The sequence below is a fragment of the Heliconius melpomene genome, chromosome 13 (assembly GCF_056956725.1).
Source record: "Heliconius melpomene rosina isolate 202511_hmr_F chromosome 13, ASM5695672v1, whole genome shotgun sequence".
NCBI lineage: Eukaryota > Metazoa > Arthropoda > Insecta > Lepidoptera > Nymphalidae > Heliconius > Heliconius melpomene.
This window is the reverse complement of record NC_140401.1, coordinates 8,215,086-8,359,264: the sequence shown is the minus strand read 5'-3', so window position 1 is coordinate 8,359,264 and position 144,179 is coordinate 8,215,086. Positions and strand designations below refer to the sequence as shown.

The 144,179-nt window shown below is 31.5% G+C and overlaps 11 protein-coding genes and 2 non-coding genes across 18 annotated transcripts; 7 read left to right on the top strand and 6 right to left on the bottom strand.

The window, feature by feature from the left end:
- The first annotated feature begins 10,899 nt into the window (after positions 1 to 10,899).
- TRNAI-AAU (transfer RNA isoleucine (anticodon AAU)) lies at positions 10,900 to 10,973 on the top strand. Its single transcript has one exon. It is a non-coding gene; the product is annotated as a tRNA-Ile (tRNA).
- Positions 10,974 to 29,313: 18,340 nt separating this feature from the next.
- Positions 29,314 to 29,400, top strand: TRNAY-GUA (transfer RNA tyrosine (anticodon GUA)). The gene is given in 2 exon segments: positions 29,314 to 29,350; positions 29,365 to 29,400. It is a non-coding gene; the product is annotated as a tRNA-Tyr (tRNA).
- A 28,859-nt stretch (positions 29,401 to 58,259) lies between these two features.
- On the bottom strand, positions 58,260 to 73,156 carry LOC146532831 (netrin receptor UNC5C-like). 2 transcript variants are annotated; one of them, XM_085196695.1, is made up of 13 exons: positions 72,794 to 73,155; positions 72,173 to 72,552; positions 71,362 to 71,572; positions 70,308 to 70,507; positions 69,407 to 69,485; positions 68,328 to 68,510; positions 66,276 to 66,332; positions 64,433 to 64,594; positions 64,006 to 64,137; positions 63,662 to 63,827; positions 61,371 to 61,468; positions 60,880 to 61,137; positions 58,260 to 60,671 (listed from the first exon to the last, which is right to left on the bottom strand). In XM_085196695.1, the coding sequence occupies exons 1-13, from the start codon at positions 72,873 to 72,875 to the stop codon at positions 59,503 to 59,505; spliced, it is 3,177 nt and encodes a 1,058-aa protein (XP_085052821.1). In that variant the 5' UTR covers positions 72,876 to 73,155; the 3' UTR covers positions 58,260 to 59,502. The 2 variants fall into 2 exon arrangements, with proteins under 2 accessions (XP_085052821.1, XP_085052822.1); XM_085196696.1 differs by lacking the exon at positions 58,260 to 60,671 and having other exon boundaries at positions 60,960 to 61,151; positions 72,794 to 73,156.
- A 615-nt stretch (positions 73,157 to 73,771) lies between these two features.
- LOC146532830 (antichymotrypsin-2-like) lies at positions 73,772 to 77,470 on the bottom strand. Its single transcript, XM_085196697.1, has 7 exons — positions 76,881 to 77,470; positions 76,036 to 76,239; positions 75,620 to 75,718; positions 75,361 to 75,492; positions 74,748 to 74,960; positions 74,183 to 74,324; positions 73,772 to 73,893 (listed from the first exon to the last, which is right to left on the bottom strand). The coding sequence occupies exons 1-7, from the start codon at positions 76,965 to 76,967 to the stop codon at positions 73,772 to 73,774; spliced, it is 999 nt and encodes a 332-aa protein (XP_085052823.1). The 5' UTR covers positions 76,968 to 77,470.
- Positions 77,471 to 78,453: 983 nt separating this feature from the next.
- Positions 78,454 to 79,894, top strand: LOC146532829 (protein anon-73B1). Its single transcript, XM_085196694.1, has 2 exons — positions 78,454 to 78,781; positions 78,882 to 79,894. The coding sequence occupies exons 1-2, from the start codon at positions 78,635 to 78,637 to the stop codon at positions 78,981 to 78,983; spliced, it is 249 nt and encodes an 82-aa protein (XP_085052820.1). The 5' UTR covers positions 78,454 to 78,634; the 3' UTR covers positions 78,984 to 79,894.
- MTF-1 (Metal response element-binding Transcription Factor-1) lies at positions 79,885 to 91,078 on the bottom strand. Of its 4 annotated transcripts, none has more exons than XM_085196690.1 (6): positions 91,013 to 91,078; positions 89,915 to 90,096; positions 89,031 to 89,181; positions 83,992 to 84,123; positions 82,767 to 82,932; positions 79,885 to 82,649 (listed from the first exon to the last, which is right to left on the bottom strand). In XM_085196690.1, exons 2-6 carry the CDS (start codon positions 90,033 to 90,035, stop codon positions 81,312 to 81,314), a joined length of 1,908 nt encoding a protein of 635 aa, XP_085052816.1. In that variant the 5' UTR covers positions 90,036 to 90,096; positions 91,013 to 91,078; the 3' UTR covers positions 79,885 to 81,311. The 4 variants fall into 4 exon arrangements, with proteins under 4 accessions (XP_085052816.1, XP_085052813.1, XP_085052815.1 ...); XM_085196687.1 differs by lacking the exon at positions 91,013 to 91,078 and adding an exon at positions 90,593 to 90,877; XM_085196689.1 differs by lacking the exon at positions 91,013 to 91,078 and adding an exon at positions 90,311 to 90,547.
- A 25-nt stretch (positions 91,079 to 91,103) lies between these two features.
- On the top strand, positions 91,104 to 101,673 carry LOC146532826 (uncharacterized). Its single transcript, XM_085196693.1, has 5 exons — positions 91,104 to 91,276; positions 95,503 to 95,615; positions 98,439 to 98,596; positions 100,221 to 100,407; positions 100,971 to 101,673. The coding sequence occupies exons 1-5, from the start codon at positions 91,241 to 91,243 to the stop codon at positions 101,119 to 101,121; spliced, it is 645 nt and encodes a 214-aa protein (XP_085052819.1). The 5' UTR covers positions 91,104 to 91,240; the 3' UTR covers positions 101,122 to 101,673.
- Positions 95,920 to 97,639, top strand: LOC146532827 (KRAB domain-containing protein 2-like). The gene has a single exon (XM_085196691.1). It carries the CDS (start codon positions 96,281 to 96,283, stop codon positions 97,616 to 97,618), a length of 1,338 nt encoding a protein of 445 aa, XP_085052817.1. The 5' UTR covers positions 95,920 to 96,280; the 3' UTR covers positions 97,619 to 97,639.
- Positions 101,674 to 102,364: 691 nt separating the features above from the next.
- LOC146532825 (uncharacterized) lies at positions 102,365 to 107,861 on the bottom strand. Its single transcript, XM_085196692.1, has 5 exons — positions 107,681 to 107,861; positions 105,717 to 105,824; positions 105,484 to 105,597; positions 103,343 to 103,522; positions 102,365 to 103,153 (listed from the first exon to the last, which is right to left on the bottom strand). The coding sequence occupies exons 1-5, from the start codon at positions 107,753 to 107,755 to the stop codon at positions 102,986 to 102,988; spliced, it is 645 nt and encodes a 214-aa protein (XP_085052818.1). The 5' UTR covers positions 107,756 to 107,861; the 3' UTR covers positions 102,365 to 102,985.
- Positions 107,862 to 112,054: 4,193 nt separating this feature from the next.
- On the bottom strand, positions 112,055 to 114,316 carry LOC146532824 (uncharacterized). Its single transcript, XM_085196686.1, has 3 exons — positions 114,160 to 114,316; positions 113,135 to 113,255; positions 112,055 to 112,603 (listed from the first exon to the last, which is right to left on the bottom strand). The coding sequence occupies exons 1-3, from the start codon at positions 114,175 to 114,177 to the stop codon at positions 112,398 to 112,400; spliced, it is 345 nt and encodes a 114-aa protein (XP_085052812.1). The 5' UTR covers positions 114,178 to 114,316; the 3' UTR covers positions 112,055 to 112,397.
- Positions 114,317 to 120,411: 6,095 nt separating this feature from the next.
- Positions 120,412 to 123,366, top strand: LOC146532823 (uncharacterized). Of its 2 annotated transcripts, none has more exons than XM_085196685.1 (4): positions 120,412 to 120,694; positions 120,861 to 120,979; positions 121,756 to 121,873; positions 122,623 to 123,366. In XM_085196685.1, exons 1-4 carry the CDS (start codon positions 120,668 to 120,670, stop codon positions 123,358 to 123,360), a joined length of 1,002 nt encoding a protein of 333 aa, XP_085052811.1. In that variant the 5' UTR covers positions 120,412 to 120,667; the 3' UTR covers positions 123,361 to 123,366. The 2 variants fall into 2 exon arrangements, with proteins under 2 accessions (XP_085052811.1, XP_085052810.1); XM_085196684.1 differs by lacking the exon at positions 121,756 to 121,873 and adding an exon at positions 121,545 to 121,668 and having other exon boundaries at positions 120,421 to 120,694.
- A 5,105-nt stretch (positions 123,367 to 128,471) lies between these two features.
- Arr2 (arrestin 2) lies at positions 128,472 to 130,579 on the bottom strand. The gene is made up of 6 exons (XM_085196682.1): positions 130,292 to 130,579; positions 130,006 to 130,212; positions 129,785 to 129,916; positions 129,358 to 129,709; positions 129,054 to 129,248; positions 128,472 to 128,978 (listed from the first exon to the last, which is right to left on the bottom strand). Exons 1-6 carry the CDS (start codon positions 130,478 to 130,480, stop codon positions 128,830 to 128,832), a joined length of 1,224 nt encoding a protein of 407 aa, XP_085052808.1. The 5' UTR covers positions 130,481 to 130,579; the 3' UTR covers positions 128,472 to 128,829.
- A 214-nt stretch (positions 130,580 to 130,793) lies between these two features.
- Positions 130,794 to 137,921, top strand: Pex7 (peroxisomal biogenesis factor 7). The gene is made up of 8 exons (XM_085196683.1): positions 130,794 to 131,035; positions 131,358 to 131,571; positions 132,986 to 133,168; positions 133,682 to 133,867; positions 134,200 to 134,317; positions 134,532 to 134,616; positions 135,053 to 135,215; positions 135,790 to 137,921. The coding sequence occupies exons 2-7, from the start codon at positions 131,371 to 131,373 to the stop codon at positions 135,210 to 135,212; spliced, it is 933 nt and encodes a 310-aa protein (XP_085052809.1). The 5' UTR covers positions 130,794 to 131,035; positions 131,358 to 131,370; the 3' UTR covers positions 135,213 to 135,215; positions 135,790 to 137,921.
- Positions 137,922 to 144,179: the final 6,258 nt, after the last annotated feature.

Here is a 144,179-nt window from a genome sequence, read left to right as displayed (position 1 = left end):
TAAAAAGAAGGGGGGCCCAGTTCCCCCATTCAATACGTGTCAAATATTCAGCAGTGAAAAAGACCTTTTTTATTCAAGTTATTAAAATAGTAAACAGAATTGTATTTGTATTTTTTTAATTAAAGAAAATATTCAAGATACTCTCGCATAAGTCGTTTTTCTTTCCATCCTAAACATAAATCAAAGGCCAAGTAAAGATAGGCTACGATAGTGCTACAAAACTACATCGCTTGCTACGAACGCTCTACAGCTTTAAAGCGAATAATATATATCTCACAAGTTACATAATTTTAAGATATTATAGTTTGTAAGTTAAAAGTAAAGTTGTAAAATGTTTATTTTAAATATATAGATGTCAGTAGGTCGGTGTTTCGCCATTTTAACAAGATTGTTTTTTACTTGAATAACACTAGAAGTGTTTGACTCTACATGCAATGATTGTAGGTTCTTTTTAAATTTCCGGAACTAAACGCGGAACTCAACGCTGCTCTTGCCTAATTTACGTGTAAAGTGTTAAAATACATCCATTAAAAGGGATGGGTAAAGAAAGTGATAATTATATTAGTTCGTTCTCGTTAAATTGCCATGCTTTTGCACCCATATTCCTCTCGTCACATAAACCTCCACTCTTTATCTATTCAACAAATTAAGTCTGTAAAAAAAAAAGAAAAAAAACTAAAGGAAAAAAAGAAAATAGAATTATTTTTGCTGTTAACTATTAATCCTATGAATTGTAAAAACCTTTTGCAGTTCAAACAGACTATAACACAAAGGTAATTAAAAATAAATATTAACCCAGCCTTCTACTTCTATTCATTTTGTCTTCTTAAAATTCCACAAAGGAATTTTGCATTTGATATTCCACATGGCGTCGCAGTTACATAAGAACCAATGTAATAGATATTCGACAATTTAAAATTAACTTTAAAGCTATTATAATAAAGTTTTATATCAACTGTTTTGAAATTAACTATTAAATATTATATAAAATTACGTAAATATGTCTGGTTGTATGTTAAGAAAAAAGACAAAAAATACGATTAGCAGTAAGTTAATGTTACGTTTAGTGTTCTCTCTCTCTCTGACAAAAAAAATCTCTCTATTCAGCAACAAGAAAAGAGCTAATGATTTTTAAACGTCTGCACATATTGTTTTGAATTAAATCACCTTTCAAATAAAAAAACTCAAAAGTCCTCTTATTTGTTTAGGAGTTACGATGCCACAGACACATTTATTTTTACGTCGGGTCAAAAGGGAAAAGTAATAAAGTAAACCAAGCATTACCTGGAAACACCATAGTATAGTATATATTAAATATGACTTGATAGTAGACTAGCACCGGGTCTACCACGGCCTGTAATATTCTGAAATAAGTGGCGCGACGTAGAAAAGGTGGGATGGACCTATCCTATATTTAATGTCAAATGCTTCAATCAATATACCAACCAATTAACGAGGTTTATTACAGGGCATTTAGAAAACACTTTTCGATTTAATAACTACTCGTAGATTGATATATTATTTGTGGTACGTTTTGTGAAGTTGAAAATGAATGTTATTTTTCGTTTCTTGTAGAATATAGTTTTTTTTAGCTTGTCGCTATCGCTGTCGCGGGAAGGCAGGGTGAACGTAGTGACAAAACATTTTGCTCTCTGTTATTTGCTAAATTAAACATGCATCTATATTTATATAATGTAACTATCTATTGGAAAAAGGATACCCGAAGGAAACGATTAATTAGACATTTTAATTACTTTTATTTGATTGTTATTGAAAATTATATTTAGAGCAAAGCAATTAAAAAACTTTAATTTGGTTAGTGTGTCGGAGTGTCTTAACACTAGATTCCCTGTGACTCCCCTAATACGTAAAAAAAGTATTTTACTTAAAGTTTCAGTTTAGTTTAGTTTTTGTTTATTGAAAAAATATTTGTTTGTTGAATCACTGAATTATGCATTTGTCTAATTTAATTGGACTGGCTTACCATATCTAGTATAATAATATTTCATCATCATCTTCTAAAACCAGTAATAGTTTACATATTTTTAAGTAAACCCTATAAAAGATACACGTTATATTAAATAGTGTTATTAAAAGTGTCGGCATATAGGCGCCGCGCGCACCGGATGTTAGTTCCCTCATTATTTATTTAAAGCTCCTATCCGATTGTGTCAGTCTGTGTCTTAAGTTATGAGATAAAACTCTTAACTTTTTTAAAAAAAATATAAAAGTTAAATATTTTTCTTTAGTTAAGTGCCTATATTAACAGAGGCCTTCGAGACGGTTGTGAGTTCGATTTCCACAAAGGGGAATGAATTATTAATATTTCCATTTATTAATATTTCCATTTCTTCGTTCTTGTAGCAATGCAAAGCACGGCGTTATGTTCCACCAACTTTTAACCGACTTCAAAAAGAAGGAATTAGCCAAAGCAAAAACAACATTGATACATAGACAGAGACAAAATTAATTTTATATCAACCTGGGTAAGATTGGTACCAACTCCAAACATAAAGGATTTTGAATAGCTAAATAGTTAACCAAGTATAAGTTTCAATAACAGCCTTAATTGCTCTTTAATTACAGAACATTTTGATTTAATTATTAACATATAATTATGTAATTACTTTCAAGTACATAATTAAAATAGTATTTGATATTTTTAAAACTTTGATTAAGTTTGTGACTAAAGGAACTTTTGAATCAATTTTTTTAAAAACTTAACTTTATGATTTTTAATGCAAAGTTTTATCAAAATAAGTATAGTGTACATAAACTTTGTCCGCCACTTGTAGATTACTTGCACTGTACAGGCGAGATGAAGTGCTTTTAAAACTTAACCCTTATTTCCTCACTTGAAATACTTTAAGCTCAGACCTACGACGTGATGGAATACTTCGACGTCTTGTGTTTCCTTACTGGAAGTTGGTATATAAATATTTATTTTTACAAAAAGATTTTCTTTTTTCTATGTTTTCTGCTTTAAAATAATATTTTTTGTGTGTTAATTACTTTCTTCTTCAGAAAAAAAATAATTATGTCGCGAATAAAAACTAAAAAGTCATTTAATATCATACTATCCTAATAATCCTAGTACAATATTATAAATGCATCCTTTATGATGAAAGATGGATTTTTACTCCACTGCAAACCACTGAACGGATTTAGATGAAACTTTATAGTCATATAGTTTATACAATAGAAAAATGGCCTATACAATAATAAGCCAAGGCGCGTTTTTGTAGTACTAAAAAAATGTGTTTATATATTGTGTAAAAATTTACCTATTATTGCATTAGAGTACTTAGTATATCGTATTGTAAAATAGAATGTATATTTTTTTCTGTTTTTCCTCTTCAAGACATTAAATAATTGGATTACGTCGCCTTATTATACTTTTATATAATTTCTTGCTGCATTACTTGCTATGTGACATTTTTCTTAAACACTAATTGTCTAAATGTAAATATATCAATAAAATAAAGAAAATAAAGTACCGGATATTTAATTTACTTAATAAACAAACAATACGTAAAATCAAAAAAATAGTACCATACCTATATTTTCCATGAAAATTCAACCGCAGCGGAATAAAAAAATAATCTCAGTTTAGCCATCTTAGCGGTGGGTGGCAGCCGTAGTACTCTCCACAATATATGGAGGTTCCCACAAAGGGAAAGTTGGCTATTGTTTACCTGGACACAGTGCTATCTGAGAAGTTAATTAATTGTTTACTAGATATGGCTAAATTATTAATATTCCGTACATGGAAAGGTAGGCAGAGGGAACCTAGTGTTAAGATACTCCATTCCTCAAATTATTAATTTTTTAGATTTTGTTAAATACTTAAAAATATACATTAAAAGAATATTTTTAATTGTAGTGGTTTCATGCAACACAATGCATTTACTCTTTCCAAAATAAAGAAATGAAAATAAATAATTTCCTAGAGTAGGAAAGTATCCCACGACCATCGCATTTACATTCAAACAATCTTCTACTGTGCCACGATGGAAATTATTTTCGTAAATATTAATAAAAAATAATATTTAACTAACAAACAAATATTATAACGAATCCAGTAAGACTCCATCTTCGTACGCATGTTTCAGGCACGAGAGGTGAACGATAAATTCAACGCTTTGTGTTCTTCTGGTCTCTCCGTGTTTTTTGCCCGCGATTCATGAATGCTGGAGTAAATCCGCTTTTGGTCTTTTTTGTCAATGATACCTATTATCATTAATACTGACTTGGACAGGGTGGAAATTTACATGCAGTTTGTGAGGGGAAAAGCCATTTTTATTGTGATTTTAAATAATTTATTGCTCAAATTATAGCTTACTTGCAGTGCGTGCTATATAAAGATTGTGAATTTAAGTATTTTACTTTCAAAATTTTTATTAATCATCCACAAAACGTAAAATTCCGCACATAACAGGGCATTAGGCAGAGGGAATCTGTGAACCCAGTGTTATGATACTCTGTTCTCATTAAAATAATTCCGTTCTCCACTTTCTACCAAATTCTGGTGGCATTGTGTCTTGAGTGGCAAAACTAAACGCCATGCTGCCACGTTAACTGAGCAAAAAAATGAAAATACGAGGTATTTCATTTTACAGCCGCACGAAAACTCATACAAAAAATATAATATGTATATAAAAAAAGTTGACTTAAAATATTTCTAATTATACAAGAGCACTAGTAGGCAGACTATGCGAAATTTAATTAAACATTACCCAATATTAAATTTTGGTATTATTAAATACCATCTTAAAGGAGCGTTCACCCGCTTTCTGTAAAGACTCGAGTGGAAAATGGGCATCAATCTTTTACATCACAAAGAACCTTTCCCTTGCAGCTCACTGTGAAATTGTACTAAGCTTGAAGTCCATTATCATATAGCTGTGTATAGTTTGTAACTAAATTGATGATTTTTTTTCTAAATTAACAAAAAAAACCTGCACGTTTTATCCTGGATAGGCAGAGGAAACTAAGTGTTAAGGCACCCGAGAGCAAAAACCGAAAAGAAAATATACATTTTAAACAAATATTTCATTTCCTCGAGTGGTGATCGAACCCACAACCTGTCAAACACTTCTTGCCCTGTGCCACGGCTGGCATCAATTACCTTTTAGTAGTTCTCTTTTAGTCCCTATATAATTTATACATTATATACACATACTCTAAGGCTATATTCTTAATTTCAACATATACTAATATATTAATCCACTAATATAAAAGTCCTATCGAGTCCTATCATATTTTTAATCCGCTATAAAGCACGTCAGCTCGGCGTCGACTCGTACAATAAAAGCGTTAATGAAAATAAATTGAACGAAGCCGAAAAACAAACGGAAAGAATGAATAGGGCAGAGTTTAAACTGACAATAAATATTGATGTGTAGAATTGTTTTTTTTTACTAACTAGTTATTCATTCCTTAGCAATTCTGGGATAAGCCTATGTAGTCGTATGTAATATTTCTAATCGTCGTCAGTAATTTTGTTTCCGTGGATTTTTTTGCTTCATGTTGTATCCTGTACATAACAGGGTAGGCAGAGAGAACTTTGTGTTAAGACACTCCGTTCCTATGAAAACACTTGCGTTACCCATTTTCCGCCGAACTCTATTGTCGTCCTTTACCTGTTTATCAGAGTGAGGAGAAGAATATGTTAAATATTTCATTTCCTCGATTGGGAATCGAACACACAACCTGTCGCGTTTACGGTCACGGGCTTTTGCCATTGCGCTATGACTGACATGATTAATGAAATTTAAATGTAATTAATGAAATTTTCTCGTGTGTGTCTCGTACTTGCGACAACGTAAGGTTTTCCGGGTACTTACTACTATACTTTTTTCATATATAAAAATAGTCAATAAGTTAATAAATTTATTTACGTCATAGATATATTAAGCAAATCTCCAAATAAATGAGTCAAGATATAAATAATTACTTAATGCACTTAAGTTTTTTATGACAAGATTTTATATTTAAAGTAATAGTCGCTAAATAAACCATAATTTTAATAATAAGCCTTTCCAAAAATAGATGCACCTTTACCGTATACTTTTGACTTCGACAAATTAAATCAATTAGGGGCCAGCCTCCGTTTTTTGTCCAAATGTCCCCATTTGTTCGTGTTAGGCTGACTTTTTTTATTTGGAGCATTTCACTTTGTGACGATTCAACGTCACTCGGTGTTTATAGCGTTTATTTAATTTAAAGGATAAATGTAGGTACAGAAAGGTTTTAAAAACACAAAAAAGTACATATTTTTGTATTTATTATTTTATCATATTATTTTCATCTATTTAACTTATTTATATTATTTTGGGGAAAAAAGCTAGTGATGATGAAAAATATGAAATAATTAAAAAGAATATAGAAGTTAGAGAATAAGGCCAGCATGGCGCAGCATATAAGGCACAAGCTTGCTACTGTAAGCTCGAGGATCGTGGGTGCGATTCCCATTTGGAGAAATAAAATATTTAACATATTCTTCTCCTCACTCTGATAAACAGGTCCTGAGTTCCGCCACTCAACACGAAATTCTTTCAGAAATCGTTGGAAAATGGGGAAAGGAAGGTCTTAAATCTAAGTTCTGCCTGCCCACTCTGCTTTATGCGAGAAACACTGTGACGCTAATATATACACATATACTAATAAATATATATATTATGTCTTTCTATGTGTCTATTATATTGATTGGTCATTGCAAGTATTTACTACAAGCATGTTATAACATTATTGACTACATAGGTGCCTTAGTCACCATCAGAGAAATAATCCGCTTTCGAGAACAACTGTTTATTCTCAAAATATTTACAATGTGTTATCACATATAGCCGACCTTATTTTGTGCTTATTACCTTAAGATTAAATTATTATTTACTATTATAGAGAATAATTTGTAATAATTTCCTTGCAAACTTCCTTAGAGGCATGGATTATTTTCTCTCTTCTGCCATGTACAGAGCGAAACTGAATATATCTTTATTTTTTTTTATTGATAGATGAAATCAATGTGTATTTTAATATACTGAGATCAAATAGTTTTAACGACAAATGCTTATGCGTTTTATTTTATTTTTTTGAATTACTTAGTTTTTGGCATTGCTTCAAATATTTTAAACGTAACTCTAATGTAGCGATATATGGGTCACGGGGCCACATTTTTCCACTGTTCCCCCCAACATTCTGTACAAAAAGCAATTGTTTTAAATCGCAATTCCAACTGAAATATTTTAGATTTACAAAAAAGCGCCGCCACCGACAAAAAGTTCGTTTACAAAGGCATACTGGGTAGACAAAGTTGACCGCTCTAAGCTTTAGTTCCCTTTTTGCATTCGCTTTGTTCTAACCAACACACGGTCTATATCTATTCGGAATTTTTCCACGCATTACATCCAAATGTAGGTTTTTCTTGAAAAAACTTAGTTAATTTATGTTGGTATCATGAAGCCTTTGAAATGCTCTACATAGATTATTATATTTTTTTCTTCAATACAAGGGTTTTCAATTTTCAACCGGTTAAAAAAAGGAGGAGGTTATAAATTTGATTAAATGACAATTCTAGATAATACAATAATAATTTCTAAATACAATAATCCCGTCAAAAACATAAATGTAAAATGAAAACCAAGTTCTGTAACAAAACGTATGCTTTCAGCGATAAAAAAAGTGAGATGTAAATGTATGCCAAGTTCAATGGTCAGTCCTGAAATTTATTTTAAACAATATAAAATATTTTATAACAACTGAAAATGCCCATTCTTCTTACAACTTGGAGACTTTATTTATGTGTAATATCTGACTTGGCTAGTTTTAATACTATTATATGCAAATACTCTTAGTATAATAAGTACTAAAATGTTTAAATTATCTATATATATAAAAGGACTTGTCCTCACTGACTGAGGTAAGACGCACGCACATCCGCTGTTGGTAGAAACGTTAAATTTGAATAAAAGTTTACTTTCGTAATCTAGACATCCACTCAGAAGGGATTTTGAAAAATTTTAACCCTAAAGGGGTGAAATAGGGGTTCAAAGTTTGTATTGAAAAAAATTAAAATCGGCACCGATTTTTATAAAATTTGAAATTTAGATTTTTAAAAGTATTTATTTGAACACGTGTTTCATCGTTTTCTAGAATTCTCCCCCTAAGGGTGCAAATAAGGGGTTGAAACTTTGTATGGAAAAATCTTTAAATCGCCACCGATTTTTGAAATTTAGACTTAAAAATATTTCATTGAACACATGTTTCATGGGTTATTAGAATTCACCCTTAAATAGGCAAGCGAATCTGCGCGCGTCCGCTAGTAATAAATAATAATGAAAGATGTTAATCCATTTATTATATTTTTATATTTTTACGTGAAGCCCTTGAAGTTCACATGATGGCAGGCTTTGTCAGGACATAAATTAGAGGCATTTTCAGCTACAAATGGAGACATATCTTATCTTATATTATAAAATATACTTGAAAGCATCGTGTTGTTTCAGATGGCTTACGTAAGTAATAGTGAAGTTAGTCTCCATAACAAATAAAATATTTACTAACGCGTGACATAAATTAAAGCAACATATATAAATAATGCATTGCTCTTATTTTTTTGTCAGGCGCTAAGCCTAAAAATCAATTATCATGAACTTTGATTGCTATGATTTCTTTACAGGCACTATACGTAAATGTTCCTAATTGAATCTATTTATTGAAAAATTATAAGAAAATATTTAAAAAATACTAGTTTCGGATTTTTCCCTTGACATACACCCAATTATTTAACCGGATGCTAAATTTCACCATTCTAGGTCATCTGGAACTTGGTTAACATTAATGTCTATAGGTCAGTCACCCCCCTAAAAATTTACGATTTTTGGACGTCATTATCTAAATAACTGTTTGAGCTGTGTTTATGAAATTTTATGCACGTATACAGGTAGGGGGTCTAAATATTTGAGCCAAATATGACAGCTTTAGATGGAATAGTTTTTGAGTTACGAATAGGTAAAAAGTGGCTTCAAATGGTTCGTGTAAAATAACACACGGTGCTGCTCGCCAGTTTTGTTTGTAAAAAAACTTGGCTACGCGCTCCGCGCGTTTTAAATAATTTTTAATTTGAAATATATTTTTTTTTAATTTTGTGCATACTTAATACAGTATTGAAAACGGTTTGTTTCCTTTTTTTAGAATAAATCTTACAACTTTAATTCCGATAAAATGGTAAATAGTTCTAATCGTTTCTAACTACGACGAATCGGTGGAAGGCCTTTTGCAGGCCATCGTCGCTTTCTGGGTGCCCTGGGGTTTCTCCTAGGGCATCCGCAGCCTTGATAACCTGAAGGAAGATCACCCTGACCCTCCCGCGGTAACTCCTCTAGGGTAGGGGGAATAGAAGATGCGCATACCGCCTTCTTCTACCCCCTGGCCTACGGCGGCGGAGCGAATCTGCGTTCGAGCTGGACTCGCGCACCCGCTCCGCGGCCTCCTTCAATGCGATTACTGATTCGCAGAAGGAGACCATTGCAGACCAGCTCCTCTCACAGTCCAGCATAGCCCCTACCACACTGGCCAGTGAGAGGTCCCTCCCCACTACCGCCATCAAGGCATGGCGTTGTGGGGCCCAAGCGGGGCATTCAGCCAGAGTGTGATGCGCCGAATCCACGGAGGCATCACACTCATGGCACACCGGCGACATCTCCCGACGTGCAACCTGATGCAGGTACTTACCGAAACAACCGTGCCCCGTCAGAACCTGCACCAGTCTGAACGTCAGGACACCAAACCTCCTTTTAACCCAGCGATCCAAGTGTGGGCGAACTGCCTCCACTGTCGCAAGGCCTGCCGCCGGAGACCCCAGGTCCCCCCTCCATCGCCGGATCAGGGCTTCATCCGCTCTCCTCCTGATCCGTGCGACATCCTCACACGATGGTTGTACGCCTCGCGACCGCTCGCTTGTGCGGAAAGCATGAACTCTGGCAAGCACTTCCGCCTGTAATTCCCAAGGCGGATCGCTCGCCAAGAGAGTTGCCGCCGTCCAGGACACCGTACGGTACCCCCGAATTGCTCTCACCGCTATGAGACGGTGCGCTTTCCGCAATTGGGTCTTATTGCGAACGGTGAGAGAATCTGCCCACACAGGGGCACCGTACAGAGCCATGGATCTCAACACGCCGACATAAAGCTGTCGGCATGGAGAATCTGGCCCTCCGACATTCGGCAGGAGCCTGCCGAGGGCCCCAGCAGCGTTTACTAGCTTCGGCGCAAGCTGAGCGAAGTGCGAAGCGAATGACCACCGTCCATCCAGGGTCAGACCCAGATACTTCATCTGAGTCCGAACCTCCACGTCCTGTCCCTGGATGCGCAGAGTAGCCCTACGGGGGGGACCCCTACGCGGGCCGTGGAATAGGAGGTTACTCCAAATTAATCAAGTTGGCCGCAGATTTAAATCCTTCGAATGTCAAATATTTTATAGTACGAAGCTAATAATATTTAATAATTTACTCTAAGTGAACTAAACGTTGTGAACATGATTCTTAAGTTAATTATATCGAGGTATAATTTGTACGAAGGTTTAGGCCTCGTCAATAATTGTACTACCCAAAACAAAAAAATAAAATCAATTGGAACCAGTAGTTTCTGAGATTCTCTAATCTAAGGACCGTTAAACTAAAAAAATCTTCGTCTTTATTATATTAAGTATACATTTTCAACACTATAAATTCTGAATAAATGGAAAAATAGGAATTGAATCCACATAAATGCGAGCGAGTGGAGAGCCGAGTGTCGTAACACTAGCGTTTTACATAGCGTGAAGCTATCAAACAGATTACAAAAATCTATCTACATATATCCTAAATAAATATATCCAAAATTATATACTCTTCATCACGTGGCCCATTAGCTCAGTTGGTTAGAGCGTCGTGCTAATAACGCGAAGGTCGCGGGTTCGATCCCCTCATGGGCCAATCAATTTTTTTAAACACTGTTACATTTTATTTCAAACAAAAAATACCAACATAATTTCACTTATAAATATGTTTTATTTTCTTAACATCTTTTTAAAGTGTTATTCCACAGTTAGTAAAGAAAGATACTTTGATTTAAAAGAGGCGCGGGTTCAAGTCCCGCTACGTTAAATTTATTATATGTTTTCTAAAAAAGTAAATTTTATTTTTGTATTCATATTTTTATTGGTTTTTTTTATTTGCTTAATAAAGAAAAAAATATATATTTAAATATATATTTATAAAAATATTTTTTATATAAATAGAATTTTAGACAGAAAGATATATTTATGTAAAGATATTTTAATATTTTTTTTGTCAGAAATTGAATTGATCAACGATAACTCTATTTATTTATATTAGCTAATTGAAATTCAGAAGATTCACACTTCCGCACAAAAAAGAGGGAACCTGGGAACTTAGTGTTAAGACACTCCGCTCTCCATTTTCCGCCGAATACTCGACGCATTACGTGTTGAGTGGTGGAACTCAAAGCCACAAGCAGCTCCCAGAACGGCACCATCACGGCCTTAACAAAACCCTATCATCTTAATCTGTATCAAAGTAACCAACCAAAAGTAAAGCAAAGTAACTATAAACAACAAATCTATATCACACACCACGTAGTATCTGATATCTTCGAATCACCATCAAAATTCTTCTTCTAGTGTCATCATCCTCAGAATTATTACCATGCAGTTTGTTTTTGCCACGAATCGACTATTACTTACACGAACAATCGCTCTATAAGCGTCTCTCGGCAGACTGGCGCCGACATCTCGCAGAAGATTTATTTTCCTTACGATCTTATCGACACCAATAGAGGGCTGATTATAGATTGTCATTAATCTTATCTTATAATAGATAATTCTTGAGATATTTCTTGTAATTATGTTAATGTTAATATTTTTTTATATATTTTTGTGGGGCACATCACTATTAATAAGTGTTTTTCTTCTCCTAATATTGAAGTTCCAAACTAGATGATCGACACTAATAGAGAGTTGATTATAAATAGCCATTAATCTTATTTTATAATATAATTTGTTTAAGCATATTTAAATTATATTCACGTAGAACGTGTTTTACGATTTTTTTTCTGTTTTTCGTCTCTTGAGGTCAAACTAACATTTTCTATAAGATTAATTAAAACTTATATACATATACTAGCGGACGCGCGCAGCTTCGCTTGCTTATTTAGGGGTGAATTCTAATAAACTATGAAACATGTGTTCAATGAAATATTTTTAAGAGTCTAAATTTCACATTTTATAATAATCTGTGGCGTTTTAAAGATCTTTCCATACAAACTTTCAACCCCTTATTTGCACCCTTAGGGGGAGAATTCTAGAAAACGATGAAATAGGTATTCAATTAAATACTTCAATTAAAATCTAAATTTCAAATTTTATAAAAATCGGTGCCGATTTAATTTTTTGTTTGTTTCTGCCATCAGCGGTTACGGCTGTGCGTGCGTCTTACCTCAGTCAGTGAGGACAAGTCCTTTTATATATATAGATAACTAACAGTATTATTTCTTCACGACATTATTGACATAGAAGGCTGATTATAGGAAGACATTAATCTTATCTTATAGGTAGTTTAATATATTTCTTATATAACATACACATTAGTATATTTAGTCGCTATTACTGAGTGCTTTTCTTCTCCTCAGTTGGATTTTTTTAGTGTTGAGTGGCGAAACTCAACACCCCACATTGCCAGGCCGAGATATGAAAAATAATACACTCACCGAGTTGCACCGAGCCTACCACCATTGTATTTACAATCAGATCAGATGAGATCAGAGCTAGTCCTCTGCGCTTCGATGGTCGATGAATATGTATATTATCAAAATAGAAGATAAAAAATAATATAAATAATAATAAAAATAAAAAATAATGAGGTGAAACTGTACGGTGGTGCCATTAATCTACTTCTCTTCCTACGACTGGGGATTGAAACCACTATCATCGCTTCCAATGAGGCGTTTTCCACTGCATCACGACGACTTCAAACGACCGACCTATTATTTATACAAAATATACTATATATAGTAGTGGTATACCATGATTATAAAGAAAGGCAGACAAAAGGCGTATTTATAAAGGAGGCAAATAAATATGTATTCCTTCTAGGTCATGCGTTCCTTTTGTTTGCCATTGCTTTGTGAGAGTGCACGTAGCTACGTTTATTACGAACAATTTCTCTTGTAAAGAAAGAAAATATGTAATTTTACTTCTGTATATAAAATTTTTAAATATCTTTTAATATTTTTCTTTTTTTTTAAGTAAAAAAATGGAAACGTTAAAATTGTTTCCCGCATCAGTGTTTTTTTAACTTTTTTTGTATTTTAATTTTCAATTTATTTTATTTACCAAATGCGTCTTTCCTAATGTGAATTTTTGATAAATTGTGTTTCTTAAATAGAACATTACATAAGTTTCATCGTGGCACAGTGGCACAATCAAGTGACTGTAAGCGGTTCAATTCCAACTCAAAGGAATGAATTATTATTTATTAATATACTAGCGGACGCGCGCAGCTTCGCTTGCGTATTTAGGGTAGAATTCTAATAACCCATGAAACATGTGTTCAATGAAATATTTTTAAGAGTCTAAATTTCAAATTTTATAAATTTCGGTGGCGATTTAAAGATTTTTCCATACAAACTTTCAACCCCTTATTTGTACCCTTAGGGGGTGAATTCTAGAAAACCATGAAACACATGTTCAATTAAATATTTTTAAAAGTCTAAATAACAAATTTTATAAAAATCTGTGGCGATTTAAGACTTTTTCCATACAAACTTTCAACCCTTTATTTGCACCTTTAGGGGGAGAATTCTAGAAAACGATGAAATACGTGTTCAATTAAATACTTTTAAAAATCTAAATTTCAAATTTTATAAAAATCGGTGTCGATTTATCTTTTTTTCCATACAAACTTTGAACCCCTATTTCACCCCTTAAATTTTTCAAAATCCCTTCTTAGTGGATGTCCAGATAACGAAAGTAAATATCTGTCTAAATTTCACGTTTCTACGCACAGCGGTTACGGCTGTGCGTGCGTCTTACCTCAGTCAGTGAGGACAAGTCCTTTTATATATATAGATTAATTGTTTCGCTCTTGTAACAAGGCAAAGCGTAGCGTTCAATTCCGCCACTCAACACTTAATGCCACAATAAATTGCTTCAAAAATTGTACGTAAAGTGAGGAACGATATGTCTTAACACCATGTTCCCTCTGCCTACCCTGAAAAAAAGGCAAAGAATAGCACAAATAGATGCCAAAAAATATTTCTTGAACCAACTACACAAAGTTAAAAATATTCCTTTAATATAATAATTAATATTCAAGGTATTCTTATTATATAAAACATAACTCACCTGGCAATTTACAAAGTGTTGCTTTAGAAGGTATTAAAACAATACGTTTCAAAGGTTTCGATATTCTATTGCCAGTTTGACCACAAAGGACTCAAAGGGAATTTTAATTTTCTATCGGTTTCATAGTTGTTACTGTAGAAGTGGCATGTGGCTAGATTAGAATAACGTAATTATTCGCTTTTAGACCGACTTAAATAAAGGAGGTTAATTGTGTTGCGTGTATAAATATGATTTAATATTTAGGCCTCTAAGCAGCTAAGTTTCGTAAACGTTGGTACATATGTTTGTATGTATGCCTAACAATTTCTTGAAAACTTAAAGTTATATCAAAGAAATAGAAGTTTCATCAAAATCGGTTCAATTTTTTTTGTAATATATCATCTACGCCTTTCCGACCCGACTTTCTGAAGGGGGATCTAATTTAAACTATTTACATTTGTTATTCGAAACTATCTCTATACTGGGTTCAAATCCTGCACGATGTAAAATTTTGAAATTAAGACGAATTTAAAATAAGAACGGAATGTCTTAACACGAGTTCCTACTGTCAATCCTGCTATATGCGGGATACAGCGTGAAACATTTGTTGTTATTTAAAACATTAAATATATTTTATTCTGAGTTCCCATTACCCTTTAATGGTATTATAAAGGTTTGCAGTTAAGCAAAATATTGAAAATAGGACGATTCGAGCGTTGTTGTTGCGGTCAGTCTTTTGAGGGATATTCAATTTGCGTACAGCGAGGATTTTAACCTTATTTTTATTTGATGAAGTATTAAGAGAAAAGGGGTAGTGGTTACGTTTAAAAATCTTTTCTTTTTGTTATTTGTACTGATTTTGTGTTGGTTTCGTATATTATTTGTTGAAATTAGTAAAAAAAGTGCGGTCTACTACTAACTTGGGCGGAGAGTGGAGACTGAAATAATCTTTTACCATATTTTATCAACTAAGTTGGGTACTAAGTCACCTTATAAAAGAAGTCACTTAATGAAAATGTTACACTTTTTCTTTGATTTTTTTCTTTATATAGGTAGACTAGTGGACCCGTACGCGGCTACGCCCGCTTGAACTATACGAATATTTATTAAATATATTTATGAAATTATTTTCAGTTTTCTAAAGAGAGATGCGTTAAGCAAGCTCATTTTGGGTGACATTTTCTAACAACAAACTTTCCAAATCGTTGCTTAGCAACGAAGGTTGTTATTAACATGGCGGAATAAATTGCATGTCAAATTAATAAGTATTTTAATATATTGGTATATATCGAAAATATTACAAATATGAGAAAAAAAAGTATCCTATGTTCATCCCGAGACCCTCAAGTATCTTTATATGAGTATTTTATCACAATTAAATAAGCGGTTTGGCCCTGATTGCGTAAAAGACAGACAGACAGACAGACAGAGTTACTTTCGAATTTATAATATAGGTATGGATACGTCTAATTTCTCATACGAATCCACATATATACGTAGGTAGAGTGACCGTAACGAAGACCATCTATCACTTCGAAGTTAATTTATACTAACATTATTCTAGCACGGAAAACGGAAATAGCGATCATCCAGTGATTACAGTTACATTTCATACGGTCGAGATAAATGCTTTATTATTCGTAATGTGAAAATTTATTACAAGGTAAAAAAAATGAGGTCCTCGTGGGGTATTGGAACAGCATTTGACTGTAAGCGTGATGGTTGTAGATTGGATTACCAGATGGAAAATTTATTTGTTTCATTTCTCTTCTTTAATAAAATAAAATGGGGCGTTGATTGATGAAATTTTGAAGTCATATTATTTCTACTTTAAATGCCAATTTTTATTATATAAATATTTTGTTCACTTATTTGAACTTTCCTTTCCTGTCATTAAAGTATCAGCTGTTTCAAATCTATAAACATGTATTATGAAGATAATATGTATTGAATAAAAGAATCCTTAATCGTTAATTTTACCTAAATTATAAAGTAAAAGACTTTTCTAATATTTTTAATTTTCAATACAGGATAAACATCCTTCCTTATACGAAACTTGCAAAATGGATAGATCGTGGGGCGAGGATACATTTTATAAGCGTCTTTACAGTATAAAAGTCTTTTCTTGATTAAGAAGGGAGCGTTGCACCTTATTGGATTAGCTCGTTTGATGTCCGTTAACGAATAACGTTCAATATAAGGGCCATTTTAAATCTCCTGTAGGGTCCAGTAGAATTTTCGATTTCTTAGCTGGTGTCATTTTTTTCAGATGTGTTTTGAAATAGGGACATGGTTTTTTCGCAGCTTTTAATTTACTTTGTTGTATGTAATATAATTTTAATGAATTAGCTAAATTTAATTCTAGTGAAATTAAAGATTTTCAGATAAAATATAATAGATTACAAGTACGTTATATTTTTGCTTATTTGTTATAAGTAGTAAAATATTATTAATTAATTCTAATAGCGTTCAACTATGTCTATCAAGTTCTTCTTCTTTGTCGTTTCGCTCTTGACAGAGTGGTCGTGGTCGTCTTTTTTTTTTTTTTTTTAAAGGTTGGTGGTACGCCACACAGTCCGACGCCATTCTACGCGATTGACTGTCTGCCTGGTACACTCGTAGAGAGGTCTATCAAGTTACCATAACCAAAAGAATTTTGAATTTCATTAATTAATTTTGTAGCATTAATCTCTATTGGTTGCTCTTCGATAGATTTTTTAAAATCAATTAGTAATCGATCTCAAAATATAATAAAAAAAATTAAAAAAATATATTATAAAGAAATTTCAACGGAATTCTAAAAAACATAATTTTTTAGAGGCATTCTAGTTAGGACGAGGAAATTTTGAAGTTAAGTAAGTGAAGTGAAGAAGGCGATAACGTCTGTAGCTCAAGTAATTTGCCAATATTCGCCTGGAATTGCTACTCATACTGTTTATTAGAATTGATTACAGTTGAACTCATGGTACATTATTTATAAAGATTATTTGCAGTAAGAATACTAAGATTTTTATTTTGTAGTCTATTTACATGTAACACTTATAAATTAATCACAATTAAAGATTAAAAAAACACTAAATATATAATATATTATAATACAATATAGGTTAATTAACCTTATTTTAGACATACTAGATAATTAAATCGATAAGGTTCAAACTCACAGTACCTACTACATGTAAAATAACAGAACAACAAGAGCAAAGGCAAATTATAGTCCAAAGGATTCCAGAGCAGGCCTTCCATTAAGTAATTAATCAACAAAACAACGGAAAACAGGTGCCAGCTGATCGGACCAGGTCCAGAGGTATACTGTAGAGTAGGTAGGTAGGTAGGTAGGTATGTAGGCAGGTATGTAGGTAGAGGATAAAACAAACAGATAGTCAAACAATGTACCGCAATGCAGACGAGTCCGGACATTAGTGACCTAACAGCTAATTTGTACTGGGTACCGCGTCATTTTTACTTGTCGTGTATTGGATTGGATATTTTGCTTTGAGTAAATATACATATATCAATCAGCTTCACGCTGTATCCCGCACAAGCAGGGTAGGCAGAGAGAACCTAGTGTTTAGACACTCCGTTCTCAACTTATAGATGTAGGTGTAACGAAAACTTGATATAGTCGTATGAAATGTTTGCAATCTTACGTATTTGGGAACGGAATGTCCAAGCACTAGGATCCCGGGTTCCCTCTAACTACTACTGTACTCTACGTGCGGGAAAAAGTAAGAAAATACGATAAAATTTGCAAATACGCATAAAAAGTATGATTCAATGATATAAAATTAAAAATTAATTCGACTATTTCCATTCCGTTATAAAATCCTATCGTAGCATGTTACTTTTCGTTAATCAGAAATCTAACGGTTGCGAGTGCATGCAAATTACCTGTAATCTAGCGGCAAATCGGCGTTCAAACACTAATTACTATCAAGATTTGTTCAGCCCCCTTTCAAACTTATGTTGTTTTGACGTATAATATTGTAGCTTGGTTATCTATGATTATGGTATAGGTACCTATTATATTATATGTATTATATAAATATTAAAATTAACAATTTTCTAAACATTGCGTTAAGTGAGAACAAAGAAAAAAAAAAAAATATTCCACTCCCCCAGAGTGGGAATTGAAGCCACAACCCTCGCGTTTATAGTTGTACGTTTGTGGTATGGTTCATTATAGATAACATTTCTCCAAATAAATACCTTTTTTTTAATTTTTTTTTAAATATTATTTTGTTAAATAATAAAATGTTTTGATAATTGGTATTTTTATAATTGGATAAACCAAACGGTGATACAAAAAATAAACTTTACAACCCTTCTATGAGATTACATCACCCTTCCTTTTTTCATTGAGTTTTGTTTTTACTATTGTTTTAACTGCTGCATGCACAAATGAATCAGAAGTTAGGAATATAAAAGTAGAATGCATTTATTATTGTAAATTAGTCAGTAGACATATGAATCATAGTCTTAGTTCTTGTTACTACCTAAAAAAAAAAAAATATTTAATCTATTCATTTAATTTTTATTGTAAGTTAGCTTTCTAATCAATATTTGTTTACGAGTAACAAAAATATTTAATTTCTTAATAGATTTTCTGCATTTCTATGAATGTTGTTTTGTTCACTTTTCAGCTTTTACTCGAATAGCAGGGTAGAACATAGAGTTAAGATACTCCTTTCTGCCTAATTTTCCAGACATTGAACGATGAGTGGTGTTACTCAACACCGTGCTTCATCTGCTTGCGCGAAATGATAAAAAATATATATAATCCGCTGAGCGGGACTCGAATCCACAACCGTCCCGAATATACTTAGATATAAACATATACAGATATAGCATACAGATATAGCATCTTATATCAAAATAATAATAAAAATAAGACATAAATCCATCAATAAACGTAACATATCACTCATATCATTTATTTCCATTTGCATTGTAAAATACGTTCCTTACAACGTTACTCCCACATTTGCTGGTATATAGAAATCCTTGCGAATCCCGCTTCAATTTTCACATTTGATAATGACATACGGTATGAGGTACGGTATTTGAACGAAACCGACGAGAGACTAGAGTAATATAGAGTTGTAATTTTCTTGTCCATTGACGAGGAAAATATGAATACTGGTGATAGTTCAAAGAGTTTAGAATTAAACAGATTTACTTTAATTATGGATGGCATGTATGCTGTAATAGCTAGAAATGTTAGGAATGCTTGTATAATGTGTAATAACTAGTAGTTAGGTAGTTGTGTAGTTTCTAATATGAGTAGACGTGTTGTGTGTGAAAATAAGTAAAAATCGGCTAAAAATAAACTAATTAAACTTTTAACATTCTAATTTTACATAATATTTTGCATTTATGCACAGCCAATTGTAAGCAAACACTATATACATTAGAATATTTTCAACAATAGTGTCTTTTTTACTGAAATTGTTTTCAATAAAAATTAAAAATAATAAAAAAAAAATAGGTTAAAGCTGTTCTTTGTAAAAGCAATTAGAAATACACTTGCATTTTAAATAATTCCTCTATAAGAATTGCATTCATAACTATCCTATCCAAGAAGTCTTCGAACTCTCTCCATATTTATGTCATTTTTACTGAAATATTCTCCTACATCTGCTCCATGCTATCTAATCTTTGAGCAGAATGTGGATTAAGAAAATTCACGGTTGAACAATGACAAAGATACTTTATCATTTTAAATTGTGTTTTTTCTACGTATTATCCCCTAAGCCCTGACAGAAGCCCCGCGCATGTTTTAGGGCAAATTAGCAAATAAGAGGAATTGTGTTATTCTATATCACCATGTTTTATGTAATCGTTTGACATTATACTGTGAAGCAGTTAGAAATTTTAACACTAACTTTGTCTTTTCAATAGTTTTTGTGTGAAAATGGAACAAACATCCATCCTCACAAACTTTGACATTTATAATATTAGTAAGACAGCAAAAACTAGAGACCCGCGGCTTCGCCCGCTTGAACTCGATTTTTTATTTAATACACTGAGGCCGTCATGAAGCAGCTTCTTTAAGCGCAATGATTGTTGGTTCGATTCCCATTCGGGTAAATTAATTATTTTCATTATGTTGCTCTTATAACACGACAAAGTGCGGTGTTAAGATCCACAAATAACCTCAATGTCCCCTATTAATCTGTATAAAGATAAAAAAAAAACATTTAAATAATAATATACTCGTATATTTTTTTAGCACAACTCTTCAAAACAGAAGCTTAAAAAGTAACTCGAGTATATCTAAATCTTTAATTAGACTTAAAAATTAGATATAGTGTAAGTAATTTGTGCTTTTTACTATAAGGGTGGGTTCACACGGTCGTGCCACAAAGATCACAGGGGCTCATTAGACGGCGCGTGTCCGTTGCGACGTGTGTCGTGCTCTAATTGAATATGAGTCCTGGAATTGTTAACTTTGGAAATGGTATCAGGTTTAAATGTTATATTAATAAAATCGTAATATTGTAGATACTGAAAGAAAATTAAGTTAATTTAATTACATTTATAAATAAAAATAAAAAAAATACTTGCTCTATTAATGGTTGGATTCGTTGGATTGTTATATTAAGCACTTTCGATGACGATGGTTCTGGATTCAATAATTAAAATTATTAGTATTAGTATTCAAATGTTACTATTGTTTATAATAGCAATATTTTAGTGTCTTAGTGACGCTTTATATATTTTTTTGAAAGTTAGCGCTAAATCTGATTAATTTAATTGCATTATAATTATTGAAATTGCTTATATTATTTAATATTCAATTATAATATACTCATTCTTTAAATTAAAAAGTAATGAAATCGAAAGATAATTTATTTGTATAACATATTTATTAAATATAACGAAATCACTTAAAAATGTTCGAAAAAATAGTTATTTACATCAAATACTCGATACAACTTCTAAAACTTCCATATTCCTCAATAATCACGCCTAATAGCGTCATATAGTTTTATAAGGGTGACATTACTAATAGCGTGTACTGTGCTGGGAGTATTGTTTCGAGCGTTTTGTCCTAATTGCTTTGTCCTTTAAAAATGTTTTTCAATACATCTGCCATTCTATTTGTATGGGGAATTGTTGGAATATCAATTATGAAAGTTGAATAATACATTAATGAGGTGTAGTGGTTAGGGTTAGGAGTTTACACGGTAGTCGTAGATTTCAGTTCTGTTTGGAGAAAATTTAACATTATAAGTACACTATAAACTTTTATTAAATTTTGTCAGGCAAGTTTCAAGGTACCACCAGGTATTTGGTTCTGTTACAGAGGACAAAATATATCCAATAAGTACAGTTTTGTTGTTGTGGAAAAAATAGTAATAAATAATAATTTCTTCACCTGAGTGGAAATCAAACCTACAACCGTTGCGTTCGCAATCATACAAAAGTCACTGCGCCACGACAGGCTCAACTAAAATTTCAAATAAGTAAATAAATGCATGTACATTGAATAAAAGCTTCCATTGATATATAATTTGAGTCTCCTACATACTTCTATTCTATACGTGGCTTCACCAGTTTTAAGTTGTTGTTATATTATAATTAAATCATAAAAAATCTTGAATAAATTTAGCCACTTATGTTGTTCTGATATATAGGCAATATTGATGTAAAGTTTTATCTAAATGTGTTCAGTAGTTTTTGCGTGAAAGTGCAACACACACAAATTTTTTACCTTTATAATAATAAAATTAGGATTATATAGGTAGGATAGGAAGCTCTCATATATTTTAAAAAACACCGGTTAACATGCTCTTTTAGGTTTTATACGAGTAAAATATGTAGGTTATTATATTTTTTATAGTACAGTACAGTACAGTACATGCATTCAAATGGAAATGGAATGAGCTTTTCATTTAGAAATATCCATAGTTTTGTTGAAAGCACTCAATATATCTGCATTTCAATGTGGATTTATTACCATAATATTTTTTTTTATTTCACCTCCTACATTAACGTGAAACTAAGTTTTTTTTATCTTTTTGTATTTACTCTTTTTTTATGTGAACTAATTGATCAATTAGTCTTTATAGCGTTTTCGAATTTTACTAATTAAATAAGTAATAAATGGTCATTAAATAATTAGGCCAGTCTTGGTGGAGGAGCAGGGGAGCGTGATTGTAAACGCGGCAGGCTATGGGTTCGATTCCGACTCGAGGAAGTTAAATATTTAATATTTTATTTTTTTGTGTCTTAACATGAGGTTCCCGCGACATATGCCGATTTAGAGGGAACCTAATGCTGAGATAGGCATTGCGTGTTAATTAACAGAACTCAACTCAAGATACCAGAGCGAGGAAATTGAAATATTAAATACATAGTTCATTCCCACGAACGGGAATTGAATCCACAACCGTCGTGTTTACAGTCACACACGCGCGCCATGATCCACGACTACCGCTAATATAATATTAGAATTATGTGATTTATAGCACCATACGAGAATTAATAACGCAGAAGTAATATTTCCATTACTATAAATCGCAATACATATCGTAGTGCACGATTATGACGTGAAGCTGTTAAAGTTTTTAAATCGTGTTTTTTATTTTAATTTTTTTCTCTCATTACGGAAAAATTGTAAATACGACGGTTATGTGTTCGATTCCGAATGAATTAAATTATTCATTTCCTCGGTGTGAACAAAACAAAGCGCGGCGTTTAATTCCGGAACAACATTCTCACAATGAAATGTCTTAAAAACTGGGCAAATACAAATAGTAGGGAACAGAGTATACGGAATCATTATACTTAACGCTAGGTTTTATTCTATTCCCGCTGTTTGCGGGTTACAGCGTGAAGCAAAAACAACCCCATTGTGCTTTATGTAAAAATAAATAGGTTTTCAATGTAAATTGGATAGTGAAATAAATAATTTATACGTTCTAAGGCCAAGGCTGTTTGCCCACCGCGGTCGCAGCGATCCTACCGTGGAAAATAGGATTTTCATCATACTCGAATCTGGCTAGCCATCTGTGCCCAAATCTTGTTTGTGACACACTGCCCCACAGGATGTTGTTTAGATACAGTAATTATATAACATCGGACACATTCAGTATATTTGTTGATTTGTTGTGTGTGAATTGTTGCTTTTCTATTTCTAGAAGAAATTGAATAAGAAAATTCAATTCGGAATTGGAATAGCAAATAATGATGTTTAATTTGATATATTTTTTTTAATTAAAAAATATAAATATAAGTAAAAAAAATATAACTATAAATTATAAGTATTGACAGTATAAAATTAAAATAAAAGCTTCCTATTTAATATAATATGTTTATTCTTATAATCATAAGTTCTAAACGCCACAGCTGTATGTAGTCGGTATTATAGAGGTCGTTAAAATTCAATTGTTACTGGCCGCCCGGGTCCGGCCCCCTGTAGATGTAATAACTCCATTGAGAGTGCATAATTGCAAATCATTTGCGGGTTTTTTGTCAAATCCTATGGGGAGCGTGAAACTCTGATATGTCTTGAAGAGGAAACTAATTGTTGAGGGATTCGAGCTGATGGAGAAATAAGATTAACTAGTGGGGAAATTAATATATTCTTAGTATGTGACCAATGAACCATAAACCTACACAACCGTTTATCTAAAATGGCCGGTTACTTATTTTATTCAATGATGCTAATATATAAAATATTAGGAAAAACGTATTAATAATATAAAATAATAATAATTGAATTTAAAGAGAATCAAGACTGAGGTTTTTAAAATTTTTATACAAAGGCAAAGATTTGCCGATCGGCGATTATCGACCGGATACATTTTTTTACGTTAAAATATAAATTTAGTACAAAAAATAATAAAGTTGTCCATAAAAAAACTTAATCACATTTTGTCTCATCATGGCAGGCAAATGAAAAATGTACATCCCCCCGAGTGGGCATCGAACCCACGACCATTGGGTTTATAGTCTAAAGTTATTCCAATGAGCCACGATTGTCTTCACAAATAAATTCTTCACATTCTTCACAATCAACATTAAATAAGTAACTAATACAACTAGAAAATATACACTTTAATTTCTAGAGTAAAGAAATAATACAGTAATGAAAAGCCTTCAATCCCCTTCTATGATTACTGAGGAGGAAACATTGAAACGTTGTTATTTGTATGGTAATGAATAATTGGAATAAATCCATAAGAAAGAATGTTGAGGTAATAAAGTCATTTTCTCAATACAACCGCCCCTGCGTGTCTAATAAAAACGGCCGTATACTCGTTTTATTACTGATTTTATTGAATAATTTGTGCTGTCTCTTTAATTTATTAATATTGAGAATTCGAAATTGATTATTTATTGGAAATTCGGTTTCGAATTAAATGTGATAAATAATATTTATGTCGAAACGAAGGTAGAAACGAACTAGGTTAAGATCTAGATAAAAAAAAATCTCGTTAATGTATCTTGTTAGCGTAATTTCATTGTTATATTAAATTCAAAAGAAATTATGGCTAAGTTTTCTTATCCTTTACATAATTATGTAAAACTAGTGTAACAAAAACTAATATAACTGAAGTAACGGTATTTCTTATAAAGAAAGTAAACAGGTATTGATTAAGTATATTCCTCCTGACCCTAAAAGTTGATCTCGGCGAGTCTGTCCATTCGCATCCCCTACATATCGAAGGGGCACCATTACTGGGGATTTCGCTAATACCTCCACTACTTATCGCTTCGACCCGGCTTATTACGTTTGTGTAAGCATTTGTCTATCATTACGTTTTACTGTATAAAACGTGTGTCGAATAGACAATTGATAATGTTTTTTAAGAATTTAATTTAGAGATGAAATCGTTGTTGCCTGTTGCTTACGTAAGCAAGGAAACCTAATGTTAGACTCTCCGTTTTCCAATTCCTCCTTCGAGACATTGGTCTATTGGGTGATGGAACTTAACGCAACGCTTTGTCAAGAGCGACCAAATGACAATATTAAATAATTAATTTCCTCGAGTGAAAATCGAACTCACAACCGACGCGTATAGAGTCCACACACTGTATCATTTTGCAACGACGACCTCAATGTAAAAGCCAATCAAAAAAATAACTAAAATTCCTTATAGCAGGGAGAAAAAGTACACCAGAACATCCCCAGTGCGTACGAGATTGTATCTCGGTCCGTCGGGGAGTAATTTGTGGCGATGCCGGCGAGATAAGGCAGTCTGGTCGCGCGGCTGATTAAATGTGCATGCATGCATATTTGCTAGTTAATTTTGCATTCTCCATCATAGTCTAATGTTATCTTGTAATAACTATATTATATTGTATATACATATAGGCTATATTAAAAGGGGGGAGGGATAGTAGATATAACTAGGTTTGTAGTATTTCCTCAATTATAATAAACAACATTGGTTTTTTCTGAAATAGATATTAAGGTTTAAAAAAAGCGGAAAGTAACATATGCTATCAAAACTAAGTTTTATTGTAAATGCAACGGTTGTGGATTCTACCCCACTCAAGAGGATAAAGTATTTTAATTTCCTCGCACCGGCAAGGAGAAGCGCGGCGTTGAATTTCGCCATTAACCACAAAAAATTTCCTTCTCTAAAATTGAACGAAAAGTGATGAACGGTTACTTCTGCCTATCCTGTTGTACAGAGAAAAGCGTGAAGCTACAAAATATATGAAGCTATAATAATCACGTTAAAAAAATTTAAGAAAAACAAATAGCACGCCTAATTAAAAATACTTAGCTACTACTTTTTGCACATAATACGTACGTACACATAAATAGGCCACCATATTTCATATTTCCATTCACGCAGCGACAATGATGTCCTAATTACTGTTTTTCGTTCATTATTAAAACACAGAGGTTTGGTGCAAACAATTTCGCTTACCGCTAATGGCGTCACGATGACATAGTGTTCGGATACGGATAGCTCGTAATTATGGGAATCAGGGTAATTCGCCGCTTAGTACGGAAGGTTTTTGCTCGTTATGGCTGAGGTACGGCTTGGGTTGTAGCGTGTTGGGATATATTACCTGTTTTAAAATACTGTATCAGAATATAATGTAATCACATATGAGAGGCTCTTGAGAAGCCGAGAAACCTCTCCATACGGCTCCCAGAATAACACCTTTTCAAACCTGATGAAATTTGTGGTAATGCTCTTAATCAGTGCCTGGTCGCCCGGTCAATTTCTAGGATCTCAGTCTTCCGAAATCACTACCGCCACACTGTTCTTACCTGAAGGTTTTTACATTTGTCAGTTCTCTGCATCAACTGGATAAAGAGCCAGAGATCTACGATGCAAAGCCAAGATTTTTAAATGGAGCATCTGAACCAATCAATCTGGACTCTGAAACATCTTTATGGGAAAAATCGAGAAATAGGACAGGAGACAAGGGAAGTACGATAGAAGGGGACAACTTTTGTGGACTACTGAACTATGATGGACTGCGGTATAACAGTAGGTGGACAAAAGTGACATTTGAATATAATCTTTTTATTATTATTTTACTTTTTATACTTATAATATATTAACACTAAATGAAATATTTAAATATTTTGTATTACTTCCTTCTCAAAGTAATTATTTAATTACAAGTGCTTCCGTTTTGTCGTTAAATTAAGTATGCTAAAGCATTTGGATATAATTAATTTTACCTTACAATATATTTTCTAAAATGTCAGGTGCTTAAATTCTCAAGGTACAATGTGGATAAGTGATTTATTATTTAATTGCTTTTATTCAAAATTTGGTATTGAATGAATTTCGTTAATTTAAAAGTTCTTTGTTCAGAAAGACTCGAAGAATATATTTCATCAAATTATCAATTTTATAAAAATATTAATAATGTCCATAATAAAGTGTATCTAGCACATAGCGAGGTAGACAACAGTAATTTTCGGAAGAGGTTCCAAAGAAAACAGTGTGTTACACTCCGATCCTTATTCAGACACTTCCGTCTCCCCCTTTATGCTGAATTCTAGAAGCATTGCGTGTTGAATGGGGAAACTCAATGCAGCGAATTAAAATATTAAATATTTCAATCCCCCAAGCGAGAACTGAACCCGCAACCGTACAATTTCAGATTATAGAAACTTAAAAAATATTTTCAATAATAAATATGAATATTTTACTAATACATAGCAACCCAGATCTAATATTACAATTCCGCTGTCAATCAGGCATCTATATTTTGGTCCTTCGAGCCGACATGCAGCGTCATCGCGGCTCAGATTGCCGGTGAGCCCACATGAAGGGGTTTATGGCACTGCCACTATAACCTAAAACTGCATGCACAACAGTTTCTCTAACACTGAATACTGAAAGCTGATTGTTATGTCTATTGATCGATAAACGAACATAGAGACGATACGGGCGTTTGGCACTGTGAAATTCAGTCCACGACTGTTTGTAACTTTCTATGAATGTGCTTTAGAATTTGGTTTTTTATTGCGATGGAAGATATTCGTTTTAATTTTAAAAAATATACACTAAAATATAAATATTCTAGGTGAAAAATAATAAATGCAAATGTAAAATGACCAAAGGATTCAGTGGAAGTGAATGAACACTAAAAATAAGCAGAAAATGGAAATGGTATTTATGTATAATATAAACAAAGAAATCAACTCTATTTACACTACATAATACGTGTAGTACATATGTGAAAACAGAAAAGTAGATACGAGTATGTGGTGTGCCAATTATATCTAACATATTCTATTTTATCATAATCATGACATTGGAAAGGAAAGATGAAAGAAATGCCAAGTAATTACTTCGTATGCACCTATATAATAAATATGTCCATAATATTAAAGAAACAATCTTAAAATATAATTAAAAAAAATAAATTCTGATATTTTTCGCAATAGTTGTGGTTCAAAATAAAAAACCAAAAAAAGACTGAGGCACAAGTGGTATTTGGCTGAACAGATTATGAAAAACGGAGACGCTGTAATAGTATAAAAAATATAGACAAAAAATATGAAATAATTATTAAGATTTAAAAGAGCAATTTCTCTATAAACATTTATAAAAATAACAATTTGCAGAGCCAGCATAATAGAATTATCCCCACCCGAAGAACAGCAGGAATCAGATCATCTGCTGACGAACAAAGGGACAATTAAACAACGATCCGGCTTGAATGGCTTAATGCAGACTCAACGTTGTTTACATCTCGGTGTTGTAGACGAGCGTTAAAAGATTTTTTTATTTAGCTTCACGGTATATTCCGCACACAGTAATCCAGTGTTGAGACACTCCGTTCTCCATTTTCCCCTAAATTTTGTGACGCATTGAATGAAGCCTCTTTCTGAGAAATAAATTGTAGAAATTCCAACTTTGGGTTCTTTTTTTAGTATCGCCGCATTTTTTCCAATTGAGTGTGAATTGATGTCGAATATTTAGATTACTTTTAAATCCACATTTTTTTCCACAGTATAAGTAAATTATAAGTTAGCATTTTTTTAATTTAGAATACAATTATTGCGAATCAGATAAATTCGTTACTTTTGCTGTATACACTTTATATACATTATTCATATTGTATTTTTTGACCAAGTCCAAGACGTCACGTCGCGTCGGTCACGAGGCCTTTCACTTTTTCGAGTGAAAAGTGGGGAACAAACTCCCCACCCCGTAAAATGCTTAGATATAAAAAAACAAAACTATTTTTACTTTTACCCTATTTAAGTGAAATATAATATAAAAAGCGATTATTCTTTAAAATTTTACTTAGCACCAATTTCATGAAAAGAAATAAATAGATAAGACATAATATTATTAATATGAAATATATATTTATTTCAAATAATCATTAATATAAACAAGATACGGTATCTTTATCAATCGTCATACGATAACATGTTAACAGAACACCTTTCACTTTGTCTAGGTATACGTAAATATTCGAATTTACGTATACCTTCGATAGCTCAGTTGGTAGAGCGGTGGACTGTAGCCGGTGTCATTGTAATCCATAGGTCGCTGGTTCAAATCCGGCTCGAAGGAATTTTTTTGATAAAATTAGTGTAAATGAGTTGTGTGTTCATTTTAAATTGCAGTCAGTATTTATCTCTCCATTTTATATTTCTGTTAATAGTAAGATACATTTAATATTATAGAAAAGACATATATTTACACCATTTGTAGAAAGAAAGAAAAACTATCAGGTCCAGCATTCTAAAGTAATTCTTTTTTTAATACATATTTAATTCAGTTTATAAAATACACAGTTTGAAACTGAATTTAAGGAACGATATTTTTAATAATTACAGAAACAAAATATTTATACATGTGTTTCAGTTGAATAAATTAATTAATCCCCATAATAGAACATGAAGAATGTGAACGCTTTTTCCTCCGGTAAAATTTATTCCTACCTTCTCTCCGAGCCATCTCATGAACTGAGCCATGCCAACATCAGCATTTTTATAATATTAAGCAGTAATTATAAGAGCTTGTAAATAATTTTAAAGTTCCTTACGTAAGTAAGAACAATATTTTTTTAGAACATAGCGGGATTTGAACCCGCGCTTGTTGGAAACCATTTAGGCACCTACCTACTACACCTACCCAAGCACTATAAATATAATAATAGCCTTTAAAAACCTACCATTAGTATACAAACGCCCGTCTACCCCACCCTTGTGTTACAGTCACTGTCGCCGCGACCTGCTTTTCACAAATCTCTTCAAGCGTCATTTGCACTTTCTCAGGAAAAACATGGAATGAAAAATGAAATTTCACCGCCAGCCCTCAGTACAATGCTTATTGTAAGTTAAAACCTCATTCAAGTCTCGCTGTAATCATTTTAATCTTAAATCGGATTCTCTATAGCTTTGTTATTTTGCATATAATGGATAACCATTATATGCAAAATAACAAACAAACAAAATAATTTCCTTATATACAATATAAATTGTATATAAGGAAATTATTATATTATTGAAATTTTTATTGAATTGTAATTTGACATTTACTCGAATGAAATTGAAACCTACAAGTGTTACACTTGCCCAGATATCCAAATACATATTATGTACATGGTTATATAAGGCTAATATTTTTGATTAGAAACATAGGCATTAAGTTGAGTCATTCAAAACCTACGGAGTGTCCTAACACTACGTGCTGCCTGCCTATATACCGAATATACCGGAACGAACCGTTTGGTATATACAGTTTGTACTAGATCACAACTACCCAAAATAAATTAACTGTATAGATTCGCCATTTTATATGAATGTATCATTTGCTAATACAAAATGGATTGATGTAAGAGCTTAGTCATGTCCGGCGTCTTAATAAAGGGGGAGCGCCCATCTCTTTGACAACCAGGAAATGTTCTCTAAAATGTGAACGAAATGTACAATTGGCCTGTGAAGCTAAATTTTATATTTTGCTATACAATTTATTGGTATAAAAGAAATAGGAATTATATACATGTATGTACTTGTTAATATGAATCTCTTTTTTGTCACCTCAAATAATTTGTAATAGTTTATTAGTTCATATAATACTGCTTTTATGTTTTACAAAAGGGATTAAATTTGAATGTTTGCCTCTTTTATTGAATTTGTCGTCAATTACATTACTATTTATATAATTTTTATGTTTTTTAAAAAGTAAAACAGAATTTTTTAAATAATTTTAGATTTCCTTTCCCAGTAGCGAATCGCGAGATAAGAACAAATAAATAATGAATGTATGGACTATATGATGAACTAATATTTTTTATTAGCCTCTTGCTGTTCCCTTTCCGCGCAAAGCAATTTAGGCAGAGGGAACCTAGAAACTTAGTGTTTAGACATTCCGTTCGCATTAAGACACTTCCATTTCTCAGTTTCCGCCGACATCTTGAGGCATTGTGAGTGAGTAATAAGTTTATGTAAGAAATAAATTTAGTATATTAACATATTAAAAAGAATATATCTCAATATTTAATATAGAATAATATTCAAAGAATCCAGAAATATTTTCCTATAACATTCACCGATTCCGATACACATTTCCATGACAAGACTGTAAGACGGTGAGATTCCAATAACGACGCGATGCTTGCAGCGGGAAGCCGTGAATTATTGTATCATTCCGTTGCCCCTATATACCAATAGTGTGACCTGTGTGTGCCGGTTTGATATCAATATAAAATATAAATATATGCTTCTACTTTTTTATGAATAAAAAACAATCGAATTAGTGAAGAGTACAGTTAATTCTCACTCGTAGGAGTATACTAAAGAGACTTTTCCTCGCTTTGGAAAAAAATCAAAGCACGGCACAGAGATCTGCCACTCAACAGGCAGTGTCTCGAAAATTAGTAGGAAAGTTGGTACCGGAGTGTCTTAACACTAGATTCCCTCTTCCTCCCATACTAAATGCGGGATACAATATAGGTATATATTTATATTGTTTCTACATATCACGAACGTAATAAACGAAACTTCATAAGGGATGATCCACCAACAAATATCTTAGAGTATTTGAATATAATAGCTCTAAATTCTATTGAATTTATGAGTTGCTATAAAATTTGATGAGTTTTCGCGAGACTGAGTTTTAATTATAGGCAATATTATCATTTTATTGCTTTCCCATTAAAATTATACAAGTTTGGATTTTCAGTTACAATTGGAGCGATTAATTGAAGTTATTACAAAAAATATTTCAATCAGATATTTAATGGGGGTCGTTTTTTACTGCTTCCATTATAGGTTTATTCATTCTACCTATCCTTCTTATATTATTTATGAGCACTCTTTGTTTTGGAATATATTTATGTACACACAAACTTCTTTTACTATTGATTTTGAATTTTTTTCATATATTTTCAGGTATATACCTTCTAGCAAATCAGGAATCCATTCCGATTCCTCTAACCAAAAAGAAACTTTAAGAAAACAAGGCAAAAACTAACCAACTCGGTACCGCAAAAACCCTATGTCCATTGAAATTCTTATCAATATTGACGGGTGACGCACACGGTGATTGATATTAACGGGAGGTCGTGTGAGCCTTATCTCTTTGTGTGGCGGAGCATAAGTCCGAAGTCCTTTGAAAAACTGGGACCGCTGTTCGGGAAAGGTTAGGAAAAAGGGATAACAGGAAGTATAGGATGTGATGTAGAATTCTTAATATTGTTAATTTATTTTATTAATAAAGATATAGCGCAATTGGAACATGACCGACTTCACAAACGTTAGTTGTGGGTTTAAAGGCGAAATTGGTTCATAGAATAGTTAATTTAAAAAAATGGTTGACGGCTGAATGTTTGGTAAAAAAAACGCGATAGTTGTGAGTCGGGGGAGCTTTTTGTTTAGTTTAGGAAAATTAAAGTATTTTATTTCCTAGAGTAGGCAATAACTAAATAAATTGCTATAATAACATTCCATAAAAATACAATATCTCAAAGTGACTATTATAAGCACACCATTTCTAAGCCCTACGAGCAGACGTCGCCGCAATATGTTAGAAACGCACCGAAGGCGTTTCCTATACACAACAATAAATAAATCTTTGTACTGTTTTGTAGAGACATTCGTGGTATATTTCGTAAGTCCACGTGAATTACATCTAGATGTGACAGACATTGACCTAAAAATATTTAGACATATTTCAAGCAAGTATTAAAAATGTAAAATTTATGTATAGTTATTTAAGTATATAAAATAGGTAAAAATATAGATACGATTATTTATCTTATTATGTGACTGTAAACGCGACTGGATGTGGGTTTGATCACCACTCGAAGAAGTGAAGAAATATTTATTTAAATTTATATTTTCATGTCCCTCTGATGTCGAGGCAAAGAGCGGCGTTGTGTTCCGTCACTCAACACACAATACAGTGCAGCATTTTCTTTTAATTATTTTTTTATAATAATTAAAAGGATCATTTCAACATATTTTATATCTATGGGATCATTAATTGCTGGGCACGTTCGTCGGCGCCACTTCTTCGTGCTTCTTACACTAAATAGCCATGTACTACCCACTCTTTTCCGCCATAATGAGTGTACTAATATTTCTTTAGCTGGAAGACGTTAATATATATACCTACATCTTCTTTTAGATTCTTGGGACATTATTTTAGGGTGGACTTTCAGTGTATACTGAATTTTTTTATGCAGCCTTTAACCAAACTACTATGATCTGATCTACATATTTGACTCAAGAAACTATTAGTTAAATATAGCGACCTCCAGAGTTCTTGAGAAAAAGGTCTTGTCACGTGGAGATACAGACAGAGGTACAACAAACTGATCCTATTTGAGGTCCGTTTTCTTTTTTTTGAGGTGCGGAATAAGCAAAGTGTAGTTTTAAATAATTTTAATACGTATTATATTTACAAATATATATTTCCTTCTTTTTTTTCTCAGCTTTTTGCTTGATCTTGCTTAATAGCAGGGCTTAGACAGAACGAAATTAGTGTTGAAGCACTTCCTTCTTTTCATTGTTCCATTATAAACACTAAACTAATTTCAATTTAATAAGTTATTAGGATAATTTGTAAATGTTAATCTCAGGCGTGGGGCGGTCAGCACTCCGAAGTAGTCAAGTCATTAGGTGGTATGCGTCGTTAAACTACTAATTGCGGTTCACGTTGGCCCTCGCTGTATCCAATTAATTTTAGTTTATTTGTTACAGCTAACTGTTTACCGCGGTGTTAAATGTTTGTTTTAGAAATACTGCATTTTCATTTTGATTATGATTTTTTATATATTCATGTTGAATAGATGGCACAATAGAATATCACTCAGAAATACGTTGTATACGATATATGCGGTTTCTATTCCCATTCCATAAAATAATTATGTTTAAAATAATTTTATTGTTGAAGTATAACGTAGTAATACTTAGGCAAACTACGGGGTTGAGTACCGAAACGCAGAAAAATATATGAAACAAAAAACTATGTTAACCAAATAAACTTTTAAACATCAACTAAGTATTTCGTTTAGAATAGGCATAGATCAACAATACTACAAGAAGCAAGAATAAAAAAAAACCGATAAAGACAATGAAGAAGAAGAAACATTTTTACATTCCCAATAAAAATCGGCGTCAAATATTTTTACATAAAACAAAAAACAACTTTTCATATAAATCATAACAATAGCCTCGGGACTATTTTGATAGTAGTTTTTGAACCCCACATCTATCTATCAGTCCGAGACCTCTGGCATGTTTCAATTAGATACACCTTATCTTACATCTGGGCTGGTCACGCTCTGGCGGAGATAATTTTGGACGTGTATAGCGTATAGTTTTGGGGTACCATAGGGCAGGATACATGTTCCTATGTTTAATGTTATATTCATTTACAGGGATAACTTTGATTTGTTTCGTGAGTTGGCTACTTTAATTAGTTTTAGTAATTTGTATAGATAATCTTAGGATATGAGGGTTAGTGATGATGCTCTGGTTTGTAATTATGTGTATATTTTAATAAAAGTTTCTTACATTTAGCGAAGTAAGGTGTACAGAATTAATTGAAATTAGACTATCCAATTAGTAATATATAGCTTATATGAACTTTATTGTTACTCTTTATATATATATTAATTATGTTAAAACAATGACGATATTTGGGTAATTGAGCATTCTAACATTCAATAATATGATTTTTAAGTCGTAGGCCGGGACAGAAGGGTGCCGACTGAGGAGTATATAATAGGAGGTGTAAATAAAGGAGTATATATTCAAGTAAGTAATATATTTAAAAATGAAGAATTTAAACAGATTATATTAAAATAATTTATAATTTACTTTTGTTGAGAGATATAATACCCGATATACGAGGTTGGTATTACATAGTAATATAAACATTTTTCATCTGCGCAGTATTTCAGATAATTTTAATAATTTAATAATAACCAGACAATGTTTTTATTATGATTAAAATTGTATTACAATAGCTGAAATTTTTGTGTACAACAAAACTTTTGATTTGGGCCTCAGTTATGTCGTATACAAAGAGGAAAATGGAATATTGTAAACAATTTCGTAATTAAATTATCATGTTTCAAGGTTTTTTTTTTTTAAATGAAATTTGTTTAATGGAAATTGTGATAGTATTTTATATTATAGTAACACTTAAATTCAGAATGCTTATCTAGTGCGTATCTAAATATAAGGTTTGTGCTTGAATATAAGTTTTATAAGAACTTATTACATGCCAGTACGTCATGGTCTGCTTTTTTCTGAGTATCTGAGTTCCATTAAATATAAAGTAAATATAATCTGTTGCAAATACGAATTATATTTAACAACATTATGTGAAATTAAGCAGACATATTTTATTGCCATAATAGAAAGATTAAATATTCTAAATAAAAATAGATTGATGTCATTTGAGTTTTTCATAGGACTTGTCAAGCAATCGGCCCTATTCACTAGATTAACAAGGGAGGTAAATTAGATACTTAAAAGTGGGTAACTTAACCATAAGGTTTAGTAATACTAGTTGGGTTTCGAAGCACTATAATCCTATTCGAGCTAGACTGAAAAACGATCTCAGTAAAAAATACTAATACTAAATTCTGAATTCTGAAGGTTTAGCGTGTTGAGTGGCGGCACTCTCTGGTGTCGACCAGAGAGAAGAAATAAAAATATTAAATAATTAATTTCCTCGAGAGAGAGAATCGAACCCACAATCTGTTGCATTTACAGTCACAAGCTCGTGCTCCTGCGTCACGACTGGCCTGGCCAAAAAGAAAATTAAATGAATGCTCATTAAACATAATGCATTAGTTAGATCATTACGGTGGCATCAAGAATGTTGCAAGTCGGGCACTTAAGTTACTCCTTCTAGTTCCAAGACGCTAATTACCCCGCCAAATATTTACTTTAGCAAGATTCTCCGCAATGAAATAGGTTGGTAGCACATTGTATGAGATACGCGGGAGTGATTATTTACTTATATAGAAATATTTTTTAGGTTTTACCAGAACATTACTCACTGATATTAAATTATTTTTACTCAATATCTTAAGTGGTTATGTTTACTGTTTATGCTGTTGCTATTTAATACATTATCACAGATAAAAAAAAATAGTAAAAATTCAAGAAAATAAACATGAAATTATGGCACATCAGATCAGTGCCTGAGGAACCTCTGGGTTCCCTTCATCTACCCGGCTATATATAAAATAATGTGTGAAGCTAAAAAAATATAACAGTGTTAACCACTGTTACCATTAAAAAGTATATAAGCGAAAAATATAAAAAACGCTCCTCTTTGCACTTTGTTCCAACCTTTAAGCTTAAAGCGTCTTTGCTCACGGGACCAGAGTTAGGACGTTCTTGACAAGGAGTCGGCAGATTAAAACGAGATAAGATTGAATGTGACGGCGAACTAGTAACTCCAGTTTTCAACTTACTGCGCTTAATAAATATGAATTTTAATGAAGCTTTTGATCGCACTGGGTCTGTCCGAGTCATTTATTACAGCGGAATATATTTCTTAATGCCGTGTGAGCACAGTGTTCAATGAGTTGATGGTCATATTTAGGTTCGAATCCCAATTATATAATAATATTTATTTAATCCTTCCAATTCACGATTATTATTGAGTTACCTAGAAGTATTTGCAACGATAATAAAATTAAAGAAGAAAGAAGGGGAATAGTAAAATTGTAGGTTAACAGTTTTCTTTATATAATTATTATTGTCATTTTATAAATTACCTATTTATTTGTAATAACATTTAATAAATTTAATTTTGCCGAACGCCAATTTTGGACAACTGAATATAGTTTTGAAAACAAATTTTAATATGGTTTTTTTTGTTAAATATATACGACATCTAGATCAGCTAGTGACTAATAAGCACTAACATACACTACTACTTACAATATTAAAAGGAAAAAAAAACATGTACATAAGTTCAAAAGTGGTTGGTGGTTTTAGTATTAGGCAGAAGTCGGTAGGGATTTGTATTGTCCCTCAGTCACATCGATCAAGTATCTTAATTGAGTAATGGCCGCTATGACAGCTGCAACTGATTGATGGTAGCGCCGTAAATATGATGTATTGGTATATTATAATCATGAACTTTGACTAAATAAGCCTCATAGCCATATTAAATATTTTATTATATCATTTTTGAATCCAGGAAATGAGCGTTACTGTTCATGTAATCTAGTGAAGGTTAAACTTAGGTTCCAACCGTCCAAGTATTCGTAACAGGAAAAAAAACCCTAAGAGGTCATCCTGGCGCAGCGTCTCACTATAAATGAAATATTTTCATTTCCGCAATCTTATAACAAGACTAAACGGAGCGTTGATTCCCGCCACTCTACCTACAATATCTCGAAAATTGTTTACTTACTTGTCTTGAAAATTTAATATACATAAATTCGTGTTCTTCCCGTAAAATTAGAACATTTAATATAAAAAATATTTAAAAAACATAACTCATTTCCCCTACAAGAATAAAATGGAACAAGTTTATCATAACTTATTTGTGTATATCATACAAACTAATATAAAAAAAATCTTACTTCTTAGAGAACGTATAAAAATTTAAACTTAGCGGGCTTAGAACCCACACCGTTGAACCGTCCTCGTCAAAAGGCGCGGGTTCTAACTAAATATTTTTCTTTCCTAAGTGTGGAAAGACACTTTAAAAAAATGTTAAAAAAATATACTTTCAACAGAAAAAAACGTATTACAAATCGTAGAACTAAGCCTTACTCACACCATTACTACGCATTATAATGTACCATAATTGTAGCATTAAAGAAAGAATGACGCAAAACTAAAATTATATATTATACATTTTCAAAGTCTAAATGACATAGGGGATGCATCATTACAGCGGTCGCTCTAATTGTTTCCTCGGGCTTCCGACGTATCAATTTTCAAGCAATTTCAACCGTCCGTCTAAAACAAACTGTAGCTGAGATAATAACATCCCTTTGTGAAGGGTTCTATTTCTTTAAAATTGTATTTCATGTTTCAGATTTTTGTTCTTTTGTCGCGTCTTTGGTAAAGTGAAGCTTAAGATTGAAAGTAAAATATTGTATTGTATGAACCTACCATATCTATCTGCTAAAGTAAAACTTTTTGATATTAACTTCATCGTAATTCCAATTATAAATATCTAAATAAAAACAAATGGAGCTAGTCCATTAAAAAACGTGTCAAAAGACCATTTTGTTATTTTTACTTTTAAAAAAAATCTTTTTTTACCTAAAAATAAATTTATATTAAAACGTTTTCAAATAATTATTTCGTTCTTCACAAGGAATTTCGTTGTCTGTTTAAAAGGCATTATACGCACTCTTTCCGCCTTTTCCTCCTAATATAATTAAATTATCAAGAATTCTACCTGTTAAATTCGTCCTCGAGTCTTGATTAGTCTCCGAGATCCTTTGATCACAAGACTTCACTTGTCTAAATCTCGTAAACTAATTGTTGGGACGAATAAACTGATATTAACTTAATATCTGGCTTCAAAGGTAACTTGTTAGAAAGTCGCTGGGAGCTTTTAAAATGTTGACCTTTTAAGTATTTTCCGTGACAGAAGATAACGTGTCTAACTTTGTCTGCTCTCTAATATACAGAAATTTTGATATTTTCTTTAAGATTCTCTAAAGTTCACGCTACATCAAGCACATAGATAAGCACAGAGAGCCTGGGAACCTAGTGTTAAGACACTCCTTTTCCATAAAAACACTTCCGTTCCGCACTTTCTGCCGAATTCTCTAGGTATTGAGAGGCGGAACCCAACGCCGCGTTTTGCTTCGTTACGAGTGTTAATGAAAATATTCAATATTTCATTTCCTCGCTAACAATAGGCTCCCAGGTTTTTCCTGCTACGTGCGGGATACAGGTGAAACAAAAAAAAAATTTTTTTCAAGCTATATTTCACTACGATTTAGGAAAAAAATCAGAAGCTTCAACTGAATAACCAGAAACCAGTTTTGTGATAGACATTTTGACGCATAAAAATGATGAAAACTCACACCTACAGTCCAAAATGATTTTGCGAAGTTTCTGAATAAATTTTCAACGAGATACAAGATATGAAAAAAAAAGTATTTAAGCTAAGCCTATTTTTGGAATTATTAATCTTTTTAATGTAAATCGAATTATTATTTTATATAACTTAAAATAATCTTTTCAAGTTACTTATTCTTATCGTCAACCGCAAAAACCATATCGTAAACCGAGATCGTGTGGAAAACCACAATTAAATCATGTTCGCCGCTCAAACCGACCGTGAACGTTCCCGTAGACGGTTACTGCGGGTAATTGTATTACAAGGTCGACGATTTTGTTCACAGCAATTTAAGGGATTATTCCCTTAAGATTGAGCATAAATTTATTCAGATGAGTATTTCTTTTTGTGTTGTATAGAGGCTGTAATGGCGCAGTGGCATAAAGGTTTGACTGCGGGTTCGATCCCCACTCTAGGAAATTAATTATTATTTATTAATATTTTTATTTCTTAGCTCTGGCACCAAGGGAAACGCCCGGCGATGAGCTCCGCCATTCAACACGTATTGCTTCGAAAAATTTGGCGGAAAATGGGGAAGGGAGTATCTTAACACTAGGTTCCCTCTGCCTACCCTACTATATACGGAACAGCATGAAGCTGATGCTGATGAAATATATTCTTAATTTATTAAACTAAAACTACTTCTTATATATAAAGTAATACAATATTACATATAAAATTCCTCTTATGATACAGCAAAAGCATAATATGCAATTAAATCACGCTCGCTGCAGCCCGAGTCGAGCGTGAACGGGAACGTCGCGTTTTCACGTTTCACTGTCAAGAGCGACTATAAATTCGATGGTTCTGTGAAATTTTCCACATTTTTACAAAAATGCAGGGAAGACAGAATGTCAATATAAAGTTATATTTCAAGTTAGTTATTATGTAATATCGTTTATTTTATTTCTTTGCTTCCGTTCTGCTACGAGGATTTGCCTTGAAGTCTTTTTAAAAAAATATTTATAAGGAATAAAATGTTTTTTAATTAATTTTGATATAACACACTTATATTAATTAGACTCTATTGGTAAGTGTCACGCTCGGATTATGAAAATGGACAAAATATTTTAAAATTTAAAGTACACTAATGCTACAGCAAGGAAATAAAAAAATAAAAAAATTAAATAATTTCCTCGAATTGGAATCGAACATACTACCATCGTGTTGAAGCTGTCCACTCCACCACGTACATGTGTAGATAAAAATTAAATTCACATTTTTTGGTCCAGATACCAGGGATTTGAACCCACAACAACAGTCAAACTATTTTTACTCTACTGCACAACGATCGTTATATTGAAATGTAAGGTTAAATCTGATGCCTAGGCGAGCTTTGTACTGAAATTCAATAATGCAGGCACAATACTGACGACGCAGGTGATCTTCCACATTTTTACCAAATCTCACGTATAAGCCAGACTATATAAGTAAAATACCTTTTTAGTGCAATTGAAATATATTTTAAATTTATTTATGATAGAAATAACTTTAACTATGAATGTACTAGTTAGACAATAAAAACTATATAAAATGTTAATATAATTGTCATTCTAAAGTACACAAACAATAATAAAAATCTCAAGTAATCATAAAAATTGTAAGAGCAACTATAAAATGCTACGAATAGTCAAAGTTTTAGTAGGAAATATTTTTGTTTTTTTTTAGCTCCCAAACGTAGCAGAGTAGGCAAAAGAAAATCTATTGTTTAGCTAAATTCTGAGGGCATTACGTGTTAACGGAACTCAACGCCGCGCTTCGTCTCGGCTCCAGAGCGATGAAAATATTAAATATTTCATTTCCTCAAGTGGGAATCGAATCCGTAACCTGTCGCGGTTACAGGCACATGCTTGTACCCCTGCACCACAACTGGTCTTATTTCCTATATCTCCACAAATCCATATATTCTTTTCTTACTTTATAACAAAAAATATTTTAATTTCGGCCATAAGAGGACAAAGGACGTTTTTTTTCATATAATATAATAAATAACTCGTTTGCGCATCGACGTGCTGCTCGCAAATTGAGCCAATCCAGCACCTTTGTAGGACGAACCAATATCTGCCGCTCAGCGCTCATACAACTGTAATGATTTAAGTTTGACACTTGTACATCTAAAATTGTAATAGTTATTTTGGTATTTAATTTAGTAATTTAGCAATATTGAATACTACACTAGCATTCATGAATTTACTTTTATATTCTTTTTTTTGAGCTTTAGGCTTGGCTTTTGGCTTTCTTCCGTCTGAGTAGGCAGAGAGACCTAGTGCTATAAAACTCCGTTGTCTAATTACTGCTCAATTTTTAAGACACTACATGGCGAATGATGGAAGTAAACGCCGCGCTTTGTCTAGCACAGCGGTAAAATTAAACTATTTGGAATCATTCCTTCAAATGGTTATGGCTATTTAAAAAATATCTTTTTTTATTAAAAATATCTGTAAAATAATTTTATGTATATCAAATGATCAAAGCTCTGTTCCATTTAATCTATCTAGCGATGGCCGCATGAAATTTATAGTGAAAACGTGAAATATCAATAGAACGGCGACATTTTGGGCATCAAAACCTTCCTTTTCACATGTTTTGTATAAAAAATGTGGCAAGTGAGTGAAAAATGAAAACATCACAAACACAACACCCCCCTCCCCCCTCGTAACCAGCCAGCACCCCGCGGCACGTTGTCACACTACCCACCCGTCGAGCAGAAAAATGACAATACTCAAAGAGCAACGCGCAGATATGTTTAGGCATTTTTATATAATAGGGTTACGGGTTCAGGACGAATTCAATAAGACAAGACTTCATATTCAACTCATTTATTATGTTTATAAATAATAAATTTCTGTTAATAATAGACTTTTACTTCTGTTAATAATAGATGAAAATGATTTCACAATTGCGTTCTTAGTGAATTAATATGTTCCATGCTTACAAATCTTTTTTAAATAATATTTCTTATTCTTTTCTTCTCCCTCTCTACTCTAATCTCCTACAATGCTATATCAAGTTATATTTTGTTAGTTAAAATGTATATAAATTTACGTTTGAGGGTCACCTAATCTATATATATAAAATCGAAAGGTCACTCACTCATCACGAAATCTCAGAAACTACATGTGCTAGGAATATCAAATTTTGCATAGGAGTTACTTATAGGATGTAGGTGCTCGCTAAGACGGGAATTTGCAATATTCGTCTTCTAAGGGGTTGTTTTTGGGGTCGACAGTTTGTATGAAACTTCGTTACTACAAATGCTAGAAGTCTCAAATTTTGCATAGACGTTACTAAGACGTAGCCATGGAGACAGAAATTAATAATAACATATTTCACGCGAGTGTAACCGCGAGCGGGCCGCTAGTTATACTATAAAATTGCACTTAGAGATGTTAGTTACCGTTTTACTGCAATAAAATCGTTATAAGTATGTACAAGTATCGATTTAATCTCACTTAAATATTAATTAAAGGTTTTGGGTAGCATTCATTTGATTTATATGTATTTTTTCTTTTTTTTACCAATAATTTTTATATGTTTCTACGTAATATTGGCATAGTGATTTTGTGCTAAACCGGCACGCTTAAAACGAAACACTTAAAATCTGTACTAAAAGTTGTTAGGTCCGGTAGATGTAATTATTTCGCAAATAAGTTTAATGCATTTAAAGTTAGGCATATCCAAATATAACTAGAATAAATTTCTATTGGGCGATTGCCAAATGCCGCGCGCCCGTGACAAGCGTCCCTATGTCAATTAAAATATGCTTAAATAATTATCATCTACTCATTGTGCCGCAATGTTCTTAAGAAATAATTAATAAATATTGTTTTTCAGATATTAGATATTAATAGATATCAGTTTCAATATTTTAGTATAAAAATATATTGTTATGTAAAAAAAAAATATTTTCAACAAAACTACCCGTATTTATCACATTTTCTTAATAAAAAAATATACAAATGTGCCAACATTAACTGATATTTGGGGTGTTTTTCTTTGGCACCTCACAAAAGCCGGATATGGCGGAAATTTTTCAAAAGTTCGCGTTTCCTGCTTGTTGATTGTATGCATCCGAGTGAAAGGACTATGTTTGTATCCTACTCAAAAGAATCAGTAAATTTATGCACGTTGCTAAATAAAATATATTTTATAACAATGTACGTATTTAAATTTACAATTTCTTTCATATAAAATGAATTTCTAGTGAAGCAGTAGGCTTCCAAAAACAGTGATGGCCATTTTTCTATAACACGAATCATTGTATATAGCCTAGTAGTTTAATAGAGAAAAAAACATCATCAAATTTATTATAATAAGGATCAGAGTATCTTAAGACTATGCTCCTTCTATCTTTCCTTCTGATGAAATGATAAATATGTTATTAATTTATCGAAGTAAATTACGGTTGATGGCAAAGTTGAAGAAGTATTTTCTGCGATCTCACCCTAATAGTTATCTGTCAAACTTTTAGCGATATCCATTCATTTTTCGGCTTCGACACAGACGAAAAATGATAGGTATATATTTTTTACATCGTCTGTATAATTTTGTGATTTATCGAATTTTTCTTTAATTTTCTGTACATTTTTTCAGATATTCTTATATTATATTAATTTATCCTATCAGTATAGTATCCCGCATGTAGCAGAATAGGCACAGGGACACTGGGAACCTAGTGTTAAGAAACCCCGTTCCCATAAAGACATTTTTGCACTCTTCGACTTGCACTTTCCCAAATCCAAATACTGGAGGCATTGCGTGTTGAGTGGCGGAATAACCAGAGCTTACTAGAGCCAGAAATAGAACATATTAAATGTTTCATTTCCTCGAGTGGGAATCGTACCCACAACCTCTTTACAGTCGCATACTTGTACCCTGCACCACGACTGGCCCCATACTATACCATGTATTTATTTGATTATTATTTATTTAAGTCTAAAATCAAAGGGTACAATCCATTTGTCAGCATCTCCCAACGTATAACTCTTTCCGAGCATTTTCACGGATACTTTCATACGAGTGTATCTACCTACTCTGTTAACTAGCGGCTTCCGCACTCAGGAGGTTAACATCCGTGAAAGATTTATATGTTTACACTTTCACGCACTGATTATGGTTCTCTTTTTTCAGTGTTATGGATGTGTCGATAATGTTTTTTATGTAATATGTGGTTGTGTAATGATAATTGAGTCTAGTATACAGAATAGTAAAAATTTAAGAGAACAATGCTTAATTTTTTTTTTACATTTTGAAAGGGTGGTTATTGCACACTAAGGATAGAGAAATATTTTAAGAAAACTTTTAAAAATGAACTTATTTAAAAAATAATTTGAAGCAGTATTTACGGAGTTTAGCGCATTCAAGCGAAGCAACAAAAATATATTAAATATTATAATATACAAAACAAAGTAAAATATAAAATATTTTTATGCAAATTTCCAAATGTGTTGTTAATATTTTCACAAATATTCATTTAACATTTTAATACACAACATATAAACAAAAGTACTCAAGAAATCAAATAAAACAGATTTATTTCACAAAAACCTCCCCAAATCGTGGACTTATTAGATATAGGAATAATTTTCCCGTCTTTTCTTCTAACATTTCCGAAGATATCGTTAGTGATGCACCCACGTAACGGGATACTGACTTCGTTATCAATCCCGCTTGACAACTTAATGGATATAGTCTTAGGGGACAAGATGATGTAAAGATAAAAAATACAATGTAATGTCATGTAAGCTATAAATGTTGTATTTCCTAGCGGAAGTTACTATAGCTGCATGTAATGTATTGAAAAAATGTGACAAAAATGTTAGTTTTATATAATTTTTTAACAATTGGAATCTTTTCTATTTATTAAGGTTATTATATATAGAAAATTGAAAAAAATCAGTATTACCAAAATATTGAACCGAAGCTAATGAAAAATATTTTGTTTATAATGCATCTCATGTATGTCCTTTACTCGTAGTTAGATATACTCGTAATATTATAATAATAACCAGCGGCCCGCCCGCGGCTTCGCCTGCGTGAACTACTTTATTATTAATTTCTGCCTCCATGACTACGTCCTAGTGACGTCTATGCAGAATTTGAGACTCCTAGCATTTGTAGTAACGAACTTTCATACAAACTTTCGACCCAAAAACCAACCCCTTAGAAGTCGAATATTGTAAATTCCCGTCTTAGTGAGCACCTACGTCCTATAAGTTACTCCTATGCAAAATTTGAGATTCCTAGCACTTGTAGTTTCTGAGATTTCGTGATGAGTGAGTGACTTTTCAATTTTATATATATATATAGATAGAAGATATACCGAATGGAAATAAAATTCATAGTTATCTCAATCAATAACACAAATGCGAAATAATTGTTTATAAAACTAAAAAAATATTCCAAAAATATCAGATATCATGAATATATTGAAACAGACTCAGCCATATAAGATTAATAGAAAACATCTACTTTTTAAAACAACATAATTCCATTTTTAACAATGACACGAAACCAAAACGGAATCTTACAGCAATTCATTTAAGCAATTTTTCCACGAAAATAATAGTTACCGAGAAAGCATTACAAAATACGCAGTAAAATAAAGTAAGGCGAACGTTATCAAATAGAAAATGCATATTAATCTCAACAGAAGCGTACCGCCCACGCTTTTACTCCCGGTCCACGGTCACATTGTAATAAATCCCGGGAACATCCCGCACTGTACCGGGGCGCCGGTATGCAAGGCGTTGCGGCGACGACGTAGCGGCGCCGTCGCGATTTATGTGGGAACACCAGATACGGATCGTGCTTACAAATTAAATTTAAATTGTTGTTAAATATTTTTGGCATTTTTTTTTTCATTTTAAATATGCTATCGTTAGGTGGTATTTTAATATGTATATATATGATTTTATAATATAATACATACTCGTACATATTTTGAAAATCACATTTTTGTATTACAGGGAAAAATTTGGTGGCGCAGCCTAATATTGTTCTTGTTTTTTTAAAGCTTATTATAGACCAAAAAAATCTTAAATTAAATAGATATGATAAAATATATTATATATTTATTTTATATATTTAAATAAATCTTGATATTTTTTAATATTATATTAGAATTATGTCAAAATTCAGAAACAAGCAATTTGGTATGCAATTCTAGTAAATAGTCTTAATAATTCATAATTCACAGCTTTTCGCGTGTGAAATCTTTTGTTACCAATTTTTTAAAGAATATCTGAAAAATGAATGAAGCTATTCATTTTGATCCATTGTTTAATTTTCATCAAAAATTAGGTCAACGAGCAGAATGAGGTGACACTTTTGGTAATTGACAATCTTGTGAGTAGAATGAGAATGAGAAAAACTTTAAATTTTCTATTATAATCTTTGTTCTTCGTTCTAATAATATTATTTGTAATTAACTTCAACGATAGTGACATTATAACTCTGTTATATTTTTCACGCATTGGAAAAAAATGTTTACTACCCACCTAATTTTGTGTATTCCAACTACAAAAATTAAGAAAAGAAATTGGTACAATGTACGATAAAATAGATTTTAAAAAAATCATTGAAATTAAAGCCAATTATGAGATACAAGCAGTGACTGTAAGCGCGACAGGTTATTGGTTCGATTCCCACTCGAGGAAATTAAATATTTATTATTTTCCGTTGAGTTCCGCTACACAACACAGAATGTCTCCATAATTCGACGGAAAGTGAGGAGCGGAGTGTCTTAACACTAGGCAAAAAAAATGTAATAGTTCACTGGCCGTCCAATACAAAAACATTGAAAGGCAAGGACGTCCCGTTTATTATGTATGAAAAATGTGACAAGATGAAAATCAGATGGGCGCAAATAAATTTTTATGCGTTTGATGTCAACCTTTGAAAACCCGGAATATATTAAAAGAAACGTAAAACTTTACCGCGGAACATGTCGTATAAAATCTTTATGGGAAACTGATACTGAAGCCTGGCTTTACGTAGTGATTTTATTTTATTAGCTACTAAGAAAATGGTATAAAATTCTTTAGAAACTTATCTACTTATACGCTCAGAGGTTTTTTGTGTTTTCTCTTAATGCAAAAAAATAACAAAGAAGTACTCTTTTTGAATAAATATATTTGATTATAATAATAATTACCTACTGTTTTTAAAATTTATTTCATGGTTATACGCTGTAGCCTGCACATGCCAGGGTAGGCCAGAGTTCTCTCTGAATGACTTGTTACAAGCGGGATACAATGTGACGTTAAAAAATATATGCCTTTGGTTTTACTTTACTTTTATAATTTCATATTCGTATTAATTTCATAAACGTAATTAAGGAATTAAAAGGAATTAACATTACATTGACTCGAGGCAAATATACCTATACATATATTTTTCCATTAATACATACCATGTTTTCAATTACGAGTCCTGCAGAACTCGAAGAGAAAGGGCTTCTTGAATGATCATGCTATTTATTAGAGTAAGCAAAAGTTATTACGGGATAACCGATAATTTCCAACTTTAAATTTATTAAACAACAATTTACCGTAAATATCAGATTTATTTATTCATTGAGCATTCACATTTATCGAGAGGCCGGATTGCTACAGTTCCAGTGTCTAACGACTAGCGACTCAGTGACTATTCGCCAAACTTACCCCGATATTAGCATAAAACATCAAAACTCGCATTAAAGTGTCCAAATTCTCCCCTTAAAATATTCCCCCGTGCCCCTGTCTGCCCCGTGCTCGGTGAAGCGCGGGGACAGTGGCGTGTGGTCTAAGATACAATCCGAGACATCATTTACTAATTCTATATAATATTTCTTATGTTATTTTGAAATAACATAAATTATTTCATATTATAATTTATACTCCGTTCCCCACCATCCGCGCAATTCTCGAGGCATTTGTGTTGACTGGCGGAGCCCAACGCTGCCCTTTGTCTCGACACCAGAGAGAAATGGAAATATAAATTTAAATAAATATTTAATTTCCTCGACTGGAGATCGAACACACAACCAGTCGTATTTACAATGACACTTTGTGTCCACGATTGGTCTCAAATTATTTCAATGAGTTTTAATGAAAGCGTCCAATTTGCTTTAAAAAGTTGCAATAGATAACGGTCGGTTTCGATAACTTATCTATCTTTATCGATCTGTTAAAAATACAGACATACAATAGATTTATATGTGTTATACGATTATGTACCTGTGGTTAGGTTTAACATTTATTTAAAAGATTGGTAAAGATAGACAAGTTATTGAGACCGACCATAACTGATGGGCATGTTGAGATAATGGGACTTATCAAAAAAAAATAAAGTGACTACCATCAACACTTTTGACTTTTTATTATTATAAAAAATATTCAATAAAGAACAAAAAATAAAAGACCAAATAAAATTGAAAAAAAAACGCTAATTAAAAGTTTAATGATTAATTTTCTCAAAGGAAAATGCCCAAAGTCTTTGAATTGGACTGAAAAAAAATAATAAAGTCTGTATTTTATTCAGCTACATTATTATACTTGAACAATAAAATAATTATCATTTATCGCTATGGATTTTATGTTTTGGAAAGCGCAGGAGAAACATGACTACGGAGTTTCGAAGCCACCCTTTGTATCTATTTTAGATGAAAAATTTTATGGCAAAACTTTCATCGCTTAACTGAAAACAGTTTTGCAAGTTTCGTACGGAAATAATTATTGTAAAATGATTGATGAATGGGAAATAATACAAAAACAATTCAAATGTTTTAGTGATTTTTCGTTTTTCTATTTTTCAAATATAACTAGGCAACCGTGAGGGACAAAGTCTAATCGTAAATGTAGCACGATTGTTTTGGATTTGATTTCCACTCGTAGGAAAGAACTATTTCATTTTCCTACTGTAGTAAAAACAAGTGCGGCGTTGAATCCCGCTATCCTAATTTGGATGGGAAACGGAAAAAATGTGGCTTCACACTAGGGTCGCTCTGTCTACTTTACTATATACGAGAAGACACGTAAAGCTAAAAAAAAAACAAATTATTATTATTATATTTTATTTTTTTAAGATCTCCGCTGTATCCCACATTCAGTAAGGTAGGCAAAGGGAACCTAGTCTCCACATTCAGTTCCCCACTACGTTTCCCAAATTTTCAAAGCATTGCGTGTTGAGTGGTTGAAGTCAACGCCACGCATTGCCTTGTTACCAGAGCGAGGGAATGATAATATTAATTGATTCATTCCTCAAGTTAGAATCGAACTTACAGCCGTTGGCGGCCTCAGTAGGTACCTACTATTAGCAACAAAGACAGAAACGCAACTCATATGGCTCGGAAATGCACCCGTCAAGCGTCAAGCGCCTTTCCGTCATCCGTCCTTGGTCCCCTTTATAAAGACATCACCCTTTGTCTCCACTGGGGACGGTTGCAGTGAATCGTGAAGTTACCCGATTCGTCGCTTTGTATTACTGATATTTGGTACTGCTATACTCGTATTTATCTCGATACGTACTTGGATATTTTTTGAAATACGCGATGATTACAGCTTCATTTCCGGTTTTGAGGTTGTTAAATATTTATTAGAATTGAGGCCATTTTGACGTATTGGGAAAGATTCTTACTGCATATACGATGGTTGTGATTTCGATTCTTACTCGAGGGTATGCATTATTTTCATTTCTTCCCTCTACGAAAAAAACAAGGCGAAGCATTAAATTCCGTCGCTCAACACACAATGACTCCAAAATTAGGTGAAAAGTTGGGAACGAAGACACTTTCTTAACTTTAGGTTCCCTATGTCTACCCAGCTAGATGTGGAATATAGCTTAAAGCTAAACAAAAATATAAAAAATAAGGTGGGAGCAGTTAGTTACAGTTGTAAGACACAAGTTCTTTTTTTAATCTCAATGTATAATTTACGAACAATTCGCAAAGAATTTTTATTAAACAAATTAAACTTTTCCTCGAACTTAATCAAGATTAAGGAAAAGTTAAATTTGTAATCCCAACAGATTATGAGAAATTATTTCTTTTAATAATAAGCCGTCGTCGCCGTACTGAAAATAAGAAAAAGTTCATTTGAAAATGAATAAAAAAAGCATATGAAGTAAATAAATCAATTGCCATATTCTGGTGGCGTCAATCAGTGAACTGTTGCTTGGGAGGGGACTTAAAAGTGCGGAACCATGTCGCGTCAGCCAACCACGCAATGAACAACAAGTACATCTGCCAGGATTCTTTAATAATACTGTGTTTACTTTAAAAAAAAGCTTTAATTTACTGTTTTCATTTCCATGGCAGAGCGCGGAGTTAAGTTCCGCCACTCAACACGCAATGTCTCCAGAATTCGGTGGAATGTCTTAACACTAGGTTTCCAGATTTCCTTTCCCTACCCTGCTATGTGCGGGATATACCAGAAAGCTAGCATTAAGTGAAGCATTATTTGAGTTGTACGTCGTGTATGTCGCTTTTGTAGCATTTTAATATGTCTTTGCTTTGCGTGAGCACACCCGTTTTAATTTTAAAAAATTCTTTTACCAACTTGTCCTCAAATCCTTTATGTTGGAATTTCTTTTATAATAAAAATATGTGTATGTATTCATTTCCTAGAATAAAAAATTGTTTTCAATTTGTATAGTTTGTAAATTGGCGATGCAATTCACAGTTGTGGCGCAGGGAAACAAACGAGTAAACGCGATAGGTTTTGGGTTTGATTCTCACTTAAGGGAATTAAATATTTAATGTTTTCTCTTTCTCTATCATGTGCGGGATACAGAGTGAAGCTAAGTTAGAAAAATCACAGTTATGGGATGACTAAAAGGTATGATTTTAATTGAAAAATCGATATCTTAGTTCAGTTTAGATAAAAACTCATCTAACTTATTTTAAAATTTATGACTAAAGTTAAAAATAGACTTACCCCTTGCGATATAAATATTTATTACATAGAACAAAACATAAGACAAAATAATTTGGTCAGAGAGAACTAAATATCAAGACATTCCACTTTCTGCTTAATTTAGAGACTATCTTGTGAGTGGCTTACAGTCATAAAAGGAGTTTATTCGACAGCTTTTGCTTCAAATCCATTTTTCTCTTCAACTTGTCACGTGGGAGTCGTCATGTGGGGGTCGTCATGTGGGAGTCGTCAAAGTATTCAAAGACATAAAGGTGGCCTTATATCATTAGTCATTGTCAATGTTCACATTACAAAAGATACTACGAAGCTAGGTTATATATATATAGCCTACCCAGTATAAAATTTTATGTAGGTTTCTTTGGGAAGGAGGACCAAGCGAGGAGTAAAAAAACAAACTATTCCATACATAGTTATGATATAAGAAATTTATATAAAATTTCTAAATTTAAAAGATTAAAAACCGACGAAACGCTTTTAATAAAGATCAATGATAAATGAAGCCTTAACTCTAGCGATTCTAAGTTATTAGAACTGAGGCGGTGAAGCGTGAATGGAGACCAAGAATAGGGTTCCGTACACCTTTTCATTAAAAAGTTCAATATTTATAATGAAAAAGGGAATATTCCCTCACGTTGCTCATATTAAAATGTATTTTGGGGAACTTGAATCCCCTGCATCGTGTAGGCCCTACGCATTTTTTTAGAAAGTTTTCTAGAAATTAGAAACAATAGACGCAACAGAGCACTTTCCTCTAAGTAATTCAAAATTAATATTCCGTAATATCTTTTCTATATTACTGAACTATAACCATATATCTACACGTTGTTTATACTTTATTACTTTATTTGTTTGATATTTTATAGTATCTATTACAGTATATACTTTAATAGTAGATATCACAAAAATTTGGTAAAGAAAAGCATAAGCATATAACTGTAAACGCGACAGGTTCTAGGTTCGATTCCCACTCGAAAAAATGAAATATTTAAAATTTTCATTTCGTCCCTTGGTTCCTGGTGTGGAAACAAAGCGCAGCGTTGAGTTCCGCCAGTCAACACGGTATGCCTCTAGAATTCGGCGAAAGAGGGGAGCGCAATGACTTAACAGAAGGCTCCCCCTACCTAACCTGCTACAAACAGGATACGGCGTGAAGCTGAAAAAAAGACATTTTGATTTTTGATATACGTATATCCAATCCACTGCCAAATGTAACCGTTGCAAGGCAGCGTTAACCATCGCTTAAGTAATAAATACCTTAACCTTTAAATCGCTTTACGTAACCCTATTTTAGTTTTTATTTTTTTATTTGAACACTAAAAATTTCAAGCTGTCTGACTTTATAACGTATCCTAAAAAAGTTTGCAACACCACTCACTTAGATTAGGAGCCAAAATATGCTTCTCCCGTAAACATAAACTTTTCCTCACCCACTAAGTATTCTGTTAAGAGGTTTTTAAATTTATTCACCCTTCGATACGAAGTTTCTCAAGTCGGAGGAAATTCAGGCGATTAAATCGACCGAGTGCAGAAAGTTAAGGGTTAAATTTGCATAGAGATAGACCCGGTGTAGTATTGTCTAGGATGAATAAGAATGAAACTTGAATGCAGTGGAATTCTAATATTAATATTAAATGGAAATGCAAGAAATAATTATATAAATTTTATTGTATTATATTTATTTTGAAGCCTTCAATTTCTTCATTTAAGCACATTGTCTCGAAAATTGGGCAGAGAGTGGAGAGCAGAGTGTCTTAACACTTGGTCCCCTCTGCCTACCTTGCTGTATGCCACATATAGAGTTAAAATACGAAAAAATAACTGTATTGTACCAAAACATACTATATTATTAAAAATGTAAAACAGAAAAAACATTTGTAATCTCTTTCTGCTTTTAACGGAGTAAGTATTTAAGGGCTTATTATCATATTCATCATGTTTTTTCCAATCTCATAAATATTACGTTTTGTTTTAAAACATCATGCAGATATTTTTCCTTGATGCCTGTGCCTATATCCAGACGAATGTTTATTTACATGTTATAAAACAGGGTACAGGTGAAGGTTATAAAAAAATTGAGGCCCTCGGTAAAATAACATGGCATGATGTTGAGTTGAGCCACTTAACATGTAATGTCTAGAAAAATTGGCTGAAAAGTGGGGAACGGAATGTCTTAACAGTAGGCTTCCACTGTCTCTCCTGCCGCCTATAATGCTTGACTTAAACATTATTTCCAATATAAACATTATCTCACAGATACTTTACTGAACATCGATAATATTTTCTTTTTTTTATTTTTTAAATTTACATAATATTTATTTACTTTTTTTTTATTTAGGACATTTGCCCTACATTATCACAATGCCCCTAAAATATTCTTAGACGCTTGACATTTTCCCCACACATAATGGATACAAATATCCAAGTTGAGTTCACCGTCACCTCGCATAAACGCCGCTTCAACGATCTGATGAGAACTCATAAATCAGTACTCGACGCGAACGAGTGTGTTAAAAGCGTGATTTGTTATCTTTTGTTGTTCGCCGCAGTTCGAGCGTCGGTTTGTCTTAGAAATGTTATTATAAATCAACGTTTTGTTCCCTATATATTTGGTAGTTTCGACAAATAATAGGCAAATAGAGCTACGCTATCGTACTGTTGTTTATTTAAGATATTTGTTAGAATAACACATGTAATACTAAGTTTGAAACATAGTTAAAAGTGGAGAACTTAGTGTTAAGACACTCTGTACCCCGCTTTCCACGCAGTTTCTAAGATATAACGTGTAGAGAGGCGAAACTCAACACTGCTCTTTTCAATTCAATCAAAACAACTTTAAATAAAATAACCCTTTTTATTTTGCCACTATCACAAAAAATATGAAACTGACAGATTCTTAAAACGACATGATAAAGCACCTCACCTTACAACATGTCATCGCACACTTCCAAGTAAACTGTACAGTCGATGTAAACCGCAGGTTCTTTATAAGACAAGTATGAGAGCTCGTGTACTAAGCGCACTCCAATTAGGTGTAACCCTTACCGTGCTCACTCGAGAAAGTGTTTTCAAATGCCGTCTTCTAAAGTGTTGGGTGTGACGAACTTGGTCCTTGCAATGTCGTGTTGTTGTTTGTAGTTTGTGTATATTAGCTTAATATTTTTTTTTGAGCTTATCGCTGCATCCCGTATTTGGTAGGGTAGGGAAGTTACTGTTAATTCTAAATATTGAACTAAATTAATGTTTTCTTTTGGGCAAAGGAAACCTGGCAGAGGGAACCTGCCTAAAGTGTATGAAACTCCGTTCCCATTAAGACACTAATGTTAACACTAAACTCAAGTGGGATCGAACCCACAATCTATCGCGTTTACAGTAGCACGATGTGCGACGACTGGCCTCAATATATTATAATAATACACTTACGATTTATTTTCAGGAATTCAATAGACCCAAGAGAAGCATTATAGACAACATTCTAAAATAGAATCCAGTTATATACTTAACTGGATTTCTGAATGTCTTTTGACGAATTCTTATATGAGAATAACTCAAAAGAGAATGATTAGCTGAACCGGCACAACTAAGTGAATTTGGTCAGTATATCATTAGCCGTTGCAGATCACAAAAGAATTACCCTACTATATTTTATTTCCCTCATTATACACTTCAGTGCGTTCCTGACTTTGTCCATAGAAACTCTGAGACCACTGTCTGATGTAGAGTTCTGGTCTTTAGTACCTAGGGAGAAGGACTACAATTGTATGCAAGACAATGTCTTAATATTAACCGTTAGTCTCTACCACATCTTTGATCTAACATTCTTCGACGGGAAATCCTGCTCAGCAGCAAAGGGAACTTGTATTGAAGTTTTCTAAATTACAAAGCTTTACAATTGAGTTAGATAGAATTCTGTGTTAACGATTAACTTCTTCATTAGTTAAACGAAATGGATTTTCGCTTATTAATACGTCAATGGATACAATAATTAGATTATTATTACAAGAATTAGATACTTTATCATCGTTGTTACTTTATTGCTCTAAGCCATTCTGGCGCTGCGGGTCAGTGCCTGAATGTGATGGGTCAGTTGTGAGTACGATCTTCATTTCGGGGATGATTATATTTAAATATTTTGTTTCTAATATAAGATGGAAAGTTGGGAACGAAATATCTTCCACTACGCTAACACTGACTACCCTGCTATAGCAGGATACAGTGTAAAGAAAAAGAAAACAAGAGTTATTTTTATAACAACAAAAAACAATAAAACACAAACAATAATAAACCTAATGAGTTTAAATAAACAATGACTGATGCAAAGTGATTTGGTCCACTGAAGGTAACTGTACGGACTTCCAAATACCCGGGGACCAATAATCGTATACAAAATGAAGCATCTATTCATAATAAAATGATTTAATTTCGTTCCTAGCGTTCGGAGTGGGCATATTCGAAACACGCATTACACCCTCATGTTTGTTAAGGGATTTCTTTAATAGAACGGAAAGGAGACTCGTGAAACATTGGACGGTGGGTTAAGTGTAAGGCGATTTGGAACGTTTCATCCATCACGGTTTGTGTGGTGCTGACTTGAGGAATTCTTACTTCTGGTTCTACCTCTACTGATTTTTATTTATTTATAGCCTCATGTTGTATCCTACATATAGCAGGGTGGGCAAAGGGAACCTGAGAACCTAGTGTTAAGATTCTCCGTTACCTTTAAGATATTTCCGTTACCCTCTTTTCCCCGAATTCTGGAGGCATTGAGTGTTGAGTAGCGAAAGACAACGCCGCCCTTTGCCTCGTTACCATGACGTAGAAATAAAATATTAAACATTTAATTTCCTCGAGTGGGAATCGGATCCATAACCTGGCATATTTACTACCAATAGTCACTCAGTAACAAAAGTTCTATACAAATATATAAAGGAGTTTTTTATACCACTTTATTTAATTACTAGCGGATGCGCGCAGCTTCGCCTGAGCCAATCAGTCGTGATTTAAAGATTTTTCCATACAAACTTTCAACCCCTTAATTGCACCCTTAGGAGAATTCTAGAAAACGATGAAACACGTGTTCAATTAAATACTTTTAAAAATCTAAATTTCAAATTTTATAAAGATCGGTGCCGATTTAATTTTTTTTCCATACAAACTTTGAAACTCCTTTTCACCCCTTTAGGGTTAAAATTTTTCAAAATTCTTTCTTAGTGGACGTCCCGATAACGAAAGTAAACATTTGTCCAAATTTGACGTTTCTACGCACAGCGGTTACGGCTGTGCGTGCGTCTTACCTCAGTCAGTGAGGACAAGACCTTTTATATATATATAGATAATGAATGATGTGAGTGATGAATGAGTAACACCCTGGAGCGCAGAGCACATCTATGGTTATAACATATATATTATATGTTAGAGATATTTATAGAGTACATCATAGTAATTAGGTTCTCGTTGTATCCCGCACATAGAAAGGTAGGCAGAGCGAACATAGTGTTAAGACACTCCCTTCCCCACTTACACTTACACCTTGATGCTCAAGCGTCACAACTGACCTCTACATCATAGTAAATATTCAATAATGATTTGCAAACCGTTACCGCTTATAACTCAACCAGTTCTCAATACAGAGTAATGTAGGAAGGTCTTCAATTATTAAACAATGCAATCGCGGGCGCCAACCCTAACGTTAATACTTGATACCTAGTATTTGGGTCACGGAGCACAGGAGTGTGCTCTGTGGCTGTAATATTTAGGGATTTTTTATTGTTGAATGAATCCCTTTTTTGTTATATTAAAAAAACTATATTTATTAATTTACTATAGTGATTATTTTCACGTATTTATAGGTATATGTTTAAATTTCCAATATTCTATCTTAATTTCAATTGTGATAAATTTTTCCTGACGCCACTATGGGGGCGTGATGGTGCGGGTGCGATTTCCACTCAGGGAAATAATTGTATTTAAATTATTGTAATTACATCGCTCTACTAGTTGAAGAGTGACTAGAATAACCTCAGCGAGTGCTGCCTTTTTCATAAGTATTTTGTTATGATTTTTTTTTCAGCTTCGTGCTGCATCCTGAAAACAGCAGAGGAGGCAGAAGGAACCTTGTATTAAGACTCCATGGAAGAAATGAAAATATTAAATCTTTAATTTCCTCGAGTAGAGATTGAACCCACAAACAGTCGTTCTTACAGCACGACTGGCCTACTTCTCTTATTATTTACTAATTGATCATAATAATAGAATTTATATCTCACACATGAATGTATATCTTTAACTAACCATTTTACTTATTAAAGCGACGTTCAGTTAATTTATTAATCCCATATTTACCATACTGCTAACGCGCTTTGTGGTTGTCCGTTATAAAAGATAACCCTTTATGAGTAAGGTAATCTCATTTAAAGGGTACAGAGCAGTCTTAAATATTAAGAAATGTACGCAACAAAGAAATTAAATTAATCTTTTTTTTCTTTATATTTAAATTATAATAATATTTGTCTACTTTTTTTTCTATCTTGTGTAAAATTATAAAAAAATATAAGAAATAGAACATTGTATCTAACAATTTTTATTCAAAATTGGATTACATAAAACCCGCATTGCCTAATTGGCAAAATACTGGTTAAACGAGTTTTCCTTTCTATGCAGTAGTAGGTCAAAAAGTTAGGCTGTAAGTTAGTTATTTGAAAAGTTAAATACTGTTATTTTATTTCTACATTGTATTCTCATGATTATATATATATATTTTTTTTCTATATCTTAGGTGTATATAATTAATTGTAAATAATATGAATAAATTGTACTATATAAAACCGAATTGCAAAATCATACGAAATAGTTTTTCGTCATCGCCTTGACAGTCAATGCTGACGTACTGCCACGATAACCTCAAAGATGGACTAATAGTGTTACTTAATGTATAAAATAAAACAAATACAATTAATTTAAAATATTTACTTGAAAAATTTAAAATCACTACTAAAACCATTTTCATATTCCTTAAACAAACGTACAATACAATTTTTGTTTCGTTACTATACATAACTAAATAATATGTTTTGAAAACATACTCTCCTTTAAATACGAAGCATTCTAGGTTTTTTTATTTCGTGAAATAAATCTGAGTTCACACTATAAACATAACCTATTATAATTATATAACCTAATTATAGAATTTGATAATAATGTTTGCGTTGTTCTTCCAGCAAAAAAAATCTATAAATATGTGGAAACCGAAGACTGAAGTAATGTATGAAGTTAGTTAACTTTGCCTTTTAATATATCAAAGAGAAAATTCTAAAAAATTTCTTTTAGCTATAATAAATTATTAATGTTAAGCAATAATTTAAGATAATATTAAAACGTTATATAATAGTGTGAACTCATGCTTAAGGTATTTGACTGACATAGTATCTATATATAAGATAAACAAGCTAATATATATCAAATATAATTAGTAGATTACTACAAAAGAAAAAATGTGAAAAACTATAGTAATATAATTTATAATTTGTCAGTCAAATAATTAAATGCGCTTTATTTCGATTACATACATGTCAAGTTAAAGCATTATGAAATCTATAAAAATATAACAGAAAAGAAGAAAAATACAACTTTGAAATAGGCACAAGTAAAAACCTACCTTTATTGTAGATATTTTATAAAGACATTTCTATCACTTCGATGCTATATCTGGACATTTATATAATCAATCAAAAAAAATCGAACAATTTCGTTGAAACAAACTTAGAGCCTAGAAAATATATTTCAACATCAGTTCTCTCCTAGATAATTTGCTTAACAAGCTACTCAAACTTTACTGTGCATTTCTGACGCATTTTATAACGTCATAGTTATGAGACTTTAAAAGAATCTTAGTTAAAATTTTATTATTTAAATGACTAGACAAATAAATATATATCTTAAAATTAAAGTGTTCGACACTTTACCTTAAATAAAATCCAAGTTAATACTGAATCTCAACTGTGTGTTACTCGCTAAAACTCGTGGTGACTACTAAAATTAAATAAAATTAAATATCTAAAAAAAAATTAAATAAGAAGCTAATATTAAAATTATTGTCCTTATAGAAAAGAAATTCAACGTCTACATACATGTTTCTAACGCCAAAAAAAAAAAAGAAATACTCCGGTGTAAAACATGTATCAAAATAAAAATCAGTCTAATTGGGAAAGCAACGCCTCTCGACAACCGTCGCACAGTCAATCCTAGACATTTCCCTGAATATCCGCGACAAATTAACTAACATATTGACATCGTTGTTCCTACATAACCATAAGTTGAGAATATTCTCCGCCGGAGAACACGTGTTGGAGAAGTAGTAATAGAAGGAAGTTAACTTCAGCTTCTCCGCCAGTAACCGCCAATCGTTTCCCTTAACTGTTTGACTGTCTAACAACTTGCATAATATAACCCTATCGGACTTAGTCAAAACGTTTGTTCTATAATAATTATTGTCAACTATAAAACTATTTCTTTGCAAACCATTGTTCCTATAAACGAAATCATATCGGCCCTCTTTTTTCGATAACGACGAATAATTGAATGGATTCTCGAGGATATTAACGCTGTAACCCATTTCCACGCCTGAATAGCTGAAACGTTTATTACAATTGAAATTCGAATTAACATCGTTTGTTTTTAAATTGAATGTTATCGAGTTAGACTGTTTTTGTTTTTGGTACACGGATATATTTAGTTCTAAACAATTGATTGCGTCCGTTTGTTGAAGAATGAATAGACAATGCAGTGATCTGACGTTCATGTTCCAAAGGTGCGAAAAGGATAGCTCCTGATATTTGCCCCCTGATTGTATTTTCCATCCCGTTCCCACATCCCTAACATTGATACACAAATCAGAACAATTCTCCTGAAAGCAAATTGTTTTTGGATCGCAAAGAAGAAAGCCGCCTGAACGTCGTTCACTTTCAAAACACTCATAGAATGCATATGGTGTGTCGTTAAATACGTTTAAATTGAGATTATAGCAGCCATCTGTACGTTTACTGAGGAAAAGGGCTACTTTCAGCAACTTCGCGTCTAAAGCACTAAAACTTCTTCCAATGAGAACAAAGTCACTGAGGAATTCGCACACAAGGTACACTTTTGACGGATCTACTTGCGCAAATAAGGGTGATCCTGGTGTTTCTTGGCCAAGAGTTAATACTTTTCTCCATTCTCTTGAATTAATTTCTTCAGGCTTTTGTAAAATAGAGAGTACCCAACTAGAGTTTTTTAATGCCGCACAATGTGGAAATGTTAGAATCACTGCTTTGCAGAAATGGAAATTTTTTGGTCCACATCGAATTATCGGGCTTAGTTGCGTTTCACCTGTTAAAATGAGAAATGCTAATTTTATAGAGGGTAAAGTGAAAATAAAACTTAATTAGGTCGAGATATATCTGATCTAAGTCACTGCAATGCTGTTCCAATTTATTTTAAATTCTGTCTAGACTATTGGGGTCAAAATAATATAAATGGCTAGATTTCAGAATAGAAATATTATATATATAATCATCGAACATTTTTTTTTAAATACCTTCTTGTAAATTTGGCTTGTTCCATTCTTCGTCTGTGACCTCTATGGAGAATAATTCTTCAGCTTTCTCCACCACCCCATCGGGAATAAATAATCTCACTCCACATTTGTCCAAATTGAGCCAATCACCATCAGTATTTATAATTTTAGATGTTGCAGTCTCTAAATAATGTGAATTCATAAATTTCGAATCTACTGAAGCGTTGTTTTTAAGCGAAGGCGACATTTCTACACTTTCATTGCCGTACGACGATCCCGCTGTAAGGTAATATCTAAGTTATATGTAGAAATAATTGTACTTCTATTTTATTTCAAACTAAAGCAATAAACTCTTAGAGTGGCTATATGAAAAGTTGGTTAAAAAAAGGCTTGAATGACTCTTTCTTGACTACTCTAATAAACTAAATATGAAATATGATATTTTATAATAAACAAATTTTCAATTAAAAGTCATATAATCACTCTACAAAGTACGTCACATATAAACTCACAGCTCATAAAGCAGCTGGAGTCAGAGCGGTCTGACTCCTTGTCCTTGCAAGCGAAGCTCTCCTGTGCTCTTACCTCGTGATCTATCGGGGACATGTAGCTGAAAGAAATTATGAGGTTTTAGCATTGATCTCTACGTCATTGTCATAGTTTAAATAAATAATTTAAAATATTTTTACTATTTGTAATGTATATTTAAAACTAGCAGACGCGCGCAGCTTCGCTTGCGTATTGAAGAGTGAATTTTATTAATCCATGAAACATGTGTTCAATGAAATATTTTGAAGAGTCTAAATTTCAAATTTTATAAAAATCGGTGGCGATTTAAAGATTTTCCCATACAAACTTTCAACCCCTTATTTGCACCCTTAGGGGGTGAATTCTAGAAAACCATGAAACATATGTTGAATTAAATATTTTTAAGAGTCTAAATATCAAATGTTATAAAAATCGGTGGCGATTTAAGAATTTTCCCATACAAACTTTCAACCCCTTATTTGCACCCTTAAGGAGTGAATTCTAGAAAATCATGAAACATTTGTTTAATTATATACGTTTAAGAGTCTGAATTTCAAATTTTATAAAAATTGGTGACAATTTAAAAAAACCTATACAAACTTTCAACCCCTTATTTGCACCCTTAGAGGGAGAATTCTAGAAAACGATGAAACACGTGTTCAATTAAATACTTTTAAAAATCTAAATTTCAAATTTTATAAAAATCGGTGCCGATTTAATTTTTATTCCATACAAACTTTGAACCCCTATTTCACCCCTTTAGGGTTAAAATTTTTCAAAATCCCTTCTTAGTGGATGTCCAGATTACGAAAGTAAACTTTTGTCCAAATGTCACGTTTCTACTGTCAGCGGTTAGCGGCTGTGCGTGCGTCTTACCTCAGTCAGTGAGGACAAGTCCTTTTATATATATAGATGACAGTAAACTATACAATCCAAAATCGAATTATTAAATTTGAAATTTAGATGGTGGTTCCTGTCAGTAAATAAAAAAACAATATCTACCTAACATTCGTTAAATTTAATGTCAATTCTTTCAATATTTTTTGGGAATAATATTAATTGGAAAAATAGTACAGTTGGGACTTAGATTGGGAAAATAAGCCTTTTTTAGTAGACACTAAGCTAAATAATTTATTTATAAAAGTGGTAATCTATTCACTCTGAAATAGACAATTTATAGACCAGCTTTGTTTTTTGCAATTCCAATTAGCTCAGTCCCCCATAGCATTTAAAAGAATAGCAAATTGGTTGGGTCTATAAATTAACTTTGTTAGGGGAGATGCAACCAAATGTATATTATTATACGATATAGACTACCTATATGGCCAACGTGACGCAGTTGGGCATGGTTTGACAAATTTCGAAATCAATTTCCCCCACTTGCCAGACTAAGCAAGCGTTAAGTTCCGCCACTCAACACGGAATATTTCGGGGGTAAGTGAAGAATAGAGTTTCTACTACTAGGTATCTATATACTAGGAGCGCACTGTCTATCTTTCTATTTGGGAGAAAATTAATAACTGATAAATAATAAAATATTACCTATTAGTCACACGTCAAAAGTCGAGTCTAAACTCTTTTAATTTTTTTGATTGTTTACACTGTTTATACGAAATCGTTGTATATAATTGTAATCTTTCTATGTATTCTATGTATAACTATGGGCTATATTCGTAGAATTGTGATTTCAGTTTAATTATGAGTAAAAGGTGGGCATACGTTTCCTGAACGTAATTTTTGACTTATACTTTGAGTGCGTTGGTAGAAAACATTTTTTATTTACTATTTTAAAACAATTATTTTTATTGTTATTATTTATTTTACTTACAAATATCGAAGTTAACGATTGATTAAAATTAACACTAACAAACTAGCCTAACCGAAACCGAGGGCTGTAATTAGGCATCTCATTTTAATAATTAAAGTGCCACTGTTTCATTTTAATTACATACAGTATTAACTATAATACGGCTCATAGATTTCATAATATCAAAAGCTGAATGCAATTTGTATAATTAAGTATTTATATGTTATTATACAAATATGAGTTATGGAGCTATAGATAAATATAACAGTTTTCTCATTAACAATGGCCAGTGTATATCTTATTCTAAAATTTGTACAAAATTTTGTTTTTTTAGGTTATTTTACTTGATAAAAAAGTTTACTTACATATAGTACAGTCGACGAGTCGGGGCCGCCTTATATTTTATAATTTCTCTTCTAAATTCGGGGCGACCACAACTCGGCGGCCGTATTATACGAACTGACTCACCTATTAGCAAGTTGTGGTACTTCATACAAATGCTCGTTCCTATTGCTCGACATGCTCGTCTGTCTGTGCGTGCGTCTTGAATCCACCGTGTGGAACTCTTCGTGTATTGTCAGATCGGGTTGGTTAGTCAGCGTACGTTTTATCACGTTACCAAAGTAATTTGTACCTGGTAATAAATATAATTATTAAATTAAAAAAAAATACATGAAAAAAATAATTTAAACATTTAATTCGTAAAAGTTTGTTCGTCGTAAAAGTTTTGAAAAAAGCTTCAAAAAATAATAATTTCTTTTAAAATCAAAGTAATCGCTAAACTTTAATATGAAAAATTTATATAAACTTACCAGGTGGTGGTTTCACGTACGGTGAATTTTCTGCCATTCGTATTTTCATATATTTAATGCCCAAAATAACAACCACTAGGAATATAAGAAAAGCTATAGACAACGCTATTAGCAAAGGCCAGTATGACGCACCTAAAATAATATTTTGATTAGATAATATCCTTATATAAAAATATTCTAAAATATTTAAAAAGTTATTCACTTAGTATTATTTTCCACACTAAGAACAAAACATAGCGGGAATCAAACCTCCGCCTCTTGGACAGCCTCAGACCGCTTTAATCACTAAACTATACGTTCCTTTTAAGCTATATTGGCGCAAGTTCGAGCCATGCTACATTAAAAATTTTATACGTCTTCTAAAAGAATATTTTTTCCCTAAATGTGAAATAACACTTAAAAATCTTAAAATGACAACTCATCTTACCATCATGCATAATATCGGATTTAGAAGTCCTCACGCACATCTTGCACTGTGCCACTTGATAGTCCTTCCCCAAACACGGCGTGCTTGTTATACATTTCCTTCGTCTGGTGTGAAGACAATCGGAATCACATCGAGACCATTCAGACCATTGAGACCAACGTCCTAAGTTCAATTGGTATATTTAATATTATTATATAGACCATCCTAAAATCCTATATAATACTAGGCATAATAAGCACGAAAGTAGTACTATTTGTTCCAATTTTATCAAAATCGATTCATTAAACAGATTCAAATAATATATTTACATCAAAACAAAGAAATATATTTGGTAATAATATTATAATTTATATTAATGATTAAATTTAATTCAATTACAATAATTGTATAGATTCGGTTCAGTGATTTAGCAATGAGAGAACAACAGATATACAGATTAATATTATATTACTACTATATTATATTAAAATTTTACAATAATAATCAATGGAAATACAATGGGAAAATAATTATTTGAACAGTTTCACACCGTACGGGATCGTAAGGTTTAATTTTAAATACCATTGACTATTGCTTATTTCTTCCATGAAAAAGAAGTGTTTTATAAAGAAGAAAAGAATAAATAATATTTAACCTTTAAGTATGGACGTCGGGTCTCACAGACCCATCTAGGTCTACGAATTCTACAAATCGGCCACTTCTCGGTGACCTCCGCCACTGAGTCTCTCAGTACCTTTCGTATTAATGCCAAAATGAATGTAGATAGCAGTGGTTGTGTCTCTGGGTCCAAAACACGTGAGTATTTAACTTTCTAAACGGGGCCTGGGTCTGTCAGACCCGACGTCCATGTTTCCCATACATAATGATTTGAAAACACCATATATTTTTATAATATTACAAAATATACTTTAATATTTTAATTGTATTATTTGTATTCAAATGTTTTTATTGTTATATATCATATATTATTTTGCATTGTTTGTCATATATTTTAGTAATATAAATATTATTTACCTAAAAAAAGATTCAATTTTTTTAGTTTTTATGATAAAATGGAAAAAAATGATCGACCAAGCACGTCAGGGACAAATATATCGGTACTTTATAATCAACATCAATCAAAAGAATTGGACGACGACATTTTATAAAGAAAATAACACTTTATCAAATAAAAAGACGCGTTTCGTATACTAAACTACTCTAAAAATTGAGAATGACTTTGACTCGCGTTTCGCGATCTGATCTATCATTTATTGAACATGAAGCTAAAAAAATAGTTTTGGGTTCTTGAAAAACATGTATACTTTGCCCCCATAAGATATATAAAAAGACAACACATACTTATGTTGACTGCAATCGTCCTGTTAGCCAACAATGTTGAAAGCCATTGTGTATCGATGTTCAATAATACCTTATCTTGAGGTGTTGTCAAAATTTTTATTTTATAACATAAGATGTAATTTTTTTATTTTTTTTATTTGTTAGACTTTATATTTTGTTAAAAAAATATTTATTTTATTATCTGTCTTTTTTTATAGTATTATTTTCTTAAGAGTCATCCCATGTGGCCAAAGACTGAAATTGTGACTTTAAGTTACTTAAATCGTTGTGATGCGTAAACTTTAATAAAAAGCGATTTTATTTATATTGATTTTGCTTGATTTGAGGCTATTCATGTAAACTAAAACATAAAATTGTCTTCTTCCTTTAAAAAACAGCCGGAATATGACCAATAAATACACTGGTCTGACAGACCCGACGTCCATATTTGTGTTATAAAAAAATCACGTCCATAGTTAAAGGTTAAATATATTAATAAGAAATGTTAATGTCCCATACATACCTAATATAATATCCGATGATTCATCCGCCAGCTCATCCAAGCTATCGACGTATAGATCTGAAATAACGTTTTAATAGGTGTATGACAGCCAAACATTTTTGCCGTTATGGCACAGTAAGACGGACGATAGATGTAGAGATGAATACCAGTTTTAATTTTATCCAAGTATTTAAAAAGTGGTTATTTTTTTTCAGGTCGGTAAAGATATTTTCTTTTGCTTTCCACTCATATAGAGTCACTATCTATGGCGCAATTCACAAAAAAATCCCAGGCGAGTTTCGAACCTACAATCAACATTTGCGTTATGCACTGTTTCATAAACAGTTAAGTTAGTTAAAAAAAATGACTAATAGATAAAGGAGAAACAGCGAATGTTAAGTTATCAAATTATCAATATCTTTGTTTTAGCGGAAAATGAATATGATGATATTATATCAATAGAATCTCTCTACTTTGCAAAATAAGAATGCGTGAATTTAGGTAATATGAAAAGTGTGCCTTATTGTAGGTACTTTATAAATATTGTTGAAGCACTTTATACTTTTTCACACATAAATCGATGTTGAATATTTAAACAGAATAGAAACTTTGTTTTACTCTACTATTACTTTATAAATTTTAAATAAGTTAAAGCCAGTAGTTAGAAGTTGTTATAAAAAAGACTATTCCAATATTGTATTTATTGGAAACTAAATATAAAGAAGCCGTACTTGCGTCTTACGTACATGTCTACATTTATAACATTACAATAATTATAAAAGTTTTATCTACAGACGTTTAAAACAAGCTCTTTTGAGGTATTTTACCAATTATGTCGGGTAAACAGGGAAAAAATATTTTCATTCTTAATGAGTTCTAACTGAGCCCCCATTATTTATTTTTTAGTTTTTCCCGCACTACAGTAGAGATAGAAAAAATGTAATGTTAGGACACTACGTTCTCCATTTGCTCGTATTCGACTTTGCATGTTGAGTGATGGAACACAACGGCGAAGCTTTGTCTTCCCAAAACAAGGGAAATTCAATCTCCCTAGTAGAGACCGAACTCACAACCATATGGTTTGTACTTTATAGTAATACTAGCAACTTAAACGGAATTGCTCGATTTAATTTATTGTTATATTATAGCTAAATTATATTATTTTTTAATATAAACTGAATCCTATGTATTATTTATATACATAAACTATATTATTGTAAAATTTCTTCCAAATTAATTTAGTAGTTTTGGTGTGAAAGTAGAACAAACAATCATCAAAGAAACATTTACAACATTAATAAGTAAGGAAGCCTAGTACACACATAAAATACATATTAAAGGAACTAAATTTGCAACCAGTAAATATATTTTCTCTAAGGAAATACAAGTACATAGAGCACTAAAGCTTCCTCTAGATATCTGGTCAGTGTACTCTAAAATGTGCATGAATAATGAACCAGCATGCTTTTCTAGATATTACATGCGGGGACACGTCCACCGTATACATCCTTTGTAACTGCATAGAATGTTTTGGTCACATGGTAGGTACCTACTGATTTTAAACGTATGCACTATATTTTAAATATTTTACTAAACCTCACTGGACCTTACATATTATTATAATTTAATAAATAATTTGACGTAGGTTCAATAATGTTAAAGAATACAATAAAAATCATGATTAATATTTTTGAACTAAGAATTAAATTTTTTGGAAACGGAAACGTCCGTTCCCTACAAGTGTCGCCGGAGTTCCTTAACACTAGGTTCCCAGGTTCTCTATACCTACTCTCGTATGTACGAGGTTCTGCATGAAGTTAAACAAAAAAATAAATTAGTAAGATTTATTATTGTCGGTCACTTTCCTCCACTTTCCGTCATTTATATGCTGCAACGAACAAATAAAAATAATTAAAATATGATTATTAGTTATACGAGTGTATGAACGAGTATCTACTTACAATAAAAAATATATCAGAGAATCGTATCTACAACCATTGCGGAAACAATCAATCATTTTACCACTGCGCCAAGATGGATTTGAAAATTTATATAAATAAATGAAATACTCACCTAGATCACAATCCAGGCAATCCTGTGTCTTCTGCACGCTAGGTCCTATACACGGTTGTCCTCCATTCAAGGGTCGTGGTGCTGTACAGCTCCTTACTCTGCGTCTACCTCGTCCACTGTCACTGACTTGGCCACCACAGAAGCAGTCGCCCCACGCTGACCATGCCGTCCAACCACCGTTTACTGTTTAAGTTATTATATATTAGTAATTGCGTGCATTATTTTCTTCCTTCTTAACTCATATCTTTGTTATAAATAATACATAGGAATATAAATGTATACAGATGATAAAACTCTAGTACCTTCTCTCCGACATGTCATAAAGGAAAAATAAAGCCGGCCATTCAAACAGAGCCGAGTCTGCACAATAGAAATAAAGAATTCACAACGGACGAATTGAAATGCAATATTAAGTTACAGAACTGGCGGACTACTTGTTGGGAACTTGCGACGCAGGTACCACTATACAAGTATACCTTTATATACTTATTCTATAATAATATAAAGATATAGTAAAACATGCATATATGTAGTATAATAAATATTTTTTAGTTACAAGCTTTTAGCAGGGTAAGCAGAGGGAAACCTAGTTTTAAGAAAAACTGTTTTTGTATTCCCCATTTTCTGCCCTATTTTCTATTTTCGTTGAGTGACGTAACTCAAGGCCGTACTTTGTCTTTTTATTAGAGCGGGTTAATAAAAATAATTCGTTCCCCAAGGTTGGACCTGAACCCACTACCGTCGCATTTACTGTCCACTTTGTGTAGGTATATGTTATACTAAGAAAGTATTAGAAAAGTAACAAACTTTTACCAATCTTTAGTTACTTATTTTTATTTATAACATGTTTTTTTTATATATATATTTTTATTCATTAAAAAAATATCTTAAATAATATTTGAGATATTTTTTTCAAATAAAGGCATGTGTTTACTAGTATTCGTATATACATATTTGTACACTGCTTTTTAGTTCATACATAAAGTATTTTAAACAAGTACTACGTCGACTACAAAAATTAGAATGTAGGGCAATTTAAATTCAGCTCAAAATAACCATATATTTCACAAAAGACTTACCGAACACAGTTAGCAACGCTGGCTCGGACATCCTCTTCCCGGCGAGGTTCTCCGCGACGCAGGTGTAGTTGGCCATGTCCTGCAAATTGTTGCCTGTCTAGACTTGGATTTTACTTTATATACTAACGTAATTTGAATATTAACTATTTTATATTTATTTTTATGTTTATACTAGCGGCCCGCTCGCGGTTTCACCCGCGTGAACTATGTTATTATTAATTTCTGAATTGAATTGAATTCTTGATAAATGGCGTTTCGAGCGTGCCAGTTGAGCAAAATTCATTTCGCCAATATCACGTTGTATGGAAAACACACGAAGGAAATTGACCGGTAATAAAAAAGGTAAATATACGCAATTTTATTTCATTATTCATTTTATTTTTTATTCATTTTATTTATTAAAAGATAAATATATACAATTAATTTCTGTCTCCATGACTACGTCCTAGTGACGTCTATGCAAAATTTGAGACTCTTAGCATTTATTGTAACGAAGTTTCATACAAACTTTCGACCCCAAAAACAACCCCTTAGAAGTCGAATATTGCAAATTCCCGTCTTAGCAAGCACCTACGTCCTATAAGTAACTCCTATGCAAAATTTCAGATTCCTAGCACTTGTAGTTTCTGAGATTTCGTGATGAGTGAGTGACCTTTCGATTTTATATATATAGATTGTTGATAGCTTTACAATGGTGATATAATTAAACTGGAGGTACAATTGAACGAGAAAGAATTTCTCTTAAATTCTTTCAAAAAGTAAGTAAAAAAACTAATGTTAAAAATCAATATGTAAAATTCAATAAATAAGACCGTCGTGGCGGAGAAATTAAAGTTATGATCTGCCCGTAGTGTGTTTTATCACTGACAAATACAATAGATTTCCTTTTCACAACCCTTACCAATAAAGTAGCTTGCTTGATGACCAGATCACCTTCCTTGGATATTTGGACATTATCATCCACCGTAACTGGAGCTCCATTTTTCAACCAGTACAATTGTGCGAACGGCGCAGCTTGAGGTGGTTCACATCTGAAGGTTACCGGCGCATACTGTTTCGCTAGTTGAGATTGTGGGGCCACTGAGAAGTGCTTCTTTATATCTGTATATATTCATTTTGTTTTCATATCATATATAACAAATTTAAAGCAATGGTGAAAATATAAAAATAGGTTCGCTAAGATTTTGATAGTGTTTACATAAATTATGAATGCAAATCTCTCTTATATTTTCGTGGATAGAGCTAACTTTTGTTACACAACTGCGATCTTCCCATTCCATCATATTTATAAGCATTCAGTAGTAAAATCCATCACCGCACTCTATCTAATTAGACCACAGTAACTGTATGTATATTTATATAATAGACTAGCGGACCCGGACGCGGCTACGCCTGCTTGAAATATAAGAATATAATTTCTATAGAAATATACTATTATATTTATTTTCATAAGGATGAATATCAAAATGACGCGGTAACGAACGCGGTCGCGTAGCGACGACGGTTGTTATTAACATGGCAGAATAAATTGCATGTCAAATTAGAAAGTATTTTAATTTATTAGTACATATGTGTAATGTAATATTATATAGCCTATAGCACTTCTGAAGAATGCAGCTTTCATACAAAACAAAAACAAAGTAAATCGATCCAGTAGATCCAGAGATCTTAGCGTTCAAACAAACAAACAAACAAACAAACAAACAAACTCTTCCGCTTTATTATATTAGTATAGAGTATAGATATAAATTTTACATTATATACAATTTGAACTGTCAGTCAAGTCAGTCAGTCAGTCAGTCTAATGGCACAACAACGTCATCAAAGCAAATGTCAGCTTAAAAAAACTAAATATTCCTTACAAGATTAGACTAAATTTGTTTTAATACTATTACCATAAAGAAGTTCAGAGTATCTTGTTAATTAGATTAAGAACATGCTTAGTATCGACTTACAGGCTAGTTCTATAGTGGCTGGCTGGCTCCTTATCTGCCCTCTACTGGTCCAAGCGAAGCAGGAGCACTGATATTTGTCACTCCCGAAATACTCCTCGACTTGCTCTCTCGTCACTTTGTATTCACCCTCGATAATACGCACCCCGGTTTGCGGATCAACGAATTCGAAATTTAAGGCTTGTGTTTTAACACCATTGCATTTGAAGTATACCTAAAAAAGTATATCGAAAAATGTACTTTTAGTCCAATATTACTTTCTTAAAAATCTCTTTAATGGAAATCTTTAACCACAATCACAAAAAATCTATTTCATTAACTAACTAACTAACTAGAATTACGTAACTTAACTTGAATAAATATTTTTTTCGGTTGCTGTGTATTTTAAGTAATTGTCTTTGTACCTATGACTTAACATTACTTCTATTAAAAAATAGCAAAACATTAATAATAAACTGACTAATATACTTTGAAAACTGTTTAGTTTATGTGTGATGTTAAATATAACAATAGCTTAGCAATAGTTAAGTCATTAGAAACCTTATCTTTCATTGTTCTTATAAGGCTTTTCTTTTTTACAAAATAAATGCTATGTAAGAAGATAATTGCAGGGACTAACATTTTCTGTATATAAATTAGAACATCAACAGAAAAATGTTGCAATGGCAGGATTGCAATGCAAACTACGCTAGAGCAGCTAAGGAATGTAATCCAATAGGATGCCTAGTCATTTCTCGATTATAATAAAATTGTAACATAATGTCAATAAAATTGTTAATTGTCTCAAAAATATTTGAATATTCCAATAACTTACTTCTAAAGCATTCGCCGCACGACATTTAAGTGTAGCTGGTTTGTTTTTAACAACATAAGTATTTTCCGGTTCCAAAAGAAAAACGGGCAAATTATCTTTTGTTGTGTGCAAAGGTATTTTATCATCTACTGGTATAACATCTTGACTATTACTCCTTGCTGTAACTACATCTGGTGAGTCCTTATAATTAGTTTCTTTATTCTCGTAATCATAATCTAAGTAAGAATGTTCATCTTCATCTTCTTCATCTTCGTCGTCTATTTCTTCATTGTTTGGGAAAACAGGCGGTAAAAAATAATCTTTGGCCTCATTATGATTCATCAATAAATCTAGAGGTCTATTCCCATCTTGATTTGTTTCTGTTAAACTATCATCTGATCCTAAAATATATCGGACCATGTACACATTTGTACTGTTTTATATTATAGCACTACTAAGAAAAGTGGAAAATTTTAAAGAATATTTCTATTTGAAAGAGAAAATAAAAAAAACTTAATTTATTTCTTAAAATTCTTGAATAATAAATAAATATTTCATAAAGATTTAATTTATTTCAAATAGCTCATAAAACATTTCAATGAATTGAAAATTGTTCTTGGTCGCAAAATAAATAAAACTTACTTTTTAAAAGATCTTCTCCACACGTCTGCGTCGCCAAATGTATTTGAATGATGAAGAAACACGTCCAAAGATGCACTTCCATTTATACACAGATTTCGCAACAAACAAATTAATAGACAAATATTTGTTTGGGTATCATTTTGTTCCATAACTGATATTACGAATTTACATTTTATTATATCCGATCACTCTATAATACCTTATATTATATTTACTTCATAAAAAATCATTTAATCAACATCAAAAATATAAATCACTACAATTAACGAAAATTCCGAAATCGTAAATACAGACGTAAAAGTTATAACATTACGATTTAAATCAGAAAAGGTGTTATCACGGCGACGGTTGGCATCCAACTAAATAGGGGATGAAGGGTGAATGAAAACAAACTCTTGTAAAGTTTCAACGCATGCGTATTAACGTATACACCCTTGGGAATAAAGTTGGGAGAGTAATGAATGTTGATGAATCGGTATTTAAAAGCTTTAGGGTCATTAGGGCGCGATTGATGGAATGTTTTATGCAGATTTGTACCCTACTTCACTTGAGTATGTATTTAAAATGTTTCATTTTACTATCATTTGAGGATGTATGAATGTTGTGAAAACAAAAGCTTGCTTAGTGTCTTCTTGTGTTGTAGATGTGGTAGTAGGATTGGAAGTTCTTGGATTTTTAGTGTGGACTTATATGACTATCGATTTGGTTCAAATCCTTTAGCGATTATATTTCGTAATGATATTTTTTTATAAATGAATCGACGTCCACAGGCAAAAAAAATAAGCCAAAAATAAGTTAATATATTTTAAAATGTTATAATTACGGTAATAATTGAAATAATTCAATTGTTTACTACATAGGTATAACACTGTAAGTATTCGTAGGCATTCGTAGGCATTCGTGGCAAAATATATTTTATAAAAGAATGTACTTAATTTTTTTCTTTATTATTTAAACTTTTTTATATATATTTGTTATTTATTGAGGATTAACATATGTTCCAGACAAAAGTTGTTGACCGTTGACAAAAATGAAATATAAAAACGGATGATCCGCTTTGAAAAATGCCACTGGTTGTGCTAATTTTGACGTCATTGTGCCTAGAACAATATATAAAAATAAAACAAAAAGACATACTGAAATTTAATAATATATAAAAATGAACACAATTCCATTCACATTAAGAGCTACTCCGTTCTTTACGTCCCGCCAAGATAGCTATAAGATAGACAGTCGGGATCTATAAGTAATTCTTCAAACAATAAAATCCTTACCAGGTCCCGACTGTTAATCCTAATAAACTATTGGGCTTCTTTATTTTTTTTTAGTTTTAGGCAGTCGGGGTTTTTGTTTTTCCAAATATTTTTTTATTCAGTGTTCGTTACTTACCAGTACCGGCTCCAGCTTCAGTCCCATACTCGTTGACGTCAATGTAAGCTTTATGTTTGGACTTCGAAACAAACAGTGTTTCATCTCTCACTATTTTAACAAGTTCAGATTGACGAGCATCAAACATTTTTTGTACACCCATCTAAAATAAATGAATTCTTAAATATACTTACAGATTAATATATAAAAAAAACTTGTGTAGTATATCATTCTATTAATAGAAAAATATTAGGGATGTATTTGCGAGTGTGTGAGATCCACATACAAGCTATTATACGTATTAAAATAGCTTCAAGAAGAACTTTATACACTTTTAGAGGCGTCGTGGCGCAGGGGCCCAAGCGGGTAACTGTCAACGCGATATGTTATGGGTTCGAATCCCACTCGACGAAGTGAAATATTCAACATTTTCATTTCTTCTGGTATCGAGGCAAAGACCGGCGTTGAGTTCCGCCTCTCAATTCGCACTACCTCCAAAACTTAACAGAAAATTGGGGCTGGAGTGATTTGACATTATGCTGTCCTTGCCTGCCCAGCTACATCCAAAAATAACTCTTATACACACCTTCTGATACATTTCATTTAAATTCAATTCCGTCTCGATTTTAAATTTCGGCATGATTATTTGTGTCATTGTAGGCCTCATATTAGTCATTGCCGCGTCCAACACTTCAGGTGCTATCTTCAACTGACTTAGTAGAAGCGGCAAGCCTGTACGACTTGTTGGTAATACTATCATGAATATAGCCCTCTCCCATTTATAAGGAATCTTTATTAACTGTAATATTTACATAATACACAATCCATCTCATTTAAATATTTCTAAACTCAGTTTAGTTTATAAGACAACACACGGTGATTATAGGTTTATACCATTTGGTTGTGCATTTCTCTAAAAAATGTGTGAGTAGATCTGGATCTTTTTCTTGATTTTCATTCCTTACCAGATAGGACAATGTTACAGAATACAAGTTAAAAAGATTGGATAAGAATAGAAACTTACCCACGGAGGTTTAAGGTACTAGTTTCATGGTTGTAAGTCAACGAGAACCTTCGTTTGATGCCTTCACGCGATCTTGAGATATATATGTATGGTCTTGACCAACGAAAAGAGTCTCGTGAGAGTGACATAAGAGAAGAAAATACAGAATAATAAAAAAGTATATATTCTAACTTACTTCAGCTCCTAGAGCCTCACTTTTGGTATAATTATAAAAACCTGTACGAGTCATCATTGTTAATATTTTAAAGGAATTTGGACCATGAAATTTAACACTTTGGATCTTTTCAAACGCATTATTCCATTTACCCTGTAATTTGAAATTTGTATACTCGATTGTCGTAAGTTTTTAAGACTAAACATTAAACAAACAAGCATTAGGTGCACTTACAACCGATCTTTACTAATATTTGCTGTAGGTATTGTTTCAAACTTACGCTAAAGTATACTGCATTAATGATTATCATGGAGGTCGTAGGCAATATATCAGCTGGAGTTATTATATTTTTTATTACACTGTTGGTTTGAAGTGATACCTAAAATATTAAATATTTTTCAATACTCAATATACAAATATATAGCGTCATTACATTGTAAAATAAGTACAATTAAATATAATGAATAAAAAAATACGGTCTCCTTGCTAATTACTTGTAGTGTACGCTGTGACTGTTAACACGACGTATATGGGTTCGATTGCCTATATTCCCAAAAAAATATATCGTGGCGTGTCAAAACATAATATTGAACTTCTTTGCTTTAGAATCGATCCTATTAATATACCTATTTACTTTTTAAAACTCTTTGTCTATTTTCGAATAGTCTTGCATCGACGTCTTTAGGAAAAACTTACCCAAGAATTTATCTCCTGCGCTGCAAATATAGGATATTGAAAATCCAGTTTTTCCGCAGAAAACTCAAAAATTTCACGCGCTTGATCACTAAAGTTTTTTTGTAAATGAGTTTTGACTGATATGTAAATCTTGCTGGCGATATCCAACTTAACACCCGGAACATACTTCAAAACTGCTATTATTGGCTTAAAATCATTACCGATCTAGAACAAGTATTAGTAAACGTTATAGAAGAAGAAGAATCACTAATAACGAAGTATAATATTACGAAAGAGCTTAACTCTGGCATATTTGTGAACTGCGCGATACTTTATTTATTTTACATGTTTTAAGAACTAAACATTGCTCGAAAGTACCCAACATCTTTTTTTCTAGCTTCACGCTGTTTTCCGCACATAGTGAGGTTGGCAGAGAGAACCTGAGAACCTAGTGTTGAGACACTCCGGTCCCCTTAACTCGGTTTTTCCTTTTCCATCGAATTCTGGAGACATTACGTGTTGGGTGGCGGAACTTAAGACCGCGTTTAACCTCGTTACCAAAGCGAGGAAATATAAATATTTCATTATATCTTACTTTTTGAAATATATTTTTTTAACTCTACGTTGAATTCCGCATATAGTAAGGCAAAGGGAAGATCTAGTGTTAAGACACTCCGTTCCTAATTTCCAGACGAATTTTCGGGGCATTATGTATTGTAGTGGGGGAAACCAACGCCGCGATTTTGCCTTGCTACCAGGAAGTGAATATATTACACCTTTTGTTAATTGACGCGTGTTCTTTATAAAAAATATTTTAAAGAAAGTGATAAATGAGTTAGAAAAATAGAAGTTATGTTCTATATTACCAAAGATCTTTTTGTTACTCCAATAGCAGTAAGAAGTTCTTCTAGGGTTGCTCCTTCAGCGCCAAGAGCCAATTTAGCAAGAGGCATTAATACTGAGATTGGTGAACAAATCGTGTTGTCATTTGGTGTAGAGAGTGCACTATGCTTAAATTGAAATGATTTATTAAGTTCACGCTGTATTCCGCAAAGGGTAGGCACAAGGAACCAGGGAACCTAGTGTTAAAACACTCCACTCCCATTAAGGCCGTTCCCAACTTTCCCCCAAATAGCATTAATTAAATAAAATAATACAAAAATTGTGATGTTTTATCTTTCGCGTGTATCCTACTAAGAAAGATAGTCGTGATAGATTGTCACAATCCTAAAATTGGTACGGAATCATCGATGGACTAGTCCGACTCGCACTTAACAGGGATTTTTGTTGGTAACAGAAGGTTTTTATAAGCCAAAGAGAGAATACAACTAATAACATATTTTTAAATATTAACATTTACCTTTCTATTTCTTTATTACTTAAATTATCTTTTTTCGTCATGTTTAGGTATATCACATTCATCACTTACCACGAAAAATGATTTTCTTAGAGACCCCCTAAAGTCTAAATTTTTATTATATTTCCTCCATTGCCCACTAGAATCGTTATACCAGATTACAGAAGCACGATTGTGTTTCTTTGTTGATATTGTGATTACTGTAATGAACACTACTAAAGCTAAAAATTAAATCAACAATAATTTTAATCGCATCGCAATTAGCCTATAAAAATGACGATATATTTTATATTTTTCTGTACTCGCTTTGGTACAAAGGCAAAGCGTTAAGTTCCCAGAGTTTAAGCTTTAAGAATTCAATGGAAAGTGGGGAACGAAGGGTCTACCTAAGCCGTAAAAATAAAAAAAAACTCTTAGCTAAAAAGGTCGATATTTACATGTAAATGTTATTTTCATATTAACGGATATAAGATTGGTTCATTATAAAAATAGGAAAATTAATTTTCTTCTTGTCAACTACACAATGTACTAAATCTACGAGAAAACAAAAATATTACATTTAAGTAATTGTTAATTTCATGGCTTTCACGTAAATAATTAAAAACATAAGTAATTAATGCACACAACTATGTATATGAGTAGCGATTGTTATTTCGTATGGAAATGTAGTTAATTAAAATTAAAAAAGTCTGACGAAATATTCGATGAAGAAATAAAAGGGAACACAAAATCACACATATGTTCGTAAATTTTTTAGTCCAGATAACTTGAAAATCGCTGTCTTTGATAATTTGTTTGGGCAATGAAACCTATTATTCATTTCTGATTATCAATATAATTCTTTAAATACTTAATCATTTGTAACTTATTAGATGATCCTAATTCATTAAAGATAATAACATATATTAATTACCATTTTTTTAGCTTTATTATTACACATTTTTCAAAAATGTCAGCCAAGTTGTAATATGAAATGTTTTTTTTATTTAGTGTACCGTAATCATTTTAATTTATTTATATTTAAATATTTCTATATAACCTATATTGTAAATGCCAATTCAAGCTATGTCTTCTCTGTGGTGTACACTTTACGGTTGACATTGACATATACGCTTTGTTTTTTGCTTTGGTTTTCGGCGTATTGATCAACCCTTAAACAAAAAAAACTGAAACCTAAAACCGGTGATTTGTGAAAGAAAAATTTCACGAAAAGGAAAACCTATTAAAACATAAGCTTCCAACAATTAAAGAGTATTTAACAGTATGATACCAAATGAAATTTTCGCCGAAGACATGATGAGCACTGTGATCCGATATGGCCTATACATTGGCGCAGCTTTCCAGTTGATTTGTCTGTTGGCATGCGTAACACTAACTGATGAACAAAGCGAAACTCATCCATACGAAAAGGTACACATGTAAATTAATAATGAATAAAAAAACTTAATTATTTTCCTTTAATTTCAACACAAACAAATCAGACTTTTATTCAAACTTACTTTAATTTTAGGCCTACACTGATAGCGATGAATGTAGCTCGGAACAATCATCACCTGGTCATCGAGCCACTGTTTCCCGAGCCAGGCGTCACGACAAAAAAAAGCGACGTTAAATAAAACATGGATAACTTTAAAAATTCTTTAATCGTAATTAGAATCTCAGTGTTTACTATATTTAAGCAAACTTCTATTAACTTTATTTTACTTATTTTTAACTAATATATGTGAAATTGATGCAGCCTTGTAGTTAATGAATACTTTTTTTTGTTAAAATATACTGAAAGGAATATTAATACATATATGGAATATTTACTTTGTCTTCTATCAGAATTTTTTGCCAGGCTCTGGTTTCTCATACAATCTGCATCCATTGCACAACTGTCAACACCTTTGTTGGTTAGTCCATTGTTGTGTATGTCTTACATTACAACATCCAGCCATCACTTCCCTGGGCATCACTAGCGAGGCACTTATATCAGCTTCACACTGTATCCTGCACACAGTGAGACACTAGTGTTAAGACACTCCATACTACACTTTCTGCTGAATTCTGCTGGCATTGCGTGTTGAGTGGCGGAGTAGCAAGGCACTTTTTCCTTTATATTCCAGGCAATCTGGCCATAGTGATATGATCCTAGGCGATGCTCTTGAAGCTTATTCACTGAGTCACATCCCAAATTACCTGGTGTGAATGTGTTATGTATAAGTCTATGTCTGTTCACCAAACTTACAGGGTCACTTTGTAACCACACTGTGCCGATCTATCTATACCCTTTTTCTCATGTGTTAAATTAAAAAAAAAATTAAACAACGACAAGATATGAACATGTTCATAAATTGTAATAATTATTTTATATCCAACAAAATTGTGACTGTTTTATACTTTACAGTATATCTATGTTCATATGATAAACATTTGGCTACTTGAAATTTATTAGAATGTCAGAATGTTATAATTAATGTGTCAGCGATCTCAATCTACTCTGTAATAGAAAAAAATAATAAAACACATAATATTCAAAAAGCTTTTTATTTGTTACTTGGACTAGAAAATTAACAGCATTTTATTTTATTATTGCTTACTTATTTATATAAAATTTCATTTACTTTTAAACTGTACAACCTTACAATTTAGAACAACATAAGGCACTTATTTTATTATTTTAATAACAATATATAAATATATTAACTTGATTTAAAAAAGTATATAAAAAGACATGGCACCATAGAGGCATCACTTTCCATATAATATCAAAAAATTGTGTAAAGAAGGCACTTCAACATTTAATAATTTAAATACACATATATATTAAAGAATAAATAAAAAGTACTTGTATTAGACTGATATTACATGTTGCATATGAATTGATGAGTAATTGACTGATCAAATGAACATGACAAAAGCCAGTACTGAAAAGAGCTGGCAACAGACTCAACAGTTGTTCTTTTCCATATAAAGGCTAAAACTTTATTTAGTTAAATATCTTCGATATTATATTAGACAGAATCAAAGGTTTTTATATCATAGATAAGACAGACAAATAAATATAAACAGCTCAGAAGAAATTGTAAACAATCTAATACCTTTGTAATGCAAATATATTATTTTTCTCAAATTACTTAACTAATTACTTTAATATTATTGTCATATATTTTTGTGACCTTTGTGTGATCTTATTATGGTATATAGACAATTGTATTATTTTCTCTAAGAAACTTAAAAAAATATTGCAAAAGTACAAAAATAATTGTACCATAGGTAATTTAGTAGATTAAGTATATTTCCGTTTAAGTAGCTTTGTCATATAAATAAGATATCTAATGTGGAATTTTGCTGAACTTTCCTGAAATCCTTTTCTTTGGTAGTATATCAACAAGTTTGAGTTCAATCAAAGTAATATAATAGATAAATTAATATTTTGTTTTGATATATGTTAAAAATTATCTTTTTGTGTCTGAACTTTGATATCCCTAATCTTTGATATTATTTTATTTCTATTTTATGTCCTCTAAGATGTATCTTTTGTGCAACAATTTGAATGTTATAAACTGGTCATGTTTTATAGTTTATTTAGATTTAAATGTTTAATTTATTTAAGTAAAGTTTCCTTTTTTTTTATAATATTATCAAAATATGTAAGTTTTAATCCTTACTAGAACTAGAGGTAAAAGTTTATTTTTTATTCATAATATTCCAAATATAATTATTTAAAACTCTTAAAAGCACCAAAGTTACAAATTACATATGAAGTTACTTAGCACTTCTTATGAAAATATTAACATTGTATATAACAAATAAATATCATAAAAAAGTATCATTTGGTTATAAAACTATGTAATAGGTATTACAAAATTTCCATTATTTATAGACCTAAAAAATATAATTTCAACGCTTTGTACGAATTTAAATGCAAAATACATATAATCAACAATAAATACAATCATGTCGTCGTTACATTAAAATTGTTAACTTTGAGCGCATTTATCAATTCCGTATCCGTTAAAAACTGTTTGAACGCTTCTAATTTTTTGAAACATATTGTCACACAACACGAATTTTTATTAGAATCCGTTGTATCTTTTGTACCACATTCGCTTTTACTACACGAGCACTTAATATTTTTAACTAATTCCGGAAAACTTTCATCACACTCGTGTGTGTAAACACCGAATTCTTCTAAATTAGTTTCGTTATGACGTTTATGGTAGTGTAAAAACGTGTTATTTTTCGTATCCGTCGCTTTCCCGCAACCAACGGCACATTTCATTTCAGCGTGATTACATTTGCAATCAATACACGAACACTTGTCGTCGTTACAAGTTTCCTTTTGTTCGTGACAATTCCTACACTCACCGTCGTTCGGATCGCATTTACAATCGCTACAAGAACAAATACCAGCATCTGAGGCTATTTGCTCTAAAGCGTTTTTAGCTTTTTTACCAAATATGTTTTCCGTTTTCACTACGTACATATTGGATGGAGGTTCGTTATCGAATAACAATGTGTCTTCAAGTGTTAGATCTGTATTAAAAAGAACTGAATTAGCTGGATTAATTTCGATATTATGTTGTTCCCTAGGTGGTGGTGTATGCAACGTTCTATCGTCGTCATCATCATTTTTCAAAAACGCTTCTACATCTGTTAGTTTACTTGAATCTATATTAGTTACTAGTTCGCTATCATTAAACACTTTATCGCTAACATCCAAAATATTGGGCGTGTCCAAATCGAAAGTTTCATTTATTATGTTAGCCGTGGGTATTTCTGAATTAAGATCTATATAACTTTGCATATGCGTTGGTACTGAAGTCGCAAGAGTGAATATATTTTCTGGTGTATTATCTTTTATATTGACTGGTGTTTCTTGTATAGAGGACGCTAGCGCTGTAACGTCTATCCATGGAGCTTGAACTTCAACTTCATTGGCCAAAGCCAATTGCAACGCTTTTGTTTTAACTTCACTTTTATCGACCCATATATCTTGATCCTTTTTCAAATTTTTATCTATAAACGGCGAAAGTTCAAGATTGCTCAAGTCGTAATCTGTTGGATTGTCGAATTTGGCTTCACTTGTAGCATTATCGAATAGCAGTTCGGTTATGTCCATAGTGTTATTAAGATTTACATTGTTTATATCCTCTAAGCTACCGTCAGTTGAGTTAGATTCAGTAGTTATTCTACCAAAGGATTCTAATAAACTGTCCCAGTTCATAACATTTGTTTGAGGCTTTGCTGTTGTATTTTCGACTACCTCCACTGTTTGCGCTTCGGGCTCAGTCTGTAGAATTAAAATAATAGATAATTAAAAACCCGATACAAAGGAAACATACAATTAGAAAAGAGGTAAAACACACATACACCTCAAGTTTCTACCGTATAAGAGAAACAAGCATACCTGATGATGTTTCCTAGCGTGGGCCTTCAGGCTGGTGATAGTGGAGAACAGTTTCCCGCATCCCGGCTCCGTGCACGCAAACGGACGACTACCGGAGTGGGTGCGAGCGTGCGCTTTCAGATGATGAGACGCGGTGAAGGATTTACCGCAACCGTCTGTTACGCATCTGTGTTCAATTTAGTTTAATATTACTATTTTATAACATTTTAGTATAGTACGGGTTACGAGTCGTGGCCGCCCTGAAGTTAGATGTGAATGGCTATTTACTTTCACTTTCATTGCGCATGGGAACAATACGTATAAGTACAGAAATCGTACCTTCAGTGTAGCCACGACTGCAACAGATGTTACAAGTAGAGTACGAGTTGCCGTTCCAACTTAGTCTGCATGGACCATAAAAAGATAAATCTCGTATTTCCTAGATCAAGAAATTTCAATTTCAAAAAAGAACCTAAAGGTCTTTCCAAACCAATTCCAGATAATGTGTTGAGTGGGCTCTTTGTCTGCCATAGAGGGAAACAAAAATTGAAAACAAAAAACGCCCTGGCAAGGAAGCTCAATATCAAGTTTCACCACAAATTGGCTTGACACCAGGTTATTTTTACGTAGCCCTCCTAGCAAGTCCGTGTTAGCTATATTAGATCAAACTTGTAACTATATAAAAATACAGGCCAATATGTCATTAAATAAAAATAAATATTATTGAATTTGTAATAATTATTGTACAGTTTTAGTCAGTTAGTGTTGTCGTGGTAATAGTGGTTATAACTGTCAAGGAGACGTGGCCGTACTGAAGTTAGCTGTAGATTGGTTGCGGAGATTAGATTTTAGGATTTTTCTTATTTTTCATTATTTTCTTCCTGAGTGAACAATGAACACAAAAATTCAGAAAGCCTAAATTCAGAGAGAACACGATTCGTCGACTTATCTGTACATAGCTGTCGTCAGTGTTCATGAATAGATGGCGTTTGAAAATAGCATTTTATGTTTTATTTCAATCATTTATTGAACAAACGAAGCACAAAATATCAATTTTGTAATAAAAAATATATAATATAAAGTAATAGGTAAGCAATTTTATTTCAATATCTCTTCAATATTATAAAAACAATATTATAATCTCCATGTTTTGAAAATATTAAATAATCGACATAGACACAAATCACATAATTATGTAAATAAATTACTGAAGCTAGACAAAACTAAAGAAAAAAAATCAACTTACTTATACGGTCGTTCTTGTGTGTGTGTTCGTATGTGTTTTTTCAGATCGCTTAGTGTCGTAAAGAATTTGGTGCAGCCGTCTGCTTTGCAATTGAATGTGTCGCCGCTGTGTAGTCTTTGGTGTGCCTTTAGTCTGAAATTCAAATGTTCACCTGTTGAGTATGAAAGTTATCCAAAAGGTTTGTAATATATGTATTTTTTTAATTTCTAATAAATTTAAAAGTATATGATATATAGTGATGTTGTATTGGTGGCATATGAGATACATTATATTCATTGATATAAGTGGGAAGTAAAAAGATAAATAAATTCATGGCCTCACCCGCTTAACTTGATTGTTAAGGTAAGTGACGGTAACTTCGTGATAGTACGTGGTTTCGTGAGTTTTGCTTCTGGTAAAAATAATAAGCAATTTAAGTATTATTTACGGAAACTATATATTGGTATATAATCTTTATACTTTCAACTGTCTAAAAACTAAGTAACAATATTTTAATGATAAAATTGAGCGTATAGCGACATTTTAAACGCAGAGTTGGCTACAAACTGCATTGTAACGTGTCTGCGATGCTCGCGACCGTAAGACTAGCGTAAGAATTTCTTAAGGTTGTAGAAAGACAAAGATAAGTTATTCGAATAAAACATTGAATATATGCTTTGTTGTATTCTATAAAAAAACATTTTATTGAAAAAAAAAATAGATGGAAGCATAAAATTCTTTTAAAATTGCAATAAATCGATTCACGAAATAGCAGACATTTTATTTATCAAGTGTCCGCTATTTCGTGTTACTACCGAATTAGGGAAATCTTAGATACTTTTTAATAAATTTATATTTATGTTATAACTAAGATAATTTAAATTTAAAGCTTAAAATCAGTTACTGTATTTATTAAAGTTTCTCGTGATCGAAATTCGGTATATGTTTTGTCCACTTAAATTTGTATATTACTATTTTAAAGGTAACCTGAATTGGTAATTTTAAGCTAAATTCGTATAGGTACTGCCAATGTAATTTTATTTTTTAATCAACCTTTATAATTTATTTTTGTGTATTTTATCGAATATACGTGGTAGTTAATGATTACTTTACATAATGTAAAAAATACTGAATAAATAGAACTGCGGAAGTTACTAAAATCAGTAACACGAAGTAAGATCCCCTACATTTCATGATTTTCTCTAACTTCGTGACAAATAAATCTACGTAAAATCAGCACATTGACTTCTTTGTCTTTGTTAATAGTGTTTATCTTAGTCTTGTTATAAGTATAAATAAAGATCTTTTTATTTTTTCAAGAATTTTTCAAGAATATAATATACGAGTATACCTACTAAACACAAAACGCCGTACAAACTGGTTGCGAAAATATATAGTTCTATAAACTGGCATACCTAGCTTCAAAAAATTTAACTTTTTGAGTTTTTTTATATATTTTTTATAAAAAAAATATATAAAAGTTCAAAAATGTAGTTTTTTTAAAACTGAGCTTATATAATTTGTAAATTATAAAAGTTGGGGCTACTCGTGGCGCAGGAGTACAAAGTGTGACTGTAAAACCGACTGGTTGTGGGTTCGATCCCCACTCCAGGAGATGAAAATAGGAATAGTATAGAAAATAGAAAATATTTATTTAAATTTATATTTCAGGCAAAGCGCGGCGTTGAGTTGTGCCTCTTAACATGCTGTGACTCCGGAATTCCGCAGAAAGTGGGGAACGGAGTGTTTTAAAAACACTAGGTTCCTACCTACCTACCTACCTATCTACCTAGGCCTATCCTGCTGTGTGCGGGATACAGCGTGAAGATGACTTAACTTGATTTGATTTTTTTTATAAAAGTTTTAATGTCGTTAAGCTGATCTACCTATTTTTTTTTATTTACAAATTCTTTACAATCAAAACCAATAAAGGTGTTAATTTTTTTTATTATAAAACCTCACTCGCGAGGTAAAAACTTATGACCCGAAATAGGGGACACAAACTCACGAAGTTAGAAACAGAGCTAAATTTTATCACGAAGTAGGGTTCAAATTAGAGGTCCACAAATAAATTAATATAAAAATTAAGGTTAAGTTAAACCGCATAATTCACACATTAAATTACTGTCAAAAGACTCACTTTGATCACACTAAAATTTGCAAATTCATATAACCTTTAATAATGTATTTACAATAGTTTAAAGTTATGAGAGCCTTAAACTGCCGAACTCCCGTACATTTACCTTACATTATAGCCAAATTGTACTAAATGTTTACATAAATGATGTGTTAATTTGAAAGATAAACTATATTACTACAAAGTTTCATTTAAATTTGTTCAGTAGTTTTTTTGCAAGTAAATATTCATCCTCACAAATTTTCACATTTATAATATTAAGTGGAAGGATGTATTAAAAAGAATATTTAAAAGTCTAAACAGTTTTACTGTATCAGTTGATTTCAATGTTATGACAAATTGTCTAAGTAGACATGAAGATCGGTCACAGAATTTCGCCATATTTAAATATTTTAAACACAATATTAAATAATATAATTTTTTTAATATAATTTTAAGTGATGTCTAGGTCATTCAAAATATTTTAATACAATAAAATTTATTCTCACTAGTCCAAATAAACTTTACGACCGTGTAAACAATGGTCTACATAAATAAAATACTTATTAATTATTTGTCAAGAGAGTGACATTATTTATCGCTACACACTTGGCAGTCTACTCGTCTCGTGTCTTGTACATAATGAGACATTTTCCACTGCCAATGTCTTATATCATAATTTTTATGTTCTACAGTCCTTTGGAGCACAGATGAATTAAGCTTCTAAGTCTACGAAATCAAGACATAAGCCTTAACGTCAATAGTTTAATAAATATTGAATTCAAGTAGTGTTTGATTTACCATTCGTTTATGTACCTACTTATGTCATCAACAATATAGCTTTATCATCTTGTTATATTATAGGTTCTTTAATCTCAAAGAAAATATCCATTCAATTTGATTTCTACTGATTTCTTTGTTTACCGTACTAGATGAGGTAATTTTCCAGTAGTATTTTTATCTCAGCTATGAATTCGACGGGTTAGGCACAAATGTAGCGGTATTATAATGGCATTATATATTTTTTTTCTTTTTTCTTCATTAAAAAAGAAATATATATTTATAATGCTATTCAACTCAACCAAATTATACATTTTCGGTTTGTATAATATTTCTCTTAAACTTAAACTTCACCAGACTCACTTCCCTCTAAAATACAGGTTTGTTCCTAGCTTAGGGAGTCGGGAACCATTTTATATTGTGTAACTTGTACAAGTCTCTCTCAGGTAACGCTTTGTTGTTTATGTAGTTACCTACTTTCTTTTGTGGAAATAAAGATTTTTATTATTATTATTAGATGTAAGATATAAATAAGTGGAATAAAAATGCTATAATATTTTCAAAATACAATTTTAAAATGAAATAATGGACGCGACTCGAAAAATGCTGCTGGAAAATTTTCACATCCACATCTCATATTATGCTATTTAAAAAGAAACTTTATCTTAAAGCAATTGAACTTATAACCGTATATCAAAATAACCTAAGAAACACATATTACTATGAAAAGTATGGATTGGCCTTACTCCAAACACTAAATAAATCATGAAGTTACTTAGACGTGTTGTTTAGTAATTTTCTAAAATTCTGTAATAATGTATTGCGTAATCGATGTATGAAAATGAATGAAAAAAAACGTTAAACTACCTTGGAGTACCGTGACTCACTCATTCTGTGGGCGGCAGGTTTCTTAATATAATATGTAAACAACGAGAGGCTAATATTATATCACATGGTTAATTGTTTATAGTATATTTATCATTGAATGAGATAAGACGTAATTTTAAATGGAATAAAAATAAATAAGAAGATTGTAAAGTAGGTTTTTTGCGTGTTTAAACAGATAAATTATAAAATATAATTAACGCCTCGCTTTGCCTTGTTAGCAGAGCCAGGAAATTAAAATGTGTAAATTATTCCATTCTCCCGAATGGGATTCGAACCCGCGATTAGACTCACATCCTTGTTCCAGTAGCAACGAAAAAGTTGTTATTATATCTTACTTCTATTTCTGTATCATTACAATAAGAGTTTCAGTCCGATAAATTTTAAAAAAAAATATAAAAGTTCTTGTTGAAAAAACGGCACATATGCTTATTAATTTGGTCGTAAATTAAAAAAAGTTTTAGAAAGTATATCTAAAGAAATGACAACTACTTTTAATGTAATAATCATAGATAAATACTTAACATATCAATAGTTTGGCTATGAATAATTATAAAAAGATGATATTTTTATAAATATAATATTATAAAAACATAAAAATAAATAATGCACCTAATGGATCTTAACCGAAAGATCTCACAAGTGATGGTATGATCGGAAATAAATGTTGCTGTGTGTTTATTTTTTTTGCATTTTGACAAAACAATTGTTTCATAATATAATTAAGACAGTTTGTTCCCATTAAGACATTTCCATTCTCCACTTTTGCTCCCAAATTTTCGAGGCATTGCGTGTTAAGTGGCGGAACTTAAGGTCGCACTTTACCTGGTTACCAAGATGGGAAACGAAACCACATCCTTCGCGTTTACAGTTGCACGCTGTGCCCCCACAAAGGTTCAATTGATTATTATTAAGGAAATGAAAAAATTAGCAATAGTTTATAAACAAAATTTTTAGGCCAATTCATAGATAACATAACATAACAGGAAAATCTTATCAAATCAGATAATGATAGCGAATCCCAAATCAACTGATTATTTACGTAATAACCATGTGTAATTACGTAGAAATATTTTGGCTCAGTAGGACATCATTTCACTATGAACTTGACGGTTGTGGGTTCAATTTCCAATAAGAGGAAGTAAATTATTTTATTCCATCTCTCTGCAGCGCTTTAGACAAAACCACGAAAGAAAGTGGGGAAGACTAAATTTCCTGTGCCTCTCGTGCTATAAGCGGGATGCAGCATGAAGCAAAAAAATGAGCAATAATTTCTTACCTGTATAGAGTATTAAATGCTCGATTACAATTCCCTATGTTACATGCAAAAGGTTTGGCCTTAGTGTGTGCCCGCACATGTATTTTTAAACTGTATGATGTTAGAAATGCTTTGTTACAAGTTTGCATTGGACATACAAATCTGTATTCACCTGTAAATAAGAGAATAAAAATATTTAACTTAAATTTTTTTTTTTAATATAAATAGTTTGTTTTTGCACTATTTTTAATATGGGACAGCATGAGATTGGAAAGAAATATGCTTTGTATACAAAGCTGAAGATTTCGTTTTGTTGAATGAACTAATCTCTTTATTTAAAAATTTTTTTTTTAAATAAAACATTTTTCTTACTTTAATTATTTATGGGACACCATCTGACTAGACAAACAATAGTTATGGTTTTGATACCTACTTGAGAGAATTAATTATTTTCATATTCTCCCTCTGATATGCACAGAGATGCAAAAACAATTTATTTTAAATATGATCACAATTTTGAAAGTATTAATATTTTAATAATTTTGTTTTAGCATAGACATATGTATGACTATATCTTGAGTTTACAGACTTGATCTAGGAGGAATTTATCTTTACTATGTAACACTAAAGATTATCTTAGCACATGAGATAAGAATGAATAGTAAATATTATAATAGAGGTACCACTAAAAAGATTCTATACAACTAATATTTAATAAAAAGTTAAAAAACTGTTCATGTCTGTATTTTTAATAAAAAAAACACAAGCAAGGGAATGTAATGTAGCACTCCAAGATACTGTAGTATGGTGAGCAAGGGAATGAAAATAATATATTTACCCAAGTAAAAACAAACTCATAACTGTTAGGTCCAGTCAGGTAGCCTTAAAAATAACAAATAGGTTACCTTTATGTGTTTTCATGTGGGTTCGTAAATTTCCCACTGTACTATATGTTCTTTCACAGCCTTCATATTCACATTTGTATCTAGCACTATTGTCCTCCACTCTCCTTTTGTTTTTGTCCATGACTGATTTTGGTAGTTCAATAGTTGACGTTGGTACATCAGGCAATCTTTCATTATCACTTCTACAAAGCAATTTATTACCAAAAAATAATATTCTGTTATACAATTGGCCATGCAATATTAATAAAGCTTAGTGGTAATCGGATCTATTTGTAAATAAGTGACTAGTTTATTATGAAGTGTAACATGATGATGGCTAAATTCTCAATTATAACTATAATTAAAACACAACACCAATAATCCATTTACGAACTTTAGTAGAAAGGTATCAGTTACCTTCTAATCATTACTTAAGAATGTATCCAAGTCATTAGAGAACACAAAATTAGGATATTCAAACCGCATCGTGATGGTAATGTACCAAAATAGAATGCCCAAAAATGAATTCGAGGGATAAGGATCACAAATATACCATTTCATAAGTATGAAAGAGAAATGTGATTATGTTGACAAACAGCTGATCGCTTAAGAGTCGGAGTAGTTTTCGCGCATGATAGAAGCATCTTATGACAGCAAAGAAAATATCATCACATACATAATGTATGTAATTAAACTTACGATACTATTTCAATTCGAGAATCCGCAGTTTTGTCCTTGGGAGTTACTTTGATATCCGACGTCACACTGTCCAAGAGCTTTTCGACGCAATTAGGTTCGGAGAAATCTCTAGGAGATATATCGGACGATTTAGAGTTAATATTGCAATTTAAATGAAAATTGTCACCTAGTAAACTATCTAAATTGTTTTGTGTATCAATTTTTGAAAAGCCGCTGTCACCGAGCCAAGCGGCCATGTTGTTTCGCTTCTTTTATGTCAAAGACTAATGTAAATTTCAAGTTGAAAGCTGTCACTTTATCAGTAGGCAAAGGCTAAACGTCAAAAAGTCAAAAACCGGTATTATCGTGGTACACAAACGTCAACGTCATACTTGAATAGATGGCGCTAATTTTGAATTTCTTATAAGAGAGATTGGTTACCGCAAAGTAGGCGCCCGCGCCCGCACTCAGTACTCCCGGCCGAACTCCCGTTATAATGAACATTGAACACCACTTGTTGTCTGCCTCTGCACGGGCAGTGCGCCGACCGCACGCCCTTCCACTAACGCGAATGTATCATTTTCACATTTGGAAAAAATTTTGCATATAAAAGTGTGCCGCGTTAATAAATTGTTTCTCTAGTGTAATTATAACTGTTTAATATACAAAATGTGCCTGAAAAGTTCATTGGTCTATTTTTATTTGGTAAGTATCATCAGAAAACAGGGATTTTATAATAAGATTTTTTAAAGTTTATATCAAATAAAAGTTTTGTTAGATTAAATCAATATAATTTATTTGTTGTATGATTACTTTTATTTCACACTGTTTTAAAATTAAAATTTATTTTTTATAATTTTTTTTATTAAGATAATTTTTTCCAATAACTTCATCATATATTTTAAAATAATAATGCCTTTTATTTAGAGTTTAAGTTTTATCGTATTTTTTTTTCATTTAACATGATAAGACTTTTTTAAACTGTACTACAGTTAGTTCATGTTTATCGAAATTCTATAAGGGTTTAAGCAAGTAAAACAAACAATCGTATCCTCTAAATTTATTGAAATTTAAGTGAAAATAGATAAGTTCTACTTTTTATGTCACATCTACATAAGAACTTTTATATTAAACATAGTTAGTAGCAGAAACAATTTTTCTTTAAAAATTATAAGCTTATCATAATTATATAAATTGTGTTGGTTACTACATAGAATTTCTATTGAATTTTAATTCACCATCTAGCTTCTGCTATATGGTTGACTGACTCATTGGCTATGCATTTGGAGCGAACGGTTCAGGGAGATAGGAAAAAAGGTATGAAACTGCGGGTGGAGTTATCATCAGTTTACTGTTATACACGCGTTCTTCTCTGTCTAAGCATTAACGTGTCATTAGTCAAAGGTTACTGACCGTGACTCTGTAGATACTATTACTTGCCAATCATGAAATTGCATCTCACAGATAATCTAGCTAAAAAAGGATATACTTTAAACGTCTTAGTATTAAAGCGTGGCAAGGTTTCTCTGTCGGTTTTGTGGTAAATCCGATTAAATGATTTTTTAACTTTGTAATATTTTTACAGTTTAATAAGCTTATAAGTTAAGGAGAATCCTTAACTTTATTGTCCTCGTTGTGATTGTAAATGAATACAAAATATTAAAATATATATATTTCTTTTATGTTCTATAATATGTATATGTATTTTATAGACTCACGAAGTAAAAACTAAGACTTATTTTAATCGTGTATTTTACAGAGATGTCAAAATTCAGGTTTAGCTCTAGTTATTTCAAGTTCTTAATTAAAAATACCGCTCATTTTAACCGGAAATAAAATTTACATATCATTTACATATTCTAAATGAATGACCAAAACGTCTGCACAAACCGCATATGCGCTAAATTTCCTGAGCAAATATCGTAAAATCCGTTATCATGACGCAGAGTTATCTTATTCTGTGGAATCCGGGGACCAAAAATGACGCCCAAGACGTGCCATCCATACAATGGACATCAGAGACCGCTAGACACTTTCGCTGCTTTTTCTTTATACTATTTTCACTTTTGTACATAACTATTACTCTACTCAGTAGAGACTTTGATACAGGAATAGTAATGAGATCGTAATCCTCTTGTCAATTCATTGCGCTAACAATTCCCACTATTGTTGAAGGAAATTACATAATTAGTTTCTTATACTAAAACTGTTTTAATATTTATTGTAATCTTCCCTTGTTTTGAAAGTCTTCATATTTAAATATTCCATTTATTCATCATATTTATTAACAATTGCTGTTAAAAACGTAGTAAATAAACTCCTAATATTTGTTTTTATTATCTTTGTTCGCCTTAACGTAGAGTGTGTTGTACTTTAGAGACATCACGAGTGACCTCATAATTTTTTCCCTTATCCGCTTCCCTCCAATCTATAGATATTAAGGTTGTTTGGAATTTTTCTCACATAAAATAAATATATTTTGTCGAGTCATCACTTAAGCCTATAATTACCCAGTTAAACAATTTAACTACGCCATAGTAACTTCTAACGAAACGTAAAGTAAATAAAATTATACGTGACTATAATAAATGTTAAGGTCAAAATATATAATAAAATTTAATAGATTTAGAAAGCAAAACAATAGCAATCACAAGGTGAGGTCGTAAACACACAAATTTAATTGTATACACTTGACACCCATCCGAGTTTCTAACAGTTCAATGACATGTCACATACACTTGACCCAGAAAACGACACTGGCACTTTCTTCTTGAGGGCCTTTACGATTCATTGCACATCACTAGCTTACTTTTTCCTTTCGGCAATATTAATATGTGTATTTTTTTTAAATTAAATTATAATTATTTTGAGGGAATAAGTCTAATTTAAAATGTCGAAAATGCATAATTTTATGGTTTATAATTTGAGAATGAATTCACAATAGCTTATACAAGATTTGTATAAATTATTTCAATGTTAAGTAAAAATAGACATACATAGATAATATATCTAAACAATAACAGAAATATAATAAATTACCTCGCCTTGGCTCTTCTTTAATAAAAATTATAAATCGTTTTTGTTTTAAAACAAATTGTGTTTTGAGAATCTAAGCTTTTACGCCATCTTCACGAAGCTTTTGCCCATTTTAGCACGGAAGTCTAGGACCAGTTATAGTAGATAGTTCAGTAAGGACAGGTACCCATTGTTTCGGGCGTGGAAACTTAACTTCGACAGAACTATGTTATTAGGCCACGGCACACATTCCGCCTGGTCACGATTACTTTTCGCGTGACTATCAAGTATCAATGCTTTATTGTTTTGTTTATACTTCAGGCTATTCTAACAAGAGATTGGACTTCCAATATTTAACTTTAAAATTACTGTTATTAAAAAGTTTTAAAGAGTTAATACTATTTTTTAATGTACTTAGAGAAGTAGGTAACTTTTTTATATCGACTTTTGCTATTAAATATTTTGTATTAATTATCTGTGTCACAAGTAAACTGAACAGTTATGAGTCTATAAAAAAATGTTAGTAAATCAAAGTCTGATTTTAAGAAATCAATCTGTTTTAAATTTCATATGTTTTATAATAATTGTGAATATCAGAGTAAATCATATTAGGTATTACATAATATATTCAGTAAAGCAGAAGCTCTCGTGGCACGTTACAGAGTTCCCTTTGTCGTCTTATTTTATAGGCATAATAAATAGTAACTGTATGGAGCAGCCGCGCTGTGGACAATTGCATTTTTTACATATTGCATTGCAAATTACTTAAATTAGTAAGATAATATAACAGAATATCCTCAAAATTGTTAAAAAAGTGTAGAACAGGGTATGTACATATACCCGCATTTATAGCAATATGCGAGATACCGCAAACTAATGAAGCTTAAAAAAATATTGCAGTCGTTATTTTTTCTTGTTTGTATCAGATTTATTTTGCGTGTTATTTTATCATACAATTTAATAAATATTTGGTAAAGTGTGATTTCCTGGTAAATTATATTATGAATATTTAGATACTATATTCTATACTTTCTATTTGAGTCACTATATCGTATGACTCACGAATTATAATAAGGAAATAATCTCTCATTTTCTTTTAATAACTATACACATGTAAATCAAATCTTTATTTAAAAGTTAAGTTGCAAATTTAATCCTAATTTTATGGCATTTATTTCACTTTTACCATTATTTAAATTGATTATGATCGACAATTTTACGCTCAATCTGGTAAGCGAATGAAACAGTAAAGAATTATACAAAGATAGTAAATTTCTTACGCACTACAAGAATTTCAGTCAGTCATTCATATACACTTATCGTATTGCCTCTAATGGTATTAATCTAAATTCAAGATAATCTCATTATCAGTGTACCGTTAGATAGATATTAAGAAACACGATAAACTAAGCGGAAGCGTTTTTTTTGTTTGATTTGGTTAGCTGCCCGAGCAAATAAGACAAATGTCGAGTTGATTACCGTAGAGATTTTACACATATATAGATAGACAAAGTAGAATATAAATTTATAATATACCTACCTTTTTTAATGTCTAAATCATTATAACTTAAATTCAGTTAAAATTTAATTTTGGCGTATGTATGATATATGACTGACTGTGATATATGTTCGTTGTAGTTTTACTGAAAATGAATTACAATTAATTAATATTTTCATGTCTTCGCTCTGGTACCAAGTCAAAAGCGCGGTGTTGAGTACCGCCACTCAACGTGCAATACCTCGATTTCGGCAAATACCCTTGAATAAGGGACTAGGTACCATCTACCAGAGCTTTAAGTAATTGAACCTATCATGTCATGTGATTAATTATTTTTTTTGTAGGATGACTTACTGTTTTAAGATCATATAATTTTTTTTTTGTATTTTTCAACTTAGGCTTTAATTTTATTTTCCAGGCGACTGTGGCAGTATGTGTAGTGGGTGACTGTGGACCTAAACTGAAATATGCGTGGGGAGATGCGCTTCAAGACACAGACTGTCCTGGTCCTGATGGCACACCATATCCTAGGTAAATAAAATTTAGTGTAACTAGTGAACAATAATCATTAAAAGGACAAATTTAATCAAAAAAATACAATAACGTTGTCATAGTTTTTTAAAGTCGCGCGAATTGTGGAAAATGTACAGAAACATCGCCATTATGTGGCATTATGCACCCGTTTTCATTGTTTTTATTTGCTTTAACAAATACACAACAAAACAAATGACCACAAAATAAACTATGAAATAGGACATTAATTTGTCGGCTTCTATTAATGATGTTTACTTACTACGTATGTACCTACATATATTAGAAAATTTATTTATACATCTTTATTTCATACAAAAATTAACCATATTTCGTAACTTATAGGGTTTATTTTACAAAAAAATATCTCCTGCTAGCAAATTGAGTCAACCGGTTCGATAAGTTGGACAGAACGCGCTCGTACTGGTCCACGGGCGAGGGAGACGCTTCAGCTTGTGAATATTAGTATTTGTCCGATCGGTAAAGCTCGGTGATTCTCGTTTAATGCCGACGACGTCATGTATGGCCGCTGCGCAGAGGTTAGTTCGCGTCAAGCGTCACGATAGGTTTATACGCGTAATAACGCGTTATTACTTAGGAAGTCTTTTAATAAGCAAATGTTTGTATAAGTGCATTATTTAAATAGTTTACTGTAAGTTATTATAATGTCGGAGGATAGTACAGAAGTCTCTGTGGAAACTATGTCTGGAAACGATGTAGATCGGGAGGAATTTTATCGCCGAGTTCACGTACTATTGGGCAATAAAACAGGGCAAAACGCGTTTATACTGACAGCTGCAAGGTACAGTCGACTACTTCAGCAAGTTAAAGACGCTAAAATGAAAACTAAAAAAGAACCTGCCGATTATAGACGTGTGAAAAGATATGATATTATTTCAACTCCAAAAGGTGAAAGACTTGTTATGTCTGGCGTGGAGGGGAAGAAAACAAGACAACTTTTTGTTGCAATGGAAGACATTTATGACATTATACGCGAGTACCATTTAAAAATGAATCATGCCGGTAGAACGCGTTTAATGTATGCTATAAAGCCAAAATACAAAAATATTACGACAGAAATTGTCATGCTTTACTTGTCACTATGTAAAGGTTGTAAAAATAAAGTCGTCAAGCGTAGTAGGATCTATACGCTTTCGGATATGCCGGACAGAAAAGATGAAGAAAATGTGTCCAATACTGACATCACGCAGAAAGCAGTTACAGATCCTTTAGAATCTGATAATCAAGTTTATATGTCCGAAAGCGATGTGACGAATATAGAAGATACTAAAATATATCCAGAACTGTTTTCCAGAGGACAAATGGACATATTGGATGTCTCGACGGTCTCTCGAGATAATTATAAGTATTTAATGGTTTACAGAAACTTTATAACAAAATTTATTCATCTGAAGGCTTTAAGGAGTATCAATATAGATGAATCTGTCGATGCTTTGTTGGAAATTTTTCTGACATTTGGTGCCCCAAATATATTGCAATCAAAAAACGGAATATCCGTAACTAAACAAATATGTAGAAGAATGTACTCTATGTTTCCTGAAATTAAAGTTGTAACTGGTGATGCTGCACAAAATAAATATAGTTTTAAAGGACAGTCTAATGAAGATATACTTAAACTCCTACGCGATTGGTGCACAGATAATAAGTCGCAAATGTGGTATAGTGGCATCAAATACGTTCAATACATTTTGAATAACACATTTAACGTTGATATTTATCGTACTCCGAGTGAGTCCGTTTTCGGGTATAATCCAAAAAGGGGAATAGCTACATTTATGGGTAAAAACGAGTACGATCATATTATTACCGAAGAAGATTTAAAAATAGCTTTAGAAGAGAAGGAATCGGGAAAAAATCCCGATCAGTTGTTGCTAGAAGAATCATTAATACCGTCCTGTAGCTTTATCAAATTGGAAAAAGTTGCTAATGACGATGAAGGTATGGATGACGATGATACCTCGATTAACATTAAAATAACATAAATAATAAATTAAATCAAAATATATATCTTTTATTAAACCTATCAATATGATGGTACGTAAAAAGTAAACTATTGTTTATTATACAGTTAAAACAAAAAAAGAGCTAGCAAGTGCAGCTATAGGAAATTCGAGTCCCGTTAATTTCGATGTAAGCGTTTATCCTCGTTTTACACATTCGTGAGAGATTTCCCATTTCACCGTTAAACCTGAATTGTTTTATGTAATTTCATCTGCAATTTCAAAATTAGCACCATTTCCTTTTGTGTAGGTTCAGTTAGGGCGTGGGATAATTGTTTTTGCGCCATCTATTGGTAATTGCTGAAAATAATGTCTAACGTCTGTCTGGTAATAGCTAAGTATACGCTTGTGCTCGATTTGTGGCCAATCTCTATTAACTCCGGTAGATGTCAGAAATTAGCAAACATTCTCTGTAGTGATTGATTAGAAAGTTACTTTATATGGCGGTCTGTAAGCTGAGAAATATAACGATTAGGTACTTAATTATTATAAAAAAGCCTTTTTTTTATGGAGGGAGATATATTTCTTTTGATTCAATAGGAATATGGACTTTTTTCTTCCTCAGTCATTTGTTATAGAAAAACATGTAGGTATAAGATAAAACACGTAAAACGTAAAGTATCTAAGATGTATGACCACTACGAGTATAAACGTGTAACGTTGTGGGTTCGATTCCCATTCCAGAAAATGAAATATTTAATACATATATTCATTTCTTATTTTACTTTGATTCTTCTTAGATTTCAATTACTATTTGTAAAGCGAAAAACTACACTATTTATTTTTAACCTTTTGTTTCTAGGCATCTCGTAAACCGAGCACTAAAATCTTCATGGGGACAGACGAGACAAGGTAGAATGGCGCGAGTACTCGACCCGGCTCTCATGAGACGGGCTTTATTGAACGCGCATGCAGGATATTCCGAGAGTGGAACAAAATCTTCGAGCGGAAATAGAACTGGTAAGGTTCTTGAAATATACTTATCAAGAAAACGTATAAAAATTTGAACGGGAATTGAACCAGCGCCTCTTTGGACGGTTTTCAAAGAGGGATATATCTTCCAAATGTGCTGGGTGGTACAATCTGACTTCAAATTCGATCCCACAGTTGTAACTTTAAGTCAAATATGCATCAATTCCGATTATGACCTTAATGGAGATAAGAGACAGCCTGCAATATTACTTAAGTAAATATATCGCACATTTTGAATTATATTGACCTTTTAAATATATCAAGTTTTGGAAAACGACAAATAAATATTTGTACAATTATGTTTTTGTGCAAAAATTAGGCTTAATAAACAATTTAGATGATGCAGTAGTAAATTCTATTTAAGTTAATTGTTGATTTATTTATCTATATATCTAAAGGTGCGATATAATCTTGACACTAAGTATACTCTAGAAGTCTAGATACTAAATAAGCTACTTTTACCTTAGTTTTTATTATACTATTCTACGTAACATTAAGAGAAGCTCATTTTGAAAACCGGCTCCTTATACTTGCATGCCACAAAGTTATTAAGCTTTTTATATAATTGCGAACAAAGTAATAAATAATGTTATTACAGTTCGTCCGTAATAACAGTAATTAATGTCAAAATTGACATAGCTATTTAAATTATGAGGGATATTTTGTATAATCTAATATATGTACCTAATAAAAGCCATTGAAATTGCGAGTTGATATTTAGTATTGAATAGCATTTGCTAGTATGTTTGTGAAAATAAAAATGTTTTCATTTGGTTTGTTATCCTAAGTCTTGGGGTAATTTGATATTTAAAAGATCGGTTTACTGTGATTTTAATGTAAAAATGTGTACAAAAGTGCCTAGTATAGGTGTATTTTCGTCAGTTGTTCTTAATAATGATAAAAAGATATTAAAATTATTATAATAAAAAAATAACGTCTACGAGAACCAAACAAGTAACCTTCTCTATTCCAAACAGTGTAAATAATTTTATATCTTAAAACAAACATGAGTATCTCAGTGCAAAAAATAATATAAGTATATTTGATATTAAACGAGTTCGTCGACCCATAATAAATATACATAATTGTAATGGTACGTCGAGCACTGCCCGAGTGGGTACCGTTTTCAAATGTAACATCTGATTCACCAGAATAATTATCACTAACTTGTTTAAAGATATTTCTTTTATCGTCGATATAGTGGTGCAGATGTTAAGTATCTTTTTTATTCGTATCTTATATCGGACGGACAGATTGACTGTGGGGACTAAATTGTTTTTTTAAAGATATTTACTTTATGCTAATTCCTAACTATGACTTCATTGGCGGTAATATTGGTTATGCTAAATTATATCCTAAAAAGAACAGTTCCCAAATTCTGCACCAGTGAACGCAGCAGAATTTGAGTTTTAAATGTTTTGTTGTCTTTGCAGCTTGGGTTGCATATAGAAGTAGCATGGCAAGGGCCTTCCATAGGCGAACTTCACACAAACGTTGTGGACCGACTCTAGTATTAATAATAATTTCTTTTTTTAGACTAAGGTATCGATAATGTTATATACACTTATATTCTACGTGGTTTTTATATAGCAACTTTAATATGATATTACAGCCCGCGCATCGGTAATGCCGGACCTGCCACCAGCTAATGTGAACTCGTGCGGGGGTTCCCGGTTGTGTCGGACGCGGTACAACACTACAGCCCCCATGTACGGCGTGTCCTTGACGTCGGGGCAGCCCGTCACTATTGTGCAGAAGTTCCCAGATTTGTTGCAGCAAGTTGTGTTTGAGGTTTGCGAGTGAGTATCTATTATTTTATATATCCATATTATTATAGCGTATAGCAGGGCAGGCAGAAGAAACCTACTGTTAAAACACTCCGTCCCCCGCTTTTTGTCCAGAACTATCGCGTAGTGACGAAACTCGACACAGCGCTTTGTCTTCTTACTAGAGCGAGGAAATGAAAATAATTCATTCCTTTGAGGGGAAATGGAACCCACAAACGTCGCTTTTACAGTCAAGGCAGTGCCTCTGTGCCATGATGGCTATTCCCAGCCTTCGCAATATCAACGCCAGATAAGTCACCATGACATCTACCTATTCGGAAAATTATAGTGTCAAAACAACATATTATACTATCGTGTGGAAATGTTTAAATTGGACAAGATAAATACAAGATACTGATTGGAATACACGTTGGAAGTAATGTGTTCGGGTCTTTTGTAATATAGTTCCCAGGATCCTTCTGCCAAAGATACTATATGCCAGATATATCTCGCATATAGCATGAATTAGCTTGAAGCTTAAAAAAGTGTATGTTAAGCTTAAAGAAGTGTTATAAATGATTTTTATTTGTTTTCAGATCAAGTGAGTGTTCAGTAGTACGTGGTACATGCACACAAACGTACGTTCCGTATTTGTTCCTCGTACTTCCCTTAGGGCCGGTAACACTGACTGGACAAGATTATGTATTAGTTGAATCCGGATGTGTTTGTAGGCCTAGTTTAGTTTAATTTAGTGGATTAGTTTAGTCATGAATTGATTTATTAGAGAAATTTAAATGTGATTTTTATTGGTTTTTTACCTTAAAATTAGTTTTTTTTATAAAGCAGGAGCTTGTCCAATTTATATGCCCAATTAATGAACGTCAGTTAAATTTTTTTATAATACAAATATTTCAGTAAACAATCTACGACTTTACCTTTTTGTGGCTGAAAAAAAACACAGTAATAAAAAAAGCAGTAATTTAAAAAATACTACGTAGTAAGGATACTATTATTAAATGTTAATATGAAAAATATAATAAATACATCAGACGCCAGGCATTTATTTTTATCGTAAGAATCAATATTATTATGTACCTATATAATAATTAGAAAATAACTGAGAAATATTAGTTTTTATCATTTATTTTGTAGTTACTATATTTTATTGTATACAGACTGAATATATAATTGTTAACTTATAATATTCTAATTTATTTTTATGTGTATGTATATTTATTACGTACTGTGACAAAGAGCAACGAATAAATAAATATAAAAATAAAAAAGACATAAAAAAAATTTTTATTTCAATTGTTTATTTCCATAATTATATATCGAAACCCTACATATTTTTAGCTACTTATTAATCGTTTTAATGGACGATTCAAAATTGATATAAAAGCTCTAGTCGAGTAAAGATTATTTTGATTTTGATTTTGATTAATTGTTATTCATAGACAGTAGTTATTTTTTTAATATCATCAAATATATTTTGATATGAAACTACGATATGTAATAGCAAAAACATATTCATAATTTTTTTTAAAAGTCCAATTACTTCTAAACGTAACACAAAAACCGTTTGTTATAGGTATATAGTACTGACGATGTGTCCTGTCCGACGTGAAGTTAGCCTTTCTGAACTTCTACTCATTGTAACTCGGGAAGAAAATAATAAAATAATATTGTATTTCCTAAAATAAAATATGCGTAGCCATCTACTACAGCTCTACTGGTCTACTACTACAGCTAACTTCAAGGCGGTCATAATACGTCGACTGTACTGTACTTGGTAGTATTTTTAATAGTTTAATAATTTTCTCTTAAATTGTCCTTCAAAAATTGAGTAAAAATTTGAATGAAGCGAAAATTTCCTAATGATATTTTTAACAACTAAAAAAATTTCTTAATGCCTTTTTTCTTGTTTGGTACGTAGAGGTTGACAACAAATATTAGACAGGTATATAAGTATTTAGTAAAACACAAAAAATAAATAATAAAAAATTTATTTAAATCATTTTACATTCAGTGGGACTTAGAATCGAAATCCTATGCTAATAGTTCGCAATAACACATCTAACTAAACTACGTTAACACTACAATTTGTATACAATTGGCAGTCTACGATATGTAACAAATAAAAAAATAAAAATTATTAAATATATATCGGTAACACGTGTATTATTTTTTATATTGAAAAAGTTCCTAGAAGCCAATTATAGACAATAACGTCATCACACTCGAAGGACCAACTTCTATTAAGCAATTGTTATGTTACTAAAGATGCACTTAGTGGAGAATGGAGTGTCTTAACACTAAATTCTATCTACCTCCTAGATAATTGAATATGAAAGAAAGCGATATCAATAAAGAAAAAATATTTTGAATTTGATTCTAATATTTTAAGTCTAAGTTGAACAATAAAAATAATAAATTGAAATATATTCGTGTTTGTTATTGTCGTAATTTTTATCCAAACGAAGTTGACTGATGAAGAGAAAATATAGCATTTAATTTTTAATAAAGACGTAGGAAGAAAAGTCGACAATCGACAGTAAAATATTTAGATTTTGGTCCTAATATGTAAGAGTGTATATTATATTCGGATTATTTATTCATAACGATAGTATTGCTGAGGCTGTTGTTGTTGTTGTTGTCTTTGAGCGAGTTGTTGCTGAATTTGGGGTTGATGCTGAATTTGGGGTTGGGGCTGCTGTTGCTGAATTTGAGGTTTGGGTGTGGGGATCTTTACTACGATGTCGGTGGGTTTACGTGAAACCTGTAAAGGTAGTATTAAATTAAAGAAAGAAGCTTTAAAACCTGCTCAAAATCTTGATTTTTTCTGTCAAGAAAGCTTTTTTTACATTGTAATGCAATTTCATAAAAGTAAAGCATCAATGTACATAATTTATTTTAATATCTCAGAGCATTGATTATGAATTAAAAAGCAAAATTTATAATAACTCACCTCAGCCCTAAAACCTTCTTTAGGGTCAGCAGTGTAAGTAACAGTTCTTACGAAGCCATCGCTGTCGACTACAGAGTAAGAGCCCTTGATGACGTCACCATCTCTTTGCTCCTTACGGTTCTGGTAGTTGGTGTATTGATCGTCGTTCACGTCGAAACCGAATTGGTAGGAAGGATTAGGCTGGAAATTAAATATTTTTATAAATAATTAAATTATGTTATTAATTATACCTAAACTAGTATCAATCAGTATTATATAACTAAAGTAATTAATGAATAACAAGAAACAACTTTGTGGGCATCTTAATTAAAGCAAATAATACTTGTAGGTATATATCTAATAGAAATACTTCCTTATATAGATCTCGTATAATACGATGTCGAGAAGTAGTTCAATTGCCCTATCAAACTATATGTCAGGGGTGTTCAAATGTATATAGAAGATGGAGAAAAACTACAATTATTACTTGATTGTTATAATTTTAGCTGTTTTTGCAAAAAAGTTGTGTATAATTGTAATGTATAACCAAAGAAGTTTTCGCTTATGCATGGTGTCCATAGCTCTATGTGACTAAGTAGTTTTTTATTTCTGTTATCTAATCTTTAAAAATTATTTATGAGTGCGGGCCATACTTTAAATAGCCCTGCGTTATATGAACGTGATAATCCAGTTTCGAGTGAAAGTCGATCTCGTTCCGATCCTGCGATAGCTGATCCATATATGTATGTACATTCATAGTTAATACTTGTATAGTTTATTTTGTAAGAACCCTTCTAATAAGGCACACTTTTAATCGAATGCACTCGTATTAAAGATTTGTGGCCATTAAAATTGCCTATTCTTGTCTTCTCCTGGCCCTGGGCTTCTGTAATGGAGAACTCAACTACTATATATTTACCATAATAAGGACATCATTAACAAATTATAAGCTTAATAATTTCGTGAAGAATAAATTTAGCAATGATTTAAATGATGTTGACGATTTTTTTTAACTTTCTAAGGGACGTATTAAAGGAGTTAGATATTTAAATACGGTTCATTAAACGTAAATCTTAGGACTTTCCTTTAGTATTGCTGTTTATTTCCTCTACAGAAGTAATTAATCAAGTTGTTTTACGCGTTAAACCGCTTTAGGCTTTTGACATGTATGTATGTTATAAGTATATAAAATCTATATGTATACGTATTTTCCTTCTATAAGGTCATTGATCTTTATAGGAACGGAATTAGCACTATATTTGTAACTTGTTAGCATTTTTATGTAAATGTGTTATAATATGTGTATGTATGTATATATATGTGTTATAACAATAGTGTAAATTCATAAAATTAAGTTACTTATTTTCACTATTTTATTTATTTATTGCCTACTTAGGAAGGAAACTTCCTCATTCTAAGGAAATGATCATAATATTAGCTTCTTACTACTTCCTTACGTTTAAATCTGACAAGAATTTATATGATGATACAATATGTTGTCATTGTATATTTTTTAACTTAACACTGTATACTGCACATAGCAGGTTAGGTAGATGAAACCTGGGCATCTACTTCCTGTTAAGGCACTTCCGTTTACTCTCCACCGAATCCTGGAGCCATTGTGAGTTAAGTTGTCAGAGTTAATAAATAAAAAAAAAAAAATTTCATTTACTCGAGTGGGAGTCGAAGCCACAACCTGTCGCCTTTACAGTCAAACACTTGTGCTCCTCCGCCACAACTGCCCCAACCGATATTCTTTTTTTTATTAAAATCTGTTTTGTATCACAAGATCCGTCTGCAAAACCACCTGCTTTATTGTATAACTCTAATGACTAGTTTTACTATAGTAGGAAGTATATAATTTTATACCTATTTTCCAATAACAATCAAATATATAGAGCCTTATATAAGTCCTACTTAAGCTTTTATTACACGTCTGTAAATTTTCTTTATATAGCCGTATTAACGATTGCGATTTGCAAGTTCTAATCTATACAGGAAAGTTGTAGGTAGTTGTATTTAAATTACAAGAACTCTCTTTACAAGAACTCTTGAAAAGTGAAGAACGGAGTAACTTAAAATTAGGTTCCCTCGACTTCCCAGCTATAAGTGGGATGCAGCGTGAATCTAAAAAAAAAGAAAGTATAAAATGTGAAACTCACGTCATAATCTTCTGGTTCGCGTTGTTGTGGCCTGTATTGGGGTTGCGCTTGTGCTTGGGGCTGGGGTTGGTATTGGGCTCTAGGCTGGTATTGCTCTTCTTGTACATTGTAGGGCTATAAAAATATATATATTTTGATTATATGTTTATTTAGCTGTATGGGAAGAGAGAAATAGAAGTTGTAAAGACTCTTCGTCCTCCCATTTTAAATAAAAAATGTGAGTGTAAACTTACAAGTCTGGCAGGTGCTTGCGCTGGTTGAGGTGCAGGTCGTGGTATGTGCTGTGCTTGTTGTTGACCGATGTACTGTCTCAGTAGATGCGGAGGAATGCCTTCATCTTGCTAAAAGCAAAGAAATAAATATTAGAAAATAAATTTATTTAAAAACTGCTAAAATAAAATAAACGAAAGAGTAAAAAAACGTAACACCATTTGGACGTAACGAATTTGAACCTGCACTTTTTGGATATTATTTAATTTATGAATACCATACCGTCGAAGAGGCTTACGTTCAAATTGCGCGACATACCGATTATAATACTTTTCTTATTTTTCTCTAAGTATGGACTAACACTTTTACTTAAATTTTACTTAAACTTACTTTTACTTAAATTTTTCTGCGTAATAGTTTGAGATATTATTCTGATAATTGACATGCAAGATACATATATAGCCAGGAAGAAAATTAATAAGTGGTAATACGAAAGTCATTGTCATGGGAATACTGGAAATTTATCAATGAATTATGTATTTATTTTAAATATCATATAACTATATATTATACTGCATACATTAAAATGATTTTTTACAATAATATACTTTACCTATACATCACAATAACATATAGTGATGTAAAAGTTCTTTTTATAACAATAAATATAAGCGGGCGAAGCCGCGGCTGAGCGCTAGTATGTACCTAAGTATTTAAAGCAAATGACTCATACAAAGGTTGAAGCTCAATAATCGAAATGAGTAATTATCTCACAGCCAGACTAAAGAGAGTAGGCCAAAGTTACACAAGTGTAACAAAGCGACCGGTTACGTGGTCGATTCGACTCGCTTTTTAAATCTTACACACGTTATGCAAATATGAACTCGGCATTTCCACTTGCATGCCTGATGCCTGCAATTTTCAATGTTGTGTTGCAATACAAAAGTGCCTTTTGATAGACAACAGATCGATTGTCGATTACGATTGTGTATCGTCAATTCGATTGTGAATCGATTCGTATCGCTAAATTATTATATTAAATTCTATTATTTGTATTATTTGCTTATTTTACTTGTAAACAATAAATTATATAACACTTACGATCAATTAACACAAATATACATACACTTCTCTATAAATAAATAATAAATAACACAAAAAATATGATTTTTTGCGGGAAAACGAAAAAAATTAGTGGTAGTTGGTGTTGTAATTAACCAGCTGTTACTACGCTATTACTTTCTATATTATATGAACTTAATTGCAGTCAAAAGGAACGTAATATGTCACGCTGCAGAGAACTGTGTTATTAGTTAATAATACGAGCTGTAAATTATTCAATTATATCGCGTTTAGTTATATAATCTGAAAATAACATTCACTAACACATTGCCTTTACTAAAGAAATAGCAAAATTACAATTAAGTATCTTTTTATTTTTTTCTTTTCTTAAGCATTTTTTTAGCCTAGGGCTTCTGTAGCAGGGTAGGCAGAGGGAGCCTAGTGTTAAAACCGCTAAATTATAGGCATTGGTTGTTAAGTAGTGGAATTTAACGCCGCGCTTTGCTTTGACACCAGAGCGAAGAAATGAAAATATTAAATATTGCGTGTGGTATTCACACACTTGTGTCCCTGCATCACGATTGGCCTTGTAAATATAAATTACTTTAATTATTTTAACATTGAAATGTGAGCAGAAAATAAATAAATATAAACAAAATTTATCATTATTTATTTTAAAATGAGTTTGTTAAAACTTTTATAATATGCAATAACAATACTTAAAATACCTGCTTTTTATTCAAAATTATAAAAGAAATTTTATTATTCTCAACTACGACACAGTTAAAGAATCAAAGTCGGCACTTGATTAATTTAATTTTTAAATTCATCTTTTTACAATCAATTATATCTACACAATATATTTATTTAACCTTATTTATCTAAATTATTTAATAAATAATTATAATTGACAGTTAAAACTTACTTGTTGCTGAATTTGATACTGTGGGGCTGCGACAGCGCACCCCAACACCGCCAATACGATACACTTACGAAACATTTCACGCACTTTTCTAATAAATTATTAATAAATTATTATTATTAATAATAATAATGTTTTCTAATAATGCACTACACACACGGTGGTACAACGTTTTGTATGATGCGTGTACAGACACTCTCACTTTATATACAGGCACCCCTTCTAAGTAGAGGGAGTATCGAGATTGTAATTCAAAAACTAGAGCATAAATGTTAGTATTCTCTTACTGGCTGATATGTATTTTTTTTATATGTATTTATGATATAAGTATTTTTTTCTTAATTGCTTATGTGTTTTAATTATCTATTGTTATAAGGGAATTTATTATCTGTGTGATATAAATATTATTTTCGATGCTTAATTTCTTCATGTTGTTAATTTTGCTGAAAAATTTTGCTTTTGCAAGGGAAGGCAGTTATTGTGACAGATCTGTAAAAAATTCAAATTGAAATTTCGATAGTTTTAATTTGGTTTCTCTTAAGGGAAGTTGTTTTTTTTACAAAAACAAAAGTTATTTGGTTTTAATTACACAATAGTCAATATTATTTATTTTTCTTGAGGTGTATAAGATTTCGATATAGATGTCGATCTCGCTGAAACTAAATATGTACCTAAATAAAAGAACAACTAATTATTGTATTATATGTTTAGTTACGTGTTAGAAATTTTATTAAAAGTAATATAGACGTAGTAGAACGCTGTCTGTAGGTATTTTAAGATAAATCTAAAACAAATCGTCCATTCTTAACTCTTATTAGCGATTAGACAAGACGTTAGCATATACGAGTATGTCATTGTTATAGGTGTCGTGACTTGAATTTAGTTAATAGCTGTTGAATGTCTCGATGTGAACCCAAGCATTTGTTACGGCCACCACGCCTAATTCTGAAATAAGAGGCCGCGACCTACATTCATTCATAAATTATACCTGAAATATCCTTTCTTTTATTATCTTTACGGTTGCAATTTCAGTTGCAATTATATAATTTTCAACGTTTTACTTGAAAATATTTTTAATTTATGCTAAGAAATAACGTCATAATTATCTCTTAAATTTTGAAACTAAAAAATACTCCATTTTTAGAAGTGTGAGGTAATTTTGGCGCAGTGTGATTAGCATCTGACTGTAAACACGATGGTTGGCGGTACGATGTCCACTCGGGGGAATTATATTCTAATTATTTAAATTTACCCGCTAGGTCAAGTATTCAGTTTTCCAATACATAAAAGCTTATTTGGTTTGTTTTCATTATTGTTTACGTTCAAATGATCAACGAATGAAACAAAATTTCTGCAAAATTTTCTGTTATCATTATATTTTATACTATCTTGTTCAACCAGCTTGGTTATTTTTAACAGAAAACCCCATATGAATCGGTTCAGTATTTCGTAATATGTAATTTGGTTAGGTTATCTTAGTATTTGCTTATTTAAATTTACACGAATGGGCTAGTTAGCATTTTGATCGGTAACATTCCTTTGATACACTTTTTTTCAATTTTCATACGGCATGTGGCTAAGGACGTGTATTCTCAGTTTTCTAAGGTTCCCGAGTAATTAGTAATCTACAAAAAAATACCGCGAAAACATAGATTCAATTATACAGGGTGGAATTGTCAGCGCCACTTTAAATGAAACCACAGTTTTAACTACTCTATAAAAGCCTAATATAATTCGGAAAAAAAATAATTCTCAAAAATGAAAAAAAGTTATTTTTCAAACAAAATAAATAATAAAATTATCGTTTTAAAATAAAACGCCATTTGTAAAGTATAACATAGGCACGCACACACTTACCTGTCAAAGCGGCAAAGTCGCGTACGTATGTATGCGTGACACGAAATACAGGTATGGATAAAAATCGTGAAATGTAAAAAAAATCCTACGTCTAAACCGTTGAGGTACCTTGATTATTTTTTTAATTCTGGGTTTGAAATATTTTACCCTATATGCAGTTTCAGTAAAAGAAGCGCTGCCTCTTCCACCCTGTATATTAAAAGTTAAAAAATAAGAATAATTATGTTATACAAAAGATTCAGTAACTAAGTTCACTCTGGCCTAGCCTGATATCTCATACCATTTTTGTCAGTGAATAATTAGAAGTATAAGCACTGCTTTTTACGCGGTATTCTACATATATAGCTGGACAGAGATAAACTAGTGTTAACACACTCCGTTCCTCATTTTCCACCGTATTTTCGAAACATTACGTGTTGAACGGCGGAACTAGTTAAGTCAAAAACAGCGAGAATCAGACGGAGGAAATGAAAATATTTCATTATCCAGAGTGGGAATCTATACAAAACCTGTTGAATTCAGTCACACACTATGCCAGTGCGTCACGAGCTCACGAGTGACGGTGTTCTGAAGAAACTGTGTTGAGCTGAAACCTAAGTCAATATACTTATTTAAGGCAAGCCTCCGTCAATAAAACCACATTTTAAATTTCATGGGTTTGGTTATGGTTCCTTTGCAGTTAAAAAAACAAAAATCCCTTAAGTATTATATTCCTAATACTATTGATTTTTGAATTTCTCATACAGGCATTCATTAAAATCAATTTATACATATATTTTGTATGAAACAAGCTTTATATTACACACTAGCAGGTAACTTGATAACATACATACGAGTGCCCGACGTAACGTGAGCTCACTGTACAATGTATCTGTGTCAGCACAGGACCCTGGCCAGTCTATTCGTTTACACGAATATTAGTTGGTTGCCTTTTATTGCATTTTACCGTTGCTATGAGGATTGCGGTTTTCAAGGAATAAAAAACTTAAATATTAATTGGTCTTATATTTCGAAAAATAACTAAAAATGCTAGAAAAATCAATAACTTTTCATTATTATTTATATTATTTTTTTTATTTTAGTCTCGATGTTGTAATCGTCTATTTGCAACATTAAAAAAATAAAAAAATAAATCAAATAAATTACAACTTTCGAAAAAGTATTTTAAAAATATTATGTGTAAATGACAATGCCTAAGGCAATTTTACAATCGTACCTACCGGCCTAGAATTTATATTTTAGGAATATAATCATGCAATCCCCAAAAAAATATGAAGATTGAGGCCAGTCGTGGTGCATGGGCACAAGCATATGACGACGCGACAGGTTGTGGGTTCTATTCCCTCTCGAGGAAATATTTAACATTTTCATTTCTTTGTCCTGGTAGCATGCCCGCAGCATTAAGAAATTATAAATAAAAATATGAAGTTCCAAACATCAGATGGAATTAGATACTTTTCGACTACAAACATTAAAAGGGTATCGTAGTAAATATTTGTTATATTAAAACTTATTAGTAATATATTATTATTTTTTTTTTCTTTAAAATTTGTTTTTTAAAGTTACCAGTTCACTGGGTTAAAATTTAATAATTAATAATAATTAGAGATTTGAAAGTAAATTACATAAACAACCGGATCTAGTGGTGATAATTTGATAAGATATTATGTATTACATATAATTATATCACTCATGTTGGTAGCAATGTGGGTATGTTCGTTTCGCAAGCTTTGACCACAAACGATATGTTGACTTGGCAATTGTATTTTGTACTGAAATTTGATTCTGAATTAAAGTTGGAATGTAGCTAGATTTGAACCTGCGCTATTTAACTAAAATTATTTATGCGAATCAACCAATGAATCAGCAGAGGAGTTAGTGATATAACATTATATTCTACACTTTTACGCAATTTCAAGACATAGAAAAAGTCATATTTAGTGCTATCTGATAGGGAAAATGAAAATAATTTTAAAATTTAATTATATTTCAAGTTAGTGCAAATAGAACCAACAACCATCACGCCTGCAGTCATTTTTCGATTGTGCCACTGATGCCATTTCATCATGGTTATATTATACTTAATTCAATATCAATAAATATATTTAAATTTGTTAACTAATAATTATATACATTGTAAAGAACAAAAAAGTTTTCTCTTTTTTTAATGCTCAATTAGCTTTTTATTTTAGTTGTGCATAGTAGCATTTGTATTCTTTGGACAATGGACATGTGCATGTCTGAGAGATTGTTGATATAGGTTTGCCTTTTTTAAGAAAAGTAAAAGTTTGGATGCGTCTAGAATACAGATTTATGAAATTTAAATTAAACTTTCGGTATTTAATTGAAATTATTTTAAAGTTATACAATCTGTATTTTATATAAATTATATAAAATAATAATCAAATTGTTAAAAAGTCTTGATATTTATACGTTTTACTAAATTAGTCAAAGTAAGTTTAGTAAGTTGTGAAATTTAAGTAGGTATCCAATTTGTAACGTAAAATAAGTACGAATAGATTATAATAAAATATTTATTTATATAAAATAAATTAGGAACTAACAGGAACATTCATTACACAAGGAACCTTAGGTAAATGCTATTACTGTACCATACAATATCGCATATAAAAAATAAAACCTAATATAAGCCCCAAACTCATTTTAAATGAACACCAAACGATAGAAATTTTATTCAATAAGAAAAAAATATTAATATTAGGCAAGTAAAAAAATTATATCAAAATTGTACTATCTAATACGCTCAACTATCCACTTCTAAGTCCTAGTTCATAATAAAAACAACAACAAAATCTAAAGATATAATAAAATAAATTAAAAAGCATACATCGGATACATTCAGCTAAGAAGCGTATTTATTTCCTACATGATGTCTCACCCCCCATTTGTAATTGGCATTTTTGTCGGTTTTAACGAACGTATGTACCGGACCGGTGACGCCATTGGTGGGTTTGCTCTCGTGGTCATGTTCTTCGTAATCGTAGTCGCGTTTAGGTCTTTCCCATTTTGGTTCTTCTGTATCTTCAACTTTGGGTGGTGCGAAACGAACTGTATGAAAACAAAGTGAAATAAATTAAATAATAGAATTATTTTCATTATTGCTCTGAACCTGTGGTACGTGATAAAGATAGAGTCTTCTTAAGGTGACAAAAATAGGAGTAAGTCTTTCTCTTCCTAATACTTCGTCTTTTCTAGACATTGTGTATAATAATAATTTAATAATAAATAAAAATAAATACTTATTAAATAAATACTTATTTACCCGTAAAATATGGCGACATATTTTACGGGTAAATTAATTATTTATTTTATATATTTTACAGTATTTGTTAAAATTTCATAATTAAGTACATAAAAGAAAAGAAAAAACTTCGTATAAAACGTCTCATTATAAAAGTAAAAGAACATAAAGGCGATTGTGAATTCAATTCCGTCCTTTCCCCCTTTATACATCAGAATAATACATAGGCTACAATTTATGTAACTATTTTACATAATTTGGCTGTAATATACCAATAAGTTTAAGCGGACGAAGCCGCATTTGGATCGATATTATAATTTGAAGGTCCTAATACATACTTGGCAGCTTGTGTCTAGGAGGCAGAGGTGCAAATCGCGTGATACGTGGTGGTCCTCTGTGCACGGGGTAAAAAGGGCGTGACCATGCCGTAGTGGTGGCTACCAAACTTGCCAACAGTATCTGAAAGAAATAAGTACCTATATAGTACGATAGGTTTTATAACCGGAATATTTTAGTCTTTCACCAAATATAAGACTTAAATACTATCAGTTTTTCTATACTGGTCGTCTGGTTCGTAATTTTAAGCCTAGACATGTATAGTCTGCATATAATATGTATAATCTACTCCCCAGATCAAATCTTAGAGAAGATCGGTTTTTAAAAGAAAATTCAAAATATTTCATATCACATTTATTAACTAGTCGAGAGAAATAGAGTAGAATACATTATTATAGCAACTATGGCCAAATTAAAAATATTATATGTATAATGATTTAGATAATCTTTCTTATAAATCAATTTATTGGTTACCTACGCGCAGGAGAAAACCGGAACGTAATTACATCTACGTTACTTAACAAGTATTCATATAAGTACCTCTGAATGTCTTCCGACATTCTCGTGCATACTTCCTCACAGGTGAGCTCAAAATGAAATGAAATAAGAAAACTTTTTTTTTTTAACTTCACGCTGTATCCCGCACACAGCAGGGTAGGCAGACGGAACCTAGTGTTAAGACACTTGGTACCTGCCGAATTCTGGAGGCATTGCGTGTTGAGTGGCAGACCTCAACGTCGCACTTTGCCCCGAGCCCAGAGCGAAGAAATGAAAATACGTAAATTAATATTTCACTTCCTCAAGTGGGGATCGAACCCACAACCATCGCGTCACAATCACACCCTTCTGTCGCTGTGCCACGACGGCCTAAAACCCGCCCTTAAACAATTTTAGATTTTTTAAATTTTATTTTTATGTTAATTTTATTTTAATTTTATTTTTATGTGCTCTCGATACCCAATAAAGGCAGGTAGGTAGTTAAAAACCGGCTTAATTTACAAGTCATTATATAAAGAAAAACACTCACCAAAGTGTAGCAATCCATATCTGCTCGGACAGCAATGGCGGCCACGGTGTCAATCTGCCTCTTTTAAACTAGAAAGAATATGAATCACCACTTTCTACTTCGATTTAACGCCTTGACGCGTGACGATACGGTTCAAAAGATTTGATAGATAAATTAATAATTTAGTTACAATATATTTTAAATAATCTTAATATAAGAAGTCTAATATTATGTTGTTATGTATTTCTTTTAGTACCAATTTAGAGGGGGTTTGCGCCTTAAATAAAACGAAGCATAACTTTAATTGATATAGATTATTTCAATTAAAAGCAATACAAACTATCCCGCAGTAATAGTCTTGTAAAATAGTTGTCTTTTATTTAATAAAACTTCAAGTATCTTTATTATGAGATGAAGAATATTATTAAATGCTATGTTTCATGGATTGTGGACATTGTCAGAAATGAGCTTTCAAATAAAAGAAGAAGAAGAAATCTCTTGAAGCACTGAAAAAAATCTATTATCTACGTCAACACAATCAAGAGGACTTACGACATAGGGTACTTTCCGTCGACCTACAGTTTATGAAATTTGACACTAAGTAAGGTTTAACAATATAAATAAAGAAAAAAATCCAAAAGGTGAAAATTTATGAGTATTTCATAGAAAAAAATCAATGCAAACTTATATTTGTAGTTAATTTCATATAAAATGAGTACCCGCAAACTTAAGTAAATCCTAAAATTAGTACGAACTACAGAGGCCTCGGTGGCGCTCGCACTCGACTAATTTTTTAATTGCAAAAACAATATAAAACAAATTTATAGTATGTACGCATGTAACATAACATGTTAAAATTATTGTCGATAAAACCAAAACCGTAAATCCATTGCGCAAATAAAATTACAAGGACTATAGCTTTTTAAGCCTGATCTCTTGGAATTTTTATTGGTGAATGGTTATTTAAGTTCATTTTTATGCTATTTGTTATAATTCTGCAATAATATGATCAGCTACGATGCAATTTCTACCCTAATATTAATACAATAAGTATATGGGAATATGTTTGCATAGTTGTATTTAAGTATACATAAAACCTTAAAAATTATAATGCTGCTAAATAAAAAAGTACATTTTAGGAAATCCCATTGACATTCGTGATATTAAAATTTAATTCTAATAACAGTGAATCCTACAGGAAATTTCTATTTTATAGTAGCAAAATGTAAAAAAACCGCAAATACAGTATCTAACAACTTGTTAATTTATCTTGTTAGCTCAAACAAAAGAAAGATTTACAACTTTCTTTCTTCTTTCTTTTCTTTTCTTCTTCTTTCTTTTATTTCATGATTTAACAAAGTTAGTTTATCATTGTCAGTAAATAATATGTGTAGCATGTCTGAATACAATCGACAACAGTAACTGTGTCATATTTTTTTAATATCAACAATCAAAGGTCAAGTGAACGATTCTTACAGCGTTATGAATTGTCTAGATCGTAATTTAAATACGGTGAAGTACGCAATAAGTAACAAAAATGGAGAATTCTCGAAGAAATGAAATATTTAATATTTTCGTTTCTTCTCTTTGGTAACGAGGCAAAGCGCGGCGGTGAGTACCACGCTCAACACGTAAAGCCAACTGATTGGGCGGAAAGTGTGAGGACGGAATGTCTCAAATATAGGTTTCCAGGTTCCCTCTGTCACAAAAAAATCACGAATAAAGAAAAGTATAATAAAACACTATAACAACAATTTTCTAAACAGTTCTACTTACAACATAAATAGTATACTTAAATGAGTAAAAAGTAGCTCTTGACACATAGTATAATAAGATGACAAAAATCTATTAGACAGTATAAAAATATGGAACATGATTTCAAACAAGATACTAATTAATAATCATATGACCTTAGACGTTTATAATTTTTTAATTATTACAAAATAAGTAACATTGCTGACGGGCCGGTGACAACAAGTTATTTTGCAATACTAAAAATCTAGTTCAAAATGAAAGTAAAAATGCATGATACATTAGATATCCAGATCTAAAGGTAACTCATTGTGTATTAATATATTTTGCTTAAATATCGACCACTGACCTATAACGGAATATCCTAGTTTCGATTTCGTGTTTATGTCTGTGAAAAAAGATTACGTCATCTGTTAAACATAATTATTTCATTGTTATAATGAATTGATTCATTTATATCCGAATAATTTACGATTTTATGAACTTTTTCGAAGTTTTCAAACTAATGTCTTCGATACAAAAAACAGATAAAGTGTTAGTCAGATTTGGTTAGGTTCCGTACCAATTTCAGGATTGTAGGCCAAGTTAATACAAGTTATAAAACAGACAAACTTAAGTTTGTGGACTTATCACTCATTTTATATCTCTAGTTTCAGTCTGTAAAGTACAGTAAAATTCTACATAAATAATAAAATTGTAACTGATAGCCGCCTTAACATGGAAGATATGTGAGAAAATATTTTATTTGGGGCACTTATCGATAGATATTATAGATATTATAGATATTACGATAGATACTTAAAAAACTTTTCTTTTTAATGTACAGATAATATAACAAATATAATTGGCCTATAATATTAAGAGTAGGTAGAACTCTAAATATATAAAAGTTTTAACATGCAATTTATAATGTAACTCTTTGTTGACATTACCATTACTAAATATAATTAATTTCATAGATTTAAATATAAATAATTATTTGTAGTAACATGACCCTGACAGTACCACTCTGGCATACTTTCCACATCGTTGCTTTATTGCAAGGTATTCTAAAGTACTCGTATATCCATCTTTTCTTACGGTGCCGGTAGATTGAAAATCAAACGTGTTTTTCGGTCACGTAATGATGTCAAGCCGATAGTTGTTTTCTTTATTTATATACAACACCATTATTCTGATAGATAAGAAAAGAAAAGCTAAAGATCGTCCCTTATCACACCACCAGGGTAGGCGGAACGTAGTGTTAGGACACTCCTTCCCCTATTTTCCGCCGAATTCTGGAGACATTGCGTGTTGGGTGAATTCGTAAAGGAAATAATGTTATACTAAAATATGTATGTAGTACATACCTAGCTTAGAATTAAAATAGGGGGACGAGAAGAACCTTCTCTTATTTACAAGCAGACACTAAAACCATCACCTAATATGTGAAATATGTGAATGAAAAAATCGTCATCTAATACAGATGAATTTCAACTCTACTGCAAAAGATTAGCCACTTAAACTTCTGTCTTATTATTATAATGAATTCATAAAAATATTTTTTAAAATTATTTGCATAATATAGTAAAATGTTATATGATATTAAATATTTGTTTATTATTAGGTTAAAAAAGATCATAATCTCATCTGCGGTTCAAGTGGTACGAATAATCCCTATTAATAGAACACTTTCGTCGAACACTTTCTAAGTGGTCTTGTTAGAACAGGAACTGTGCCTTATCTATTCTCTGCCTAAACTAATTTATTTACGAATGTGATTGAAACTTGCATTTTGTGTTTCTCTTATATTTAGCATATCTCGAAATTATACCTTGTTTATTAAATATCTATATGTAAATAGGATTGCTGAAGTCTGAATCAAATTACAGATAACTAAATACTTCTTTTAGTTATTGTTATAGTAATAATAAACATACGATATGATGTAAAATTTGAAAATTACTGATAATTTCTAAGAAAAGAAAGCATTTTGTTTGAATTTAGATAATCGTTAACTTAACGCGACACTGATTGTGAGAGGAATGACGCTAAGGAAACAGAGTTTTTTTTCATTAAGTTGAAGGTACATTAGTTTCATCTTATAATAAATTCGTTTATTAACACGTTTTTATTCTTATTGAGTTAAATATTGACTAAAGTCTGCCTTCAAATTTTAAAAATAATATGGATGCTGACTGCAGCGTGCAGTATCATATCAGGATTCACAATGAATTTTTTTATTGTTATTTAACAGTTGTTACTTAATTCTAGCAAACTGGCTGATACTTCAGCCGCTTAAACTGTATGATTTATTAATTATTTATTAAATTCAGAGAATTGCATTCGAGTTCTAATATACTTACGAGTAATATATTACTTCTAATATATTACGAGTATGTGTTGTATCGTAGTTAATGTAACTTCTAATAAGATTTTTAAATATCTTTGGGTTTACATTATTAAAAATTAGTTGTTGCAGTTAGTTATCATAATAATAGCAGGTATATTATTACAACGCACTTATCGCGATTTTTTTTGTAGAAAGTATATTTTTAAGCATTTCTTATACTGTTTCGTAAAATTATAACCATTTTTAAGGTTAAGGAATGAATTTTTAAATAAAAACATAGACCATGTTTTTTAGCTTTACGTTGTATCCTGCACAAAACAGAATTGGCAGAAGGAATAAAGTATTAAAATTAAGATACTTCTATTAAGACTTCTTAAGACAGTTTTAATTGAGACACTTCAGTTCTCCACTTACCGCTGAATTCTAGAGGCATTGCCTCCTAATTATGTATATCCTTTATATTGGTGGTGCTTTCATTCATATAATATAACAGACTACTAACACTCAGTGTACCACTATCTGAAACGGCAGTGTAATTACAAGTTATTATGTAATCAAAGATCATTAAAAGGGAAATGCCTATGATTAGTTCCATTGTTTTTTGGCTAGCTTTGGTAAATAAGGTTTTTCTTTAATATTATGTCATTCGAAATGATATAATCTTCTCAGAAAAATCGATACTAGTTTTTAAATCACTTTTTTAAATTAGAAAGCGAGACCATACCCGTCATCTGTCATATCTAATGTTTTTAAATATTATAAGTTGAGATTATCAAATATTTAAAGAATAAATAAAAAATGTATTATCTATATATATAAAATCGAAAGGTCACTCACTCATCACGAAATCTCAGAAACTACATGTTCTAGGAATCTGAAATTTTACATAGGAGTTACTTACAGGACGTAGGTGCTCGCTAAGAGGGGAATTTGCAATATTCGACCCCTAAGGGGTTGTTTTTGGGGTTGAAAGTTTGTATGAAACTTCGTTACTACAAATGCTAGGAGTCTCAAATTTTGCTTGGACGTCACTTATAGGACGTAGGTACTCATGGAGACAAAAAATAATAATAACGTAGTTCACGCAGGCGAAGCCGCGGGCGGGCCGCTAGTACTGTATAATTGTGACAATAAATATAGAGATCTTTTGTTACTTATTTAGTCACTGTTGACAACATATAGCCAAAATTACTTGATTTAAAAAACGATAATATATACATAGCTCTTTTGCGAAGTTTAAGAAAAATTAAAATGGAAGAAAAAATAGGAATTTAAATCATACTCGTACAAGCGGGAAAGACTTAGTGCTCAAACAAATATATTGATAAATTAGTAAACATTCAGGTAGTGTTTATTTTTTTTTATTATATCTACTCGACATAACTTTTTTATTTTCTATTTATGAATAACACTCTGTATCTATTGCAAAGCAGTGCCAGAAAAAGTCTAGATTATAGGTACACTGTAAGCTAAAAGTAGACATTTAAGTAATCAATTAGTGATTTTTCAGTTCACACTGCAAAATGGCTGCTAATATTTCTAATATTTGTCAATTGTTTACACTCTATTGATTTCGTGCCAAATTTAATGATTTAAAATAATGGAATAAAGGTTTATATTTTAGATTAGTGCGGCCTTATTATGTAAAGTTGATTTATTATATCTTAGTTGTAGAAAAAAATATGACTAAAATTTATTTCTTAATTTCTAACATTAATATTAATAATGCAAATCCACGAAATACTTGCGAAGCATATTATGTTTTGAGGCTACTTGCTTCCCTCACATATGAGGGTGGAATAACCTAATATATTAAAGATACTGCCTTCTCTATATTGTCATTTAATCAACGCGGGTTCAATGTGGAAGACTCAATATCGCACTTTGTTTTATCCGACAGAAAAAATAAGAGTACACACAGTATTCATTCATTTTTCAGAATTTTGCGTTGAAATCCTCGAAACTAACACTTTCAAAATAATTGAATTTTATTAGTAACTGATGAATCATAATTTGAATGGATATTTGAAAGGAAAACAATACACTAATATTTATTCTAAATTTTGTAGTATAGTCGTAAATAAATAAAAAAAAATATGTAAAGTATCTAAAAGCTTTTCTAAATAGACTCTCAATTATTTTGCTACGCTTGCACTTCTCGGATAGAATTATATTAAACTTTTATTTTGCCTTTTCTGTCAAATACTTAAAAAATATATAACAGATTTAATAGGTAATTTGTTCAAGTTCCTAATATATTATGTGAACGTAAGTAGCATATCCCTCTACCGTTTGCTAGGCAAGCTTTCTATTGAAAAATAAGTTTACAAAATGTCGATAAAACAATTGTTTTGTGAAAAAAGACAGCAAACGCACCAATAGCTGCCACCGATATAAATGATCTAACGGTCACCATTCTATTCCACCCACCATCAACTACTCAAGATGTCTCAACGTCTGTTTGACACTGCGGTAAAACGATCCAAAAATTCTTCTAACAATTTGGTTTATCTAATAAGTGTCTGTGAAAGTGTTTAGTGGAATTAACTGTTAAAATCTTTTAGTAAAAGTTTTTGTAAATTCAAAATGTTTTTGCTAAAAAATATCGTTAAGAAAGTTAATAATAAATGTTTTTCAGAATTGGATATGGTGTCTTTTGGTATTGAATTCTGGAGTATGGAGTATAGTTAAAAGCGTGACCGTTCGCACTCCACCGAAGGTACCGTCTACAATTGAGGCTCAAGCGAAATTTTTCCAGTAAGATTTTTATTATTAAATTAAATTATAGTTTGTATTTAGTGAAAGAAAATTCTCATTACACAGTATTGTGTACGTCGTAACACGAGTACGTTCATAAAATATATTTATTTTTGGTTTAGTAGCAAAAGAACATTAATAATTTCTAGAAGCTTTATTATATTTTAAAGCTACGTAATTCTTATAAGAGCGTAATCTATAGAATTATAATCTTAGAATTTATCCCGAGGTAAAAAATGAAGAAAAAATGAACTTAATAATATTAAAATAATAAATTAATTTTTTTAACGCATTGTTTCCGTATGTTCTCTACTCGACATTAGCGAAATGATAAGTAACAAAACAAGTAAATTTTTTGGGTCTAGTCAAATAAACGTGAACTTTGGTTTTTGTCAGCATTTATATGACAATTTTACTACTAGACTACTAAGTAGCCCTACAGAGCAAAAGCATAGTGTGGAAGATTCATAAAGTTAAAAAATATACCTAAATGAATATAACTAACCTTATATGTACCTCCAGTTTCTAGCAAGCTTGAAATGAAGTAATACAATTTGATTTATAGGGATTTTTTCTCAGTACAGTTGAGTCCGTACAAGATAGAGTTCGGTCATGTATGCGAGGACCCCAACACTTGGGAGCAGCGGTATGAGAAGAAAGACTTTAAGAACCACAGGGACATGGGAAAAGTATCAACTGTTTTTACACTCTATCTCGCTTTATTTCCTAACATTTCTGTTTCTTTCTCTGTCGCGCTTCGCTTGGCTTGGCTGAAGGTATAGACATTTGCCTACTTCTGAAGACTTCGATCAAGGCCACCGGTTGGGCAGTGAACGCCACTTCGTCGAACGGCACGAGAGATCCAGACCTGCTACAGGACTGTTTTCCGCTAAAGTATGCTGCTTGTGCTTTAAATTTCACTAATCTGTTTGTAGATTATATATTTTTTTTTACCAACATTTATTTCGTAATATTTATTTATTTAATGAATTTGGCATATCTTACTAATCATACCTAATTAAAAGTACAATTAGGTCCTTAGTTTAGTATTATGTAACTAATTAGCTCTATTTTTCATTCCTAATAACTAACGAACGCTTTGAACGAAATAATAATCTGATCAATTTTAAGATTTAAATACATCAAGATTATATACGGATTCGTAACTGTTTTCTTACTTACTCACTTTTACTCCTTTCTTTGACATCTTTTCACATCTTTTTTATCTATAAATATTATCGCAATGGACATTTGAACCCAATATTACTTCATTTAATTTTTTTCAATTTAACTTATAGCGACACAAGGGATAAAAGAAATGTTAGCGATATTTTTCTTGTGTCGTTAATATTCAATAGAACTTTCCTGTTATAATTTACACTTAATATATTTTATGCTGTATCCCCCACATAGCAGTGTAGGCAGAAGGAACCGGGTGCTAAGACACTCCACTCCCCAATTTTCGCCGAATTCTGGAGGCATTGCCGAGTGACGGAATTTCGCGCCGCGCTTTTCCTTAGTAGAGAGAAGAAATGAAAATATTAGACCACAATTGTCGCGGTTTCAACATTATCATCAACATTAAAACTGCATTTTTTAATCTAATGTAATTTTAAATGTTTAAAAAAATCTTCTTATCCTAGGTACGCTGGGGTGATAAAAAGGGGGGATACGGAGAGCACTATTGGGACCTAAACCATGCAGGTCACACTGGCGACCACGATAGCTATGATGACTCAGATGACGGCTCCTACCGCGAAGATCCTAGTGAGACCTATAATAATTCTGATGAAACAAGCCAAAATTATGGCACAGGCGATTATGATCCTGAAATAACAAGTCATTATGAAGAAAGTGATAGAAAAAAAAGAGCTCATGGTAAAATTAAAACAACGACGCCAAGAAATGAAATACAAGATGATGAAGAAGAAGAGGAAGAAGAAAAAGAGATACTACGAAAAGAAAAACCAAAAGTGAAAAGACCACAGAACAAAGGAGATTATAAGCCTAAATTAGAAGATATTTATACAGAAGAGGATCAATCTGAAGAAGTGATCAATAGAAGAACGACAGTAAAGCCAAAAAGAAAATTACAAGAAAAAAAATATGATGATATTAAGTTAAATAGAGAAAAAAATAATATAGTTCTTGTAATTAATCAAAAAGAGAAAAAAGAACAAGAACCTCCCAAACAAACAGAGCCTAAACGTTTTGTACCTTATGAGGGCGGAGCTGGAGTAAGACAGCATGTCCGACCTGACATTGCTCCAGTTGCATCTATACCAAGACTGTTCTTAGAAGCGTCTACTGGTCACGTAGTTGATAGAGCAACAGGACAAGCGTACGTTTTACAGCCTATACCTCATGTTAATTATAGTTAATTTAAGTCTTACTCTTTTAAGTTTAATAAAATATTTTTTTATTTATTTGAAAAGCTTGGTTTTAATTACGTTTTTCTAATAATATGCATAATTTTACAGTACAACACCAACTATTTAATTTAAAAAAATCCAGATACAGAAGCTATTTAATTAATCATTAAACTTTGATTATAATTTATGATACTTGCTTGTTATCCAAGTACACATTACATATTACATCAACTCAAATGAAATGAACGTATTGTTAGATGGATTTACGAGGAATCTGTGAAACATTTATGTAAATCTTGGATAACAAAGGCTCGTAATTTATATAAAGATTCATAATACCGGCTTTGTGCGGTAATATTTCATCAGTTATTTGTGAAATACTTTGATTAACTGCAGTGTGTCGCTGCAATGAATTTTGTCAGCGTTACAATGTACCTACAATTACAAAGTTTTTCTTCAATTCTATTCAAAAGTTTTTCTTAATAAAAATCTTTTTTGGGTAGATATTTTAAAAGATTTAACATGTTAGTTAGAACTCTTAAATAACTTATAAATTAAAAAACACAATATTTATATTTTCTAATAAAATATAATTATTATTAACTTGTCTTTTGCATAATATGTGAACAACAGACAAAAATATGTTTACAAAATTTATTATGATAGATTTTTTTTTCAGACTTCAACTGTATCGTGCACATCGCAAGGTAGAAAGAATCTAGTGTTAAGACACTCCGTCCCCCATTTACCGCCGAACTTTGTAGGCAAAATTTTTTACTAATTATTTACTTAAAAATATCTCCGGATTAACTTCCGCGAGGCAAACGTTGTCACTGGTTTCATAACATTTTAAACTTGACGAAAAACGGACTTTGTAGGTCAATAGAGGAAAAAACCATTGCAACGGTTTGGAGCAGATTACTTGTGGTCGACGTACTTCAGAATAAAAAACGATCATTTAATAGATTACTTATTATATATATTTTTTCATATTATGTGTTAGTGTATAAAGTCCCTAGCCTACTCATTTGGTATAATTTTTAGCAAACAAAACTGTAAGCTTAAGTGCGATAACATTATCTCTATTTTGAAGAACCATGTTAAGTTTTGATTATGTATAAATTGAATTAAAGTGAATCCAGTCTTTTAACCCTTATAAAGACAGAGTTCCTTTATGTTTTTTAATATCAGAAATATATTATAATACCTAACTACAAGATCAAAAGTGTTTATTTTTGGTAAATTGGGCAATAATCAGTAATTTACTATATTTTAATATATATTAGTTACATGTGTATTTATTTGACAAAGCCTAAGAAATTTTTTATAATAGAGTTGCCACCAATAAAAATCTCATATTATAAAGATTTCATCGGTCTTCGGACAATTTTTTTTTGTATTTTAATATTAAACGTTAGACAATTTCTTTTCCCACAGTCAGTAGAACAACGCTAGAACAATAGTGGTTTATCTCTACATCGCTGCTAACGGTCAACAATTATAGTTACAATCTTCTACATGCGGGTTACACTTATCGCTAGATTGATCTTATAATACGTCAGATTTTCGTTTTGCTTACAATATTATTAGCAAAAAGTAAATTACTATGAACTCTACTTGACTGAACTAGTTAAAACTTCGAATGGTATAAAACAAAATTTCCATTCCAGAAAGACTGTATTTCGGTCTGATGGGTTTTAAAGATGCCACCCATGAAGAGAGATGCCAACAAAAATACACTTTTTAATCTTTTATTTTAGATAACAAGAGCCATGGTTCACGAAAAATTTTTTAAAGGATCACAATGTAAATATGAAGTTGATATTCAAAAATATCGAAATACATATCCATTAATAAAATATGCATATACAATGTACCCGGAGTTATCCCTTGCACAATACGTCTTCAAAATATATTTAGGCGCTTCAATTTTTTGCTTCCGGAACAAAAAGAAGCGTACAGCATCTCCCTGCGGGACCCTTTCTATATTAAATGAAAGCACGCGCCCGAGATAAAAAACAACAAAGAGTATACACTCTATTATTATATTAGTTTACATCATGTTTCATCACCCTTGAACAAGGTAGAAAAAAATTATTTCAAGTATTCTATACAATTTTAGTTAGACGCAATCACGAATTTCGTGAAAAGATTTATCGTGAAAGTTATCTGTTGCAAGTGATAATGCAAGAACAACACGAAAAATTGAGAAGTCTCAAGCGGGATGAATTTTTATACGTTTCTAAATACCTATATTTTTTTATCTGCAATTACGCATCTGAATGTGATCTGATCTGGTTTTGAAAGCAGGTGAATTATAAATTAAAAATTATAAAGATATTTATAATCTGTAAGTGTAACAATTATAACTAATATCAAATTTTAAACATATTTTAATTGTAATATTTATATAATATTCAGCAATACAAGAATTTAGTAATAATAACAAGGTTACAAATAAATTACCAACAAATTCGGTAAATAAGTAATAATTACCTAATCTGAAACACAATCAAATAAATGATGATTTGTTTAACAGTTTTTCTAAGAAATTACACTACATTGACACAATTGCAGAGTTCAATGTTAAAATAAAATTAAAGTTCTTTAAATAATTTTAAATTGGAGTTTTCCTTTATTTCAATTTACTTATCTTTAGGCTTGTTTTTTATTTTTGTTTATAGCAACATATAGCAGTGTTAGTTAAAGTTATTGTTATCTTAAGTACCTATTTATTTAAATTAATATAATTTTTAATAATTGAGTAAAAATATATTAAATATATTTTTGAAAGAAAAACAATATAGTGTAATACAAAAGTATAATCTAAACGTAATATAATAAAAATGTAAGTGATTGCTATGTTTACATGATAGATATATAAGAAGAAGATTTTATCATTTTTATTTCTTTGTCTGTGCGTTCGTGCATGTTATTCTCATAAACAGCTTAACCTATTAAAATACAGTTTTCACTATTTAATTTTTGCGAAGCCTTCCCCAACTTTGAGTATGTGTTTTAGTTTAATAAGTTCATACCTAAATAAAAAAGGTTATATCACTTTCAAGCGGACCAAGTTGCAAGTCGCTAGCCTAATATAAATATATAACTATAACTTAACGTCTTTTAACCTATAAAAAATATTAAACAATCAAAAATATATCATTAAATGTTAAAAGAAACCTGAAGTTGCATTGCATAATTGCATTCAAAAGAAATTCAGTTCCCACATAAAATTCGTACCTAATCCCCATACGGCGACCGTTATCACGTAGCCCTTACGGTCAAAGGACATCCTAGGATCATTGTCCACCCTTGGAATTGGCAAACCAGTTTGACCAGTTCCCTTACGTGGGAATTTGCCCACTATAATTTGGTAAAGAATTTAAAATCTTAATTGAAACCTTTTTCGTAATACATTTAAGTTGAATTTCGTGTAATAAAATATGATACCCTCGTATAAATTCGAAATGAGCATACATTTAGAATTTGAACTCTATATAAAGTGTAATAAGGGACATTATACAACAGATGCGTAATGTTTTGATACAAAGATTCGCCTGCATTCTTATGAATAGCCAAAGGTGTCCCTTATGCACTTGTTCGTTCGTAACGTTTCTATTGTGTAAATAACAATATATTTTTGATGGGCGATAGTCGTTTTGAAGGAAATATTTGTTTAGTAGTTACCTATATTATTATTACATTTTATGTTGAAAAAGTAAATAATTTTAAAATATATAATGTTACATTCATTAAGGTATTTAATTTAATTATTAGTTGTTTTAACTATAATTCGTGTTTAAATGTTTTTGATGATTTAAAAAGAAATGTGCAACCGAAATATTAAATAATAAATTTAATATTAAAATATTACCTTTTTTAATTCAGATTTATTATGAGACTGTCAAAAAAATATAGATTCCCAACATTATAGTTATAACAATTAATAAATATTTATAAAACTAGTATTAAATCAACCGAACGTAACAGCCGTGTGTCACGAAACCGAATTGTATACAGCAACATGCAAATAAAGGGTCATTTAGTGTCCTTTCCCACAGGGAAGTGTTCGAACAGGTTTTTGGACGAACCCTTTTCGCAATATGCAAGGGACATCTTCCTTGTCCAATTCCTTTGTCCATAACTCGTTTGACCAGTTCTGGCCTGAGAAAATTGTCTTAGTTGTGTCATGTTATTTTATTTTATTGTTTTCGTTAACTGTTGGATTGGATAACGGTGGGTATTGTCATTGTCAACGGCATAATAATATTGTCATCGGTAGTATTTTATGCTATTTTTGAAAGATGCTTCTGTTCTAGAATAATTTTTAAAAAAGTCGGACTCGCCAATTTCTGGATTACAATGATTTTTGAATTTTGAATTTGATTGAATTTTCGGATTTTTCTTTATTTCTATTGCAAGTTCTCACTCCTTGGCAAATTTTATAATTGAAGTTAATATAGGTGACAGAAGTTTTGATTACGTGGCGAACTTCTTACAAAGTGCAGATAAAAGTACTTAAGCTTAAGTTTTACGAAATTAATTAATAATAAATATTAAATATACAACTAAGCGCCAAAAAGTAATTACCTATGTATATTTTTCTATCATGTTTTTTATAAGTGTTGCTATATATGAATATAGAATAGATAACCTAAAGTGATATTTTTAACAATTTTCAGACGATTTCACCGATTTAATTAACAAGTTTGCCCAAATTAAAAATATGTTATTTTTTCAATTTCATTTTCTTTCATTGCATTGGCTATCCATTTCATTACGTTAAAGATGATACAAACATTTACGACCACTAGTCAGTCTTTTTGTTTTTGTAATTTGTATTATCTCAGGTCAGTGTATGCATAACACTTACACCTCTTCATTGTCAAGAAGCACCCAAAATTTACGAACATAATAGGTGGGGATAAATCAAACCCCTTTGAATGTATTACAATACAAACGATATGCAAAAGAGATCATAGGTTACTTTGCATAACATTTTAATACAATATTAGTTAAGTACAAGTTGTTGCAGTGGTCACATCTAAAAAGAAATTTTCATATAGTTAAAATATTTTTACGTAGTTAAGTATTATATAAGTGAAAATAAAAGAAGATTTCTGGTGATAGCTGTTTATTGATTTATATAAAGGCTTACACGAATATAAGGTTAGTAGGATAGATGAAATGTTGATGATTTTTTTTGTGGACATTTTTAATTTATTGCTTCATTTATTAGTTGAATTGACTATGGTAAAACTCACACTATCCGTAAAGTTGGTTAAATTATATAAGGTCATAACAAATATTTAATTTCAAATTAGTAGATTTAAAATGAATGAAAAGGAAGAAGGTAATTTAGGTGTGCACGGTTTCGTGGACTAGATGTTTTTTAACTTGCTTGATTACATTTTTTTGGCTTTTTATTTTTTTTCCATTTTTTTTTATTTGAGGCGATAAGCCAGGCCGTGTCGTTTATTCTGGTTCGTTCATCCTAAGACGAGCGAAGTCCTCGAAAACAATGTTGTCTTCCTCCTCATTGGTATACAGAGAGTTCTCATAGCGGTGCCTTTCAATGGATTGCATCTTCTTCATAGCGTTGAATCGCTGGCGTTCAACGGTACCTATTTTAAAACAATTATGTTTTATTAACAATTGTTAGTTAATATTTCTAATTACACGAATGAATTTTCACCTACCCTCAGCTGGGTGTAGCAACTTGAATGGTACATCAGTAACGAGCTCGCCCCCAAGTGTTCCGCAGTTAAGCTTCACACGGACCGAGTACGATACAACGATACCAATAGCCTCAGCAGGGCACTTGCCCTCACATACCATGGTGGAGCTGGCTAAGTTTACGTCATCTTCCTTCAGGTGGCCATCCAAGGCAACACCTGTTAAAATAAAATTCAAATTTACTTTTGTATTTTCAAATTTAAGTTTTAGTAACGATTAAATATTGAACATATTTTTGTAACAATTAAATACGTTAATATTTCATACCACGGATGTCCTTGTTGCTGCGAGCCAAGGGTACAAGGTAGAAAGTCTTTGACAGGCTAGCACCAGGAGTAACTGGGCATCCTTCGCGGCTTTCCAAAGATGCAACATGGCGGCTGAACTGAGAGTTGATCATAGTAATTTCAACGTGCTGTACGACCATGCAACGGATGTTTCGCACAGATTTCCTGGAGTTGTTTGAAACAATAATATTAGCAGCAACCTTCTCGCCATGGTAGTAGATTTCTTTGTCTAGGGTCACCTCTAGGCTGATCTTTCCGTTGCTGAAAGTGAAGCCCTTGCTGACCAGGGAGCTTGGAAGGCGTCGTCCACGAGATGCTGGAGCATGTTGCAGCTGAAAATAATACATAAAAAATAGGCATACGTTGTATAGTTATTAGTAATTTCTAAAAATAAAATTAAGCAGTACCTTCTTGATGGCAAGAGTAACGGAGCTCCTCTTATGGCCCTTGTCATCTTCACTGTCGGCAACGTAAGTTCGTACGCAGTAATCTACGCCCATGGGCTTGCCCTGGTCCTCTTCAGATGGTTGAAGAGTTACCTAGTGATCAATAGACATCAAACATTTTTATTTAATTCAATAGCATCTTTAACGGTACCTACTTAATACGTTAAATATTAGATTATTACCGAGCTGGGTGACATCTCAGGGAAAGTGAAGGTGAATGGGAAGGCATTGGGTCCAAGTTTCTTCAGCAGTTTCTCTTGGACAGGTGTCAGTTCCATTTTCGCGTTGACCATTGGTACAACTTGGTCTTGGCCAATGACCATCTCCTTGGAGAATTTGACTCCCATGACCTCATCTTCCTCCCTACCGAAGCGGTAAGTCGTAACGAGCTGTAGAAAGAAAATAGTGTTAGTATTTAAGCACTATTTAAACCACAAAATACACTCCGCATATATTCCACTTTTATACCTGGCTATAAACTTTTCGTCCTTTCAGGTACTCCGTGTCGACCACCACGACTCCATCGATAGGATCGCAGTAGTCTATGTGATCAATGAAGTCCCGCTTGCCCAGGTAAACCGTAACCTTTCCATTGGGAGTAGTTTTCTTAAAAACTTTAACGGCAACCACAAAAGCCAAAGCCAGGTAATCAAGCATTTTGAAAGATTTCCGTAAGCGCCAGGAATAAAGTTAAAGGAATTTAAAACAATTGGACAATATTAAGGATTGTGTGAGTTTTGAAGCGCTCACCAGAAATGTCGTTGGTTGCAAATTCTCCTTCATATATATACGGAATCTGTGAGGTTTCCTTCAGTGTAGAATGATCTAATAGGATTTAGTTCGTGGGAGTGCAAATTGGATTAAAATCATGTGATAGTAACTTCTAACCGAATCGATAATATTATTGCGTATTCACAACACTATCGATGTTTTTAAATCCGGTCAAGGAAATGTCAAGCTATGTTTTGACAGGTTAAAAAGGGTTAAAAATTTTATCGTGTTTGTAATTTGTTGTGCTTTTGTAACTTTGCGAGTATTTAAACAATCTAATTAGAGTGAAAAGAAAATTCTTATTCGAAATTAATATGTAAATTTATTTCAAATAACATAAGAAGATATATGAAGTATTGCTGATTTCTATACAAAATATAAAAAGCCTTCTCTAATAAAAATTTTAAGATGTGTTTATAATTGTGTTTATAATTGTGTAAGGTACATGTATTTCATACGTTGCTTTTCTCCTTTTGTACGTAATTAAAATCGTAAAAAAATTACGTATATAAAATTTCTATTTTCTCTGTCAAAATACGATTTTTTTTCTTAATTCGTACAAAATTAACTTTTATGTATTTCTAAGCATAAAAGAAATCAATATGGTAATTTTCTAGTAAATTATGATATAACGTTACTGTATTCAAACTGATTCCACAAATTCTTACAAAACATATTTTAGAGGTTTTATACAAGAACATAACAATAATTGTGTTAATAGTAATAAATTATATTTTTAACTTAATAAATCATTTACTTTCAGTTACACAATCAGCATGCCAACATTTCTTACACCTGGCCGTCATGGCTACAGTGTAAGGTTTTCCCGTACAAGACCAGATGCACTCGCAGTTGCAACTAGCCAATACTATGGCTTAGCTGGAGGTGGAACACTTTTCTTTTTGGAATTATCTCCAGAAGGAGCAACTGTGGTGGAGTTACAGAAATTAGAATGGAGTGATGGATTATTTGATGTGGTATGGCTATAATCATGTTAGACAGTATTATGTCAAAGACTTCAGTCTTTGTAAGGCTATTATGGTGCATCGGGATAGTGTCACTGTAATTGTGATAGTTATGGGTTCAATGTTCACTTAAAGTCAATAATTATATCATTACCATGCTCTAGTAAGATAAAAAATGACCTTGAGTTTTACCATTCAACATGCAATATCTTGAATTCTGACAGAAAGTAAAACAGAATATCTTGACACTTCTCTCTACCTCTTATTATTTACAGTTGCTTAACTATACTTGTGTAAAGTAATTTAGAAACAAAAATGTTATGTTAAGCCATAAGCGCTTAAAGCGACATGATATTCAAAAGCTAGACTCCAGACATTGAAAAAGGCTGCTTCCATTGGGAAGCTCCCTGGCAAGACATTTCACCTTCACCTAATCTGCTCATAGTTATCGACTGATCGCAGATCATCTAACAAAAAATATATATATATATAATTTTTCATATGTTGTTTTTACCATACCTGGGTTCATAAATCTTCTTAATATACTGTAAATATAGTAATTTTTTTATAAACATTATTAATATACTATAAATTATAACCTATAATTTTATACTATAAAATGCTATGAAATTGTGGGTGTGTCTGTCTTGTAGCCTGGAATATAGTTCAATCTTCTTATACACTAGTTTAATCTCATAATGTATATTTTCCATAAGGAAAACTAGCATATTGAAGCCTTACCACTGCTGTTATGTGAGCATAGTGACGAAAGAACTAAGCTGGCTTTAGTTATATTTATAGAATTACTTTTACTCATCTATTATATATTGTGTGTTTTGATTTAGTAACTTCAAAGAATTTGGTTATTGATAAAATGTGACTTCTAAAATATAATTGCTTAAAAGTTATTAACAAACTGTCTGTGCATAGGTTATATCTCTCGCAGGATTTTGGCTTGGCCTGCTTTATTTGAAAAAATATTAAATAAAAATACATTTTATGGTTTACAATAAATTATCTTCATTTTCTCATTCCGGCAAGATCCCTCTTAGCCCCGACTGAGGACTAGGCCCGCATATATTGCGCGTATTCCCATTAGTCTCATTGATTATATAACTCTTATATATGTATTTCCTACTAACAATATGTTTGTTTTGTTTCTTCTGGACACTTGCAGGAGGCGTTCAAATCCTGACGTATACAATTTTTTATATGTTTTCTAAAAAAGCACTATAAAATTATATTTGTTAAGGATCAAGCAACCTACGCGCATCTTCGTCCACTTAAATTTATTGTTATATCATAACCAAATTATATAAAATCTACATCTATGTGTTATCCATGTCCATATATCTTGATAAACTTTTACATTTATAATATAAATTGCCATAGGATGATTTATTAAGGAGTGTTTACTTCTTTTCAGACATGGTCAGGCACAGCAGATGGAGTGGCAGCATGTGGGTCAGGGGATGGGTCTGTAATTATATGGAGAACTGGTTGTTCAGCCCCCTTGAGAGTTTTAAGAGCTCATCATAGTGAAGTTTGTTCGGTTGATTGGCCTAGAGCTCATTTGTTGAGTGCCAGTTGGGATACTACGGTCAAATTGGTAAGAAAATTTTATATAGAAGCCAAAGCTAAAAAATAAATTGAGTAGTTTTAATTATTCACCTAAGTGGAAATTGAATCTACAACTATTGTATGTATAGTCACATGCTGTTCCATTGTACCACAATTGGCTTCATCATCATCATCATCATCATCATCATCATCATCATCAGCCTGTCCTCGTCCACTGCTGGACATAGGCCTCTCCAATGGCACGCCACTGAGCTCGATCTTCAGCTCTTCGCATCCAGCCGCTGCCCGCTACTTTGCGAATATCGTCACCCCATCTAGCTGGAGGACGTCCTACATTACGCTTGCCGATTACAATTGGCTTACTTTAGATTAATTTATTATGTGTTTTAATATTAACTATATGTGGAAAGTTGTGGATAACTTTTGAGAAGACTAAGACTTAGACTCTTCTTTTGTGTGTAGTCTTAATCAAGGCTGTGTGCTTGGTTAGTTAATTTTCTTGAGTCTTAAAATTTTATAGTTATATTTATATTTATTTCAGTGGGACCCCGAGTCGGAAGTGTGTCTCAGTACATTCGCTGGTCATTCTCAATTAGTTTATACAGCCACGTTTTCACCTCATTCGCCAGCCACATTCGCTTCAGTGTCTGGTGATGGCCATCTTAAATTGTGGACTTGTACAGAACCTTCGAGACCTGCTGCTGTTATAAAAGCTCATGATGCTGAGGTGATTTGAACATTATTCTTTTGTTATTATGTTAAGGTCCTTATAGTATTTATGTATATATGTATGTAAATATGTAAAAGTATGATCAAAATGATAACAAAATTTATAAAGATATAATTTACCATTTGCCAATTAAATAATGCAAAAATTAAAATGTTGGTCTTTGTGGCTCTTTTGACTTAATGAATATTATTATATTATTTATTGTCTCTTTTTTCTTTTAAATAATATTATAAAACTGAATAGAATATAAAAAGATTATACCTCGACGAAAAAAAGGTCTTAAATCTATTTATTTATTCATTGATTAATAGTAATTTTAATTTGTTCAGGTATTATCATGTGATTGGAGTAGACTAGAAACGCATGCGCTAGCGACCGCTGGCTCGGACGGACTCGTTAGGGGCTGGGATCTCAGACGTCTGACGTCCCCCATGTTCACTTTGAAGGGTGAGTTTTTAAATGTCACTTTTGTGAGAAGGCAAAGGTTTATTGTACACAGCTTTGATATTTCTTATGTTTGAAATTTGTGATTTTTTTAAATGTATTTATCGTGTTTTTACAATATTTTCATGACATTTTTCTTATTTTATGTTGTGGTTTAAATATCACGAAGAAAGTTACTAAATGTATGAAGAAATATTTAATTACTAATAATTTATAGGCTGTGAATGTGCTGTTCGGAGAGTACAATTTTCTCCGCACGCGCCATCTGTATTAGCTGCGGTTTCATACGATTTTACTACTAGGTAACTTTGATTTTTTAAAATTTAGTATAGTTTGGTTAAAATTAAAATTCAATATAAATAAAAACACATTTTTATGCTATTGCTATAACACATTTGTCTACAATAGATATTGTTACATATTTGTATATCAGATGGTTGAAGTAACGAATAAAATTGAGTAGCAGAACTCAACGCCGCTCTTTGTCTACCACAGATAGATAATGAAAATAATTAAATTAAATTGTCATTCCATACATTTTTTATTATTTGTTTCATAAGATATGGGACTTTACAGTATGAGGGACTCTTTAAGTCTATCCGTCATCTCTTCCACTCATATTCCATATACGAGTATACTGTGTATTAAGCGTTAATTACTAAAATATTTAATTACAGTATTTTTTTACTAATAAAATTGTATATTGTATTCATAGTGTCTTTTGTTATTTTCTATTAGAATATGGGATTTGAAGCGTGGTTGTGATCCGCTCGAAACAATAAGACACCATTCGGAGTTTACTTACGGATTAGATTGGAATACGCTAAGGCCACATCAGATAGCGGACTGTGGGTGGGACTCTTTGGTTCATGTTTTTACACCTAGATCGCTTGTTTGATTGGTAAGTTCGATTTTTTTAGTTAAAAATAAAATTAACAATATGCCTTTTATTCATATCATATTGTATGACTACAAAACATATTACTAAAAATTTCTTTAATGCACAGAAGAAGTCAATACCAAAATTCTCGATGTTAAATTATTGCCAATTTTCTATCATATATTTTTAACTTATTAACAAATTCAATTTTAATAGTGTAATATAAATTTTAAGTAAGTTTTATGTTAACTAACTTGTTTTCTGCAAATTTATCTCCTGGATATAGTACATATAGCGGACGGAACTAGTGCTTAGACACTCTGTTCATCAATTTTCGTACAATTTTCAAGACATTACAATTACATGATAAATGGGGAATTTAACATGCTTTGTCTACCAGGATGGAGGTTGTTGTCCCAAGTGGAGATTGAACCCACCACAATCGCGTTAATAGTTAACTATCCGACTGCACCAAGACAGCCTCTAAAAAATGTTTACTTATTACTTAATTATCGTATTAATAATAGTTAACTATTAAATTATTCTTACATCTTAGGACCTTATTAGTCATTTACATTTTTTTTTAATATTTCAGAGCCATGAAGAAAAGAAACAGGGCAAAGAAAGCTGAAAACTGAAAAGGCTAAGTTATTTATAAATTACATATGCCGACAGCATTTTTAATAATGACTTAATAGTTTTCAAGTAAAATTAGATAGCATTTTTATTATATTATAAATAAATTAAATACTATTAATATATTAAATTTAATTATTAATTAATTTATTATTGTTTGTCAGTATTTTATATATTAAGGCTATGTGTCAGAAAAGTTGCAAATGTACTAGACAGATATTTATATTACTGTCTCTTTCTATTATTTGTAATTAGAAAGGGACATCGATATATGGTATAAAAGTTTATGATGCTGTCTCTTTCTTTCACTTATACCTAAAAATTGTGAATTTTTGAAAAATTATTACTAAAATAATTTTTCAAAGCTGAAAAAAGGGAAACGGGATTCTAATTGTTATGTGTTACGGTTAAATTCCAATTTTTAGTTAGATAATCTTCAATTTTATGAAGCTGAACAGTTAGTTTGGTTGCATTCGAAATGATTTTTTTCTTTCAAAGATTATAGGCTTCATTATATTAGTATGTGCATAGTAAAATTTGACCACAAGGGTGCCGAATTTATTCCAAAAATGGGTTTTTGTTATTATTTTATATGAGAAATTGGAATCTATACAATATTACTACTGTATAACTTTTTTTTAACTAATAGTTAAATTTATTCATCCATTAACGGTAAAATATATTTTTAACACAAACTTTCAATGTCATATTTAGAATTAACCGTAACATATTATGGTTCGTGAAAACAGGGAATATTTAGACTGAAGGATTAAATATAAAAGTATTAAATTTATTTTTATTATTTCAATCATTTTCATTTTTCTTTCAATTGTAACAAATTTTCATTCCATTTGTTATGGAAATATGATATCCATTTATATAATATACTTTCCATTTTGTTTATTGGGAAATATAAAAAAAATGCTTAAAAATATAGTGGCCGTCGTGGCGGAGCGGCACAGCGCCTGTCGCGGGTTTGACCACTCAGGGAATGAATTTCCTAGCTCTAACAAGTAAAGCCTAGCGGTAACAAGTAAAACGCGGCGTTGAGATCCACCACCCAACAACACGCATTCCCGGTTGTTGGGCTTAAATTGGTAAAGTGTGTCTTGTCGAGTGGCGGAACAAATGAAAATATGAATAAATAATAATTCGAGGCCTCCAGTGGAGATCGAACCACAATCGACCCAAAAACGTTGCGTTACATTTACACCCTTGTGGCTCCTATATTTTTGGCTACGACAGTCACTATATTTTTTTTGTTTATTTTACAATAAATTGTAACTTTTGTAAATCTTTCTCAATTTAACTATCTAAACTATTTAAGGGTTAAAGGTGCATAATGCTTTTGTAAATAACCATAAATGAATGTATTCAATAACTAATTTACTGAACGACTAATATTATAAAATATTATAAGAAAATATTATTCATTGTATAGAAAGCTTTTACGATTGTTATAGTACTTTGTTAATTGTATATACTTGTATTATATAGCATTATGAAGAGATTTAGTTTTATTTTTTTTTATTTTAAAAATGTTATTCCACACTTAGAATAGACAGTTTTTTAGAAAACGTATATATTTTTTTATTTATAAATATGTACGCTACATTTAGTTAAATTTTTTTATACGTTTTGTTTGTATTTTTTTATTTGCCTGGTCAATGATTTTAATAGAAAAATTATGAATTCTTAATATGTATATTTATGTTTAATTTACTTTGTCAATAATAAAAGAAAGAAGACTGTTTTTCATTTTAATTTTATATTTAAAATTTAACTAATTTGCGTTATTTTCTAAGACTGATTGCTTTTTTATCAGTAATTATTCATACATATATATGAAATAATAAGTCTCCAATTTTATTACAATGGAGATATTTTTACTTTATTACCGTAATATTTTTTCTTTTAAATCACTAATAATTTATCTTTTATGTATTTTCAATTTATTTTACATATTTATTATTATTATAACTTAAAAATCAAATAATGTAAATACGTTTAATGTATAAAAAAATGATTGTAACCTAAATTTAAGTTGGAAACCGTTTTTAATCAAATAAAAAATATATTACAAGCATTTACTCTTTACTTACAACTATTACATGATACACCAAGACCTAAACAATTTAATTTTGTATTTGGTTTTTACATTCAGCGCCATCTATTGAGTCACAATTGTAATTTATAAAAAAAAATTAAAAATGTATAACTACAGTTATAACGAAGCTTTTAGGATTTTATAAATTTTTTAACATGACAAAAAATAGTCATATTATAAGTGAGGACAATTACTCTTAAAAAAATATTTTTTATTTCAACTGACATGGTATTATGGTAACGACACAAAACAACGAAAAATACAATTTCAATCCTTATTTTCTGCCTAAAAATTACATTGACAATTGGTTAACCAATTTTTCAGAAATATTTATATACAAATATAAATACAATGACATCTATCAACAGAATTACGAACTATATACGCAAATTATATTTCAATCTCCGCACTCTGCCTTCAATGGCGCTCAATACATTATAAACTCTTTTCAAGTCGTCCACATCATTTTTTTGTCTCATTTCAATTAAACTAATCCCGGGGGACAGAATACAAGATTTTTGTTTCTTTTTAATATACGGTGGAATAAATAATTGTTCATTTATGTATGTACCTTGTATGTTTTTTGTGTTATTGGTTTGGCAATTTTGATCTCTTGTCCCACTGGGTTTCATGGTGCAAGCTTCAGTGAATAAGTTCGGTACGGTAGTTGATAGCACGCTCTCGTCGGTAGATGGCGCTAGCTGTTGTTTAACTAGACAAAATAATAAATTGCTTTTGAAATTACTATACAAGTTTTATATATAGTGTACAATATCGTAGCTACTATACATGAATTTGAAGATACAAGTATATGTTTAATTGAAAAAATATTTGAGTTAAATATTACGATAAGTGAAAATTAAAAATAGTATGATGATACGTTAATAATTAAAATAATGGTGTCGCCAGTCGGTGTGCAGGGACAGAAAGAGTGAATGTAAATTACACTAGTTGTGGGTTCGGTCCCCGTTGAATGAAATTTATATTTCTCGCACTGATATCAATATCTATTGGGCAGTAAGTGGGGAACGGAGTGTCTTAACACAAGGTTCTCTCTGCCTACCCTGCTGTGTGCAGGATACAACGTCAAGCTGATGATGATGATAAAAATGGTTACACTTACAATTGTCTTTGATTTTCTCTAATTTAGTTGCCAATAGCTTGCTGTAATAACGACAATACCACTCCAGATGCGATTTCATAAATTCTTCAATAGTGTCTGTAAATACAAGTACTAATTGATAAATAAGTATATTAAATTTGATATATAATAATCGAGAATCTCTCGGGGAAATGAATTATTTAGCATAAAACTAAAAAAAAAAGTATAAAAATAAAGTTCTTCAAACTATATTAAACTAATTATGTTTTTAAGTAAATATTACTGTCACGTTTTAATTATCTTCTCACTTACATTCTCTTGTAGGAAATAATCAAAAGACTGTCAATATAATTCAGTTCAGACAGGAAGACTGTTCAAAGCTTAAATTGGCCAACCGTAAGTTGACCATGAAAGATCAAATTCAACGTATATTTGAACAACAAAATAAATTAAATTATAATAAAGTTTCTGAAAATAAATTACGACAATGTTTTTCATCGTTACTTTGTAAGTATATATCTTCTATATATATAAAATCGAAAGGTCACTCACTCATCACGAAATCTCAGAAACTACATGTGCTAGGAATCTCAAATTTAGCATAGGAGTTACTTATAGGACGTAGGTGCTCGCTAAGACGGGAAATTGCAATATTCGACTCCTAAGGCGATGAAATAGGGGTTGAAAGTTTGTATGGATTTTTTTTTAAATCGCCACCGATTTTTATAAGATTTGAAATTTAAACTCTTAAAATTATTTCATTGAACACGTGTTTCATGGCTTATTAGGATTCACCCCTAAAAGTGCAAATAAGCGGGCGAAGCTGCGCGCGTCCGCTAGTTATTATATATAGGTACAACTAAATCAACATTTAAAAATAGTTTCCCATTAATTAAAAGTAGTACTAGTAGTCGTCATTTAAGAATAAGTTGTTTATGTTGTAGGTACTTTGTTTTAAGAATTTCACATAATAGTTGCTATGCAAAATGATTTCAATCATAAAATAAAACCTACCTCTCTGTTTATTCATTCCTGTGCTATTACTTTTCAATTTTGACGATTTAGATTTTGATTCTTTACAGATTCTTGTTTCAATGGATTTGTCTTGTAAATGTAGTTCTAAAAAATATATCAAAATTATTTGAAAAACAAATATTTATATTTAAAAAGTGACAACTAAAGAATGTTCAAAATTTGTTCAAAAGACACCTTTAAACTATACATTCACATTTTAGTAAAATGCAAAGTTTAAAAACTTCATAATTTCCTGAAATGAAATTTTAAAAAATATCTTTAAAACTAAATGAATAAAACGTAACTGAGAACGGTAAGTGTTAATTACTTGTGCTAGATAGATAGGTAGGGTACCTGCCGGTGACAGCACTCCAACTATTTCATTTTTCTGATTAAAACTTTGTTCGGGAAATGAAGTCATTTGCCCGAAGGAGCGATAACAATCTCTTGTACCTCTTATTAAATGTGGCTCTGAAAATATTTTGATTATAACAACATTCATTTCAGAGATAAAAATGAAACATTTTATATTTTTAGGATTCTGTACCTGTTAAGCAAAAAAGGAACGCTTATGTGCTTCTGTGCTGTGACGTCAGTCTGTCTGTCTATATGTCTGTTAAGAGCAATGTATGTCCTTTTATATTGCAAAAAACGTATAATATAATTGTTTCACCTGTGTATTTTGAAGAATTTGGCAATTGAATAGCTGCGTCGGTCCTATAGTTGTGTGTTATACATCGGGGTCGATCGTAAACAAAAAGGCAGTCTGTGTGAAATAAAACATAATTAAAAATACATAGATAATATGAAAAAATTGTTCAAAGAGGCTTGAGCAATACTAAATATCTATTAAATATAATCAATAAAATTGTAACATAAACCAAAATCGTTATATTAAAATTGAACACATAATAAGAGAACAAGAACACCGGGGACCTAGTGTTAAGACACTCCGTTCCCTTTAAGATATTTCTACAAGACCGATATATATTCCTTAATGATACTCTTTTATTACTGCTGATAACGTAGAGAGCATACCGTTGAGTAAGTGCAAGAAACGATTAATTACCCTCTAGATAATTCGCAGAAGGAGTTTAGTTAGTAATAAAACAAATCTTAGGAGGAATTTAAGTAGTTGTATAAAGGGAAAAGGTGATCAAATTATCTTATACAATGAATTTAAAGATCGAGAGCGTAAAGTAATTATTATAAACGTATTTTAAATCGTACAATAATCATATGAATCGAAAGTCTTCTGATGAAATATTAATTTAGTGAAAAAATTATTTATTGGAGCTCGAAATTTGAAAATAATCCGTTGGCCTGAGTGAGGTTGTAGGCCTTAGTGGCGCAATTAAATATTATACTGAAAGAAGATACAGAATATTTCAAAAAACATTGGAAGACATGATGATGATGATGATGATGATGGCATGATTCATCAATAGCGAGAATTACCAGCAACCAAAATAGGAGACACAAATAAAAGCGTGGTGAATATTAAAACATAAAAGTAAAATATATATGTTGATTGGTAAAATTATACTAATACCTAAATACTAAAGTAACTGATATTGAAGAGAAGAAGGTAGTATCCAAAACCTGATTCATTTTCTAACAAAAGTTAACTAAACTCCGGTGCCAGAATACACCGTGCCAAATGAAAACTAAACTAGGGTCCATTCTTCACATGTTTATGGACGCGAAGTTGGTTTAAACCAATTGCACGGATTAAAACGATCAGCCGGCGATATAAAGCTTACCTAATTCTGATTAATTAGAGACAATCCCTATTTAATAATTGTTATGTGTTGAATATAGATTTCTCGTTCATTTTGGAAGTGAAAATGTGAACTTTTATTATATTAAAAATGGTCAGTTTTAAAGTCATCTACCATCTATCATACCATCTATCATCTACCAGACCATAAAGAACTGAGTCAGAAGATAGTCGTCGTGACGCAGCGTCGTGACTATGATCGCGACGGTTGTGAGTTCGATTCCCACTCAGGCAATGAATTATTTTCATTTCCTCGCTGTGTGAAGAAGACAAACAGCGACGTTAAGTTCCGCCACTCAATACGAAATGTCTCGAGAATTTGGGCGGTGCGTGAAAAACGAATTATTTTAGCTCTACGTTCCCTCTGCCTATTCTGCTATATGAGGGATATGGATGAGGGATACATGCTAAAAACAGAGACTGGAGTGACGCTATGCATTGTTCTTCTTTTTCTGCCTTCAACATAATTTGTCGGCCATGCAATATCATAATAAAACCTTATCGATATAATCAGAAATAGTGACAAATTATTAAAATTTTCCCCAACGTTTACCAGATTCATATTTATATTCGAAATAAATCAAAACTTTAAAAATCCTAGCATTTGGTTATATTCGTGCTGTCGCGTGAAATATATCACTCGTAAAAAACAAATAGCTGGCGTTGCAGACTTTTAATAAAATCTATAGCGCCAATTGATGTCTGTTTCTGATTTCAAAGACGAAAAGTTTTCCAATAAATTTAGTCAGTTGTCAGTTACTTTTCATTTCTCAAATAGAAACACCTAATATGAAAAAAATCTTGACAACATAGATAAATAAAAAAAGTATGTGTATTTTTGTAATTTCGGATATTTATTACTCAGTTTGGTACACAAAAAGGGCTGAAGTAACTTTAATGAAATTAAATAATTTAATTAAGTGAGAATAATATATATAGTGTAAGAATAATTAAACTAAATAATTTAATTAAATAAGAAAAATTTTATTAAGTAAGAATAATTACTATAAAGATGCTTACCTGTATTTCTATATGGGCATGAATCACAGTGTAGTGTACTCGGTAGTATATGACGTGAGGTTATCGCAAAATTCGATTTAAATTCATGTTCTTCAATTTTAGTATGATTCGTCCCTGAAATATAGTGTATATTTGGGAAAAAATATTAAAATATTATACATAGCTTTTTATAAACTAACAAATGCAAAAAAATATATATTACAAAAAAAATTACGTACTGGAGGAAAAAAGGCCTACCTATTTCTTTCTAGACTTAGACTCAAAGTTTATAGTGATCACGCAATTACTTTTGAAGTTTGGATCCAATTTTACAATTATACCGATATTGGAATTGCGCTTGTTTGAAGAACACTTTGATGGTTCTAAAGAAAATTGAAATATTCGTTTGAAAATTGAAAAAAATATTTGGTTATTGGCATGATTAAGGCCGTCGTAAAGAAGTGGGACAATGTATGGCTGTAAACTTGACATTTACGGGTTCGACTCCCATTCAGGAGAATGAATTATTTTCATTTCCTCGCTCTGGTAACAAGACAAAGCGCGGCGATGAATTCCGCCACTCACCACGCAATGTCTCGAAAATTTGTCGGAAAGTGGGGGACGACGATGTTCATAAAGCACAGGGTTCTCTTTGCCTATTCTGCTATGTCGTAGTAAGCGTGAAGGTTTTTTTTTTATTAAAATGAAAATTGAAGAGTTCCAATAAAAATATGATTATTATTATTTTAAAAAAAAAAAAACTACTATTAATATTTACGTTTTTATTTATTAATTTTGTATATTAATTGGAATGATTCTATAGATAATAGTGTAGTTTTCCAGGTATCCGGTATCAGGTATCAGGTTCCAGGCAAGACAAAGTAGGACATTGACAATTTCTTTTATTTGGGACGGAGAATGTGGATGAGAATAATTTTCAACTAGATTCGTAACTGTCTACATTTATATAAAAAACCTATTATATAATATAACTCATTTATACCTTTATCTTGTAAACTTGGCTGCACTTGTACTATCGATTCTCTTAATTCCTTAGCTAAGATGTCATCTGAAATATAAGCACGTATAATTATTAGTATTAATGATAAAAAATCATAAATGATTTTGCAATTTTGAACAGTTTTTTTATTTTATTTTAGACATAGTAAATGTAAATGAGAAGGCGAATATCGGTTGTTTAGAGTATTTTTTTAAATATTATATTGTTTTTTATGACAAGTTACCTGATATTATACTTTCCTTTGAAACTCCATTCTCGTTAGTATTAGTTATGGGTATGTCATTATTGTACATTGGAATATTTGCGTTGGCTGTACACAAAATTTC

Excerpts from the sequence above, each read along its gene's own strand:
- LOC146532831 (XM_085196695.1), bottom strand. The coding sequence starts at position 72,875 with ATGGAAGTGCATCTTTGGACGTGTTTCTTCATCATTCAAATACATTTG. Across the intron at positions 70,508-71,361 it reads AGCCACTATAGAACTAGCCT|ATATAAAGAAGCACTTCTCA; the intron begins GTAAGTCGATAC and ends GAATATATACAG. Across the intron at positions 61,138-61,370 it reads CTCCAGCTGCTTTATGAGCT|CGGGATCGTCGTACGGCAAT; the intron begins GTGAGTTTATAT and ends ATTACCTTACAG.
- LOC146532830 (XM_085196697.1), bottom strand. The coding sequence starts at position 76,967 with ATGCCTCTTGCTAAATTGGCTCTTGGCGCTGAAGGAGCAACCCTAGAA. Across the intron at positions 75,493-75,619 it reads TTAATGCAGTATACTTTAGC|GGTAAATGGAATAATGCGTT; the intron begins GTAAGTTTGAAA and ends TTCAAATTACAG. Across the intron at positions 74,961-75,360 it reads GTGAGGCTCTAGGAGCTGAA|TTAATAAAGATTCCTTATAA; the intron begins GTAAGTTAGAAT and ends TAAATATTACAG.
- LOC146532829 (XM_085196694.1), top strand. The coding sequence starts at position 78,635 with ATGATACCAAATGAAATTTTCGCCGAAGACATGATGAGCACTGTGATC. Across the intron at positions 78,782-78,881 it reads AAACTCATCCATACGAAAAG|GCCTACACTGATAGCGATGA; the intron begins GTACACATGTAA and ends CTTTAATTTTAG.
- MTF-1 (XM_085196687.1), bottom strand. The coding sequence starts at position 90,828 with ATGGCCGCTTGGCTCGGTGACAGCGGCTTTTCAAAAATTGATACACAA. Across the intron at positions 89,182-89,914 it reads CCACATGAAAACACATAAAG|GTGAATACAGATTTGTATGT; the intron begins GTAACCTATTTG and ends TCTTATTTACAG. Across the intron at positions 82,650-82,766 it reads ACGCTAGGAAACATCATCAG|ACTGAGCCCGAAGCGCAAAC; the intron begins GTATGCTTGTTT and ends TTAATTCTACAG.
- LOC146532826 (XM_085196693.1), top strand. The coding sequence starts at position 91,241 with ATGTGCCTGAAAAGTTCATTGGTCTATTTTTATTTG. Across the intron at positions 91,277-95,502 it reads CATTGGTCTATTTTTATTTG|GCGACTGTGGCAGTATGTGT; the intron begins GTAAGTATCATC and ends TTTATTTTCCAG. Across the intron at positions 98,597-100,220 it reads TTCGAGCGGAAATAGAACTG|CCCGCGCATCGGTAATGCCG; the intron begins GTAAGGTTCTTG and ends ATGATATTACAG.
- LOC146532827 (XM_085196691.1), top strand. The coding sequence starts at position 96,281 with ATGTCGGAGGATAGTACAGAAGTCTCTGTGGAAACTATGTCTGGAAAC.
- LOC146532825 (XM_085196692.1), bottom strand. The coding sequence starts at position 107,755 with ATGTTTCGTAAGTGTATCGTATTGGCGGTGTTGGGGTGCGCTGTCGCA. Across the intron at positions 105,825-107,680 it reads AGTATCAAATTCAGCAACAA|CAAGATGAAGGCATTCCTCC; the intron begins GTAAGTTTTAAC and ends CTTTGCTTTTAG. Across the intron at positions 105,598-105,716 it reads CGCAAGCACCTGCCAGACTT|CCCTACAATGTACAAGAAGA; the intron begins GTAAGTTTACAC and ends ATATTTTTATAG.
- LOC146532824 (XM_085196686.1), bottom strand. Across the intron at positions 112,604-113,134 it reads TCCTAGACACAAGCTGCCAA|TTCGTTTCGCACCACCCAAA; the intron begins GTATGTATTAGG and ends GTTTTCATACAG.
- LOC146532823 (XM_085196684.1), top strand. The coding sequence starts at position 120,668 with ATGTCTCAACGTCTGTTTGACACTGCG. Across the intron at positions 120,695-120,860 it reads AACGTCTGTTTGACACTGCG|AATTGGATATGGTGTCTTTT; the intron begins GTAAAACGATCC and ends AATGTTTTTCAG. Across the intron at positions 120,980-121,544 it reads GCTCAAGCGAAATTTTTCCA|GGATTTTTTCTCAGTACAGT; the intron begins GTAAGATTTTTA and ends TTTGATTTATAG.
- Arr2 (XM_085196682.1), bottom strand. The coding sequence starts at position 130,480 with ATGCTTGATTACCTGGCTTTGGCTTTTGTGGTTGCCGTTAAAGTTTTT. Across the intron at positions 130,213-130,291 it reads GACGAAAAGTTTATAGCCAG|CTCGTTACGACTTACCGCTT; the intron begins GTATAAAAGTGG and ends TTCTTTCTACAG. Across the intron at positions 129,710-129,784 it reads TTACTCTTGCCATCAAGAAG|CTGCAACATGCTCCAGCATC; the intron begins GTACTGCTTAAT and ends TATTATTTTCAG.
- Pex7 (XM_085196683.1), top strand. The coding sequence starts at position 131,371 with ATGCCAACATTTCTTACACCTGGCCGTCATGGCTACAGTGTAAGGTTT. Across the intron at positions 131,572-132,985 it reads GTGATGGATTATTTGATGTG|ACATGGTCAGGCACAGCAGA; the intron begins GTATGGCTATAA and ends ACTTCTTTTCAG. Across the intron at positions 133,169-133,681 it reads GGGATACTACGGTCAAATTG|TGGGACCCCGAGTCGGAAGT; the intron begins GTAAGAAAATTT and ends TATTTATTTCAG.